We start from the raw sequence: 144,179 nt of genomic DNA on the forward strand, positions 1-144,179 counted from the left end.
GAGCATATGACCCTCTTACTGATCATGTGTGTGCACCACACAGCATCCACCACAGCTCACAGAAGAATGTCTGTGGGAAAGAACCGGATTAACAATTTGAAGGGCCTATTTTCTAATTTTATAAACTTTATTATTTAAAAAAACCCTTGCAAATAACTTTTTAAAAAGCCACACACCAAGATTAACAGAAATGATTTCTTTCCAAGAATGACTTTAAGTACAACTTTCCTTTATCAGAATTGTAGTGAAAAATAGCTAACCTGGAGCTGCAGGTTAACTTGGTGCCTAAGAGCACTGGCTGTCCCTGCAGAGGACTGGGCTTCGGTTCCCAGCACCCACATGGCAGCTCACAACCACCCATAACTCTGACCCCAGGGGATCTGATGCCCCCGTCTGGTCTCCATGGGCACTGAATATTCGTGGCATATCTGCAGGCAAAACACCCCCACACATAAATAAAAATAAAGGTTAGAAATGGTTTTAGCAGCTAAGCTCAGGGTAAGGAAAATGCAGCCAGCATTGCAAACATTGGATGGTTAGGGTCAGTTCTGGTTACCTGAGCGACTTGCATTGGAATGTTTTCAGAGGGGTTCACAGCCATGTTCTGTGTCCTAACTTGGTAGAGGGCAGCATTGTACTTACTGACAGAGTACTTACTGCGTGACAAAGTATTCATGCAAAGTAACCAACAACATCCCAGAACGGTAACGCAGGTACTGCTGTTGTCCCCATGGCAAGGGTGAGCAAGGGTTAAAGCCCCCTCCAAGGCCATTGACTGCTAATTGCTAAACAGAAATCCAGATCCGTGTAGTACAATGGTGCCCACACGCTTGTTATAGAATACTGTTCAAAGGACCGAGTTCTCAGCACAGAGGAGATTTATTTACCCCAAAAGGACAGAGGGCGAGGAATCGGAGACAAAGACAGGAGATAGAGGAGGGAGAAGGGGAAGGGATATTTGTCCCAGAGGGACAAAGGACTACCTCTGGATAGAGAGGAGATCAACATCTATAAAGGGCAGTTTATAAAGTGCAAAGGAAAATCCCGTGTTAGGATGAAGTGTTTAATTTCGATTGGACAGGTTAATTAGGTGAGCTGAAAGTAGGTTTTTGATTGTGGTAGTCAGCTTCAGGAGGAGAAAGCGGCTAAAGAAGGGAAGAGGTCTTAGTGGATAGCTTTAAAAATGTAATCTAACAGCTGTAGCAAGGCGGGGGGGATGGGGGAGAAAGGCAAGGAAAACCTGTCAGGCCATGCTCGCCCTGCTCAAGCTGGCCAGAGTCCCTTCACTGACCAGATCCTGAGACTCTTGGCAGCCACAGACGTGCCTAAGGGCAGCTGGAAGCAGAGACGCTTCTCCATCAGTGCTGGCCGCCTCTCCTGTCTCAGGCTACTCTTAGACTGACACCATTTGTAGCTTCTTATACAGGTGACGCTTCATGGTGGGGGAAAATGCATAAGTCAGTCCATCATGTTAGAACAAAGACTGCCTCAGTGTTCAGAAAAGTAAGCTAACCCACTTAAGCCAAGTTTTCAGATAGCAATTTAGATATGGAGAGTTTTATGGTGTCACCCCCTGTTCCAAAGCATCAAGGAATATCCTTCCCATTCATACCATCCACTTACCTATGAATTTATAATTTCATTTTTGAAGATATATTTTTGTCATTACTTATGTGCTTGCATGTACTTGCATGTGCATGCAGGTGCTCACGGACGCCAGTGCGTTGGATGTCCCTACAATTAGAGTTAGAGGCGGTTGTGAGCTGCCTAGTGTGGATGCTGGGAATTGAACTCAGTTTCCTAGGGGAGACTATCTCCATCCCCCATAATTTCATTTTCCTATAGCTGAATAATATGCTGTTGTATGAATTGTCACATTGTCACAATGAAATGTATCATACTTCATCATCCATTCACCAGTTAGTGGGAATCTAGACAGTTTCCAATCCCTGGCAATTATGAACAGAGCAGCAATGAACATGGCTGAGTAAGCACCTCTGTGGTAAGGTTCAGGGGCCCTTGGGTGTGTGTCCAAGAGTGGCACAGAGGGAGCTTGAAGTAGATATATCCCTAGGTTGATATGGGATTCCCCTTTGTATGCTGTGAATATGTTTTATTGCCATTGGTTAATGAAGAAGCTGTTTTGGCCCATGGCATGGCAGAATATAGCTAGACTGAATGCAGGGAGAAAGAAGGTGGAGTCAGGCGGACACCATGTAGCCACCCAAGAAGCAAGATGTGAGGTAACAAACCACAAGCCTCATGATAAAATATAAAATAATAGAAATGGGTTAATTTAAGATATAAGAACTAGCAAGAAATATGCCTAAGCCTTTGGCCAAACAGTGTTGTAATTAATAGAGTTTCTGTGCCATTATTCGAGTCTGAGCAACCAGGAAATGAAAGCACAGTCTCCTTTTACACTAGATCCCTAAGGAATTGTCACACTGATTTCCATGGTGACTATACAGTTACAGTCCCACGGACAATGGAGGAGTGTTTCTTTAAGTGTTTCTCAGCCATTGTGTTTCATCGTTGGAGAAGTTCACACTTAGTCCCCACTTTTAATTGGGTTGTTTTCTTGATGTTCAGTCTTTTTAGTTATTTATATATTGCTTGCTATATACACAGCTCCTCTCCTGAGCTGGTTCCACTCCCTATATGCAGCTCTCCTTGGCTATGTGCAGCTCTCCTTGGCTATATGCAGCTCTCCTTGGCTATGTGCAGCTCTCCTTGGCTATATGCAGCTCTCCTTGGCTATGTGCAGCTCTCCTTGGCTAAGTGCAGCTCTCCTTGGCTATATGCAGCTCTCCTTGGCTATATGTAGCTCTCCTTGGCTATATGCAGCTCTCCTTGACTATATGTAGCTCTCCTTGGCTATATGCAGTTCTCCTTGGCTATATGCAGCTCTCCTTGGCTATATGCAGCTCTCCTTGGCTATATGTAGCTCTCCTTGGCTATATGTAGCTCTCCTTGGCTATATTTAGCTCTCTCAGCTCTGATATCCCTAGTGTCTTGGGATCCTCACCCCAACCCAGCTTCACACAATGGCCTTTCACAGCCTTGCAGGGATTTCATCCCTGTTACATGTTGCCTGGCCTCAGAAGCTTTCTTCTGAAACCATGAAGACAGATCTACAACCTCTTCACCCTTGAATCTTTCGTGCCTCCAAAGCCAATACCCCATGGATGGCACTGCCAATTTGACTACCAGCTTGGAATGGACACACCTCACCTCCAAAGCCGATTCCCATGGATGGCACTGCCAATTTGACTACCAGCTTGGAATGGACACACCTCACCTCCAAAGCTGATGCCCATGGCTGGCACTGCCAATTTGACTACCAACTTGGAATGGACACACCTCACCTCCAAAGCCGATGCCCATGGCTGGCACTGCCAATTTGCCTACCAGCTTGGAGTGGGTACGCCTCACCCCCACCACATTCTCAACAGCTTTTGTTATGGTGCTGCTCTCCTGAAGCAGGGAACTCTTCAGGCCTCTGAGTGACTGGTTTCCCTGGGGTTTTAAAAGCCATCTGGTACAGGACATCTCCTCAAAGATATTTCCCCTTCTTTAAAATGGGCAGAAAGTACATTATTATAAAAAGATATTCATAAAGCTATGAAAAGTAAGCTAACAGAAACTTATGTGTAACGAAACCACTGTTGAACTGAGAGATGACTCAGTGGTTAAGAGCACTGGCTGCTATTCCCGAGAACTGGGTTCAAATCTCGGCACCTACATGGCAGCTCACAACCATTAGTAACTTCAGTTTCAGTGGATCCAATGCCCTCTTATGTCCTACATGGGCTCCAGGCATATATAGGCTACACAGACATACATGCAGGCAAAACACTCACACACATAAAATTTAAAAATAAAAATAATGCCAGGTGTGGTGCCATTAATACCATAACTCAGGTGACAGGAGAATTTCTGTGGTTTGAGGCCAGCTTGGTCTACATTAGCAAGTTCCAAATCAGCTAAGGCGACATTGTGAGACCCTTGAGAAAAGGAAAGAGCCAGATGGTAGTGGTGCTTGCCTTTAATTCCAGTACTTGGGAGACAGAGACAGGTGAATACCTGTGAGTTTGAGGCCAGTCTTGTCTACAGAGTGAGTTCCAGGATGGTCTCCAAAGCTACAGAGAAACCCTGTCACAAAAGAAAAAAAAGAAGAAGGAGGAGGAGGAGGAGGAGGAGGAGGAAAGAAGAAGGAAAAAAGGAAGAAAGGAAGGAAGGAGAGGCAGCAGTCACAGGAGCTACTATAACCTTATTAACTGGAGGTTTTGTGGTTAGATGTATTACTCTTATGATTACATAAACTGGGGAAAATTCACAGGCAATGGACATCCCTATAAAAAGTACAATCATATACTAATTTGAGTGTTTAAACTGGTAAGAATTTTGAAAATTATAATAAAGGTCTAGAGTCTGCCCTTGAATTGATGAAGGGATTCAACATAATTTTGCTGAAATTTGTCAAGGTCACTTGGAACTCAATGAAAACATTTAAGTGCATCTTACTGAATACGATGGTCACAGTACAGTTAGCCTGATACTGGCCACAACATCAAATAAAGAGGGGGGCTATCTTGTCCTCATTTCCTTGAGATGTAGTAAAGCACAAGTCCATGAACCGCAAGCTGTGGTGTGAACAGAGTACGTCAGAGCATGGAAGATATGTTCTTTGTGAGCCAGACTGAGTGCAGCGATAGGCAGAGTGTCCGGAAAGGATCTGTGGAAGAGCTGGACCATGAAAGAGATGCTGAAAAAGCAGGAGAACGTCAAGCATTTGTGACGAATCACGAGAAAGGTGTCTGCAGGGGAGAGAGCCTATGTGCTCTCCCAGCTGAGGTACACAAAAGGGGCAATGAGCCGCACCATCTGTACACCGGATTCTTAAACAGTCACGAGAAACCCAAAAGGTGCATGGTTTGTGCTGAGCCATCTCTGTCCTTTCATCTGGTGTCCCCTGTGATCGATGAAAGCCATTTGCGAAACAGCTGAGAGACTGCACATATGAGCACAATACAGGCAGGACCATATGGAGATTAAGTTCACAACCTCGGCCTCCTTAGTGCTGTGGTCTCTCTAGATGAACCCCTCTGTGGGGGAAAGCTGGGCACTAGTGAAAGCACTGTATGTGAACCAAAGAGTGGGTTCTGTGCTAACCCCATTGCAAGGGATAAAAAAAAGCAGGGGTCTCAACTCAGCTTCCGTGTGTGCGGGGTCCTAAGGGAGTAAGGCACAAGTGGAGGTACTTCCCTGGGGGAGAAGCATCCCCATCAGGCCCTGTGGACAGGAGATGAGAGCTCCTGCTGGCATTTCTAAATCTCTGAGGTCCTAAAAAACATCGTGAGCCTGTGTATTTGCATGTGCATGTGTGAGAGAGTGCAAACGTGTGTGTGTGTGTGTGTGTGTGTGTGTGTGTGTGTGTGTGTGAAGATCAGCCTCTCAGAGTGGAAGAAAGGGATGTACAACTGCAAGCTTTTCTAAAGGAGCCATTCTAAGGCTCATCTCCTACCGGGTTTAACTGGAATAGAATTGCAGAAGTCTTTGTCAAGCAGACTTTTTAAGAGGAGCTGGGGGCTGGAGAGGTGGCTCAGCAGTTAAGAGCACTGGCTGCTCTTCCAGAGGGCCTGAGTTCTACTCCCGGCAACCACAAGGTGGCACACAACCATCTGTTATGAGATCTGGTGCCCTCTTCTGGCATGTAGGCATATATGCAGAACACTCGTATATAAACCATAAATAAACAAAGCAAACTTAACCAAAGAAGGAAATAAGTTTTTTTTTTTAAAAAAAGAGGATCTGTGTTCATCTTAGATGTGTAGCCTTGAGCTTAGAAACTGTGTTAAGCCTTTTTGTGAGTGGGGATGGGGGTGTGTAAAATCATGTGTCACTTTTAGACACAAGTTGAGACAGACTGGAAAAGGGTCTGTCCAAAGTTTGTCAAGAGAGTCTTTGCCATCTTCCAATAGAGCGCCAGATGTTTTGCCTAGACCACTGTTTAAAATGACATCCTAAGACAGATGTTTTATCGCTTTCTCTCCGTCATAGCCTGGATAGCTAACGGAGGGTTTTCTCTTCTCTATATATACAACCTCAGGTAAGTTGTATTTGGAAATTATTTTAGGGGCAGGCATAGCTCTTTGGTTCCACTTTCAAGAATTCCGCAGAACCGTTCAGAAACTGGAGTGACCTTGAAAACCTTCCTCTGCCCACCGCTTGGGCCAGAGCAGATGCAGTTTAGAATAACCTCAAGAGGGGTTGAGCTTTGATAGGCGACAGGCTGTGTTGAGCTGGCCCAGCCTGTGCAGCCTTACTAAATCAAAATTAAATGTTAATGCTGGCAATGTCTGTGCCCCTCTGCTGGGGAAACTAAAATGCAGAGAAACGAGGCTCTAACAGCTGCCAGTAATCGGGCCACTGCCTCCCCCGAGCCTGGGCTCTCAGGATTTACATCAACACCTAATAATGGTCACGTCGTGTGAAATGCTCCCCTCGTCGAGAGGTCAGACTGGAGGAGTGTGTTCCTGCAGAGGCTGAAGGTCCTTGAGAGAAACACAGGGAGGGCATTGATACACGGAAAACAGACATAAAAAAGCAGAATGGTCCTATGCCCCCCAAAATATTGTCATTCCCAGGCAGCTGCTGAGGCTGCCCTGCAGCTGCTGTGATCAGCCCATGCTTCAGGGATGGTCGGCTTCCCCACAGGCCTATCATGGACACGTTTGTTGCCCTTTCCTATAGAATGAGATATCCCAGCACTCTGCGACTTTCCTGCCCGTTGAGCACCGAGACACTCTTGCCCATCATTTATTCCGAATGCATCACCGCAGGCTATGGATCCTTCAGGAACCATGGTTTCATTCACAAATAATGGCTGTCTGGATTTCCCGTGTTTGATACAGGCCACAGAGAAAGCTGAGGCCACCGACACCATTCCAGGTTTCCACTCCTCCAGAACGGGGTCTGTTGTGTGAGGGGCATTGGTCCCCCAGCCTTGGAACAAACCCTGGATCCTCTGTGTGGTTGTTTCCCTGGTAAGTCAAGTGGCCTCGGAGGAATGAGTCCTAACCCAGAACTCTTAAATCATCATGAGAATTTCACATGTGTGGTTACTGGGGGCAGCAGAGATCTCACAGATTTAAAAAGAAAAGAGAGGGAAGAGGAGGAGAGAAGAGGAAGTAGCAGCAGCTGTTCTTGCTTCTCAGGCAATGCCTACCACTTGAGTCGAGTCAGGAGTGGCTGTTTGTGGTAGGCACTGAGTCCTTCTGCGTGAGGTTCTTACAAGAGGCATGTGGAAAAACTGTCACACAGGACTCGTGAAAAAGAGATGGACTGGGCATGGTGGCCTTTGAGTTTGAGGCTAGCCTGTCTACATAGCAAGTTCCAGGTCAGCCAGGGCTATGTCATGAGACCCTGTCTAAAGCAACGAAAACTTAACTCTTTACTGACTGGAAAGATGATTCAGTCGCTAAGAGGACTTGATGCTCCTGTGGAGGACCCAGGCTCAGTCCCTGAGGACCCAGGCTCAGCTCCTGCCCACTCCCATCCAGAGGCTTACAACTGCCTATAACACATAATTTCAGCTCCAATGTCCTCCTCTGCCTCTAAAGGTACCCTCACTCCTGTACATACCCACACACAGACACACACACCATAAATACATATTTATAAGAGAACTAAATAGGCTATTAGTTCTCATACCCATCCCCAGCTTCCAGTTTCTCTGAAGCGCATGGTCTGGTGTCTGAACATTTGCAGTCTCCAGGCTCTCTTCTCCAAATGGTATTCAGGTTTAGCCGATGGGGACCCCCCCCCTTGAATCCCAGAGTTGATAAAAAGATATTTTAATTGGAAGACACATGAAATCCAGCAGATGCTGGAAGAAGTCTTCTAGGAGTTTCTCTTATCTAGCCAAAAGGAGAGACTTAAGAAATGAAGCCACTTCAGATCTCCTTGAGCCAGGAGAAATCTCTGTAGATTCCCTTTCTGGGGACAACACGGGCAGGCAGAAGACAGATGACACACACCGCACACTGTGTCCCAGACTCTCCTGTTTCCCCTTATTCTTACCCTATGGGATTAACACTTCCTCACAAATATCTTGGCCTTTGTGTACCTGCACATACAAAGTATACACACACACACACACACACACACACACATGAATAGAGAGAATGTAATTTAAATGACTTTTAAAACCCCTAGACATAGGAAATCTGATGGCTTTTTTTCTCTCTTGAAATCCCTCCTCTCTTGGGCGTTTCCCTCACTTTTTCCGCAATCTCTCACTGACCTGTAACAATTCTTAATATCGCCTGTTTCCGCTTTGCAGACTCCTGTGAGTCTATGTCATTTCGTTGTCCTGATATAATAAACTCGGAACCACCATCCCGGACCAATCTGTGATGACCACGGGTGTCCAGCACCTTAGGTCCCTGGGTCATGCATGACTGAGCTGTGAAGGACTCTCAGAAACCCTGACCCGGGGCTGCAGAGATGGCTCTTTTGGAGGACCCAGGTTCAATTCCCAGCACCCGCATAGCAGCTCACAACCGCCAGTGACTCTAGGTCCAGGGGATCCAGCACCCTCTTATGATGATTGCATAGGGAGCTTTGGTGAGGACCTCACGGCGACCATGGCTGTTTGACAACGGTCCAGCATTTCAGCATTGCAGACCACACTTCTCCAGCCCCCTTTTGCTTTCATTTTTAACGATTCTCATTATTAATACCTTTCCTTTCGGGAAATTTTCTGTGGGATTGTTTATATCTTTGTAAAGGATGAAAATGCATACAATGGTGTCCTCTCTAAACAATATAATTCTTTAGAAAAAAACATTCCCACCCCCGTGGAACCAGGAATTCCATTGTGTTCTCCTAATTACACCAAGAACAGGAAAGTTAGAGATTTTCCAGACACCCCTGACCCCAAGGATGAAAAACCTACAATCCAGATCCAGAGCCGGAGGCCGTGAAAGGCAAGAGGTCAGTTATTAAATACAGAGAAATCGGAATGTACAGTGTGATGGGAAAACAAAACTGTAGCGTAGTGTCTGCTCCCCAGAGCCCTTTCCCAAGGTCAGGCGTCTGGATGAGGGCCTCCAGTCCCTGGGGGCTTAAGGAAAATTCCTGCTTCAGTAAGCAGTTGATGACTCAAATTCTGTTACCAGGAGACCTAACTTTTCTTTGTTTTCTGGTCTTTGGTTTTGTGTTTTTGTTTTTTTTTTTTTTTTGAGACAGGATCTTGTAAATAGCCCTGGCTGACCTACAACTCACGCTGTAGCCCAGGTTCACCTGCCTCTGCCTCCTGAGTGCAGAGATTAAGGGCAAGTGTCACAGGGTTTCTCTGTTCATCAGTTCTGGTTGCCCTGGAATTTGCTTGGTAGACCAGGCTGGTCTTGAACTCACAGAGATCCACCTGCGTCTGCCTCCCAAGGGCTAGGACTGAAGGCACACGCCACCACTGCCCGGTGATGACACTTTTTTTTTTATTTTTTGAGGTTTTTATTGTTTTGATTTAAACAAATTTTTTTGTTTGTTTGTTTGGGGTGTGTTTTGTTTTGTTTTGTTTTTCTTTATTTGTTTTCCAGGACAGGGTTTCTCTGTGCAGCCCTGGTTGTCCTGGCACTCACTCCGTAGACCAGGCTGGTCTTGAGTTCAGAACAGAGATCTGCCTGTTTTTGCTTCCCGAGTGCTGGAACTAAAGGCCCGTGTCACTACCACCCGGCTGGTTATGTTTTTTGCACTATGCCTGGTTTCAAACCCAGGGCCTCATGTCTGCTCGGCAAGCATTCTGTCGATTAAGATACAACCCTAGCCGAACTCCTTTTTATTTTTTAAGACTTATTTTTAGTTTTAGTTATATGTTGTGTGTGGGGGCGGGGCGTGTGCATGCAGGTGCAGGTACCACGCCCATGGAATTGGAGCTCTTTGACCTCAGTTCTGCTTTCTTTGGGATTGTTTTTATGATGGTGAATTGGCATCATAAAAACTTACATATCTCCTCAGAAATAAAGCTGTACGAGAGGAGTCCCCCTTTTGTCTGTGAGAGTAACTGTGTTCAAAGTATCTGTCATGCTTTTCTCTTTTTAATTTTTTTTTGTCATCGGAGTGCCAGCCGTAAACATTGTGACAGTTTTTTTCATGATATTTATTGAGCTCTACATTTTTCTCTGCTCCCCTCCCTGCCTCTCCTCTCCCCACTGAAACCCCCCCCACACAAGGTCCCCATGCTCTCAATTTACTCAGGAGATCTTGTCTTTTTCTACTTCCCATGTAGATTAGATCTATGTAAGTCTTTCTTAGTGTCCTCCTTGTTGTTTAAATTCTCTGGGATTGTGGTTTGTAGGCTGGCTTTCTTTGCTTTATGTTTAAAAACCACCTATGTGTAAGTACGTGTGATAATTGTCTTTCTTTGTCTGGATTAACTCACTCAAAATAATGTTTTCTAGTTTCATCCATTTATCCTGCAAAATTCAAGCTGTTGTTATTTTTTTCTGCTGTGTAGTACTCCATTGTGTAAATGTACCACATTTTCTTTATCCATTCTTTGGTCGAGGGGCATTTAGGTTGTTTCCAGGTTCTGCTATGACAAACAAAGCTGCTATGAACATAGTTGAGCACATGTCCTTGTGGCACGATTGAGCATCCTTTGGATATATACCCAAAAGTGGTATTACTTGAGGAAGGTTGTTTCCTAATTTTCTGAGAAATTGCCACACTGACATCCAAAGGGGTTGTACCAGCTTGCATTTCCACCAGCAATGCAGAAGCGTTCCCTTTTCCCCACAACCTCTCCAGCATAAGTTGTCATCAGTGTTTTTGATCTTGGCCATTCTTACAGGTGTAAGATGGAATCTCAGAGTTGTTTTGATTTGCATTTCTCTGATGACTAAGGATGTTGAACATTTCCTTAAGGTGACAGTTGAAAGATACTTCTGCTTCTCCCTTACATTTTTCTACTAACTGCATAGTTAGGATCTTAAATGTTTCCCCAAAGGCCCACGTGTTAAAGTCTTAATCTCCAGCATGGAGATGGTAATGGAGCCATCGGGAAGTGGTACCTAGTTGTGGGTGTTTGGGCCACTGGAGGTCTGTCCTTAAAGGAAGTCATAGAACTCTGGTCCTTTCCTCACTCTCTTTGACTTTGTAGCCTTGAGATGAGAGATTTTACTGTACCAAGTGTTCCTGCTATGACCGGATAGTGTGGTACAGGACCCAAAGGAATGGGGCAATCAGTCATTCAAGGGCCAAACTCTCCAAACCATGACTCAAAACAAACTCTGGCCAGACACACCAGCTCCTCAGGAGAAGTCAGCCTAGACTACAACGCAAGACCTCCTATCTCAATGAATAGTAAAGGAAGGGATGAGCTCTCAAATTGATGACGTCAGCGAAACAGTATGTTCCCAGCGTGTGGGAGACACGAGGCTTGGTAGCTAGCACTGACGCCCTCATGTCCCATTACTTTTGTAAGTTCATTGTTCCAAGTATTTGCTACAGGAATGGAAAGCTAACCAACACAATCGATTTTCCTAAAAAAGAAAAAAAAATAGTCCTTTATCTTTCGTTAGCAGCAGCTTTGCTTAATAAAATAATTCCCTTAGCTATATGAAGTGGTGATTAACTGTTCATCTGCCAAACAAGTCAAGAAAAATGAGTTCCAGGTGAGGAGGCAAGCGTTGACCCCTTGCAGAGACCCAGAATCCCCAAGGGAAGACTACCTTTCTTTTTGCTTACACTCAGCCAGAGAACAGGAACGCTGAGTGCCCAGCAGCGCTTGCAGAGGGGTGGCAAATACAAAGGTATCAGAGGAGACAATGGACACAGCGAATGGGGGTGACCCAGAAGGTGTTTGATGTTGCCCATCTTATTCCTTTATGACTTATGTCATTTACTTAATAATATTATGGAAGAAAAGCATGACTATGATGAGAAAAAAATCACCCACTAAAAATTCAGAACACAGAGAAGATTAAAAATTTCCCCATCCAGAAGTAATTCATGCTGACGCCAGCGTGCGCTCTTCCTGTGTTTGCTTCACACACATGCATTTTTACAATGCACTCGACTGTGCTCCTATCATTGGTCCTGCATGAGGGAGCGAGGCCAGTGTGGCATCTGTGGTTTAGAGTGTGGCAGTCGCCAGTCGCTCGTGAGAACGGCAGTTTCACACTTTTCTGTGTGTGGCAGAGCGGCCACGCTTTCATGTTTGCACTGTCGGCTTGACAAGAGCTGAAAAGAGGGAGCGGCTGCCTTGGTGAGAAACCAAAGGTGGGCGGATCTTAAGGACAGACGGACAGACACCCGGACACCCGGACACCCGAGGTTGGTCTCTGACCTTCACAGGCAGTGTGAGCTTACAGGCAGGCAGGCACACACGCACACACACATACACGTGCAACACAGGGAGGCGTGTTGGATGGACCAGGCTGGTCAGATATGTTCTAGACAGGCCTCTCAGCTCCCCCTTCGAGGGGAGAGAGACCTGTCCCAGGGGTGGCGGCTTGAGTGAGCATGGCCTCCCCTCCATAGACTCATAGATTTGAATACTTGGTCACCAGGGAGTGGCACTATTGAAAAGATTAGGAGGTGTGGCCTAGCCAATGGCCATTCAGTTCTTTATTAAACCGATCACAGTGAAACATCTTCACACAGTATAAAGGAATGTTCCGCAACAGACGTACCCACTGATGGATTTCTACACTGCCTTGATTTACGGCTTTGTCCAGTTACTGAAAAACTTCATGAAGCTGCTTCCATGGTAGAATGTGGAACATGGGGTAACCTAGCTCCCTGTTTCCTGGTCACTTAAATTAGGCTCCAGAGTAAACTATCTCTTTGTAAAAAACATTAACTATCAATGAGTCTTTTTTATCAAATATTATAAAACCTGTGTTTACAACAAACAATTTAAGTATTTTTATCTTACTTACCCATGGTCCCCCCCCCCCAGTGAAACCTTTGTTTACACAAAGGTCCTGCTACATTCTCTATTAAAGTGGTTCCCCCCTCCCTGTTTCATTTCCTTTGCACTCGGTCCCGGCCAATGGGGAAAAGACCCACTCACCACCTGTGTTAGAGTACAAACCAGTGACTTCCTGTTCCCCCTTCCGAGGGCTCCCTCTTGATCAAGAGCAAAGTTTGGCGGTGCTGAGACACCTCCATCGAGCGGTGATCTCTCTTTTGCAGCCCCAAAGTTATTTCTAACCTCTTTTCTGTGAGAGCTGTGACAGCCTTTACGAAGCGGTGACAGTGAGCTCGTTCTCAAACATGAAGGAGACCTACAGAAGTCCATCAAGCTCATATTTCCACCGAGCTCATATTTAGGACTGTTGGCTTGTTTTTTAAAGAAACTGTTTCTTATTGTGCCAAAAGTCAATGATGCTTAAACATCAAAATTAATGTTAAATTTTTAATTTCTGTCACAAAATAAAAGCAGGCAACAAGCCAGTTTCAGCCTCCTCCTCCTTTTCCTTCCTCCTCCTCCTCCTCCTCATCTTATTCCTTCTCTTTTCTCTTCCTCCTCCTCCTTCTTCCTCCTCCTTCTCTTATTCCTCTTCCTCCTTCCTCCTCTGTGAGTTCGAGGCCAGCCTGGTCTACAAGAGCTAGTTCCAGGACATTACAGAGAAACCGTGTCTTGAACACCCCCCCCCCCAAAAAAAACCACTGTGTCTGAGAAAAACAATAACAACAAAACCCTACATTTCACAAGAGGAGAGCCCTCCTAGGGGACATTTCTGAGGACTCTGCCTCCATGGCCTACCCACCTCCTGAAGCCTTGGCCTCCAGATGACTTTGAGCACTTGGGTTCATTGTGTGAATTTTGGACACAAGCATTTAATAGATGGCAGTGGTGTGATCTATTTGTTGGCACGCTCCTTAGATGCCAGAGACTGATCTGTGCCTCCAGGTAGCACAGTCTGCCATAGACTTATCAAATGCCTAGGCTCTAAAGCTCAATGTATGATGGGATTTATAAATCTCCACTGAAAAATAAAAGTTCCTGAGATAATCAAGGAGAAATTACAATGCACTCATCTCTATGCGTGTTTCGTCTAGCATTTCCATTATTTGCTTTATTTTATTTTTTTCACTTTTATGTTGTATGAAATGTCTTCTGTATCCATTTCATGTTACAATACCCAGAGGCAAACGGCAGTTTATAAAGATAAAGGGGAAAACCGTGTTACAGTGAGTTGGTTAAATTTGATTGGACAGCTAAATTAGGGTAGCCAAAAGGAGGCTTTGGATTGCTAGATTCCAATACTTCCATTGCTGGTAGTCAGTCTCAGGAAGAAGAAGTGCTCAAATAAGGGAATGGACCTTGGCGGCCAGCTTTAGGGATGTAATCTAATGGTTTAGCAAGGCAAAAGGAAGTGAGGCGTGAGAGAAGGTAGACACTGTGTGGAGGAGGTAACAACGCCTCAGGGAACAAAGACTGTAAGTGTAAAAACCTCCTTTTCATGCAAGGATACATTGTACATTGAGCACATTCTCCTATCCCTACCTTCCCCTTTCTCACACGACTTTGTGGCTTTAATAGGAAGACATTGTGATGGCTGTGTCTGCACAGAACATCATGACCTTCCCATTTAAAGCAGGTACTCTCCACATATGATGCGTATCCCCATCTAGGCACCTGGAATAGCTCACAGCCAAGGCTGGGTGGCTTATCCAAATATACCATCTGGTTACTCTGAGAAGTTATCAAAGTAACTACCAAGATAATATGAGATAAATAAAAATAGAACTCTGGAAGTTGTCCAATGGCCAAGTTGTGCTCAAGATGCAATTAGGCAGTTTGAGAGGGGGCATCCATTTTCTGGAGCCACCAGGGCACCATTGAAGGGAGTCTTACTCCAGTAAATGAGGCTAAATAGGACCCCAGTGACTGGAAAACTTGAGGCTGTTTTCAAAAGTTCTAATTTGCACCCAGGGATTATGGGGAGGAATCTGGATGGAATAAATAGCCAGATAAATAATGCAAAAGCAGCGCCTGGGCCAAGACTGAAGCCGGAGTTGAGAGAGCGGGCACTGATGTGCATTTCAAACGTATGTCACAGGAAGGTGACCACGGCACATTGATCAGCTCTGACACCAGGGTCAGCAAGGGCAAGTGTGCAAATGAATTCATGTATATATCCCTAGCTCAGGTCAGGGCTGAGCTGAGGACAGAGACCCCGACCATGAGAAACCTGACCCTCAGAAGGAAGTGTGTGAAGGTCTGTAAAGCACGCCCCTCCTGGCGCCCTACCTTACATGCCTGCTCCCCTCACAGCTGACCCAACACAGAAGTGTTTTTCTGTGTCTTCGTGGGTAGTCTGTGTTCGCAGAGGGAATGTTATTTTCTCTTTAGAAGTTAGTGTTGGGGACAAGGAGATGCCGCAGTGGGTAAAGCCCTTGTCACACGGCCTGACGACCTCAGTTGGAGGAAACACAGTCCCCCAGTTGTCCTCTGACCTCCACTCACATGACATGGCCACACTCAGACACAGACCATATACACTACCATAATAAATAAAATAGCGTTCAAACTATTCAAACCCTAATTATTTCTTATGCTCTTAAGAAGCCAATGTTAAGTACTTTGGAAGTCCAGACGATGTCAACATTTTAAAATTTTTAATTACCTACGTATATCCCCTTGGCTATTTCCAGGTAGACTAATTCATTCATTATATTTGATTTTCTTCACCATTACTATGTAAACAAACAAAACCTTCCCATGTTCTTGGATATCTTAAAATCTAACAAACTGGTAATGCTTCAACATAAAATATGAGCTGTTGCCAGGTGGTGGCATGATGGGGGAGAGTCTTCTGTTTTGTGTTAATTTCATTGGTTAAATAAAGAGACTGCCTTGGCCCTTTAATAGGACATAAAATTAGGTAGGCAGAGTAAACAGAACAGAATGCTGGGAGAAAGAAGCTGAGTCAAGGAGTGGCCATGATTCTCCCACTCCAGGCAGACACAGGTTAAGATCATTCCTGGTAAGCCAGCTCATGGACTACACAGATTATTAGAAGTGGGTTAGGTTAATATGTAAGAGCTAGCCAATAAGAGGCTGGAACTAATGGGCCAGGCAGTGTTTAAAAGAATACAGTGTCCGTGTAATTATTTCGGGTAGAGCTAGCCGGGTGGCAGGACGCAGCCCAGCTTACTACTCCTATCACAACAGTGGCGCACACCTTTAATCACAGAACTCGGGAGGCAGAGGCAGGCAGATCTCTCTGTGAGTTCGAGGCCAGCCTGGTCTACAAGAGCTAGTTCCAGGACAGGCTTCAAAAGCTACAGAGAGCCGGGCGGTGGTGGCGCACGCCTTTAATCCCAGCACTCGGGAGGCAGAGGCAGGCGGATCTCTGTGAGTTCGAGACCAGCCTGGTCTACAGAGCTAGTTCCAGGACAGGCTCCGAAGCCACAGAGAAACCCTGTCTCGGAAAACCAAAAAAAAAAAAAAAAAAAAAAAGAAAAAAGAAAAAAAGAAAAGAAAAAGAAAAAAAAGAAAAGAAAAGCTACAGAGAAACCTTGTCTCGAGAAACCAAAAACATAAAAAATATGAGCTGTTGCCAGGTGGTGGTGGCGCATACCTTCAATCCCAGCACTCGGGAGGCAGAGGTAGGTCTATCTCTGTGAGTTCTAGGCCAGCCTGGTCTACATGGTGAGTTCCAAAACAGCCAGGGCTACACAGAGTAACTGTCTCAAAAGGCCAAAAGGGGAAAAAACCTAAGCACGACAGGGTCTGAGACGGAATCTAGAAATTCATGCATGAAAGACAAATACTCGATGGGCTGAGCTCCGTCCCCAGCCCTCAGCTGGTGTTGCATCATTCGTATTGAGATGCCATGGTAAACTATGACCTCAGTGCTTCTCCCATGGGAGGGGCCGCCTTGGGGCTGGAAAGTCGACTGTGTCACCGGTCACCCTAGTCCACATTCCGAGCCTAATCTGGTCTTTCTTTTATTTCCCCTCCTCCTCTTCGTCCTCTTCCTCATTTTTTTCTTCTATAGTGTTGGGGGTGGAACATGGGGCTTAAGACTAGGTAAGCCTTCTCTCACTGAGCTACCACCCCAGTCCAGTTCATTGTGACCTGAACTCATTCTGTAGCTAAGACAAACCCATGATCCTTGAACTTTAGCCTCTGGAGTGTTAGGATTATTAGCAGGTATGGCGACCCCTCGCTGGGACCTCATTCTTAAGTCGGCTCACAGTGCTCTGACACCCACCTAGAATGAGTCACCAAGCCAATATATTTTGCATTTCTTTGTCTCTTTTTTTTTCTCATCTGCATTCATAGAATTTAGTATTTTTTCCCAGTCTTGAAGGATGTATAATTCTTTCACACATTAAAATGCTGTCCAATGAGGCACCCATTCAAATGGTAAATAAGCACATAGAGCCATCATTAGTCACCAGAGACATGGAAGCTAAAACCACAGTGAGGCAGGATCGTGCACCCCTCAGAATAGCTGAAATATTTCCAACTAACAAAACACAAAACGGTAATGCTTTAAGAGCTGTTTTGGGGCTGGGTGTGGTGGCGCACGCCTTTACTCCCAGCGTTAAGGGGCAGAGACTGGTGGATCTCTGTGATTTCAGCCTGGTCTACAGAGTAAGTTCCAGGACAGGCAGGCCTTTATCATCCCATAGGCAGGTGTCCAAATTTAACCACTCAGCTTATTTCATGGGACTTTTGAATGGTTACCTAGATTACAATATAAAAACCTACTTGTTTATTGTATGTGGCTGATTTCTTCTTAATGATGCATTCGCTCCACAGGCTTTGCTCATTTTCTGGTTCTAGTACCCATTTTCCTTACAGACACACAGAGAGAATCATTAAATAGTATAAAATATACATTATAGCAATGTGTACATGTAGAAGCTTAACAAAAAGCATCCGAAGAGGCTGGAGATGTGGCTCAGTTGGTGGAATGCTTGCTTAAAATGCAGGGGGCCTTGCTAGGTTTGATCCTAGCACCACAGAAGCCAGACTTGGTAGCACACCGCTGTAATTGAGAGGTGGATACAGGAGGGCCAGATAGTTAAGGTTGCTGGGCAGGTACACATTTTCAGTTCTGTTACTGGGGAGGCAGAGCCAGGTGGATGAATCTGAGACCAACCTGGCCTATACTGCAAGTTCCAGGCCAGCTAAACTCAGACAGTGAGACCCTGTTTCAAAACAAAATCCAAAAGTTCAAGGTCATCGTCAGCTACAAAGAGTGTTCAAAGCCAGCTTGGACCGACTAAAAATACAGCAACAGCACAGCGAGTGCTCCAGAGATTCTGGCTATGTTTACCGAGAAGTGCAGATCTATAAAATCTTTTTTGTTTGTTTGTTTTTTAAGACAGGGTTTCTCTGTGTAGCCCTGGATGTCCTTGAACTCTCTCCGTAGACCAGGCTGGCCTCAAACTCACAGAGATTCACCTGCACCTGCCTCGTGAGTGCTGGCACTAAAGTGCATGCACCACTACTGCCTAGCCAAGATCTGTGAAATCTTATTTTTTTTCAAGTCAACAAATCTAGGTGGGATGGTAGGAAAACTTAGAATTAGGAATTGGAACCTGGATCTTAACTGCTTTATAAAGCCATTGTGAAGATTACCTGGGGGTAGATTGGGCACGGAGATTTGGGCAAAGAGGCACACATCGGTAATTTTAGTTTTCCAGAGCAGAGGTAGGAAATCAGTACAAGTTCAAGGCTAGCCTGAGCTGTAGAGCAAATCCTGTCTCTCAAAACTCAAATCAGTAAGGAGATAGTGTTTAATTCTTTCATCTGAAGACACATCGTAGGTTCTGAGGGAAGCTGGGTGTGTCGTTAATTCAGTCAATTAAAAAGAGAAATGAACTTTGAATGCCTGATACCGCCATCTGACAGATGAACTTGAAGCTCTTCAAACTTAAAAAACAAAACAAAACAAAACAAAAACCCAAACCAAACTTGTCTAAGACAAAGCCTAACAGGGCAGTGCACACCTTTAATCCCAGCACTCAGGAGGCAGAGTCCCAGGCCAGTCTTGTCATGTAGTAAGTTTCAGGCCAATGATGACAAGACAACTGTGTCTCAAAAGCAAAAATAATTGTCAGGTGGTGGTGGCATATGCCTAGCCTAGTCTACAGAGCTAGTTCCAGAGCTACACAGAGAAACCCTGTCTCGAAAACCCAATCAAATAAACAAACAAACAACCCCAAATAATTGGCAACTGGTCCAAGATTCTACACCCTACTGAGGGCTAGAGAGCTAGTAGGGACTTTATGGAAGTCCAGGTGACGTGGACCTGACCTTGTTACACTTACGGGGAGAGTCCTGTTACAAAGTGTTTTTGAAGTGGCAGTTTCTCCGGACATGACCATATCTTCTTCTGCTACAACAGGACAAATCAACTTAGAGTCTGGAGCCGGAACTGAACTCCACCAAGAGCTCACCACCAGCCAGTAGTCCTCTATTTCCTGTTTGTTTCCCAGTTCCCGTATTAGCGATGTCTATAGATCCTACTTGCCCGCATCTCAGGATGTCACAAGTGCAGGACATGGAAAGCTTGCAGTGACCTCCTTTCCAAAACACCCAAACACTCCAAAGGAATTGGTGTGACTTCAGCCCATGACACTACAAGGGAGGTGAGATGTGATATCTGTGTCATGACAGAGGTGGGAAAAGGCCCCATCTTCTGCTTCCCAATTACATGGGGTTACACACTCCAGACAGCTTGCTGCTAACAGGAATTTTTCTCCTTTTGTATCCCATAGCTATAGCATACCAACGCAATGCAGGTCACAGCATTAACCGTGATGTAATTTTTAAATTGCCTAAGGATGGACAGATGGACGATACACATTCCATACAACCCATTTTTATTTATTGCTTTTTTTTGGTGGTGCAATCTGACAGAAAATTCTAAGGTCTCTGGTATCATTTGCTTCCTAAATAAGTACGAATTGATGCCCACTAAAGACCCATCACCTTACCCTGCATAGGTACACCACAACCTCCATCTCTGCTTTCCAGAGCCTTATAAGCCCACAGATGAGGTGAGCACTGAGCGACATCACAGTGCTGGCAAACGCAGTCAAGTCTAACATGTTAGGGTGCTCTCAGGGTGTTTTTCAGGGCTCTCAGTTGTCTAAAAGTGCAGGGAGGCTTCTTCCGGGAGACTGCACGGCTGTGGAGTCAGACAGCGTCGACTTGGGCTTGTGTGCCTGCAGTCATGGGGTTCCGACTCTTGGACGTGTGTCCTCCTGTAAAGAGAAAAATTCGCAATTGGTCACATGCTGGGGAAAAGAGAGGTAGCACGGTGAAAGCTTCTCTCACGGTATCAGACACACACACACACACACACACACACACGCACACACACGCGCACGCACACACGCATGCACACAAACACACAGGTACACGCAAGTGCACACCAAGCTTAAGCACTTGGCGTTTGCCATCATTATAAAGTTGAGGCAACAGCAAGAGGAATTTGCTCCAAATTCCAAGGTGTTTTAACTGTCGACTGCCTAGAAGACTCTTAGACTGCCTAGAAGACTCTTAGACTCTCCCAAGTACTCTTTTCAAGAGCTGTTTGCGGGGAAGGAGGAAGAAGAATTTTGAGAGTTGATTTCTAGCTGCATTTTAGCGGATGCTCGGATCAGATTTCCAAGCGACAGTGGGATACCTGAGAAGCAGATCCTAGGCAGAGGACGCTCTAGGTTAGTCAGACTTAGGAAGACTCAAGTGTCAAGCCTTTGAAGGCAGATGGGAGTCAGGGTAAGGGCTGACTGAGTCCTCAACCAATGTTTTTAATTTTGGGGCAAGTCCTGGGGCTAAGTGGAAAGGACCTAGAAGAGGCGCAGGACACCAGGAAGCTGGGTCCCACTCCCTTGAGGCTCCGGGGTGTTCCCTCCCCAGGCCTCCCAGGATCTTGGATTTTGGCCACCTCCGCACCCTTGGAAGGGGTGTGGATGATTTCAAAAGAGGACGTGACCGCTGCCGCCGAGGAAGAAGCCAGCGCGGAAATTGGAGAGCACGCGGATGGGAGGGCGGGGAGAGAAGAGCGTTGGGGGAGGGACGCAGGGGAGGAGTGGGAGGATGGAGCGCCACGGGAAGGTACCGAGTCCTGGCGCCAGAGGCAAAGCAGGGCCGGGTGCCGGGGGCGGGAGCTCCCACAGCTGCCGGCGGTCCAACCAGGTGAGATGCGGCGGCTGCTGCTGCTGCTGGGGCTCTGGGGGCCGCTCGGTGCCCTGGCCCTGGGCGCCCCAGCCGGGACCGCTCTGGCCGAGGACGTGGTGGAGTTGGAGTTTTCCACTGAGCAGCCGCTCCATCTCGTGAGTCCCTCGTTCCTGTCGGTCACCATAGACGCCAACCTGGCCACCGACCCGCGGTTCCTCATCTTCCTGGGGTAAGTGCAGCCCCTGATTCCACCGCGCCTGTCCCCTAGTCGCCTCTCACACTCACGAAGGCCAGCCACTCTCTTGGCTGAAACAACTTTGCGTTCGGTCTACCGAGCCTGCCTCTCATGTACAGCCAAGCCCCAAAAGCTTTTTCCTGTTTCATTTACTCAGCGCTGGTTGCCTGGGCGCAAGCCAAGCCCAGGTTGAGAGGAGGTTTGGAGGATAAAACCCAAAGGTGTCACACGTCCCAGCACTTCAGCTGGAGCCTTTGAATTTGCCTCAGTAGAGGACAGTAAGCTGGTGTTCTTTAAACTCTCTTAGGACATTTAGATTAAAAAAAGCCACGAAAGAAAAGTCAGATAGAAAAAGCCCCTGTGGAAAGCATCCATCGCTCATCTTGCTGTTTTTAAATCATTTAGCTATAAGGGCACTGTACCTCAGTTTGAGTAACGTGCAAGTTTGAGGCCAGAATGGATCAAACGGGTGGAGGGGGCAGAAGTGGGAGAGGAGGGAGACAAGAGTATACCGCCTGGAACTGCATGGTGCTTGTAAGCCCAGCACTTGGGAGGTAGGAGGATCAGGAGTTACAGGCCATCTTTGGCAACACAGCAAGTGTGAGGCCAGACTGGACTAAATTGGAGGAGGAGGGAGACAGGGAAGAGAAAGAAGTCTGAGACTAATTGAGAAAATTGGGGATCAGTGGGCGGGATAAGAGAAGGCAATGGGGGCGAATATAATCAAAATACATTTTATATACTTTCAAATGAGTCATGATGAAAGACATTATTATCTATAATTAATATGTGCTAATAAACTTTTTTAAAAGTTTATGTTTCTCCAAGATGAGGGTGCAGACTGGATACTGCTTCGTCAGTGCAGGGTTTTCCCTTCTCCTGAGGAAACACACCTATTGCTCCTCCTCCATGAGTGCAGCCTGTCCCCAAGGTGAAAGACACCAGGCATACTCGAGGTCATCTAAACCATGGAAGGCTCCAGAGATGATCACATCTTTTGTGGTTTTGAGACATTGCGTAGCCATTAGCTCAGACTAGCCGTGGACTCATGATCTTCCTGCCTCAGCCTCTTGAATGCCACCGCACTTACTATATCCTTACCAGTCCTTTATGTCACTGTTGTCAAAGGTGACACTGATTGCACAGCCTGAACCCATGCTATCAGGTGTCCCCGCTGACTTCACATGGAGTCTCACGGTTAAGAGTCTGACAGTCCAGCCACCCTGGTTTTCACAAATGTGACTCATGGGATTTGTAGGATGATTTGACGAGATAATAAGTACTCACTACAGTGTCTGAAGGTTACGCTCATTGTTTCTGGGATCAATCCTCAACACTACGTACAACTAGGCTTGGCGGCTTACAACTCCTATCCTAGCAAAGGGAGCAAAGGGAGGAGGATCAGAAGTTCAAGGTCATCCTCAGCTACTTGGCAAGGCCAGCCTGGGCTACATTAGACTTTGTCTAGAAGGAAAGAAGGAAAGAAGGTTTAAAGGCCAAGTATGATGGTGAACACCTTTAATCCCAGCACTTGGGAGGCAACCATGAAGAAGTTGAGGTTATGGGAGATTAAATAATTCACCCACGGTCAGTCAGCTAGCAAATAAAGGCAGTATTTGGAGGCAGACTCCGGTCACAGAAATAAAGGCACACAGAAGAAAACAAGCCAGCGATTATTTTCTAAAGGAAACACAGCAGAGTATATTAGGAGAAGATTGTCTAGAAACAAATTGAAAGACTGATTTAAAGAAAAAAACCTGCCATTACCATACAGATAGGAGACTTGGTGCCCAAACCTCAGCAGTGCCTCCCAGGAGGGCTGGGGTGATTCTGTTACAGGTGCTAGACGAACGGAAACAGATCTCTCACATTTGTAACCAGAGAACAGGCAGTACGAAAAATTTAAACGTTAATCTTAGAAGACTCTAGAACTGAAAAGGAACATCTGTTAAATTTCTCTTCCCTGGGGAAATTAGTCAGAATATATTCTCAGCCTGGATTAGTGCGGAATACCAAAGAGACCCCGGTCCCAGAAACAACATGAATTATAATGTCAGCCCCATATGCAAGGCACAAATGGAATTTTTTTAAACTTTTTACAAAAAGCAAAAAAAGCTAAACATGATTGTTAGCTAGAATCCTAGCACTTAGGAAGCAGAGATAAAAGGATCACATGTTCAAGGCTAGCCTGGGCTACACAGTGAGGCCCTGTCTCAAATAGCAAAACAACAAAAAGTGAACATAGACAGTAGGAAGAGGCGTGTGGCCACTAACATTTGCCAGTGCTGGTGACAGAGTCCAGGGTCTTGCCACTGACCTGCACCCAAGCCCAATATAAAAACAGTAATGAGGTAGTTCACATTCCCTTTCTGAACTCATGCCTCTAAAATCTTGGGATTTATGTTTACGCCATGTCTCAGTTCAGCCCCACCGCACTTCAAGGGTTCAGCAGTGCACGGCTATTGTATTAGAGGGCGCAGCTCTATTTGTAACAAGGCATGTGCATACATGGCTGTAATTTCCTCGTGAAGATGAGATGATATAATTGGTAGAAATTGTGAGTTCTACAGGGCAAACACGGCACTGAACAACTGTCTTAGGGTTTCTGTTGCTGCAACGAAACAATGTGACCAAAAATCAAGTAGGGTAGCATGGTAGTTTTCATGTAATTGGCCCCCGTAATCTCATAGGTGTGGCACTATTAGGAGGCGTGGCCTTGTTGGAATGGTTGTGGCCTGTTGGAGGAAGTGTGTCACTGGGGCAGGCTTTGAGGGTTCCTATGCTCAGGATACTTCCTGTTGTCTCAGTCAACTTCCTGTTGCCTGTAAGATGTAGGACTCTCCACTACTCCAGTGCCATGTCTGTGTGCAGCCATGCTCCCTGTCATGATGATAATGGACTGAGCCTCTGAAACAATGAGCAAGCCCCCAATTAAAGGTTTTCGTTTATGAGTTGCTGTGGTCATGGTGTCTCTCCACAGCAATAAAAGCCCTAATGAAGACAGGGACACTTCCAGATCATAGTCCAACATTGGAAGGAGTAGGACAGGAACTCAAACAGCAGGATCCTGGAGGCAGGAGCTGACGCAGAGACCATGGAGGAGTGCTGCTTATGGGCTTGCTCCCTGTGTCTTGCTCAGCCTGCTTTCCTATAGAACCCAGGACCACCAGCCTAGGGATGGCACCATCCACAATATGCTGGGTCCTGGGGGCTGGAGAGATGGCTCAGTGGTTAAGAGCATTGCCTGCTCTTCCAAAGGTCCTGAGTTCAATTCCCAGCAACCACATGGTGGCTCACAACCATCTGTAAAGAGGTCTGGCGCCCTCTTCTGGCCTTCAGGCATACAGACAGAATATTGTATACATAAATAAATAAATATTTAAAAAAAAATATGCTGGGTCCTCCCCATTGATCACGAATTGAGAAAATGCCTTACAGCTGGATCTCATGGGGCATTTCCTCAACTGAGGCTCTTTCCTCTCTGATGACTCCTGCTTGTGCCAAGCTGACACAAAACCAGTCTGTACACCAACAAAACAAAAATGTAGTTTTTGCTTGCTTTGTATAGTAATTTGCTTCTTTTTCTTCATTAAACATTATTTTTTGCTATTTCAATAACATTTGTGGTGGTTTGAAAGAAAACGGCCCCCAAAGGGAATGGCGCTATTAGAAAGTGTGTTCTTGCTGGAGTAGGTAAGGTCTTGTTGGAGGTTTCCTATGCTCAAGCTACTCCAAGTAAGACAGTTCACTTCCTGTTGTCTTCTGGTCAAGATGTAGCCAGCACTGTGTCTGCCTGCATGCCGCCATGCTCCCCACCGTGAAGATAATGGATTAAATCTCTGTAAGATGCCACCTCAATTATATGTTTTCCTTTATAAGAGTTGCCATGGTCATGATGTCTCTTCACAGCAATAGAAACCCTAACTCAGATGTCATTCATTAATAATTTTAATAGTTAAATTCCCACATCTTTATTGACAGCTGCCTTCTGTATTTGGAGAAGCGTTTGTTACCAGTACAAAGTCTGTGCTTTAGTAGCCAGTGTGTTGGTTACTTTTCTGTTGCTGTGTCAACATACCACAATCACACACAGAGGAGGAAGGCTTTGTTTGGGCGTGGCAGGGAGGAATGGCAGCCAGTGGCCAGACCCGGAAGTAACACGAAGCAAAAGAGCTAGGCAAGGGCTCTACCACTGAGTTAAATCTCCAGCCCTCCTTTTTAAAATAATCCCTCTCTTTCTCTCTTTCTTTTTAATATTTATTTATTTATTTAGTATGCAGTGTTCTGTCTGCATGCCAGAAGAGGGCACCAGTCGCCTTATAGATGGTGTGAGTCACCAGCTGGGTGCTGGGAACTGAATTCAGAAACTCTGAAAGAGTTAACCTCTGAGCCATCTCTCCAACCCCATTCTTTTTTCAGAAAAAAGTATTTATTTTTGCTTTATGCACATTAGTGTTTTTCCTGCATGTATGTCTGTGTGAGTGTGTCAGATCCCCTGGAACTGGAGCTGCAGAGCTGTAAGCTGTCATGCAGGTGCTGGGAATTGAACCCTGGGTCCTTTGGAAGAGCAGCTAGTGCTCGTAACCATTGAACCATCTCCCCTTAGGCCTTATCTTAAAACTCTTCAAAGAACACCATTGTCTGGGGACCAAGTGTTCAAATAAGTGCACCTATATGGGACATTTCCCATTCAAACCCCCAGACCCACATCGCACAGGGCCGCAGGGCGCCTGTCTATTATGGAGAGAAGTGATTTTGACTGAAGGGAGACAACGAACTGAGAGTAACCATAGGCCTGATCCCTGTTCCATCCCCTGATTGGCCTATTGGTGCCTCCTTCCCTCCCAAGCCATTCCACCGTGCTCCCTGGAGCCTTGAGCTTGGTAACCCTGCTGTCATTCCCATAGATTCCTTTACCCCATGCCCTAGCTAACTGAACTGAAGACTCCTCTGCCCCTGTAGACCTGTTGAGTATGCGTTGTACATTTTTTCATACTCCGTTCATGTGCCTGCAACTCCTTCTAGGCAATGGATCATTAATCCGCATACAGACTATGGTAGTTGAGATCCCTCTTGGCTTGTTACCGCTGGTGAGTTAGCTTAGCTCCTTTTTGTTTAGGCTCCATATTTATAAAGTCAGAATAATAATGATACCCACGTCACTGTGATGTCCAAGCTGCCTAAAGCGCTGGATGAAACCGCTGTGTGTTAGAGATGGTTGTTGTGACCCCAGTGTGGGGTTCCCCTCCAGCTCTCATTCAGTCCTGTCATCCCCTGGTTCCCTAGTCTCCATATTGATTAAAATCTATCGTTGTTCTCAGTTCCCAGTCCCACTATCTTCTTAGGTGACATCAAGTTTACCTGAAAACACAAGTCTCTCAATTTCTCCTTCCTCGTCTTCATCCTCTCAGAAAACAGCTCCTCAGCCTTGGGCCAGTTTGCATCGCACCATGAAATGTGACATTTCTTCTCAACCCCACATTCTGTGGCATCACACTCATCACCGTGGAAACTGGCGAGCATGGAGAACCAGGGTGCTTTTTTTCTGATGGTTGGCTGTTAGCTCACGTTGCGTGACTCCATTTCAGTGTGTAAACATCGCAAGCTTGTCTTGATTCTCTTCAGCTTCAGTAACATCACCTCTATATGTGAAACGTAAAAGTCCAACATGGTGCTCATGGATCCCAACTCCATGCCTTCTCAGCTCCTTTATGTTGTAGCAAAAGTAAATTCTCAATCTCCTGCTTTTCAAAAAGCACCAACTCCATGCCTTCTCCGATCCTTTATGTTATAGCAAAAGTAAATTCTCTACCTCCTGCTTTTCAAAAAGCACCTCTCTGAGCAGCTACCTCCTCTCTCTATCTTGTCCATAGTTGAACTTCTTGATTTGTCGTCCAAACCGTCCTGTGATAATAACCTCTGCTTCTGCCTCACTGCTCTTGCTGAAACACCAGCTGTCACTCAGTCCATCCTGTATCCTTCTTTTAGAGTCTCTGGGGTGGCCCTTAAATCTGGAAATGGAAATATGATAGCATTTAGTGCATACTAATAAGGCATCTTTTCTCTGTGTCAAAGATAAGCAATATATTTTTACCCTAAAGGTAAAATAAAGACACCTGCAGGCTGTTTTGTGTTTTGTTTTTGTTTTTTTTTTCTTGACAGCCTCACTGGAAAGGGAACAGCTGCAGCTGCCTTACACATTCTTTGATTTCATGGCACCGTGTGATGGGTGTTTCCACCTTCTTTCTCCTACATATGACTGAAATACTGTGCCTTTGATCAATTTTGTTTTTATGGAAAGTTTTGCAGCTGTGTTAAATCTGTTTTTTTTTTCAGACGGCATCAATATTCTATTCTAAAAACACAAAAGATACTTTGCTGCAAAGGAGACAAACAAAAGGTCGTTACTAGCAAAACTCCGAGACATATGACTTGCTTTATGTGGCAGTGGCCGTAGCAATGAGTTTTAATGTCATCTTGTTCAAAAACTGGTCATTGGCTGGCCTCACCTTGCCCTTTCTCAGACTAGCTTTCTTTGTTCATTCACTTAACAAATATTGGCCAAGCAGTGCTGTGTGCCAGGCCCTCATCTAGGTCCTGGGAAGAATCCAACAGACCAGACAAGGTCCCTGCTCTCAGGTAACCAGTACCAGGGGCAGCAGCTGGGAGAGGCAGAGCAGCAAGCCACACGCGGAAGCCAGTTTCAAAGAGTGGGAAATCCTCCACAGGACACAAGGCAGGTTGTGGGGGGTGACCCATGATGCTGCAGTCCATACCCTGGGGATCAGGCTTTGGTCTACGGGTATCCGACCCAGGCCATCATTTGGTGCTACAGCTCCTTTCCCCTCTAGTTCTCAAAGGACACCACACTTGCCCAGCCTCAATTACTTACAGATAGTAGCTACATAAATCTAAATGGATTTCCTTGTCATCAAACAAAATGAAATGCCAGGGACCAGAACCAATGCCCGGCTAAAGTCAGTGGGGTGGTATAAAGCCTGAGTGGCTCTGAGCAAGTCCTTCGCGTGAGCTCTTGGGATTTGTATTGGCCTTCACGGGCTATGTGGCTATTATGCTTTGTTTTCATTGAAACAGTTATTCATATCTTTAAGATCCTTAAATATATTCATAATTGCTATGCTGAAATGCTTGCCTTGCATGTCAGCTAAATTGCTTTATCCAGCACTCATAACAGTAAGTTATAAGTAAAGTAAGGTGCTGGTTTCTGGAGGAGGCGTGTTGTCTTGGTGGTTCAGGTTTGTGTTTCTGAGCTGGGCTCTAGGCGTCTGGATATGACATTCATGTGTTTCTTTACATAGATGTCTGGTCTCCTTTGCTGCTTGGGTGTCTGGTGCTTTGGTTGCTGTCACTCAAATCTGACAGGTTGTGAACCAGCAGAATGACACTTGGCTTTCAGTCGGAAGCTGAAGCCACTCTGGGTTTCTGTGTTCAGACTCTAACTGGTCCCAGATCTGAAGTTCTGGTTGGGACTCTGAGTTTATACTCCAAGCAGTCCCAGACTGGTGAGGAGGGTGGGGTGGGTGGGTGGGTTGTAGGCTATTATTGGGACTGAGATCTCCTCAGTGGGGTCTGAGGTCTGACTCCACCAGAGGGGGGCAGAACCAGGACTAGGGATATCTTGGGTCAGCCAGGATGGTTGCAGGTCCCAAAGGGATGCAAATGGACTGGGAATGGGGGTGATGTGGTCAACAGTGGTGATACTAGGGGTACCCTAGTGACATCAGGATAGAGAGAGGAGGGGAAAGAGAGCGTAAGGGCCCCTGCCACGTGTAGTTAGTGGCTGCAGAGTTCATAGAGGGCATCAGGTCTGCAGGCGAAATGTGGTGGCCGGTCATTGACTGTACCAAGCAGTCTCCAGGACACATCCCCAAGCCCGGATGTGTCTCCTGAGTTCCATTCACATGTGGCCTGTGGATCTGGGGGCTTGGTGCCCATTTATGTATTAGTTAGTTTTGTCAACTGCTGGGACAAGATGCCTGACAGCGCCATTTAGGGATGGAAAGGTTTGGTTCAGTGCGTTGTTCACCACCTCAGGGAGGTCACGCTGGCAGGAGCCCAAGGCAGCTGGTCACATGGCAGCGTCTGCACAAAGAGAAGAGAAATGAATGTTCACTTTCTCCCTTTTATTCAATCTGGGACCTCAGCCCATGGGAGGGTGTCACCAACGTTAGGGTATCTCTTCCCTCCTCCGTTTAACTTTTCTGGAAATACTCTCCCAGACTATACCTAGAGATGCGTTTCCATGGTGATTATAAATACAGGCAAGTTGACACTGAAGCATTAGCCACCACAGTTGGCATCTCAGTTTCTACAGAGTCTTCTGCCCCTTGCTTCCTCCCCCATCCACCTTACGACCTCATCTCAGCAGACCACAGCCCGTCTTCCAGGGCACGTCCCCACACTCACCCTTGGCTCTTCTGACCCAGGTGACCACTAAATCTTTGATTTCTGTGGATGAATATGTCTTGAGCTGTTCTCCTCCCTCGACCACCCTGGGGTGGATAGCAGCTAGAAGTTAAGGAGTAGGCCCACCAAGAGAGAAGGAAGTGAAAATATTTAACTGGACTTTCTCAGAAAATAGTAATTACAAGTCACAATGGTGGTGCATGCCTATAATCCCAGCACTCTGGCACAAAGGCAGGGGGATCCCAAGTTTGAGGCAAGCCTGGGCTACATAGTAAGATGTCTCAAAAAACTGAAATAATAATTATTATTATTATTATGCTTTCCTGCTTGTCTTCATAACAGCTCTCCAAGGCTCCGCACGTTAGCCAGAGGTTTATCTCCTGCGTTCTTGAGATTTGGTGGTACCAAGACTGACTTCCTGATTTTCGATCCCAAGAAGGAACCAACTTTTGAAGAAAGAAGTTACTGGCACTCTCAAGTCAATCACGGTGAAACTTATAAGAGATATATATTTTAGTTAACCTGTGCCGGTCGTGAGATTGCTTCGGGAAAAGGGTATGCTCAGACCTAGCTATTATACAAGCAGAGGACCCCAGGGGAACGAGGAAGCCGTGGGCGGCTTTCCTGGGGCGTGCTGGGCATGACCGGGGGTTAAAAACAGGCAAACAGTGGCTGTACCTGAAAATAGCTGGTTGGAGGGAACACATGGGTAGAAACAGGGTCAAACTGGAGAGTGTTTAGAGGTAACAGCATAGTGATACACAGAAGCACATTATTATACGGAGAGTGGGAGGTCGAACAAAGAAACCCAGGAGAAAACTTTTGCCTGAGTACTATGTGATTTACTGGGTGCTGGGTCTCGACTTCATTGACTGTCCCTACTGCCCGGGCTGAGTCTGAGCAGTGGGATCTCGGGGCCCCAACCTTAGCCCCTGTCTTTAGCAAGCTTTTCAAACAGTTCTAACACGTAAGTGTGTGGACCTCACCTGCCCTTGGGGACCTGAGATTTGTCTGTGACCATCAGAAGTGCCATGAAGCCCCGGATGTCTGTCAAACCATTATCTGAACAGTTGTGAGATATGTTGTATGTCTTACACCTTAAGAGTGTGTGTATTTTGTCTGCTAGTGAGTAGTGTTTAGTTAGTTCCTATATTACGTATTCCTTTCAACTCACTCTCTCCAGAGAGAAAGTGTTCAGAACGGTCAGTCCCAAACCGAAAGAGTAGTGATTAGGAAGGAGCAGAAAGCAGCCTCCAGGGCCTGCTTTAATGATAAGTTCAGGAGTTTACTCAGCCTGGCTCTTGTTCACCAGTCCTAGATGCCCTGGTCCTCTCTTTTGGCCATTTGACTTTTCTGCATTTCCAGTCTAAGTTTAGATAGGACCCCAATCTTCACACCTCACTTTTCCTCATCCCGGGGCAGGTGAAAGGGCTCCCCTGAAGCCCCAAAGCTCCTCAGAGACCCTCTTTGAGAGAAATGGGATAGAAAAGGGACTCTCTGACAGCCGGTCACAGGCAGCTTCCCAGAAAGGAAGTCATCAGTCAATCCAGTCTCAACTGGTTCTGCCAGCAAGCGCTGGCTCCCCTGGTGTCTTGTGATTGAACAGTGCAGGCTTCCTGGCAGGAGAGTGGGGTTTCCGTGCTCACCCCGTGGTTCCGGAAGCTCGGCTGGTACCAGCCTTCCAGGGAGAACAGTCGGTAACTTACCAGTTTGGGCCCATTAGCTCCAATTCATTAGAGAAGAAATCACTGCAAAACAAATACTGTCCAGGTATAGCAACTTTCTGCATGTTTTGATGTTTGTTTGTTTGTTTTTTTATGTGTATGGGCTTTTTGCCTGCATGTATGTAGTTTACTACATGCGTGCCTGGTGCCTGAGGAGGTCAGAGATGGGGCTGGATACCCTAGAAGTGGAGTTACAGGCAATTGTGAGCCACCAAGTGGGTCCTGGGATTTGAACCCAGGTCTTCCACAAGAGCACCAAGTGCTCTTAACTGCTAAGACATCTCTCCAACAGTTTTGTTTTGTTTCTAAGGCGGAGTCTTGCTAGGTAGTCAAAGCTGGCCTCAAATTCATGCGATCCTCCTACCACAGCCTCCCACATGCCGAGATGACAGGTGTGTCACCACAGCCAGCTGTATTTTGAAAGTGGACTTTCAAGTTTGAGCTGCATTCTGACCTCTTCATCCATCTCTCTGATACATTCAACCTGCTGAGGGGATTTCTGAGTTAGTAAACCATCTGAAATCACGTCTAGTGTTCCACGTCAGTACTCACCCAGCGTTTCTTAAGGAAGCTGCCCATGGGTTGTTTTCTTGGCCGTTGTTAGTCAACAGATGTGGCACATGTAATAATATAACTTTCCCTGATTTTGTACTTAATAACTTAATAACCTAATTACCTTTCTTAACTACGTAATAGTTGACTAAACATCCTGGTTGGGTTTCAGCCTCGTCACTGTGAAGATTGTGGTCCTGAGCTCTTCTCTCTTTCACCTGCAGATATTTGCCAGTCTGAACCCGTCTCTGCCGACATGGTGAGGAGACTCCAGACGGAATGGCCCTTCTTCGAGCTGTTTCTGCTGAAAGAACAGTACCACAAGCAGTTCAAGAACAGCACCTACTCAAGTAAGAAGCGCAAGTGCCTGCAGGTGTTCCAGCCGCATGCGTGTTCGGAGGGGCTGCCTTTGGTCTTTAATACCCTACAGCAATGTATAGAAAGTTGTGCAGTACTTAAATACCATCAAGAGCTAATGAGGAGGGGGGGTGGGGAGTGGCTCAATGGTAAGATGCTTGCCACACAAGTATGAGGATCCCCAGCATTCACAGAAAAACTGGGTGGATTTTTTATGTGAGTAACCCAGTGAGTGACTCACAAGTGCCTGTTACTCCAGTTCCAAGGGATCTGACACCCTCTTCTATCTTCTCTGGGCACCAGGCACCCATATGGTACACAGACATGCATTCAGACAAAACACCTACACACATTAAGTAAGTCATTTGTCAAAAATTATTTGTTGTTATTTGTTAATGGGTGGTGGTAATTTGAAAAAAACAGATGAAAAACAGAAAGACACTCTGTGCTGACCTCTGACCTCCATAAGCATGTCCATACACATATACTGCACACATGAACACACATGCATGTACACACAGAGAGAGTTAATGAGAGAGGCTGGCATACAGCTCAGTGCTGCAGCTGTGTAAGGCTCTGACTTCAGTAACCAGCATCTAGAAAAGAAAAAAAAGTTTGTATGGCTTTTTCCTCGACTTCCACTTTGTCTGCTGGCCACAGAGTGAGATTCAGAAGCCAGCCTTGGGAGTCGAGATATGAATATAGTCTTCGTGCAGAAGGAAAATGTGGAAGTGTAACACCGAAAGTTCGCCCACACTTCCTTGTTCTTCTGTTTCTCCTCTCAGAAGGATGGAAAACCCCTATGTGTTGAAAATCCTGAATCCAAAAGTTCAAAATTGGAAATCCTCCCAAGTCCACTGTTTTGAATCTCGGTTGAGTAAGAGATATGCATTTTTTTTTCGAGACAGGGTTTCTCTGTAGCTTTGGTGTCTGTCCCGGAACTAGCTCTTGTAGACCAGGCTGGCCTCGAACTCCCAGAGATCCGCCTGCCTCTGCCTCATTATTAGTGCATTAAAGGCGTGTGCCACCACCGCCTGGCTAGAGACATGCATTTGGTAGAGGTTAAAATACTCCAGATCCAGGCACACGTGCATTGTGCAATGCTCCAGATCCAAGCACGGGAGCTCAATATTTGACTTCTTGGGTTTTTGTTTTATGAGACAGGGTTTCTCTGTATAGCCTTGGCTGTCCTGGAACTCTCTCTGTAAACCAGGCTGACCTTGAACTCAAAGAGATTCACCTGCTTCTGCCTTCCAAGTGCAGGGATTAAAGTCGTGCACCACCACACCCTAATCTTAGTACTTATAAAAATAACCTTTTTGCTCATTACCCTTCATGTAACCCTCTGCTACCTTGTCCCCATCGCACACCCCAGTCTAACCCTTTTCCATTATTCCCCACTCACCTCTTTATACCACTGTGTCCGAACTCCCTCACCTGGCCTTGGGAAGACCATCCCCTTGGCCTCTTTCTCTATGGGTATTCTCAATGAAGAAGGAGTCAAAACTAAAATCCAGGAACAAGAGAAAACATGTGACGTCTGTCTTTCTATGTCCGGTCACTTCACTCATAATGATTGCTTCCAGACCCATTCGTTTAGCGACAAATTTTATTCTTAACCACTCAATAACTTTCCATTATGTCAGCGTAGCTCATTTTCATTGTATTCATTGTTGACAGACATCTAGGCTATTTCTCTTTCATGGATGTTGTAAGTAGAACAGCAATGAATGTGGATGAGGAGGGTATCTATAGGAGGACTCAGATGATGGATGGATGAGGAGGGTATCTGTAGGAGGACACAGACGATGGATGTGGATGAGGAGGGTATCTGTAGGAGGACACAGACGATGGATGGATGAGGAGGGTATCTTCAGGAGGACAGAGACGATGGATGTGGATGAGGAGGGTATCTATAGGAGGACACAGACGATGGATGTGGATGAGGAGGGTATCTATAGGAGGACACAGACGATGGATGTGGATGAGGAGGGTATCTGTAGGAGGACACAGACGATGGATGTGGATCAGGAGGGTATCTTTAGGAGGACACAGACAATGGATGTGTATGAGGATATCTGTAGGAGAATACAGAATTCTTTGAATATAGGCCCGAGAGCCATAGAGTTGGATCATGTGGTATCTCTAGTTTTTTTAAGTGCCTGCACACTGCTTTCCATAGTTCCTGCACCCGTTTGCCCTGTCACCAGCAGTGGATAAATACTTAGTGTCCCTGTTCTCCCACATCTACACCAGCCTTTTCTTTCTTTTTTTTTCTCTCTCTAGCCATTCAATGTAGGGTGATATTGTCCTACAAGACTTTAAATGAAGCAAGCAAGCACTCATCACCGACTATGGAATGTTTTCATCTAAATAATGATGTCTGATGCTCTTGCTTGGGGCACTCTGAGATGACGAGTGTGAGCTGTCATGACCAGATGCTTCTTGTTTGTCTGTTTTTTGAATCAGTGTCTCTCTATGTAGCCCTGTCTGTCTTGGCGCTCACTACGCTGATTAGGCTGACCTCAAACTCAGGAAGATCCTCTGTCTCTGCCTCACGAGTGCTGAGATTGAAGGCATGTGCCACCACACCCAGCAATCTTTAATGTTATTATTGAAACTGTTTTGAGGTGCATCCAAAGAAGACAATGAACTTAACTGATAAATGTGTGTATGTTGGCAGGTTCACCCACTCACTGTTTCCTGGCCCTTCTCTCTTGCCCTCCTCTTTCCTAAGACACAAATATATTGGGGTTTGAGTCACAGCTCACAGTGGCCTCAGAACACTCAAATGGAAAAAACAGGAGTCACACATTGCTCACTCTTGGTCAAAATCCAGATTAAACAGTGAGGACGGCTTATTGAACACTGAGGCAGACTGAACCCCGGGCCCCTGGCACCAATATTTAGCCATGCCATGAATGCAAGAGGAAGGTTCTTTAAGAAAATTGGAAGTTCTACTCTAGTGAGCATGCGGATGATAGAAAAGCTAGACAGCTTTATCGAGGAGGTGTTAGTGGTCGGGATGGAAGATCAAAGTAGCCACAGCACTCCCTTTGCTCAAAGTCTAAGGCAGAGCAAGCCCTAGTGCTCCTCAGTTCTGTGAAGGGAAAAAAGAAAGGATGCTACACAAGAGGTTTAAGGGAGCTGAGGGTACCTCAGGACAACAGCGCATGCCATAACCACAGCAAATTATCCAGAAGCTCTAATAAGGCCTTATTATCCAGAAGCTCTAATAAGCAGCCTTATTCTGGAAGATACCGTCTAGGACTTCCATAGCTGAAGAGGAGACATCAACACTGGCTTCAAACCTTCAGTGGTGCCTGGCTTTCTTAACATTAGGGACCAATACAGCTGGTGACCTTAAGTGGAAACCATAGCCCATTGACTAGTTCAAAAGATCCTCTTTAATCTGTGTGCTGATGTATAGGGCTCTGTAAATGTAACAACGCCCAGTCACAGCTCTTAACCACTGAGCCATCTCTCCAGCCCCATCTTTAGTTTCTTAAACAGATCAGCTAGGACACATCCTATGTTACCGAGGTTGTAGGTTTGCAGTATCTTTGCTGTCTCTGCAGAGATGGCCTCCTCTTCCCATCATGCAACTGGTATAGCATAGTCGGTCACTATGTTGGCGGTAATAAAGTGCACACACATACAGAGTCACATACACACGTGCGTGCATACAAACAGAAAAGAAAATACAGGTAGCTTTCCTGACACAGGTCTTCTTGAATCTGCTTAAGTCAGTGGTTCCCAACCTTCCTAGTGCTCCGACCCTTTAATACAGTTCCTCATGTTGTGGTGACCCCCATCCATGAAATTATTTTCATTGCTATTTCATAACTGTAATTTTGCTACTGTTATGAATTATAATGTAAATATCTGTGTTTTCCAATGGTCTTGCACTACCCCTGTGAAAAGATTGCTAAACTCCCAAGTGGGTCATGACCCACACACAGGTTGAGAATTACTGTCTTAAGTCAAAGACAAAAGCATTTGAATTGTAAACCTGTTTAGGCAGAAGTTGCAGATCCGGTTCAGGACAAACTACAGGAGGACAGTCTCCCTTTTCTACTGATTCAGTTTAAAGAGCCAGCAGTCCACTTTCCTTCCTTCCTATCCCCTCAGCCTGCAGCCCCATGCTGAGTGCCTTGATGTCCATTTATATTGTAAACTAAAGGGAAAGATCCCGTCCTGTTTCCTTAATGTGTCCTCTGCCTTTATGGTCATCCCAAAGATCTCTCTATGAGAGAGAGAGAGAGAGAGAGAGAGAGGAGAGAGAATGTCAAATTTATCAAATTGTGGCTGTCAGAGGACAACGTACAGAGGTTGGTTCTCTCCTTCTGCCTTATGGATCCTGGGGAATCAAACTCAGGTCATCAGCTTGGTGGCAAATTCCTGTACCTGCTGTGCCCGTATCTCTGGCCCCCTTATATTGATTTTTAAGCCTGAATTTGAACTCAGAAATATATTACCTTTGTGCTAGGAGCTATTACTGTTTGCTGTGTTATTAAGGGATGTATAGCATATATAAGCTCCCGGTCCACTTGGAAGAATACAGAAGCAGAGGCACAGAGAGACATGAGTGGAAGATACTCTGCCCAGCAAGCATGTGAGACTCTTGGGAATGACGAGGGAAAGACAGGGACTGTGCCTTACACCTGTAAAGGGTGGGTGGTTGGTTGCTTAGTTTCAAAAAGTTTTCATGTTTGTTCTGTTGTTGTTCTTTGAGATAGTGTTTCATTTTGTAGCCCAGGCTACACTCAAACTCTTGATTCTTCTGCCTTAGACTTCCAGGTACTGGGATCACAGGCTTCTGCCACTAAGCCTGGCTCTCAGCCTTGGTCTTTGTTGTAAATGTGTCTGGTCCTCTTTTGGGGACTGTAGATCCACACCCTGGAGGGTAGACCTGTTGCTCCTATGTAGGTGGAGTCTCCCTGTGTCTTGGCAGGTGCTCCCAAATAACCACTAGTGACTTATTAATTATAAGTAATAATTATATAATTATTATAAATATAATTATATATAAGCCTGATAGCTCAGGCTTATTACTAACCAGCTCTTACAACTTAAATTAGCCCATTTCTATTCATCTTTGTGCTGCCCCGAGACTCAGCTTTTACCTCTCTTTCATGTCCTGCTTCCTTTCTGTCTGTCTGTCTTTGCCCTTCTCCCCAGCATTCTCTCTGTCCTGGAAATCCTGCCTCACCATTGGTCAATCAGTTTTTTGTTAACAACGAGAGCAATACATGTTGCCTGTTCCACAGCACTCCCATTCTTGTTTGTGAGTGAGAGAGGTGGAACCTATGTGATTCGGTTGGCAGATTTCTGATCCAGAGAACTTTCTATGTCACACTTTGGCGACAGGCAGGCAGGCGGTCATGGGTGTAACTGCGGCAGCTGAGCTACGGTTTGCAGCAGGCTCTAGAGTCAGCTCTACGCTTCTGCTAAGTGCTTAGGGCTGCATTTGCTCTTTGGTCTACGTGTAATACTAAGAACCGTGGGGGAACAGCCACCACAAACTCAGTGTGCAGTTAGGCAACACTAACTGTTTGGTGCTGTTTGGACCTCATAGGAAAGCGAGTGTGGAAGTTTGTGTGTGCTCTGTGATCCCAAGCTCAAGGCTGTCCCATGCTGAGGCTGTAAGACCTAGTGGAGTGCTAGTGGCTACATTCCAGAGTGTCTAAGTCCCAGTGTGTGTCACCCCTTGCTGATTGGCCACAGTGCTGTAAAAGTGACACCGCAAATGCCACACCTAACGCTCACTGGAGTTGTGCCCCTCAGCACCCTTCGTCAGCATTGCTGGACGTGAGGCTTCGCCAGAGTGATTATGAAGGTCATTTCGAGCCAAAGACGTCGCAGCCGAACAGAGCAAAGCTGCTTTTAAGGAGGAAGTTTTGACACTGACCGGATAGAGAGGTGTTTGTTTGTTTCCAAACTAGAAGAGTTCCTGAGGGAATTTCTGCTGAATAATGATTGGAGAATTCATATGAAAAACACCTATAATACCCAATTCAGAGAATACACTTAAATTGTATTGCTGAGGCTGGAGAGATGGCTCAGTGGTTAAGAGCACTGGCAGCTTTTCCAGAAGACCTGGGTTCAATTCCCAGTGCCCACATGGCAGCTCACAAACACCTGTAAGTCCAGTTCCAGGAAACTCGGCATCCTTTTCTGGCCTGTGAAGACTGCATGTGTGTGGTGGTACACAGACATACATGCAGGCACGTATAGGTGGTTGCTTAGACACATAAAATAAAAAGTTTAAAATCTTAAAATTGTATTGCTGACACTCTCAGAACACAAGTAAAAAGTTGCAATCCCAACACTTAGGAGATGGAGACCAAAGGATTGAAGTTCAAGGTCATCTTAGGCTGTATAATAAGTTTGATGCCTGAATAGAAGAACCCGGGTCCCCTCCATGGTAGTCAGCTGCTCTACCGGCTGGGCTAGACCCCAGCACAGGCTTTTCTCTCTTGATTTGTGTGTGCACTTGTGTCATTGTTTACGCATAATGACAGCCATCTTTTAGGAACGAAAACTCATGAAGATGGGTCGGGAGGTAGTCTTCATCGCGGTGCCAACACAACTAAACACCACCATTTGTCTCCCAGGGAGCACGGTGGACATGCTGTACAGTTTTGCAAAGTGCTCGCGGTTAGACCTGATCTTTGGTCTCAATGCTTTACTAAGAACTCCAGACCTGCGGTGGAACAGCTCCAACGCTCAGCTGCTCCTGGACTACTGCGCTTCCAAGGGTTACAACATCTCCTGGGAACTGGGCAACGGTACGTACCTGGGATCGCTTCATTCATGAAGGAATTCCCTCGCTGTTATTTGTCCTGTTCTGATATTCTTTCCCATGTTAGTAAACAGACTTCTCCCTAGACACATTCATGCACGTGGCTCAGCAGTGGAAGGAACCACACCAGCAGAGAGAGCCTCTGGATAATTCCAGTTTATGGGTGTGTTGAGTGTGTGTGAGTGTGCATGAAGTGTGTGTGTGTGTGTGTGTATGCACGTGCATGTGTGCGTGCGTGTGTATGCACGTGCATGTGTGCATGTGTGTGTGTGTGTGTACATGCGCCATTTGCGCACCATGCATGTTGGGTCAGGTGGGTCCTCTGTTGGTCTCTACTTTGTCTGCGGCAGGGTCTCTTACTGAATTTAGAATTCGGTGATTAGTAACTAAATTGGACAGCCTCTGAGCCCTAAGATTCCGAGCTCTGCCCTGCAGCAGTGAGATTATAGGCTCGCTCCCACACCAACCATTTCGTGTGGATGTCGAAGATTTGAACTCAGGCCCTCTTGCTTCCCACAGCCAGCACCGTGCTCCCGGAGCCCTCACCCCACCTTTATGTGGGTCATTAAATTTTCTTTTTCTTTTTTTAAAAAAAATGTGTCTTGAGCCAGGCAGTGATGGCTCACACCTTTTGTCCAGCACTGAGGAGGCAGAGGCAGGTAGATGTCTGTGAGATCGAGGCCAGCCTGGGCTACTCAGAGAAACCCTGCCCCTTCACGTTTTTAGATTGTTAAGTGTGTGACAGGGAAGGTCATGGGCCACAGCACACACCGGTATAGCTCAGAGGACAATTCTGTGGAGTTGGTTCTCTCCTTCCACCGTGTATAAATGCTTGTGCAGCTGAGCCATTCTGTGAGCACACCCTTATGTCATTTCTGAGGTAAGAAAAACAACTGGGGCCATCGGACTCCCCAGCTCCTAGACTCCCTTGGGCTTTGCAGACTTTTGAACTTACTGTGCTTAGCAAATGAAACTCAGCGAAACTGGGAGTGTGATGGTTTGCTTCTCTCCTTCTCTTCCTTTCTTAGTCTGTCAGGTAATCTCCGTGTGGTGATTTGAATGAGAACTGCCCCCATTGGCTGCTGTGTGTGTGCAACTTGGTCCCCTATAGGAAGAACTGCTTGTGGAGGAAGTACCCCACCTACTCTTTCTCTCCCCCCACTCTCTGTGTGTGGCTAAGATGTGATCTCTCGGCTGCCTGTGCTGGCCACTAACTGCTGTGCCTCACCTCTGGAACCATAAAAACAAAAGAAATTATTTCTTCCGTGAGTTACTTTCAGTTATTGCAACAAAAATAGCGAATACACTCCAAACCCCACTCTGGTCTCCACTGTATGCTCAGGCTGTCTAGAAGCTGCCACAATAGATTATAGGCAGTTGTGAGCCACCAGGCGGGTCCAGGTCATGTGGAAGAGTAGTCGGTGCTCTTAACTACTGAGCCATCTCTCCAGTCTCAAGGAATTTATAAGTTCTGACTAATATGCTAATGATTAGTCAGGTTTGTTCAAAATATATAAGAATTTTCTGTGCATCAAGCAATAAAGCTAAATATGATGTACAGAAATAAGATGCAGACATTTCATGTCTTCTCCCTGCCCACTCCTTTCCTTTCTTGTTTTCTTTCTTTGCCTCGAGTGTGTGTGTGTGTGTGTGTGTGTGCAGGTGCTCATATGCATGAGCGCGTCCTTCCTTGGGTGCCGTAGCACCTACCTATTTGTGTGTTAGAGAGACATGGTCTCTCATTGGCCTGGAATTCACCTTGTAGACGAGGCCACAGAGATCGTCCCGTCTCTGCCTCTCCAGTGCTGGGCTTACAAGTGGGCCACTGTGTCTGACAAGTGGGCTACCATGTCTGACAAGGGGCCACCATGTCTGACAAGTGACCCACCAGGTCTGACAAGGGGCCACCAGGTCTGACAAGGGGCCACCAGGTCTGACAAGGGGCCACCAGGTCTGACAAGTGACCCACCAGGTCTGACAAGTGACCCACCAGGTCTGACAAGGGGTCACCAGGTCTGACAAGTGACCCACCAGGTCTGACAAGGGGCCACCGTGTCTGACAAGGGGCCACCATGGCTGACAAGGGGCTACCGTGTCTGACAAGGGGCCACCCTGTCTGACAAGGGGCCACCGTGTCTGGCTTTTTTACACGGATTCTAGGGAATCATTCTTGGTCCTCCTGCTTGTGAGGTGGGTATTTTACCGATTGAGCTGTCTCTCTAGCCCTTCGTTTTCTTTTGTTCCTTGTAGGTAAATAATAAATCGGGCTACTAAATAATGTCTATAAACTGTTTCCCAAATGCCTATTGGTTTAACACCTATTAGTAACTTCAATTTGTTTGTTCCCTCCTTGTGCCATAATTAAAATGTTTGTTTCTAACTCTCTTCTTTATTAACGGGGTGGCAGGGGAGGTCCTACCTTTCTTGACTCTTTTCTTATGTGCATTGGTGTTCTGTCTGCATGTATGTATGGGTATCAGATGAGCTACCCTGTGGGTGCTAGGAAGTGAACCCAGGTCCTCTGGAACAGCAATCAGCGCTCTTAACTGCTGAGCCGTCTCTCCAGACCTTTTCTTGACTTTCGATTCTGGGCTTATAGTTTGAAAACTGTTTGTGGCTGTGTGCTTGCGTGTGCTCTGTTTAATAAGAATGTCTAGGTGACTGTGAGCATTGCTGTCTTCCAGAGCCCAACAGTTTCTGGAAGAAAGCTCACGTTTTCATCGATGGGCTGCAACTGGGAGAAGATTTTGTTGAGTTGCGTAAGCTTCTGCGAAGGTCAGCTTTCAAAAATGCAAAGCTCTATGGTCCTGACATTGGTCAGCCTCGAGGGAAGACGGTTAAGCTGCTGAGAAGGTAGGACTTGGGGGGTGTGCATCTACTTTCTCCTCCTCCCTGTCACCCCCCCCCACCAGGGTTTCTTTGTGTAGCCCTGGCTGTCTCAGAATCTGTAGATCAGGCTGACTTAGAACTCAGAGATCCTCCTGCCTCTGCATCCTGAGTGCTGGGATTAAAGGTGTGTGCACCACACTCCAGTGCCTTCTACTGTTTCTGTTTTTGTTTTTTGAAACAGGGTGTCTCTCTGTAGCTTTGGAGCCTGTCCTGGAACTCTCTCTGTACACCAGGCTGACCTTGAACTCACAGAGATTGGCCTTCCTTTACGTCCTGAGTGCTGGGATTAGAAGTGTGAGCCACCACTGCCTGGTGTCTTATTTTTCTAATGGTGAAAAAAAAATGTGTACTTAAAAATTAGCCCTCTAGCCGGGCGGTGGTGGCGCACGCCTTTAATCCCAGCACTCGGGAGGCAGAGACAGGCGGATCTCTGTGAGTTCGAGACCAGCCTGGTCTACAAGAGCTAGTTCCAAGACAGGCTCCAAAGCTACAGAGAAACCCTGTCTCGAAAAATCAAAAAAAAAAAAATTAGCCCTCTGAACTCAGATTAGATGATCCCAGTTTTGTCCACAGCACCCAAAGCTTTTTTGAGGGGGCAGTTAAGCAGCATGCCTTCTATCAGGCCTGGCCGGGGTATCGGTGTTCTAGAGATTCCTTTCAGCTGGTTTGGCTTCACTCTTGTTGGTCTTGAGGTAAACAATGACCTGGAGTTTGTTGCTGACTTCAATTCCCACGAAGTGGTCAGGGAGAGCTGGATGCTCGCCTAAGGGGTCAGGCTTCTTTCTCCTGGGGAGGCTCTTGCAGAGGCATTTGAGTAGCCGCTGCAGCTGCAGGGTCGTGGGCCGTGGACGGTGGGTGGTGTGCAGCTCTTCTTTTGTGGCTGTGAACTCCTTCCAGCACTAGCTTCTTGGCTTTCAGTGGCCTTGACCCTGACTTCAGCTCTGCAAGGGACAGGGGCTTCTTTGCTTTAGGTGCCCTCTTGGCAAGGAAGCAGAACCACTTTTCTTAGAGATAAACTGTTCTTCCCGGTGGAGAATCCACTGTACCCCACATCAGTAAACAGTTTGTGGTTACCTTGTTTACAGAAAGAGGAAACATTGGCTGAAAATTCCAGAGCTATGACTAGGGTGTCTGTGTCGCCTGAGACTCACACACTCAGTCATTCCCGGGGGATGGAAAGCTTCTGGAAATTTGCATCTGCTTGTCTGAGGTGTTTGACCCTGCTGTGGATCTTCCTTTCCAGTTTCCTGAAGGCTGGCGGGGAAGCGATCGACGCAGTGACGTGGCATCAGTAAGTACCCACACTGACGTGATGTCCCCATTACTGACTGCTGTTAATACCCTGCATGCCTCTGGGGTATGTTCATGACAGACAGCAGCTACTGGGCTGGACTTGCTGGTCTTTCCACAACAGCCTGTAACTCCATTTCCAGGGGATCTAATACTTCTTCTGGCCTCCAAGGGCACTACACACATATGGTACATATAAACTCATGCAAGCATATGTTTACACATAAAAACTAAAAACAGTTGGGTGTGGTGATGCACATCTTTAGGCCTTCAGGAGACCACGGCCGGTGGGTCTCTGTGAGTTTGTGGCCAGCCTTGTCTACATCATGACTCCCAGGATAGCCTGGGCTACAGAGTGAGACTCTTTTTCTAAATAAATAAACAAATAATATTTAAAAAAATTCTAGAGGTTTGGGAGTAACACTCACCTTTAATCTCAGCCCTCAGGAGGCAGAGACAGGTATATCTCTGAGTTTGAAGCCAGCCTGATCTACACAGTGAGTTCCAGAACAGCCAGAGATACACAGGGAAACCCTGTCTTTTTTATGTTTGTTTGTTTTTGTTTTGCTTTTTTTGAGACAAAGTCTGTGTAGCCCTGACTGTCCTGGACCTTTCCATCCAGGCCTTGAAATCTCAGAGACCCACGTGTCTCCACCTCCCAAGTGCTGGAGTTGAAGGCAGGCGTACCAATGCCCATTCTTGTCGCACTTCCTGCCAGCTTTCAGGAAGTTATTTTTGCCTGGCTGCAGACTGACTTTTCAAAGCTCAGGTAATAAATGAGCAGTGTCTTGAACATCAATGTGCAAGGGTTTTAAATGTTAGCAGAACAAAGGAGTCATGTTTTAAATACTGTGGTAGTTTCTACAAACAGGGAGGCACATGGCCAACTAAGCCATGAGCCACAAAAACAGGTAAACCATGCCGGCCACAGAATAAATAACACTGAGCCCTTAGAGTCACTAGGATAGAACGGCCCCTCCCCACGATAGCTTCTCTCTGGAAGGACTTCTGCCTTTGAAAAAACAACAGCAGTGAGAAAGGGTAGGAAGAACAAAGGTCAGACCTGGTGACTTAACAGCAGGAAGTAAACTGCACACTTTTTTTTCTGAATAATTTAGCTACTACTTGAATGGACGCATTGCTACCAAAGAAGATTTTCTGAGCTCTGATGTGCTGGACACGTTTATTTTATCTGTGCAAAAAATTCTAAAGGTAATAGTCTCTCTAAATTTTATATCCATACCGATCTCTGGGTTGTAGTCTAGCGAGGCCTGTGGATATATATATTTATCCATATTTTTATTTTAATTTCAAAGGGTAAGCACTGCATCTTATTTCCTGGTTTCCTCCTTAGCGTTGGATCATTTTAGTTGCAGTAATTAGAAATTAAAATGCCTCTAATGGCCTTTCAGTAGAATGAACTGTTACAGACCATATTTGTTTATATTCCTTCTATAGCCTACTAGGCTCATAAAAGATACTGGCGAAGACCTGAGCAATTCTAAATGCACCTGTAACTAACAGTCTGGGGAGGCGCAGCTTGTGTGCTGTTCACATTCAGCACCGAGGGGGTTGACTTGTTTGCAGTGACTGTGGAACTCTCCTTGTTCCCCAGGTGACTAAGGAAATGCGACCCGGCAAAAAGGTCTGGTTGGGAGAAACGAGCTCTGCCTATGGTGGTGGAGCACCCTCGCTGTCCGACACCTTTGCTGCTGGCTTTCTGTGAGTGAACGCTGCCCAGCTTTGGGCTCAGGTTCCGGCTCTTTCCCATCCTCTAATGTCAACCGAAACCCGCGTCAAACACAACTTCTGGGACAGAGCCCTAAAATTTTGTGCCAGGTCTTACAAAAAAGGAATTTCCCAGGCTTGAGGGATGATTCCGTGGTTAAGAACACTGGTTACACTCCACAGAACTGGGGTGTGAGTCCCAGCACCCATGTGGTGGCTCACAACCATCTCTAACTCCAGTCCTGGGAGATCCAGTGCCTTCTTCCAGCCTCCACAGACTCCAGGCATGCCCCCTGTGTACAGACATACAAGCAGGCAAAACGCTCATACGCTTTTTTCTGAAATGGTTTGCTAAACCTTGTTGGACAGCTTTAATTGTGTTGCTAATCAACTGTTGCATGCATGGATTGTTCTAGGAAGTTTGGGTGGGCATGACAGCACACATTTGTGATTCTGGGAAGCTGGGGCAGGGAGATGGCAAGTTCAAGATCTAACTAGGTGGGCTACAGAGTGAGTTCAAGGTGAGACTGCACAATTAAGGTCTCAAAACACAAAAAGTAAAATGAGGCCTAAGGCTATAGCTCAGGGATGGAGCACTTGCCTAGAATGTTCAGAGCCCAAGGTTTAACCCACAGTGGGATGATGACAGTGACAACCAGGAGGACGAAGGGAGGAAAGTTATGCTCTAAAAACAGGTCAAAGAATCCTAGTTAATTAGCTTTCTGTGGCTGTGAAAACCCCCGAGATAAACGATTTAAGAGGAGAAAATGTTTACTGTGACTTGTTTCAGAGGTTTCAGCCTTTGACCACTGGGTCCCGTTGCCTGTGGGTCTGTGGCAGAAGCATGCGGTGGAGAGAACTGCTCACCTCAATGGGTGAGAAGCAAACGAGAAAAGAGAAGGAGCCAGGAGGGCCCGATACCCTTGGAAGGGTCTGCTTCTTCCGACTAGGCCGTGGTACCTAACACAAGCACCACAGCTGAGGCCCGGCTCCAGCACAACAGCCTTGGGAGGTCATTTAAGGTCCAAACCATACAGGGTCCCTCTCTAGAAAAGCTCACTCTTTTCCAGGGGTGGAGGCTTGCCTATGATCCTGGCATGTAGAAACCCACAGCAGAGAATCAGGGGTTCAAATGAAACCCTGTGGGGAAAGAGGCAGGGCAGGCAAGGAAAGGAAGGAGGAAAGAAAGGTCGAGGAGGGGAGGGAAGATGTCACCCAGAGTTCCGGCTCTGAGGATGCTCAGTGTGCACAGAGCAGCACTGCAGACTCTCAGACGGTTAGCCCTAAAGCACTTACATCACCCTTGAGGGTGACCTGTGAACACCAGCACTGGCTGTGACTCCTCATTGGCCACCGCACCAGCGTGGTTGCTTAGACCAGGGGTTGCTTATTCAGCACCTGGCTGTCCCCATGCTCTTCATCCTATAACCTCCTGGGCCTTTTTTCTCTTCCATTTTTACTCGTTAGTTCCCACCATCTTCCTTGTTACAAAGTAAGAATAAAACACAAACCCTTCAATGTTCATGAGGGCGCGAGGGATTGAGAAAAGAATGAAGAGTTGACGTTCATTGAACGTGCCAGGGAGATGATCATAGCGGTTTGGTTGTGGTTCTGTGTGGCTCATATTTTGACCTCTGTTGACAGCTGCCTTCGCTGTATGTGTGTGTGTGTGTGTATGTGTGTGTGTGTGTGTGTGTGTGTGCATGCATTGTGGGGTAGAGGAGCAAGAACACAGGAACGAGAAGAGGAATTGTCTACAGGGGTGGGAGCTTCGTTCTGCTCTGTAGAAGTCGTCTCGCTCTGGAGGAAACTCGCCTGGCTTGTTTGTGTCATTCTCGATAGAGCATATTGTCCTATGGGAGGGTGTACGTGTGCTCCCTTGTTCACCATCTCATTTGAACGACTTCTTTGTAATTAATGCTATCCTTGCAGCTTCCTGTTGGTTCCTCCCACACACATGAACAGATCTGTGTGTGATTAGAGTGGAATGACGTTGCTTTCCAGTCTAAAGACACTGTGTGTCACTCTGTCCCAGGTGGCTGGATAAGCTGGGCGTGTCGGCCCAGATGGGCATAGAAGTGGTGATGAGGCAGGTGTTCTTCGGAGCAGGCAACTACCACTTGGTGGACGAGAACTTTGAGCCCTTGCCTGTAAGTGACACCACCTTCCTGTGCTTGTAAACAGATGGGGCTCTGCTCTAGGCCCTGTGCTAACCTCCTAAGAATAGTCAGTCCCCACAGTAAAGAGCCACGTGTGAGCCGGGCGGTGGTGGTGCACACCTTTAATTCCAGCACTCGGGAGGCAGAGGCAGGCGGATCTCTGTGAGTTTGAGGCCAGCCTGGTCTACAGAGCTAGTTCCAGGACAGCCAAAGCTGTTGTACAGAGAAACCCTGCCTCAAAAAACAAAAGCAAAAAATTGATAATGATAATAAAAGAAATAAAAATAAAATATTGTCTACTAAGAGTATGCTATACGTTTTATTAAACATTTGAATGGTTGTTTTGCAAAGCAAGTTAAAGCTGAAATTGAGTTTGAAGCCAACTTGAGTTACACAAACCTGTCTTTTATAAATGGAAAATATGTAAACATATAAGATGACGTTTGAAGATCGATTATTCTAAGGATATTTTAATGGTACATCTATGCTTTTATATTTTTATTTTATATGCATGGGTGTTTTGCCTGCATTTATGCGTGGGCACCACCTTCATACCTAGTGGTTTCTGATCGCGTCTCTGGAAACTGGAGTTACAAGCAGTTGTGAGATGCCATGTGGGTTCAAGGATCCAAACTCAAGTCCTGTGGAAGAGCATCCAGTGTACTTAACTGCTGAGCCATCTCTCCAGCCCTTCTAAGAATAATCCTTTTGGTTTTGTTTTATTTGTTTGGGTTTTTCAAGACAGGGTTTCTTTGTGTAGCTTTGGAGCCTGTCCTGGAACTCACTCTGTAGACCAGATTTGCCTCAAACTCACAGAGATCGACCTGCCTCTGCCTGTCTAGTGCTGGGATTAAAGGTGTGCGCCACCACCACCTGGCTCTAAGAATAATTTTTAAGGGAATAATTTAAATATATTTAGCCAATATTTCAATTTTGTTATTGAAAATATTATGAGAGTTGATTTATTCGGATCAGAACGGATCCCATTCATTGTGTTCATAGATATCTCTGGGACCATTGTCATGCTCTTATTGGATAGCTATTTACTCGACTTGTTAAAATATGAAAAAGAGAATAACCAGAGATCTGTTTTCCATCCCTCCTCCGAATGATAGGATTACTGGCTATCTCTTCTGTTCAAGAAACTGGTAGGTCCCCAGGTGCTAACGGTGCGTGTGAAGGGCCCAGCCAGAAGCAAACTTCGAGTGTATCTCCATTGCACAAACACCCACCAGTAAGTACAAAACAGCCTTTCCCCAGCAAGTCTAGATTAGTAAGCAGGAAACTTCCTATCCAACACCCCAGATGCCCTCTAGCTGTGTAATGGATCTCACCTCTCCTTATCCTTTCTTTTTTGTCTTCCTGATACCAGAATCTAACTTCCAAAGACTTCTAGCAGGGCTGAGTAGATGTGGCTCAGCCAGGGACTTGCTTCTGTGGAAGCGGAAGCGTGGGGACCCGAGTTCAATATCCAGCACCCACATAGAAAACGCTGGATGTGGCAATGTATGTCTGTAGTCATGGCACCAGGAAGAGACAGAAGGACTCCAGGGTGTGCTGATTGGCCAGTCTATCTGAATTCATGGGCTCCAAGCCAACAAGAGACCCTCTCTCAAAAAAGAAAAAAAGAAAGAAAAGGTGGAGAGCAACTGAGGAAAACATCTAATGTCGTCTCTAGCCACCATACACACGAGCACACATATACGTGAACACACAGTAGCTTAAATAGGGGCTGGAGAGATAGCTCAGCAGTTCTGCGCACTGGCTGAGGACCCAGATTCAATTCCAGCACTCACACAGTGACTCAAAATTGTCTATAACTCTAGTTTTAGGGCATTTGACACACAGTATATATATATACATATTTATATTTATAGAAACATATAAATAAAAAAATCAAGCCAGGCAGTGGTGTGCACACCTTTAATCTCAGCACTTGGGAGGCAGAGGCAGGTGGATCCTTGAGATGGAGGCCAGCCTGGTCTATAAGGCAAGTTCCAGGCAGCCAAGGCAAAGAGAAACCCCAATTTGAAAAACAAAAATAAATTAAAGATTAAAGAAACAAAACAATTGTTTCAACATAGACGTTTGCAAGCCAGCAAAGATTTACACCAGGATTTTAATTGTTAGAGTCTATAGTGAAAACATATCCTGAATTTCATTAGGGGTGGCGCACAAGTTAAATATCACCACATTTAGACAAGCAGCAGATCCCTTGAGGGAGTATGCGTACCTGTGATCGGGAATAAGTATGAATATCCAGTTCTGTGGCTGTGTTGATCTCCTCATTTACCAAGGTAGGGAAAAGTATCGACAATAACAACAATATCAACAACTGTTGAGAAAGGGCTGGGGAGACGACTCAGCGGCAAAGCCCCCGCCGTCAGGTCTGACAACCCCATCTCCATTCCTGGGATCCACGCGGTGGAAGGAAAGAACCGACCCTGAAAATTGACCTCTGCCCGCCCTGTGTGCACATGCACACAAGTAGATACACCTAACATCTTTAACTCAGAGATTCCCAGCAGACAGCTGAGCAGGTCGAGGACATGCAGGGGCTGAGCTGGACACCACAGGTGGTGGACAAGAACCATGAGTTGATCTCTGACCTCCACACCTGTGGCACGCGTGTGTCCTTCCCAGAAGTAAACCAAACAAAAAAATTTTTTTAATTTTTTCTTTTTAATGATTTACTTAACTTTATTTTATGTACATTGGTGTGAAGGTGTCAGATCTCATGGAACTGCATTTTCAGACAGTTGTGAGCTGCCATGTGGGTGCTGGGAATTAAACCCGGGTCCTCTGGAAGAGCAGTCAGTGCTCTTAACCACTGAGCCATCTCTCCAGCCCCCCCCCCAATTTTTTTTTGAGTTGTGACCACAGTTTCTAGAGCCAGAGGCTATGCAGATGTCCCTAGTCCTGTACTCTGACTTTAGGTAGAAAGAGTTCCCCAACCCCCAGGGCTTTCCTTATCTGAGTTCCAATCTGTCATGGCAGCCGGGTTACACTAACCCAAAAGGCCACCTAGCGTCCTCCATTCCTGGGGACTGGGAACTCTGAATGGTGCAGGTCATGGTATGAAGTAGGGAAATTCTGAAAAAGTCCACAGATGTAGTTTTTGTTTTGTTTGAAATAGGATCTTACTAGGTAGTCTTGACCGGTCTGGAGTTTGCTACGTAGACCAACCAGGCTGGCCCTTGAATTCAGATCGGAGTAAGGGGCTACACCACCACACTTGGCCTTTGTTCAACTGTCTTCATTTTGTGTGATATCGCATGTTCACATACAGGGTGCACTGTGTGTTCACGTGTGTGCACGTACATACAAGTGTATGCATGACGACGTCAGTACCTCAGGGTCCTTTCGCACGTGCCATCTACCTTTTGTTAGAGACAGGGTCTCTCATTGGCCTGGAACTTTGCCAGGCTTGCTAGGCTAGCCGGCCCGCACACTCCAGAGAGTCACATGTTTCTCCTTGCCATGACGCCATCACGAGAATGACCAGCACGAGCCACTCTACCCAGCTTCACACAGGATTTATGGAGATAGAGAGAGCATGTTACCAGCTTACGCATCTCCCCAGCCCCATTTCAGTCTTTTTTAAAAATTATTTTTATTTAATATGTTTGGGTGTTTGCCTGTATATGTTTGTGTACCATGTTTGTATCTGGTGCCCTGGAGGTCAGCAGAGGGTATTGGTTCTCCTGACATTGGAGTTACAACAGTTGTGAACTGCCTTGTGGGTTACAGGGATGAACCCAGATCCTCCGGAAGAGCGGCCCAGGCTTAGTTTAGTCTTTTTATAAGACCAGGAATAGCTCTTGTTTAAACAGTTTATAACTGGAATTCACTGTAGATCTTGTTATCATTAAACCTTCCTATACATAAAAATATGTGGTCTGGCTATGGCCTTCTGGAGCTCACAGTGGCAAAGGGGCAAAGCTCTTAGTGTTCCGGCTCGGGAGGTGGGGATGTGAGGAACAGTCCTTTTCTTGTTTTCAAAGCAGGGCCACAAGATTGGTCTAACATCCTCCTGGGAAAGGATGCTGATAGGTCCCACCACCGTTATGAATACGGGCACTCAGAATCTCTGATTGTGTCAATGTTCAAGTTCTCCGATGTATAAGTCAGACAAATAATTAACTAAATTAACCTGTTCGCTTTTAGCCCAAGATATCAGGACGGAGATTTAACTCTGTATGCCTTGAACCTCCATAATGTCACCAAGCACTTGAAGCTGCCGTACCAACTGTTTAACAAGCCAGTGGACAAGTACCTCCTAAAGCCTGGACCCGAGGGGTTACTTTCCAAGTGAGTCACTTTCTTGTTGATGGCAAACTTTGTGTACGTTTACTTACTTTTATCATAATACAGAGAGCTTGGGTTTTTTTTGTTTTGTTTTGTTTTGTTTTGTTCCCCACCCCACCCCCACAAGGTTTCTCTGAGCCTTTGGAGCTGGTCCTGGAACTAGCTGTCCTAGACCAGGCTGGCCTTGAACTCACAGATATCCTCCTGCCTCTGCCTCCTGGATGCGGGGATTAAAAGTGTGCACACAACCGCCCAGCGAGAGGGTTTTTTTTTTTTAATGGAGAGAAAAAGGTGCAACTTTTACATTCTAACCCTCTTTATTTCATATATTCTATATATGGATATTCATTTGTACAAGTGTAACGTGTGGAAGAGGCCAACATAGAAAGATATGGACACAAACTAGTAGTTATCTTAGAAGAAAATCTGTGGTCCCAAATATCTTCACATATCAAGATCCATTCAGTGTATTTAGACCTGTGCAGGCCCCGTGTGTGCCGTTTCAGGCTCTGGGGGGCTCCTAAGCTTTGCCGTGTTGATTTAGAAGGCCTTGTCCTTGGTGTCTCCATCCTCTCTGGCTCTCACCCTCTTTGCCCTTGCTCTTCTGTGGGGTTCCCTGAAGGAAGGGATTTGATGGAGACATCCCCTTTAGGGCTGAGTGTTCCAAGGTCGCTCCCTCTCTGTGTGCTGTCCGGCTACGCGCCTCTCTGTGTTCCCACGCCAGAGGAAGCATCTCTGATGACAGCTGAAGAAGGCACTGATCAATGAGTGTATCGGGATATTACAAGGAGTCATTTTATCTCTACACTTTGTTCTTTATTTAGATCAGTAATATTTGGTTTGGCCCTAGGTCCCCTAGGAACCTCGTCTCGGGTTCTTGGTCACCCAAGCAGTCTAGATGTGGGTTCCATGTTGTGGTCAGATCAGTTAGTGGTTGGTTCCTCCCACAAGCTTGGTGCCATCATTGCCCTAGCAATATTGCAGCCAATACACCATTATAGATAAGGGGTTGTGGCTGGCGTTTATCAAGTGCAGAGTACTTCCGCATTTAGAGTCTTTGTTCTGAAAAGATACTTGGACAGCCAATGGCACGGAACCACCACTCGTCTGAAGGGCATGTGTGTGTGTGTGGGGGGGAATAAAACGTCACACAGAGGGGGTTCTCCTGCAGCACTGAAGTCATGGGGGATTGGGGGAGTGGAATAGAGTAAGAAAAACGGCTGGAAATGAGCTTCTAGGTAAATTGTTTCAGTTGTTTCTAAATACATTGTGTGTGTGCGTTCCTGAGCGCAGGGATCAAAGGACAGCATGCAGAGGTTCTGTCTTCCACCGTGTGGGTCCCGGGAATCAGATTCAAGCTGGCAGGCTTGGCAGCAACTGCTTTAGCTGCTGAGCCAACGCACCAACCTCGAATGAAAATATTTGTTTGTTTGTTTGTTTTTGAGACAGGGTTTCTCTGTGGCTTTGGAGCCTGTCCTGGAACTAGCTCTTGTGGACCAGACTGGCCTCGAACACACAGAGATCCGCCTGCCTCTGCCTCCTGAGTGCTGGGATTAAAGGCGTGTGCCAACACCACCCAATGAATGAAAATATTTTAAGTGAAAACAGTATTTTTGTATTTATCTCAGGTGAATTTTCCCAAGGCTCCTCAATTCTGCCAAACCTGCTGTTTACTAACTTTTTTTGATCATTTATCTCACCTACAGTTTAACAGACCTAGCTTCTATTTCCTTATCCTTCTGTTTCTATCTTCAAAACGTGGAACCAGTTACTTCCCTCATATAAAACCCTACCCTCACCACTGAATCCACTTAAACACCCTTCCTTAGAGCACAGCTGTACATCAGCTGATTAACGCCGCAGCCAGAGCAAGTGGAGTCTCTCTGTGTGCCTGTCTCACACAGCGCTATTAAGTCATAGTAATCAATTAATAGTAATCAAGTTTCCCTTCAAATTGAGGTAACAAAACACTGAATCGATCCGAGGACTTTGGTAGGTGTTCACTCTGTAGACCAAGCTGCTCTCAAACTCACAGAGATCCACCTGCCTCTGCCTCCCCAGTGCTGGGATTAAAGGCGTGCACCACCACTACCCAGCTTTGGTAGGCATTCTCAAATGGCCCTTCATTTCATCTGAACTCTCTTACTACCACCATTCGGAGATATTTTTCAAGACCTATTTTGCTTGGGGTTTCCTTGAAGATGGTCATAGTTCCTGCCCTACCTCTTATAAGCTTGATGCGATATATTAAACAAAACCAAAGCCTATGGACTGATTCCACCTTAGAATAGATGTGGTGGTAGCCTCTGGCGCACTTGAGGCAAGTCGTTAGGATGTCTTGAGTTGTGGGACTGGGTGCTGAGCATCTAACAAAGGTTATGTGGAGCTACATAGTGAGTGAGATCCGGTCTTCAGAAGAGGTGAAAAGCTTTAAAATAAGAACCAGGATACTAAAAGTACACACCAGGCCTGATGATGCATACCTATAATCCCGGCACTTGGGAGGCAGAAATGGGAGGATGGCCCACAGGTGAGGGGCCAGCCTAGTCTATACAGTGAGTTTCAGGCCAGCCAAAGCTACAAAGAAATAACCTCTCAAAAAAGAGAGAAAGAAAGAAAGAAAGAAAGAAAGAAAGAAAGAAAGAAAGAAAGAAAGAGAAAAACACGATAATGCCACATGGAAACAAGGTATTTAAAAGTAGAGGATTAAGTAAATGTACTAATAAATTTATATCATAGAATCCTGTGTTTTCATTAAGATAATATAGTTGATGGGTACCATCCGATGTGAACGAACATTAGGATGTATTAAATGAAAAGAAGTTTTAAGAAAATGTATACAAGGCTGGAGAGAGGACACAGTGGTTAAGAGCACTGGCTGATCTTCCATAGGTCTTGAGTTCAATTCCCAACAAGCTCATGATGGCTCACACCAGTGGATATAATGGGATCTGATGCCCTCTTCTGGTGTGTAGATACAACATTCCTACACATGAAATAAATAAATCTAAAAGAAGAAAATATGTACACTACACCCACTGTAGTTAAAGTAAAATGTGTTTCTATGCATAGAAAGACGGAATGAATGTCAAGATATTAAAAGTAAGATGATATAATGGATTACTTTTGCTAGGTTTTGTTGTTTTTGGAGTTTTTGAGATAGGGTCTCCTGTTGCCTTGAATAAGCTGTGTAGTCAAAGCTGGTTCTGAACTCCTGCCTGCACCTCCTGGGTGCTAGGACCACAGCCTGGCTTGTTACGTTTATTTGTATGAAAAATGGTGTATCTAACATCTTCATAGTGCTTATTGTATATAAGCAGATTGATGACTATTATACATGCATCACATGTATTCCATGAATGGCATAAAAATAACTTATCAATCCTGTCAATCATTATATATAACAAAAAACATTTAAGAAAAAGATGAAGAACCTAGATGTGGTGGAGGTAGGATGGTCACTAGGAGTCTGAGGCCAGCCGGGGTTGTATAGTAAGTTCCAGCCTGAGCTATAGGATGGGACGCTGTCTTGGAAAAGCAGAGAAAATAGGTGCACCATTTGTGCATGTTTCTCTACAGGGCCGGATGCTCTCTGGTTCAGTTACTTTCCCACCGTAGTTTGAAGTTTGTCAAACACCTGGTCTTACTTACTGCTGAGATACAAATAACAGCGCCAGCTGCCGCCGAAGTCCTCCTTGGTTTAAAACTATTTTGCAACTTTTGTCGGGGCCGGAGTGCATGCGCATCCTGCCTAACTCAAGCGTGTCTCTCCTTCCTGTAGATCTGTCCAACTGAACGGTGAGACCCTGAAGATGGTGGATGACCAGACCCTGCCAGCTTTAACAGAGAAACCTCTCCGCCCAGGAAGCTCACTAGGAATGCCTGCCTTTTCGTATGGGTTTTTTGTCATAAGAAATGCTAAAATTGCTGCTTGTTTATGAAAATAAAAGGCACGCAGTAGCCCTGAGATGAGAGGGGAAGGGGTGTTATTCACGAGGGTGTAGGAAGGCCAACTTGTTGCCGAGCTCAAGAGCCTCTGGACGACTGGGGCACGGTCAGTGTTGAGTAGAGTGTGGTGATTTCATCTAAGCTGAACCCTGGAGGTGATGACAGTTAATGGCACCATGTGCCAAATGATGCTTAGCATTTTGCATGCACTATTTGGGGGATTATTAAAAATAGGAAAGTATAGAAATGCCTCTGATACGACCAAGAGGTAAATAAGCGAAGGGTATGTCATGGCTTTTTTAAAGCTTGTTCTTTTTAGTAGCATTTTGGTCAGAAGACTGTCAGATCTCTCCGTCAGGAGCCTTAGTGTGGCTCCGGCAGGGAATGGTTCATTGCCACAACTTCACACTGGCTGTAAATGACCTACACCTGCTGACATCTTAGAGGAGCTAAAATGAAGAGGACTGGCCCTGTGCCTCTTCGCTTTGTTCTGCAGAAACCATCTGTGAGAGGACAGATGGCTGGGTGGGGTAGTATTAAAAACACACAGAAAACCAGTGCCAACCCCTGAGCGGGAAGGGACGGCATAAGTCTGGAAATGCCTGTAAAGGAGACGGTTGGTTGATTACGAGAAGTTTCTGGAAACACCCGACACGTCACAATCATCCTAGTTTACTTTTTCTACACCATTAGTTCTTGCTTCTCTTGGGAAGCTTTGGCCTGTGAGCAACAGAAACCTCTAGGTGAGGACATTGATAATCCCACTAAGAACTTGTTCCCGTGGGCACATCACCAGGGAGCAGCTTCTTTCACCAGCCTGTAGCACTCTGGTCCTGGCCTGCTCACACGATGGCTGTGACTGTCCACAGATTCAGAGATCTGGCAGCAATCAGACAAAGATGAGCCATTTCTTACAGGCCTGAAGGCATCTTTCCTGGGATTCTCCCAGCAAGCCTTTCTTCAGTCTCAAGTCCTCTGGCCAGGAATAGGTCTCTGGCCATTTCCCCAGTCACCACCCCTGGCCATTCGAAGCCTGTAACTGTCATCAAGCAATCCTCTGGGGCAGAGAGGTTTGGTGAGGTTCACGGCACTGGACATTACAGTCCTCTGCTTTGATCAAGTAACATATAATTATTTCCCCCAGGATTATAAACCTCTTAAGGATTGCAATTCTACATATTTGTGTCTGCTATGAATATTATCTCAATTGAGTTTGAGTACATTGATTAAGCTAGACCTTAAAAGTTTGGATGTGTCAATACTCTCAAATTTTTATGCAAGCAGTTTTTATATTTTCACATTTGAAATAAAATAATTTTATAGCCTTAATTTGCATGTTTATTCTTCTAAGAAAGCTAAAGGTTACAGGTTCTTACATTTGAAAGTCTGGTTTGGATGGATTGAAGTTGTGGCCCGCTGGGAAAATGTTAGCCTAGAACAGACAAAGGGCCCTGAGTTTGATCCTCGTCACTGCTCTGGATGGATGGATGGATGGATGGATGGATGGATGGATGGACGGACGGATGGAGCCTTTTCCTTCACTATCTTCTGTTTACCTCCTACCTATATTAGCCCATCCTCCCAACATTGAGGTTCTTGACTCTGAAGAAAAGGAACCATCAGGCATAGACATAATTTCCTACTTCAGTCATAACGTCTGGACTTACCTATTTATTTTCCTTGTTCCTCTTCCACTGAATAAATGCAATGCCTAATTTTTCACTTGTATGATTATAGCTGTGAGACCCTCACCCTTTATTCTCAAGGGAAGAGAAGGAATTTTCTAGCAAAATGTTTTAAAACTAAAAACCCAGACTAGCTTGTTCCCAGGAAGATAGTGGCCTCCCCACCACCACCTGAGAAATTACGCCCGGCCACCTGGTATAGGCTGATAAAGATGACCTGACTCAGGAACAGTATAACCTTGCTCTAAGAACAAAGAACTAGCTGACATAGAAGGATGGGACAGAGTAAAAGACTTTGCTCCCGTGCCAAAGCAACTTCAAAAGGCCTTCTTGTAATTCTTGCCTTTAAAAGCTAAGCCCACAGAGGAGCTCTGACTCCTACCTCACTGCAAAAGGGGTTGGAGATGAGTTCCGAACTAGTTCATGGTATGCTAACAAACCTTACTTATTACAGTCTGGCCTCTCTGGTGGTCTCTCTGGGGGTTGTAATCTGGGCACAGCAATAGCAACATCTAAGTCATTCATTCTCCCTGACTTTGCCTCGAACTCTTTTAGGTATTTTTTGTTATTTTTTAATTATGTGGGAGGGGGAGGGTGTGCACATGCGAGCAGGTGCCCTCAGAGGACAGGAGTGTCACATCTCCCTGGAGCTGGAGTTACAGGTTGTGAGCTGTAACACATCTGACATGTGTGTTGGGGTTTATCTACGCCGGGCGGACTCAGGAGGCAGAGGTGAGCAAATCTCTGAGTTCGAGGCCAGCCTGGTCTACAAGAGCTAGCTCCAGGACAGGCTCCAAAACTACAGAGAAATCCTGTCTCGAAAAACAAAACAAAAAACAAAAAGAAGACCAAGAAACCAAAATCTTAAACCTTGAACTAGCTGGTTCTAAGCAAAAAGTGAAGCAATGTTGCCTAGAAATTAAACAGTTCATGGAGACAATCAAAGAACTCCAAAAGAAAAATGAAGAAAACTTTTCAGAAACCCGGTATAGCCGGGCGGTGGTGGCGCACGCCTTTAATCCCAGCACTCGGGAGGCAGAGGCAGGTGGATCTCTGTGAGTTCGAGACCAGCCTGGTCTACAAGAGTTAGTTCCAGGAGAGGCTCCAAAACCACAGAGAAACCCTGTCTCGAAAAACCAAAAAAAAAAAAAAAAAAAAAAAAAAAGAAACCCGGTATAATGCAAAAAAAAAAAAATGGAAAAAGAAACGGAACAGAAATTAGCGCAGCTCCAAGAGGAGTTAGACAAGGTGTATGGAAACCAGATTATGCAAATTAAACAAGAATTGATAAAGCAACACATATACAGGAGAACTTGCTACATCATGACACATACATACAACACACACGCACATGATGCGCACACAGGCAACCTGACACACTTCCACATACATACAAACCTAATACACTGCTACACACATGAAGACATCCTGACACGTACATACACACACACACACAACACACTGCTACATACATGCAGACAACCTGACACACATACACTTCTACATACATACAGGCAGCCTAACAGACACGTACTCACGCACACACAGACACACACACCAGCGACACCTTAAAGCTGGTTGAGTTCCCACCCAGCCAGCTAACGGCCGTTCGCCACCACTGCGCATGCTCGCCCGCTCGAAGCGGGTCGCCCCGGATGACGTCAGCAAGCGGCGTCGAGCCTCGGCGCCATGCTGGGCCTGCGGGGCGCGGGGCTGGCGTGGGGTCTGAGGGCGGTGACACCGGCGTGGCGGCGATGTCCGTTCGGACTCTCTCTGGCCCTGGCCCGCACGGCAGGGGCTTGGAGCGCGCGGGACTGGCGGGTACCGGCCCCGGGGGCACCTCGCGGGCGCGCACTCAGCCTGTCGGCCGCGGCCGTGGTGAACTGGGCGCCGCGCCCCCTGCAGCCCTACCTGCGCCTTATGCGCCTGGACAAACCCATCGGTGAGTGAGGCGAGAGGGCGGGGCCCCGGCTGCCAGGGGTGGGCCCGTGGGGCCGGTCACTTCGGGACCTGGTCAGGACTTCAGCCGGGGGCGGACAGTGATAGCAAGAAAGATGAGTTCCACGGAGGCCCTTCGGAGATGATCTAGCACACCTTTGCTTTCTCGAAACCCACGCTTGGCGATTTGCAGACTTGGAGCATTTCTGCATTCATTAGTTTTCTATTCTGCCGTCAATCCTATAAGGCCCTAAGACACATTAGTAAGACTGTTGAAGAAACCAAGGCTCCTCGTTATAGGAGGACCTAGCGTTGGTGCCTGGCTTTTTCTCCTGCATCACCGGTTACCGAGATTTAGTGCCTTTGACGCAGACAGTGTCGCGCTGCCGGGTTGCCTGTCAACGTCAGACTGACACAATCATCTCTTTCTTCTACGACCCCCTTCTTTTTTTCTCCTGCTCATCATAGTGCCTATCGGTTACTAATGTGTGCACCGTTGACAGCTGTGGTACAATATAAGCTCCATATGCACGGAGCTCCTAAAGCGCAGCCCAGCAGCTAACGGAATTTACTTGGCCCCAGTGATAGAAAGCTAGGGAAACTATCAGCTTTCAAAGAATTTGTTTCTGGTTGGAAAAGAGTTGATGACCTAGGAAAGTATAGAAACAAATCTCTGGTATAGGTCATGCACAAGAAAAAGAACTTTCTAAGGGTCTCCAGTCCCTGAAAAACAGAAGAAATAGCACTCCAAAGGAAGCGCTGTACTGCGGAGGAGTGAAGAAATCTTGGAGAAAGAGTTTCGAGATCCAGATGTGGTGGCTCACACCTGTGAGGCAGCCCTCTAGAGGCTAAAGTAGGACCACCGATTCACGTCGCAGGCCAGTCTGAGCTATATGCTCTGAAAAAACAAAAACATGTCGTGTATTAAGAATATTAACCTCTGGACGGTGGTGGCATGCGCCTTTAATCCCAACACTCGGGAAGCAGAGGCAGGCGGATCTCTGTGAGTTTGAGGCCAGCCTGGTCTAAAGAGCGAGTGCCAGACTGACTCTAGCTAACGAGAAACCCTGTCTTGAGAAAAAAAAAAAAGCCTGCCTGCAAAACCACACAATGGGAGACAGGCTGGACCGAAGAAAGTGGTAACAGGAAGAGGTGAAGGCTGAATTCTAGCCAATGTCGATGTTGGTATATACAGTTTCAGTGTCTAGAAGTACATCCAAATGTGTAAATTGCTTATTCTACCTTTTTCTATCCAGACCCACCCCACAAAGTGGCCTTTTGTGGGTTTTGGTGTTTTGTTTTCAGACAGGGTCCCATTATGTACCTGAGGCCAATCTTGAATTCAGTCCTGCCTCCATATTTTCCCAATTGCTTGGATTTCGGGCGTGCACCACAATGCTGGGTTTTATTTCATTTTGTTTGAGACAAGGGCTGTTGGCTTTGTACTCCAGAGCTTGCCTCATTCTTTGGAGTGGCACCGCACCCAGCAAGGCCTTGCTTTTGATAGTCTTTACATGTGTTCGTTCCTGTTTGGGATTCAGGCCCAGATTTTAACAATCAGAGATTAAAGTACAAAAGCCTCTAAACGGAAGGTAGGCCTGCAATTGTTAGCGTATTATGTAACTCAGGGTTCACACAGCACTTTATAATTCTGTTCTTAGATTCTGTATGATAGAGCTACAGGATAGACTTACAGGCATGCAGGACAGATCAACAGCTACCATTGTTCCTGCTTCCACAATTAAACATATTCTAGCGGCTGTATATGTAACAGGACTCTATAAAATGGTCATGAGCCAAGTTTAGACCCAGACCTCTTTGGCCCTTCTCCATTCAGTGGAGGGAGTGTGGTTAAATTTTTTTATGTCTCTACACTTTCATTTCTTTATCTATAAAAGGGAAGTGCTAATGTTGACTTTTTAAAATTATTCTTAACATCTACACCATGATAGATACTTTGAATCATGCCCGCGTATAAGGGTACTATTAGTGGCTTTATTAGCATTAGCCACTGTTACTTCAGAATAGTAGTGGGGATTAGAGATTTATAGTTTTATGTGTTAAGTATCTTAAAATGCTGGCTTGCATGTTTTGATGCTAAATAAGATGAATACAGGATAGAATTCACTCAACAAATGGTTTTGGGCCCCGCAACCATGTGTCAGGAGCAGTAATTGGCAGTAGCATTTCTGCTTAATATTTATAATTCTCTTCTTGTGAGACAGTTATTATTTTACTGTAGTGGGGTTATATTTTATTACTTTCATAGACCACTGTCAGGCTTCAGTGTTTTTTGAGAAGGCAGTAACAAAGTTTCATTGTTTTCCAGTACCTGGATGGAGCTCAAGGCCTTCCATATGCTAGGCCAGCACAATACTGCTGAGCTCCACAAAGCCTGCATTACTGCAGAAGTTTCACCAGGTGGCACTCTTTCCACCAAAATGGCAGTGTCATTTTTCCTTCTCCATGGGTGATTTTGTTGTCTTAAGGAAATCTATATAATTAGAGAATCATAGGCCCAGTCTACACGGGCATTTTGTTCTGCCCATCACTTTCAGAATTTGACCATTTTATTTCATCTCCCAGAGAGTTTTTCTCTTTCATAATAAGCATTTCTGTCCGTAGCCTATTTGGCTTCTCACCACCCGGTACCTGTCTTCACAGAATAGCCATAGGAACGAAGGTGTCACAGAGGACAGACAGAAGTGTCCCTGGAGTCAGGAGAGCTGAAGCAGTAGAATGTCCGTGTGCGCTGAGATTTAGGTATGGGAACTGAGAGTTTTTGACCTAAGCTGCAGCTAGACTTCTGGGTTAGAGCTCCATCTTAACCAGCGTGACTTCGGGTAAATCCTGCCCTCTGTCTTTCAGTTTCTGGATTAGTTACCTTTCTGTGCTGTGGTAAAACACCATGATCTGGCGACTTATGGAAGAAAGGGTTTATTTGGGCTGTGGTTCCAGAGGGTTAGATCCATCATGGCGAGGAGCATGGCACCAAGATGTGGCTAGAAAGAAGCCGAGAGCTCACATCTTGAACCACAAGCAGAGAGCAGAGAGCACACTGAGAAGAGCCGCGTCTTTAAACAAAGTGATAGGCTTTGTCCTCTATGGTTGCATCTGCTACATCTCCCACACCCCACCATTCACTAAAGCCACTTGTTAAATGCCAGTGCCTGTAGGGGGTGTTCTCCTTCAGACCCAAATGTGCTTTGTGACAGCTCTTGCTGCCGGTACCTGGAGTTCCTAAACATCCTCTGTGCTTTGATCAGTGCCTTCACATGACAGGGGCTCAAGGAATATTAATATTATTACTTCAGGAGTTAAAAACAAGAGAAAACTGACTGTACTTATGTATGCTACATCTCTTTTAGTTTTATTTTGTTTTTTTGAGACAGGGTTTCTCTGTGTAACATTCCTAATTGTCCTGTAGATCAATCTGGCCTTGAAGTCACTGAGATCTGCCTGCCTCTGCCTCCCAAGTGCTGGGATAAAGGTGTGCACCACCACTGCCCGTATTTGTATGCATCTTTATATAGTTGGTTAATCCATTCTGCCTGTAGACTGGTAGAATACGTGTAGCCCCAAGTTCAGATTTCATAACTGTCGGCCTTAATATTGTTATCTCTTTTAAAACTCAGTGAGGTAGATGCTCTTTTTCCTTGTTTTCGGATGAAATTAAGACTTCAGCCTTCAGATACTTTAGTGTCTATATCTGCTCCCTTACATGTGGTAGTCTCCTGACCTTTTGGTCTGCAAGAGCTGCCTAATCTTTAGGGACCACTACAGGCTCTCTAAGTGAGCTCATAATTGTAATATGCGCCTGTGGCCAAGGAAGGTCTTGCTACACTGTGCTCTGGGTATTCTGTAGCTTAGGAACCATTATTTTGAATTCTTGGTCCTCCTGCCTCAGCCTCCCCAGTGCTGTAATTCCAGGCATTGACCTGTCTTATGTTTTACTGTGATTATACTTTTTGGGGGGGATGTGGTGATTGTGCTGTGTACTTGATTTTTTTTGTGTGTATGGGGGGGGGGTATTTTTGTCAACTTGACACAAGCTAGAGTCATCTGGGAAGAGGCGACCTCAACTGAGAAATGTGTCCATCTGATTGCCCAGGACATTTTCTTGGTTAATGATGTGGAAGGCTTAACCCACTGGGGACAGTGCCACCCTGGTCAGATGGTTCTGGGTGGTAGAAGGAAATGGGTTGAGCAATCCAGTAAGCATCAGTCCTGCCTCCAGGTTGCTGCCCTGCCTCCCTTTAGTGATGGTCTGTGATGGGGGTAGCCATACCCAATAAACCCTTTCCCTGGTTTCAGCTGGTCATGGTATTTGTCACAGCAGCAGAAGCCAAAACAGTGATTAAGAAAGTGAAGCAATTATCTGATTTAAATGTGTCCGTTTCTGTTTTCCGTGTGGTTCTGGTTTTGTTTAGGAACCTGGCTGCTGTACTTGCCATGCACCTGGAGCATTGGTTTGGCCGCTGAACCAGGCTGTTTTCCTGACTGGTACATGCTGTCACTTTTTGGCACTGGAGCTATTCTGATGCGTGGAGCTGGCTGTACTATTAATGACATGTGGGACCGTGACTTCGATAAAAAGGTAGCTTCACCCTGGGAAGGAACGGAGGCTTCTCTCATTTCTGCAGAACACCATGATGACCTCACATGATGCCACTGAAGTCTGCCATGATTAACCACTGTTGCAAAGGGCAGTTCACTTCCCTCCGGCAGAAGAGTGGAGCAGGGATGTGTATTGGAGTTTTACAGGCAATTTAGAATGGAGGAGCTAAAGGTAGGAGAGACAGCTAGAAATTGATCCTGAACCTTTCCACGTCTAAAGATAAGTCATCCTTGCCTCCGAGGTCTTAGTTTAAATGACTAAGGCAGGCATTAGCTTTGGCTCCACCAGTTACCCACAGTCGGCCATGGACCAAAACTAAGAAGTGGAAAATACCAGACCCTGAGTGTATGAGTTTTAAATTATACAGCAACAAGTGTTATCACAAGAGCTCACCTACTAAAAATACACTTCTCACAAGTGGCCTGTTTTACTCTTAGTTAGTTTCTTACTGTGAGACAGAAGTGCACTGTAGTGGACAGTTGTCTCTATCTCCCCTCCTGTGTGCGTGCGTGTGTTTCCCGGGATCGGGATGGGATGGAAGTGGGCAGAAACCATGTGATGGGCACCTCCGTGCCATACAGACAGCTGTGGCTATTTGATTGGCCAGCAAATGCAAACCTGATTTGAATGTTGATATTTTCTGGATCATTTTCGTTCTGCATATTGTTATAAATGAGACTTCAGATCTGTGCTTAAAGTAGTTCAGCATTCCTTTTTAAAGCTCAGTGTAAGGCTTATAGAAGATGAAAACCAGTGCTAGAATTAGCACATGTGTGAGGACCCATGTGCTGTTTATAAAAGCGAACATTTGAGATTAAATATTCAGAAAGGATTTTGTTCTTAGTTACCCTCAGAACTAGTCTAAGACTGTTGAGCTTGGGAAGAACATATTGAAGAAGACGTGAAAAGGTACAGTATGTGACTGAGCAGCCTTAGAAAGCATGCGACAGCCCCACCCTGTAACCACTCACGTAGTCTGACTTGTGCTCCAGGAAGGGGACCGCATGTGCTGTCCTTTATCCTTCCCACTAAGTACGCCCGAAACTCCAGCTGTCACATAGAAAACAACAAAACCGACTGGAGAGGAAAAGGTGGCAGAGCCCCAGGAACCCCAGAAGAGCATGGTACATTAGTTTTGTGTATTATTTTTGTCTCGCATATCTCAATCTTAGAACTGAAGAGGCCAGCAGGCTGGGGACACAAATGAGCACAGACAAAACCAAGCACCCACAAAAGCCTATTTCTCAGGAGCAGGTGTGTGCTTCTAATTCCACCTGGAAATAATTAGGCAGCATCTGAGTCCCTTCCCCTGACCAAAGTGGTGTCAATAACCCAGCTAAAACAAGTTTAAAATGAGATTAGAGGGGCTGGAGAGATGGGTCAGTGGTTAAGAGTACTGGCTGTTCTTCCAGAGGACCTGGGTTCAACTCCCAGTGCCCACATGGCAACTCACAACCATCTGTGACTCCAGTTTCAGAGGATCTGAAGCTCTTTCCAGGCCTCTTGGTAAGCACCAGGCACTCACATGATCCACAGACATACATACAAGCAAAACATCATACACATAAAATAATGAAATAAAATAAATGAGATTAGGGACACATAAAATGCTTGGGTTTCAAGTAAGAAATACCGAAAAATACCTGAAGAAATAACAGCTGAATGTCTGAAATTTGGCAAAGGGCGTAAGTGTACGTTGTGTAAGTACGTTATCAGGAAGGTGGGTGCTGTCATCATGGTAAACAAATCTACAGTAAGATATATCACAGTCTGCAGCTCTTGAGTACAGTGGAAGAGAAATGCTGAAAATATAGGTCATAAAAAGGAATATTGCTGTATTGGATTTCACCAGAGTCAGTTTAGATATGTTGGAGGCCCTTTAAGAGGATTAAAGTATGCACTGGTGAATATTTTGAAACCACATACCTACCTGGATACCAGTATACAAAATTCTCAGAGCCAAGCACTAAATAAAAATCTGATCAATCCATGAATTCGTCCCATAGGAAGATGCCAAAACTGCAAGTATCACGTACACGTTTTTGTTTTAACATCATTAGCTTTGATTTAAATACAAATTTCAACTACGGTAAAGTATCACTACAGACCTATCAGGATGGCTGAAACGGAAAACAATGGCAGCGCTAAATGCTGCCTCGAGCAGTTCACATATCCCCTATTGCCGGTGGGGAGAGAACCTAGCTTGTTTTCCTGTGGGCACACAGCTGTCATTCAGGGGTGCCTGTGCATTCCTCCACAGAAACAAAGCTTATGTTCACATGGCATTTTGCATATGAATGTAGTGGCTTTACCTATAGGTCCAAACTGAAACAAGCCAGTAGTTCTTTCCGGTGTGAGTAGACCATGCATGATGCATTTATGCTCTGGAAAACTGCAGCAACAGCAAAATGATCCATGCAGCAGTGTGGGTGCATTTCCCGGGATTATGTCAAGAGAAAGGAAAAGCCTGAACAGATCACCCTCTGTGCGGTTGTAGGAATCAAGGAGTGACAGAGGGAAGAGAGTGACATCCAGGGAAAATGGAGGTCCTTGGAGCAGGAATCTTAGTAGGTTTTGTCTGTCTTGACATCAAAATTCTGGTTCCATCAAGTTTCCCAGGATGTCATTAACGGAACAGACGATACAGGTTTATGGGAGTTCCATATTCTTTTTTTTTATTCCGTATTTTTTAACAATTTATTTTTATTTCATGTGCATTCATGTTTTGTCTGCATATATGTCTGTGTGAAGGTGTCAGATCCTCTGGAACTGGAGTAACAGGCAGTTATGAGCTGCTGTGTGTGTGCTGGGAACTGAACCTGGCAGAGCAGCCAGTGCTCTTAACCCCTGAGCCATCTCTCCAGCTCCATTTCTTAACCATTTCTTAACTGCAGTCATCTCAGAGAAAAAGTTTCATTAAAAGATAATCAAGCCAGCCAACCTTTTCTGTTTCCTCTAGGGGTCTGGTTGTGTAATGGCGTTCACAAAGCTCAGGTGTTGAGCAGGTGTTTCCCATTGATTGAGATGGTGCTTGCTGCCTGGGGATTTAATATGTCACCTGTCTCTTAAAGGCCTAGTTGCAGTCTTTACCCGTTTCCTAAAGTGTTCTCCATCACTAAGGACATGTTTATGGCTCGGGTGTGATTAATGCACTGAGCAGTTAGTAACTTGCTGATGAACTGAATGAAGAGTGGATTGCTGTTGGGAACACAGCTTCTGTGTGTTCGTTGATACCGGGGTGATAATTTACTACTAAGTGATTGTATGGCAAACAATAGGTTAAAAACATAGTCTCAAATGTGAGGCTTTGTAATCCCATATCTAAAGTTCTTAATTTCTAACAACATTGAAAATTTTGATTATAATCTTTATATGTGTTTGAATTTGACATAGTCACATTTCAGGGGGGAGAATCAGCAGCAGTCATGATCCCCGTGTTTAACAGCGCCATCCACATTTCTCCAGCTGACTTACCTTTATCATTTCAGCGTAGTCAGTCCGATAGCACAGACCCATTCAGGGTCACGTCTCATGTAGTGCTTACCATCCTAGAACAGGGCGCTGGCCTTATCCGCAACCTGCTGAGGTTCCCTCTCTCCTGAGAACTCCAATCATTTTACCACCTTCCTATGGAAGCAGGACCTGTGTGTTTGCTGAGCTCAGTGGCTAAGCATCAAGACCAGGAAGACACTTGTGTTTAAGGATGGGATGGGGTGGGGATGGTGGGACAAACACTGCCCTTTAAAAGCCACGTTAAACATTTAAACACGTGATTTTAGTTCTCGATAGTACTTCAAATTTTGATTTCACTCTGTTCATATTTGTGCTTTAGTGCCTGCCTTGGGTCTTTCACTATGTATGTATGTATGTATGTATGTATATGACTTTGTGTGTTACAAAGGTTTATTTGCTTAGGTATTTTATGTATGAGTGCTTTTTGTCTGTGTGTACGCCTGTACGCCAGAAGAGGGCATTGGATCCTATTATAGATGGTTGTGAGCCACCATGTGATTGCTGGAAATTGAACTCAGGATTTCTGGAAGGGTAACCGGTGTTATTAACTGCTGAGCCATCTCTCCAGCCCTCACTTTAGTTCTAAAATAGCATGTACTTCTCTGTATGGGTTAAGTAAGCTCTGCATGAGAGCAGTCAGAGTAAGAATGGATGAGGCGTCTCTCCCCTTCCGTCATGTCGGCCTGAGGAGGATTTCTGGAAGGGTAACCGGTGTTATTAACTGCTGAGCCATCTCTCCAGCCCTCACTTTAGTTCTAAAATAGCATGTACTTCTCTGTATGGGTTAAGTAAGCTCTGCATGAGAGCAGTCAGAGTAAGAATAGATGAGGCGTCTCTCCCCTTCCGTCATGTCGGCCTAAGGAGGATTTCTGGAAGGGTAACCGGTGTTATTAACTGCTGAGCCATCTCTCCAGCCCTCACTTTAGTTCTAAAATAGCATGTACTTCTCTGTATGGGTTAAGTAAGCTCTGCATGAGAGCAGTCAGGGTAAGAATGGATGAGGCGTCTCTCCCCTTCCGTCATGTCGGCCTGAGGCTCTGTCTCCAGACAGGAGGCATGAAGGCGGGTGCCCATCCCCCTGAACCATCTCGCCAGCTCATGGATCTGTCTATTAATCAATGTTTAAACGAACAATTGAATTGGTGTATGAGGTTAAGGTGTCTGTTTTCCTTTGTTGAGGTTATGAGAACAGCAAATCGCCCAATTGCCGCTGGCGACATTTCAATCTTCCAGTCCTTCGTCTTCCTTGGGGGACAGCTGACCTTGGCACTGGGAGTTCTCCTGTGTTTGAACTACTACAGGTACAGTAGAAGTGGTTGCACAGTTATGTGTAAACCATGTCCTCTGGATCAGAAAATGTGGAGTGTAGAATTCTCTCTATTACAAATCTGTTAATTCTTGTGAAGCATCCATTCATGGGTTAAGAAGAGTAAAGGAACTCACTGTGCTGTGAGATTCGGGGACGCTTCAGCCAAGGAGTGAGGAGCCCAGCTTGGTTCTGAAGCACCTTTAGTGTTTGCTGTAGATGCTCCTGATGGGACACAAGACCCATCCCCTGTGTGTAGGACAGCAATAGGTATGTGTATAGTTTTACTTCTGCGGCCTGTGACCACTGAGTACCGGAAGCAGAAGTGGTTAGGCTCAGTTAACATAAAGAGGAACTGTGTCTTTCCCAGAGTCTGAAACTAATATAAGCAGCAGAAGAGAAAAGTGTGAGGGCCCTTTCTTGGGTCAGTCTAAATAGGCCCAGCATCATATGGCTGTTCTCAGAGTACTCCTGAGTAAGGAGAGAGGGCGACAGAGAGCGTGCCCGCTAAGTATTGCTGCCTGTGGAGAATAGGTCCTCTCTCTCCTTCCTTCCTTCCTTCCTTCCTTCCTTCCTTCCTTCCTTCCTTCCTTCCTTTCATTCTTTCTTCCTTCCTTCCTTTCTTCCTTTCCTTTCCTTTCCTTCCTTCCTTCCTCCTTTCTTTCTTTCTTCCTTTTCTTTTCTTTCTCTCTCTATCTCTCTCCTTCCTTCTGTCCTTCTTTTTTGTTTGTTCATTTTGAGACAGGGTTTCACCAAGTGATCCTGGCTGCTGGAACTCACTCTGCAAACCAAACTGGCCTGGAACTCACAGAGATACTCATGCCTCTGCTTCCCAAGTGCTGGGATTAAAGGCTTGCGCCGCCACCACCTGGCCTATTTTCTTTCTTAAGAAGTAACATATGCTATGTATGAACGGGACTCTCCTTGGTCTGATGAACTCTCTGTTGGACACATGGAGAGCTAGGGAGATGGCTCACATGGTGGGGCACTTGCCATGTAAGTGCAGTCCCCAGCACTGGGGAGGCAGAAACAGGCAGATCTCCAATAAGACACCTGTGTCAAAAAACAAGGTATGGCTCTTCAAGAGCACATCTTAAGTTGGCCTCTTTCCTCATCCCTCGTGTGTGCACACACATAACACACACACACGCATGCACACATGCGCGCACAGTTTACTGCACATCTTATGGTTTTCGAACAGGCTGTAATACATGGTCGTTTAAATTGGCAGGATGCTGGAGCCACATTGCTTTAAGGTTTGAACCTTGGTCTCCCACAGATGAGCTGACCAACAATCTCTTCCTTAATTTCTTTGTGCTTCACCTTCCTCTGCAGAAGGAACCTCTTGTTGCCTAGTGAAGCTCAGAATGAACAGAACTGAAGCACTTACAATGGTACCTAGTGCATGGAAGTACTGTGTGTGTTAGCTGTTGTTTTGTTTGGTTCTTTTGTGACATTTAAAATGCTTTTCGAATCATTGTCTCTAGTAGGCAAACTCTAGGAAAGAATTTCATAAAAATAGTACTTAAGACAAAAATACCTTGCAATTAGGGATACTGATGACTTGAAAATGGTTACTGATTTCTAACGATGCCCTTAATCCTGTTGCTTCTGTTCCCAGCATAGCCTTGGGCGCGGCGTCCTTACTTCTTGTCGTCACCTACCCACTGATGAAGAGAATCACGTTTTGGCCTCAGTTAGCCTTGGGTAAGACTGAGACAGCGAAAGATTTCCCTTCACACTGCCTGCCATGTTTTTATGTCCTGCATGGGTGTGTGCGTGTCTGTGATTATCAGGCCAGTCGTCAAGTTTTCTGAAGAATAAATTTTTATGCTTCAAAGGAATTTAGTTATTTTTATTGGCTGCGAAATCTTAGCTATTTGTTAAAATTATCAAGATTACTGTTTTCCTTAAGTGCCTTTAAAATCCTAGATATGCCATAAAATGATGGTTAATCAAGATATCCTAAGGAGTTTGGGAGTGAGGTAACATGCACTTCTGTGGGCGAACCAAGGTGAAAATTGATGGCTTCGGCAGCTCCCGCTCTATGAAACTTTGGCCAGAATGTATTTGCAGCTCTCTGGCTCTGCATTAGTAAACCGTGAGCGACTAAGGAGCATCTTTCCCTGCTGCCCAGCCCAGCGTGGGCGTTATAGAGCACAAGCGCTCCAGAAAGTGTTTGTGTGGATGGGAGATACGGAGAGTGGGCAGGTCAGAAACTACTTTCAGACTTTTCTATCCTTTTCTAGGATATTCTAAACTACTCCTTTTCTAGGATATTCTAAACTGCTCCTTTTCTAGGATATTCTAAACTACTCCTTTTCTAGGATATTCTAAACTGCTCCTTTTCTAGGATATTCTAAATACTCCTAGGCTGATTCTACTTCTATGAACCATTTTCCAGTAAATGAAAAGAATCAGGGAGATTTCATGAAGGGATGAGGACTTGACTTGTAGAAAAGTTGTAATGGAGTGTGTACCCCTCATGGAGAGTCTCTTTCTCTTTAGAATAGACAGTAATGTTCTAGCGGGTCTGGAGATCTTTTGGTAGGAGAAGTTTGAGAATCTATTTTCAAACTAATATTTGTGCCTGGCACAAATGCAGCCAGTATACTTACTCTAAACATTCATTGAGTCCCTACTTGGACTTTGCGCCAGGTAGGAATTGCACCAAGTACTTAGACGATAAATGTGACTAAAACACAGTCACCGTTTTCAAGGAGCTGGAGGCCAAGAGACAGGCAGGACATGGCAGTAGAGTGTGGGTGTGGCCGACGTGGATGTCGTACTTTTTCGGGAGAGGAGGGGTGCTTGGAGTGGGAACAGACGCTGTAGGAAAGGGAAAGATAGGTACAGAATGACTTGAGAGCTGTGTGGGCAGAGGTGTCCTCAGAGGGCTGAGCCTCTAGCCTGCAGCTTAGGAGGTGATCAGCCTTGCAGGTCGATGTAGGCTCTGTCAGTGCACGGATGTGTGTACAGACCTCACCGAGGCTGAGGGAGCAGAGTGAGTGTTGTCTGTACTCTCTTCCCATAGCTTACCGGGAGGTAGAGAGAGCCTGGTATGTCTGCATTCCGACTCCAGCACTCACAGTTTGATGGCTCTGCCAGGCACAAACTTCTTAGGTACATTATTAGCTGTTATTTTAATTACTAGTTAAACTCTCTGTGCCTGGTTTTTTTTTTTTTTTTTTTTTTTTGGTTTTTCGAGACAGGGTTTCTCTGTGGTTTTGGAGCCTGTCCTGGAACTAGCTCTTGTAGACCAGGCTGGCCTCGAACTCACAGAGATGCGTGCGCCACCACCCGACTGTTTTTTTTTTGTTGTTGGGTTTTTTTTTTTTTGTAAGATGTACAAATAAGAACCAGCCACAGGAGGTTGAGGAGATTCTGTGAAGGACACAGAGCAGTGTAGCAGGACCTGACAGGAGTGAGCATTTGACATGTGCGCCTTATGTTCCTATGGAGTGCTGACGTACATTCTGCTTCCCCTGATTGCAGGGCTGACTTTTAATTGGGGTGCATTACTTGGATGGTCTGCTGTCAAGGGTTCCTGTGACCCAGCTGTATGCCTGCCTCTTTATTTTTCTGGTGTTATGTGGACACTGATATATGATACTATTTATGCCCACCAGGTAAAGAAATGATATATTTTTCTGAACTTTGGTTTAACTGTTGTGGTTTCTTTTTTTTTTTTAATTTTTATTTATTTATTTATTATGTATACAATGTTCTGTCTGTATGTATGCCTGAAGGCCAGAAGAGGGCACCAGACTCCATTACAGATGGTTATGAGCCACCATGTGGTTGCTGGGAATTGAACTCAGGACTTTTGGAAGAGCAGGCAATGCTCTTAACCTATGAGCCATTTCTCCAGCCCCACTGCTGTGGTTTCTAAGAGCCGTTTTTGTTTGTTTCTTTGTCTAATTTGGTTTTTGAGACAGCATTTCATGTTACCCAGGCTGGCCCTGAACTTGTGTAACCAAGGATGACCTTGTGCTCCTGGTTCACTTGCCTCTCCTCTGAGATGGGATTACAGATCTGCACAGTGACTTTAACGGTAGACAAAGGAGATTGTTCCCTAAAAAGAAAACCATCCCCTGCTCCCTTTACCCAACAAAACATTGCTGCTCATTTTTACACTAGTTTACTCTGCAGTTCAGCTGCTTTGTTCTGTTTTGTTCACAAGCATTAAATAATATTTACTATATTCCAGGCACCCTTTTAAATATTTTACAAAAACTAAGTTAATCTTCTAACAGCCTACACAGGAAGGATCTTGTCTGTCCCCATTTTATGGATAAGTAACTTCCCATGGTTCCCTGGGTAGTGGGAACAGAGCTGAAATTCAAGCCCAGATGGTGTCCGAGTTCTGTACTCAGTTTCTCTTACCTCTGTCTGGATCTCGTCAGTACATCAGGCAGACCGTGAGGTGTGCAGGCAATACATTCTCTCTTTTCAGTTTCCTTCTTACTGTTTCTGAGGCACAAGGCTGTCCTTGAACTCCTGGGCCTTTCCACCACAGTCTCAAATGCTGGGTCCCAGTTATATGCCATCATCTCTGGCCATCCCCATATATTTTTATCTGTTCTTTGTCATTGTCACTTGAATCAACCTAGTCGTCCCTTGACTTAGAATGGCATCACAATTTGAAATATAATGATATGTCTGTTTTGGCAAAGTAAGCTGTTACTGAGTTTTGACAATTATAAATTATATTATCATCATTAACACTTCATACATATGAGTGTGTGAGTAAAATTTCCAGAATAGTGTTTTGAGGGATCTGGAGAGATGGTTCCACAATTGAGAGCGCTTGCTGCTCTTGGAGAGGACCACCTGGTGCTTCCCAACTGCCTGTAACCCTTAGCTCCTGGGGACCTGATACCCCCTTCAGGTCTCCATGGCACCCACACACATAGAAGGTACATGGACACCAGTATGCACACACAACTGAAAATAAATCTTGTTTTCAAAGAGTATTTACTTAGGCACAAACGTCCTTACAGCTCCCTAGTGTTACCTTTTATGGTTTGTTTGGGATGCCTGTTGTTGTTTTTCTTGATTCCTGAAGCACAGTTGATAAGCATTGTTTATAGTCAGTGTGTATGAAGTGATGTATCATACGTATACATTATGAAATGGTTAGTACATTCCCCACCACATTTGGTTACTACTTGTGTGTCTAGTCAGGTTATACTTACGAACTTTTTAAAAAGATTTATTTATTAATTCTGTGAGTATGTGTGGGTGTTGGTTCCAGGAGATAGTTACAGCACCCAGCTCCACGTGAAGGTGTTGGTTCCAGGAGATAGTTACAGCACCCAGCTCCACGTGAAGGGGTCAGCTGGGCTGAGTGGAGAGTGGGTGGGTGTGGATATGCAGTGAGCAGCATCTCCTGCATCTGTGACACCAGCAAGACTGAAACTGAGAACTGAGAGCTCCGGAGGAATGGAGCTCAGGAAGAACAAAGACCAACCCAGGTGTGGGGCATGCCTTCAAATACCAGCGCCCAGCAGGCTGTCCTGGAACTCGCTCTGAGACCAGGCTGGCCTTGAACTCACACACGTCCACCTACCTCTGCCTCCTGAGTGCTGGGAGTCTCTCGTTTTCTATAGCTTGTGGTATAGCTATATGCTCTTTAACATGTGTGTTCTTTGATTGGAAAGCAGGATCAGCTGTACATATATTAGAAAGGCTAAGTTGAATACTTGAGAACTGTGATTTCCATCTTACTGAATTAAATATCAAAACACACTTTCCTATTCCTGGTGTTAGGACAAAAGAGATGACGCTCTGATTGGCCTGAAGTCCACAGCACTGCTGTTCAGGGAGAACACCAGGAAGTGGCTCAGTGGCTTTGGGATCGCCATGCTGGGAGCACTGAGCCTGGCTGGCGCCAACAGCGGTCAGACCCTCCCCTACTACGCTGCCGTGGCTGCAGTAGGAGCCCACCTGGCTCACCAGGTTTGACCTTTTCATTCATTACTTTCCCTTCAGTTTTCCTTACTATAAACTATTAAAATATTTAAACAACCACTGATAAATAGGCAAGGAACTTCCTGAAACAAACTGCTTGGCTTGTATTGCTTTGAATTTTTTCTCCCTCCTCAATTTCAGAAAATGCCTTTAATCCTAGCACTTGGGAGGCAGAGGCAGGAGGATCTCTGTGAGTTTGAGGCCAGCCTGGTCTATATAGTGAGTTCAAGGACAGCCTGGACCATCTCAAAATAAACAAAGCAAATAAAATTAACCTTGTTAATTTAGGAAAAAATATTAGGTTTTTTGCTACTCCAAAAGCAAACTGATAGACCTTAAAATAATAGTAATATAGTAAAATAGGACCAGACATGTCACTCATCTGATGAGGTGCTTGCCACCAAGTCTGATGGACTTAGTTTGATCCCCAGGACCCACACAGTGGAAGGAGAGAACCAGCTCCCTTGAGTTCTCTGACCCCTACACGCGAACTGTGGCACACAAATGTCCATGTGCACACACACAAATGTAATTTAAACCATAACAATCGTGAGTTCCATTAGTGTGGAGACCACTGCCAGCCAGATAAAACATGGGCCCCGTAGCTTGGAATCCCAGCTTCTGAGGAAGCTGAATCAGGAGGATGCATGAGTTCAAGGTCAGCCAAAGCCACTGAGTAGGACCTGATCTCCAGATGAAAACAGGCTGGAGATGCCGGTCAGTGTTAGAGAGTTTGCCTATTGTGAGTGAGACCCCCAACAACAGAACCAGCAGGAAATGCTAAGGTGACCTGACTGAATCCTCTAGAAAACAGTGTGATCGCATTGCTCACCCAGCATCCCAGCTCCTCCGCTGCTGCAGGCTTATGCCGAAACCTGCGTAAGGAACTTGTAAAATGATCAGCCAGATCTAAGTTTAACTGGATCAGTGACTGAAAAATGGGTACTTTCTGAAACAGTGCTGCATAGGTTTTTTTTTTTGAAAAAAATAAAAAGGTAATGATGAACATGTATTCAGATGGTGTTCTATACGTATTATTGGGAACCATGTGTCATGTAGGCAGGCCTTGAGTGACATGCACAACAGAATTGGTCTGACATAGATTACACCTGCATGATCCTCACTGTAAATGCTAGGATTTCTGGTTCTTCAGGGTTTCATCTTTTTTTCTACAGAAAGTCTCAGAATCCCCAAGAACTGAGAACTTGGTTCTACAAGGCCCACAGTCATCTACTAATTGTCTGGTTTAAATAGAAAGTATACTTTAAAGTATTAGATGGTAAAGGAGGGGGAACATACAAGTCTCTATAAGTATTATAAGAAGTGTGTGGGCTACTTGATATTTTAAATTGTATCTATAGTCCTCAGTACACTTTTTCCCTTCCTTCCTTCCTTCCTCCCTCCCTCCCTCCCTCCCTCCCTCCCTCCCTCCCTCCCTCCCTCCCTCTCTCCCTTCCATCCTTCCTTCATCTGTCTATATAGCCCTTGCTGTCCTGAAACTTGCTCTGTGAAAAGAAGTCCTGATTTTGAGTCTGCGGACTGCCCAATAGAAAAGAGACAGTTGAGGCCAGGCAGGAATGTGATTTATGGTGCAAGAGGATCCAGAATCCACGGCCATCCTCAGCTACACAGTGAGACCCTGTCCAGAAAGGAAGGGTAGAAGGACGGAAGGTTGAATGCACCTTTTTGCCGCCTCCACAGGGCTGGTGTGGAGAAGAGAACGTGGGTGATCTAGGTGGCTGGCCATAGATCTGGGTTTCTGGATCCCTTGTGAGCACAGGAGGGAGTCAAAAGCATTTGGGTAGACCATCTTTGGTTGTCATAGTAACCTAGACATGTCTTCCTCATTTAGTGAGTGAGAGCCAGGAATGTGCAGAGATTTCATCACCCTGCAGAATGAAGTTGTTCTGCTCAAATCAAACTTTCCTCATTTGAGAAACTGCTGTGGAAAATAAAGCTGGAACCCAAGGGTGCTTTAGAGGCGGACGAGTTCCTGTGCTCAAGGGCAGGTGGAGGTCCCTTCCCTGAGTGCATAGGCCCAGAAAGCTTTGGTTTTGGAGTTTTTTAAAAAAGTTTGCAGTATTTGCATGTATATAATGTATGCCTTGGAAATGGGACCCAAACTGAAACATGAAATTTCCCTGTGTGTCATGTCTGTCTTAGTCACATAGCCAGAAGGGGCTTGCATACAAGAGCACCTGTATCCTGGCTGATCCATCACAGAAAGCCGTGTGCAGTCTCCAGCTGCGGTGTCAGCTTTGGGCATTGGAGTATTTCATGTTTGTGTGGAGGAGTCCAGCCTATGGCTAGAACCAAGCATAGCAATGGATTGCTTCTCCAAACATTCTCACACCCTAGCCAGAACGTTTAGAACACAGTACGAGTGATTCCCCAGTAAGAAATGTTTTGATTTTTCTGCATTAGAAGATAGTTAGGGTGTAATACAGCTTCCTGTAACTTATGTCTTCTCCTGAATAGATGGCTCCGCCTACACTGTGCTCTCTCTTTCAGATATACACAGTCGACATCCACAGACCCGAAGACTGCTGGGACAAATTTACCTCCAACCGCACCCTAGGAATACTCTTGTTCCTAGGGATCGTCCTGGGGAATTTGTGGAAAGAAAAAACAGAAGAAACAAAAAAATTGAAAATGTTGGAGTAGGAAATTAAACTGAGCCTGGTGGTACCCTCAGGAAGCAAAGACAAGAGAGCCTCGAGGTCAAAGGCACACAGTGACATGGTGGGACTCTGTCTCACAGAATCAAAGTGGCTTGGGTTGTAGCTCGGAGGTAGAGTGATGCTGACCCACTGTGCAGCATGCCCAAGGCTCCAGGTTCCATCCTAGCAAAGAAAATCATGTCTAAAACACTCAGGGCTTGAGACCACATCATTACATTTGTCTGAGCAATCTGTTTAAGAAGCAAGAAGTGTGTGAGTAGAGAGTGTTTGCTGGGTTCTAGTGAAGCTGTCACCTAGCAAGATGCCCCCTCCCCCTGTCACAGCACCCGGGGCTCCTGGGGTTAGGTAGACCCCGCTTCATTTGGTGCAGCCTCTCTCTTTATTCTCACCTGAAGTTTCAGGAACTTTAGAAAAAGACTTGATGTGTAACTCATCTGAATTCATGACTTAGGAAAATGACCGTATGCTTCGTTTTATTTATCATTGAGAGTGCTAAGTTGGGGCACACTATTTTTTATTGTGATCATTACTCGCTGCCAAAGCTGGAATTCAAGAAGCCATCCTGATTCTGGATGTAAAAGAATGTAAGCAAATAAAATTGTTGCTTAATGTATCTATGGATGTGACTCTCATATCAGCCTTGACATAGGAATTTTGATGTGTGTTTATTCCTTCCTTATCTTGGGCAGGCATAGTTTATAGGATTGTAACATATTACATAAATGAACTCTTTCCTCCATATTGCCCTTTTATCATGTTTCTGTCGAAGCAGCCAGAAAACCTGAGTAAGGTCAAGTCATTTCCCAGCCCCGATCCCAGGGCCCCCATCACTCAGGACTCCCTTCTGGATCCTGTCACTCAGGACTTCCTCCAGGGCCACCGTCACTCAGGACTCCCTTCCGGGTCCCTGTCACTCAGGACTCCCTTCTGGATCCTGTCACTCGGGACTCCCTTCCGGGTCCCTGTCACTCGGGACTCCCTTTTGGATCCTGTCACTCAGGACTCCTTCCAGGGCCACCATCACTCAGGACTCCCTTCCAGACAGATCCCTGTCACTCAGGATAAGTGTTTTGTGTGCATGTGTGTGTGCACCATGTGTGTGCCTGGTGCCCACAGAGGTCAGAAAAACAGGTGAGATCTCTAGGAACTGCAGTTAAGGACGGGTGTGAGCCACCTTGTAGGTACTGGGACTGAACCCAGGTCCTCTGCGAGAACAAGTGTTGTTTAGCACCGAGTCCTCTCCAGCCCAACTTTTGTGTGTTACAATATGTTTTTTCTCCTATTTTAAAAATATTATATTTATAGGTGTTTGTTGGCAGGTATGTTTATGTACCACATGCATGCAGAGCCCACAGAGGCCAGAAGAAGGCATCAGATTCCCCGGAGTCTGGAGTTATAGACAGTAATAGCTGCCCTGTGGGTGCTAGGAACTGAATCTGTGTCCTCTATAAGAGCAGCCAGTGCTTTTAACTGCTGAGCCATCTCTCCATCCCCACCAGTATGTCTTCCAATCTGCGCTCTTGACTTTTTCCTTTATTTTATTATCACACTGAAACAGATGTCACTTGATGTAAGCCACTGTTAGTGATGGTGAGGGGACTGCTAACGTGACTGACGGCCATGACAGCACAAGGCACTGATGAGCCTGGGGGTCCAGGCCATGACTGGAGTTCCTGCTGCACTCTGTTCAGATGTCACACAGTAGCAGCTGTGCAAGTCTCAACAGCAGCAAAGGAGACGTTAACAGGAGCATCGGGAAAGGTCAGAGTGAGAAGACCCAGCAGCTGGACTATGGAGAGATGCAGCTGGGTTGTTATCTCATGGGCCAAAGGGGACATCTGGGCTCAGGATATGAGGTGATGGGAAGATAGAGAAAAGGGAAGTGGGGACAGGATCCAGGCACCTCGTGAAAGACCAGCCCGGGTCCCTCAGACTGGAGAACCCGCCTGTCTTCACCTCCTGAGTCTTGCCCTTCTTTGTCCCTGGGTTTCAGTTCTTTGCCTCGGGGAAGAACCCGGACATCTGGACAGCCAGCCTTCAGGATGGGAATGTTGGCTTTCTTTCTCCTTTTAAGGTAACATGGTCTCCTTAGATTTTCTCTAATTTTGACTGTGTTGGAATAGAATTTAAATCACTGTTGATTTCTGTCTCCAAACACTAATGGCAAGGAAAAAAAATCCCTGAAATCTTGAGATGCTTAGACATCCGCCCGTTAACAGTGGCTTCACTCAGAGGTGAAAGGGATGTCAGTTGTTTCTGGTTTCCCTCCATAAGCTGATGAGAGTTTCACAGTAATGAGTCGTAAAGTTGATGAAAGTCAGCGTTTGTGATAAATGGGATGCTTGAGTCACAAATTCTCCTCCTAAAGAAGCTTTGACTTCAGTTGTTTTCAGGCTCTTCCACTTCTTGCAGTAAGGCTGAAGAGAGATGGGAACAAAGATGGAGTAGGCCGTAAGCTCCAACAATGACAGAGTCAACCAAGTTCATGCCGAGCGGGAGTTCAGCAGCCATCCAAGGGCTGTCCAGGTGTGAGGATGCTCGCTGATATGATAGGTTCGGGTGCTGGTCTGGCCTTGAGAAATGTGCTGGTTGGAGAGAGACCCTTGCCCCAGTCCACTTCTGAGCCTGCGGGTGGCACAGAAATAGGTTAAAGAGCCTTATAGCCTGGACAGTCTCCTACATCACAACGGTGAGGCAGGGATGAGATGGGACTCACAGGATCGCTACAATCCTACATCACAACGGTGAGGCAGGGATGAGATGGGACTCACAGGATCGCTACAATCCTACATCACAACCTTGAGGCAGGGATGAGATGGGACTCACAGGATCGCTACAATCCTACATCACAACGGTGAGGCAGGGATGAGATGGCACTCACAGGATCGCTACAATCCTACATCACAACCTTGAGGCAGGGATGAGATGGGACTCACAGGATCGCTACAATCCTACATCACAACGGTGAGGCAGGGATGAGATGGGACTCACAGGATCGCTACAATCCTACATCACAACGGTGAGGCAGGGATGAGATGGGACTCACAGGATCGCTACAATCCTACATCACAACCTTGAGGCAGGGATGAGATGGGACTCACAGGATCGCTACAATCCTACATCACAACGGTGAGGCAGGGATGAGATGGGACTCACAGGATCGCTACAATCCTACATCACAACCTTGAGGCAGGGATGAGATGGGACTCACAGGATCGCTACAATCCTACATCACAACGGTGAGGCAGGGATGAGATGGGACTCACAGGATCGCTACAATCCTACATCACAACGGTGAGGCAGGGATGAGATGGGACTCACAGGATCGCTACAATCCTACATCACAACGGTGAGGCAGGGATGAGATGGGACTCACAGGATCGCTACAATCCGGCACTGTAGTGCCACCTCTCCCTCTCCTGGCTCTTTGCTAAGCATTCAATGCCTCCACCAGACTTTAAAGGGCTTCACCACCATGCTGTACCCTCTATTCCCTGCACCCCTTCTTGGCTCAGTCTCTTTATGCTCCTAGGGTCATGCATGCTTGGCTAGCTTCTGTTAGCAGCATTGCCTGCAGAGAAGATGGAGAGGGCCCAGCTATATTCAGGTGAGCTGCAGGGAATCCTTCAGACAACCAGGTCGGAGCTCTTAGGCACCGTGTTGTCATCTGCAGTAGCCGCCAACATTTAGCTGAGCTGGCTTAAGTCTGAGCCTATTATGGGCAGAGGCTGAGCCCTACCTACCACATTCGTGTATTGCAATTCTGGCCGTGAGTATTCACATGTCTGCATTTGAGCAAGTGACTGACTGTAAACGAGATCCTAGAGGAGCTGCTGTCCTGGAGAGCAGAGAAGATGGAAACGCAAGACAAGTGTGAGCCGAGTGTGTGCAGGTGGCCCACACCTGCAATCCCAGCCTTGACAGGGGAGTCATCCTGAGCTACAAAACCAGACCATTTCAAAAGAGAAAAATCCTGCACACAGCAAAAGGGTGACTAGCAGGAAGCCTTATGGCCTCACTTCCGGCATCTAAAAAACTGAGAAAATGGATTTTCTTGCCCTAGGAAGCTACTGAACCTGGTGGGGCAAGACCACACTTCATAAGTTCTAGTACCCTCTCCACTCCAGCTCTCTTTTGTCTCTCAGCTCAGGCTCTGGCCCTTCCAGTGCCTGCTGTCGTAGGCTGAAAAACAGACCCCAGAACTTACCAATGATACCTTATACGGTAAAGACACTGCTACTATGCCTGAGTTAAGGGCCTTTAGATAGGAAAATAATCCTGTTACCTCTAGAATCCCGAGTAATCACAGGGCTTTAGGAGACAGGAGATCAAAGGAAGTAGTAAGAAATTAAACCACAGAAAGCAAGGAATTGCAGTGATGGGAGGGAGGGGTCATGCGCCAAGGAATGCAAGTGGTCTTGCCAAACTAGCTGCCAAGGAGGAGGGTTCACGTCCTGACCACACCTGCTAACATCATGACTTCAGCTCCGAGAAGCAGAGTTGAGGTTTGTGACTTTCAGAACTATAAGCTCATGTGTTTGATCTGTTTAAGCCACTAGATATGTAAGAATTTGTTGAATACGAAATGAAGAGATTATCCCAACTCTCATAGCCTAGCTTCTGAAGTCCCTGGCACCTGGTCCGTATCACTGAAACAGTGCTAAGAACATAGCCATAGCAGCCTGGTTTGAGTGCTTTGGGATCTTTGCCCTAAACCTACCAGCGATCCCCTTGTCTCTCTGAGGCCTGGTTTGAATGGTGTGGGATCACTGCCCTAAACCTACCAGCGATCCCCTCGTCTCTCTGAGGCCCTGGGTGTTCAAGTACATTTCTCGTGAGTTGAGAATGTTTTTCTATCTCCTCTGTTAGACAAACTCAGAGCCCTGTCTCCACCCCTGGGGCATCCCCAGCGCACCCCACTGAAACCACGTGACTGCTTGTGTGATGGGTGAGCTGGCCTTTGAGAGCTGCATTAGGTATTGGCATTAGGCATTGCTGGTGTCCTTCAAAAACAAACTACAGTTCACAGTGAGGATGGTGTTGTGGATAGGATGCTTCTACTTCATGTGCACACGATCAAAACTATAAAACACGTAATGCATACTAATGATGAATGAGAAAGGTCCTGGCTCATGCAGCTTGTGGCAATGTTGCTTAACAAAAACTGGAAATCCATCCATTCTAGTTTCTTGTTTGAGATGAACCTGTGAGTAGAAACCTTCCTTTGTCGTGTAATCTGTCCCTTTTAATCTTTGCCTTCAAAAATAGACCTCCAGGCCGACCCCGGCTGTACACATCTTTAATCCCAGCAATCCGGAGGCAGAGGCAGGCCCCTGTGTTCCTAGCTGTCATCTTTAAAGCTCATAGAGTCCAGAGAAGATTGGGTGTGGTATTGTGAACATTTTTATGGCTTAGGAAACATTTTCTCAAGCTGCCTTCCAGAAAGATCTGCATCTCTATCTAGTGCACAAGGCTGTTTCCTGGCTGTAGCCTACGTGGAGATAAACTCATTCGTCCCTTAACAGCAACCAGGCAGGGAAAAGCTGTTTCCTTTACAGCCTATGACCAGAAATGACGCTTAGTATTTTGCAATGTGTTCTTGGGAAATTTATATCCCTTCCTTATGGCTCGTCTGAGTGCCTTTGCCCCTCAGGTGACAGTTATTGTGGGTGCGCGGACCTTGTTGAATAGTAAGTACCCGGGGTCTGACATTAGACAGACTCAAGTTCTCATTGATAAGACCATCATTGTATTGGTATGGGAAGGATTTTAGATTTTTGTACTTTATACAGAACTCTCTGTTCCGTGAAAAGGGGAGCATATTTAACGTCTATAGATGACCTCATCAGTGTGTCCTGGCTAGTCATCGAACACTTGAAACACCACCATATGGAAGACCCAGGCAGTTCCCATCCTCCAGAAGCCCACAGTGTGGTATAAGGCACTGTGCCATCCAGTGTGGCAGCCACCTGAAGCTGGCGAACCCCTGAAATATGGCTCTTCTGAACCGAAGTGGTCTGGAAGTATAAAGCGCAGCTATGAAAGCTTTGCCTTAAAAGGCTCAGGCTACCCAGCACTCGGGAGGCAGAGGCAGGCGGATCTCTGTGAGTTCGAGACCAGCCTGGTCTACAGAGCGAGTTCCAGGACAGGCTCCAAAGCCACAAAGAAACCCTGTCTCGAAAAACCAAAAAAAAAAAAAAAAGAAAAGAAAAGAAAAGGCTCAGGCTACTAGGGAATCTGAAGCAAGGCGATTGTGAGTTCAAGGCCTAGGCTACAGCAAGAGGTCACTGCCAACACGGATGACTTAGTGAAGCCCTGTCTCATAACAAAAGTGACAAGGGGGCTGGAGGGATGGCTCAGTGGTTAAGAGCACTGCCTGCTCTTCTAAAGGTCCTGAGTTCAATTCCCAGATAACCATCTGTAACGAGATCTGGTGCCCTCTTCTGGCCTGCAGGCATACGGACAGAATACTGAGAATACTGTATACATAATAAATACATAAATGTATACATAATAAATAAATCTAAAAAATACAATCACTGGGGAGACATCTCAGCGCTAGAGTGCACGCCTCATATGCATGTGTCATTTTTGAAAGCAATTTGTGATGTATAGTCAAAGCAATAAAACTGCAATGTTAGATAGAGGGCAAAGTTCTCGAGTTCACGGAAGACTTAGAAGCTGGTCTAGCGAACAGGAAGCTCCTGCGACTGAGATGCAAGCTGAATGTTCACGGGGGCTTCAGAGTGGGACAGAGCTGGATGGGGATCCTTCGGAGTGACCTCAGCCTCGTTAGTAAAGTCAGAGCTTGCGTGGTATGTCTGCAAGGAGGAAAACAGAAATTAATCTCGTGGCATATGATAAAAACCCAATCAGTGGCCTCTCCGTACTGGGCCGGCCAGCAGTAGGCTGCAAATTACTTCTCCCCCAGATCCAGAGCCCCTGAACTCCGCTTTCAAACGCCATAGACAGCCTGTCTTTCTTCCCACCTCCACTGCGGCCACACTGACCCAAGTCACCATCTTCCTAGTTAGTCATCACCCCTCCCCCACATACACCCATTCTTCCCCTCATTACAGGATCCCCTTAAAGCTCTAGGTAATGCGGCTATCTACTGCTCAGAACCTCTCAGCGACTCCCAGCCTCCCTCAGTGTCCTGCTGAGGTTCTCAGAGTGTCCTTGTGTGGTCAGTTACCTGCTGGCTCACCTACCCCATGCTCCCTCTGCTCCCCCCCCCCCGCCCCCCAGGTCTAGGAACACTCCCTCAGATGCTGCCATGGCTGCAGGCATCTCCGTCTCAGAGAGTCCTTGTTTGTCTCTGTTTTCTGGAATCACACACCACACGCGAGCCTCATTACCCTTTCCCTGCTCTCTCTCTCTCTCTCTCTCTCTCTCTCTCTCTCTCTCTCTCTCTCGATATGAAGTCGGTTTGTCTGTATTATGGGTCCTTGTCAGTCACTAAGTTCCATAGGGCGCAGGTGCTTTCTGTTTAGATTAGTGCCTTTCCTTCGTTGCCAGGAACAGCACCTAGAGCACAGAAACCGCTGGCTAAATACTAGCTGCTCATGTGTACAGAGACTTTAAAAGCATACTGTATACCCGTTAAACATGGTCGTGTTTGTAGACATTGCCAGTGTTCTCTCCGCCCTCCGGTTTCTCTTTACGGAAGCCGTTTATGAAGAGCTAGCTATTCACTAGCAAGCAGGTGGAATGGTTCAGGTTTTATTTTAGGAAAACAATTGTAATATTTAATTCCTAAGCCTAAACTTCTTAAAAGGCTCCAAATGAGAGCTGGGAGATACAGAACAGAAAATGAAGACCTTGCAAAAACTATGGTTGGGGAAAAAAAAAACACAGTGATTCACCCCTTCATCAGTGAACACATGAACATGAAGAGAGGCCAAGTCACGCAGGCAGATGTCACCCCAACTTCTGTTTCTTAGCTTACCCCTTAAGTGGGTTCTTTAAAATATATACTTATGGGGCTGGAGCAGTGGCACAGTGGTTAGAGCACTCATTACTCTTCCAGAGGACCTGGGTTCAATTCCCAGTACCCACATGGTGGTTCACAACCAACTGTAACTCCCGTTCCAGGGAATCTGACGCCTCTTCTGGCCTCCACAGGCACCAAGCACACACATGGTGTACAGACAAACAAGCAGGCGAAACGTGCACATATAATGCAATAAAAATCTTTTTAAAATATTTATTTTTAAGCCAGGCATAGTGGTACGTGCTTTTCATCCCAACACTTGGGCAGCAGAGGCAAGCAGACCTCAATGAGGTCGAGGCCAGCCTGGTCTACACAGTGAGTTCCAAGACAGCCAGGCCTATGCAGAGAGACTCTGTCTCAAAATCATCACCATTATCATCTTAGATGCATGAGTGTTCTGCCTCCAATGTGTGCCACATGCATGCAGTGTCCCGGAAGGCCAGAATGCGTGAGATGCCCTGGAAGTGGAGTTACAGTTGGAAACCTGTAGCATGGATTCTAATTGGTCTTAATAATAAAAACTTAGAGTCAGCTATCAGGTGTGAAAGCTGAAGGATCAGAGAAGCAGAGTGGCCAGGCACTAGAAAGTTCTTTTTACCTCTACCGAATCCTCAGACAGAAAGGGTGAGCCTATCTCTATGAATCCTTAGACTGCTATTGTTTCTGCAAAACCTCAGACTGCACCTGAGCTCCTGTCTCCTCCCGCCTCATATTCCTCTTCACCCACATCACTCCTGTCTCCACCTCCCTAGTGCTGGGATTGAAGGTGTGTGCCCCCAAGTGTTGGGATCACCTTTGTGTGAGCTCTGTTTCTCTTGTAGACAGACTCAATCTTGTTAGCCTAGGTGGCCTTGAACTCACAGAGATCCATCTGTCTCTGTCTCCCAAGTGCTGGGATTAAAGGTGTGAGCCTTCACTGCCTGTCCTCTCTGGCTAACAAGTGTGGTTAGCTCTCCACTCTGATCTTCAGGCAAGCTTTATTTGTTAGATTACAAGCAAAACATCACTACAAAAACCACCATGTGAGCAATAGGAGTTGAGTTTGGTCCTCTGTAGCAAGTGCTCTTAACTGTTGGGCCACTCTCTAACCCTAGGAATGTTCTTTCAGTATTACTTTTCTACATTTATTTATTGGGGGAGAGGCCACACTACAGTGTTGTGTGGAGATGAGGGGAGAACCTTCAGAGATGACGCTCTCCTTCCACCAGGTGGACCCAGGGACCACACTCAGGCCATCAGTCCAGCCGCAAGCTCCGTTGCCCACTGAACCATGCATGTTCTGGCCCAAGAACGTTCTCTTAAAGATTAAAGTCAGCAATTATCTCCACCACCACCCCTTTGGTACTACTATAACAAATGTAGATTATCACCACCAAACTTCCTTCACGCTGGAGCGATAGAGAGACAGAGACTGTCTAGAGAGGACAGCCACAGAGGTCAGCACTGGGGCCAGGAGCATTCAGCAGCACAGCTTGCTTTCAGCTTTCCTTATGTCTTCAAAGACAGAGAACAGAAAACGCTACCAACTTGAATCCAGAGTCGGGCTGGCAAGATGGCGCGCAGCAGGTGTTTGCCGTGCAGACCTGGTGGGGTCCCCAGAACCTATTCTCCAAAGTGGTCTTCCACACATGCATCAGCACACACATGCATTGGCACAGCACATGCATTGGCACACAATGCATCGGCACACACATGCACTGGCACACACATGCATCGACACACACATGCATCGGCACACACATGCACTGGCACACACATGCATCGACACACACATGCATCGGCACACACATGCACTGGCACACACATGCACTGGCACACACATGCATCGGCACACACATGCATCGGCACACATATGCACTGGCACACACATGCATCGGCACACACATGCATTGGCACAGCACATGCATTGGCACACAATGCATCGGCACACATATGCATTGGCACACACATGCACACTCACTCACACTTAGGCAAGTATGCTTCCACACAACTACTGATAATTTAGAAAACGTGTTTACCTACTAAGTGTGGAGGTGTGTATGTCTGTGTGTGGGTGTGCGCATGCGAGGCACAGGGCCAGTGGCACTGGATCCTCTAAAACTGAGGTTGCAAACGGTGGGGGCCCCCTGATGTGGGTGCCGGAAACTGAACTCCGGTCCTCTGGAAGAACACGCAGCATGTGCTCCTAACCACTGAGCCATCTCTGCAGTCCCAACAATAATATATATTTTTAAAGAATCCATAGCAAGTCCATATCTCTGAGTCTATATCTCAAGCAAATCAACTCACAGATATGGGCGTTCTGAGCACACATTGGTACTAATTGAAAATGAAGACCTATGCTACATGAAAGAACGTGGGAGAGCCATACCCAGTTTTCCATTTTCCCCATCCACACTTCCATGTTTCTGTCTCCATTCTGGTTTGACCGGTCTTCATGTGTGTGTCCATAAATGCTCCTGCAGAATCAAATGCTAACAGAAGCCACCCTATCCCCCTAGCTGGTCCAGGAAGAAGGAAGTGCAGCGCAGAAGCCTTGGGAGGGATGAACAGATAGTGATCAAGAAACAAAAAGGTCGTTCCTGGTCTTTGAGCCATTGTCCTTCACAGCGTCTGACTGTAACAGATGACCGGGTGGTATGGGGTGCGGGGCGGCTGGAACGCTCCGGTATCACTAGTGGAAACACTCGCAGGGCTTGTCACCTGGAAAAGAGCTAGGTAGTTTCCTGCACAGTTAGCTGTGCGACTCTGCGACCCTTGGCATCACTCCCAGGTGAGGGAGGAGGATGTGACTGGATACCAATGCTAGCTTGATTCACAATCGCCCCAAACTGGATAAGACAAATCTCCCGAGCTGATGAAAGAATAGGTAAGCCACGTGCGTATACATGCAGACAAAATGGAAAGCTTTGCGACATTAAAAGAGAATGAACCGATGATAGAAGCAGCAATGTGCGTGACTCTCAAGTGCATTGTGCTACAGTAAAATCAAAGCAGCAGCATCGGGGCTGGGGAGACGAGGAGAGATGGCGCAAGGGCTGGAATTCAGTCCCCAGGATCCACGTTTTAGAAAACTGGACGTGGCGAAGCGCACTTGTGCCATCACGACCGGTATGTGGGGTGGGGAGGAGGTACAGGACGGGACGGGATGAGGTACCAGTGTACTTATGGTATTTTGTGGCAGGCCAGCCTGGCCTAATTGATGAGCCCCGGGTCCCAGTGAGAGACATTGTGCTGATCATACTAGGTTTGTTTTGTTTTAACAAAACATGGTAGCATATATCTATAATCTCAGGACTCGCGGGCTGAGGCAGGAGGATGTCAAGTTTGAAGCCAGTCTAAGCCACACAGTGAGACCTTGTCTGTCTGTCTGTCTCTCTCTCTCGCTCTCTCTCTCTCCATATGGAGAGAGTAGATAGAGGTCACTTTCACCAGTTAGGTGAAAGTTACCAAAATGGAATAAAGCTGTCACTGAACTCTAACTTTGAGACTAAAATCCTCTTGCTTCTTTGTGTGCACATGAACTTGTGTTCCAGAAGAATAGCCCTTCTGTACCACAGTCCCATGCCACTCTGTGTCCACAGCCCTCCTAACGTGACACCTGGCTGGCAGGCAGAATCCTGGCATCGGAAATCCCCACACAGGCCCATCTATCACCCGAGTTCTTCCCGCATCCTGGAGCAGTTGGCCATCCTTGCCTGCATGTTTCCTCCCCTGTCCTGACTGTGACTACTAAGCCAGCCTCGGTTCTTACGCTCCCCGTACGGGTGATCTACCTGTTCATGTGTTATAGACAAGCAGGCCCCAGCACCCAGCAAACTTGTCCAGTGGCCCTCAACTCCATCGTGTCCAGGGTGTGAGTCTCAGCCTGACGGACTCTCCCCCACTTTCTCTTTCCCTGTGCACTTTCATTGCCCTCAGTATCCTTGAGTTTTCCTATCTCCTCCGGTCATTCCCTGAAAATCGTTAATAGTTCTTAACGTTAAATATTCCCTAGTCAAATTATGCCTGGACTCTGCTCGAGGACCCAAGTCTGGCAGACAGAGAACTGGTATCTCTGATAACCTGATAACCTCCGAGTTGCTTGGAATGGGTTGTTCATTCTCCTTAAACCCCACCACACACCAGTCTCTGCACCCATCCCTAGTGTCGTATCTCAGCATGCTTCAGAAGGCGGTTACACACTATAAAAAAGTCTGCAGTTTTTAAGGGGAACAGAGAGTGGCTATGCAGATAAATTTAAGTCCAGGGGTCAGGAACTTCTTCGAAGCTGAACAGCTGTCTATAGAGCTTCTGCTCTTAAAAAAAAAAAAAATGCCTTTGTTTTCTCTCCTCCCTCCCCTTCTCTCTCCCTCCCCCTCCCGTTCTCTTTACTCTCTCATGTAGAAAACTGGATAATTAGCTAAGGGATTAGAAAGCGGACAAACAATAAAGGCAAGAGAAAAGGAATCTTATTTAATGCTGGCATCACCGCTTACTCACGCCAAGTTTTCAGACAATCCCTGGGACAGGGCAGTCCACACAAGCCATTTCCTTATAAGAAAAGAGGCAAAGATTCAAAGTCCCACAGGTTACAGACCGGGCAGGAGGGCCAGTGATAAGGCCGGCACCAGAGGAGCGCACCAGAAGCTCATCTAGGCACCTTGCTCCAGTGGATTGGTCTTCAGGTGTGAGAACCGAAAGTCTGAGGGCCACCATCATCACACTGTCCTCTCGCCTGCAGATAACCTGCACCGCAGGAGTTGAGAAAGACCCAATAACCGAGGCCTCTGTGTTGAGCCAGGGCCAAGTGAAAGAGAAACTTCATGTGCCCTAGATACCTGCTGTAGGCCGTGGACACCCCACAGAGTGTGAGCGAGAGCCTTCCACGACCCCGGGAAGGAGCGTCTCCCTGGAGCAGCTGCTTGCTGACTTCAGTGCTAAGTCCGTCCCTTTTCTGAGTTACAACTCAAAACAGCACAACTTTTCCTCTCCAGCCTCTGTATCTCTTCCTAAAGTCCTAAAGCGGCTTGCTCTGCCACTCCGGGTTTCTCAGTCTTCTCGACGTCTCTACAGCTTCCTGTAGACCTTCCAGTTAACGTACAAGGCTTGACTTTCTTCCTCTTCCGCCCTCACCGCTCACTCCCACCCCTCAACACCCCCACCCCATCCCGCAGTGGTCACCAGGATTCACAACTGGCTTTCCCTGTGGGTTTTCTTTCCAACTCTAGTATGGCGATCCTCAAGCTTCCTTCTGAGTCCGTTAGAAAATTCTTTTAGCAACAGGGCATGGTGGCGCATGCGCACACCTTTCATCCCAGCACTCTGGGTGAACCTCTGTGAGTTCGCGGCCAGCCTGGTCTACTGCAAAGAGAGACCCTGTCTAAAACAAACAAACAAACATAAATAAGCAAATAAATACAATTCTGTTATCGGTGAGACCGAGAACCTGCAAGAGGGAACCCCAATTCCCCAACAATAGGATGCCTAGATTTGCTCTTTGGGTTTTCTGCCTTCTTGCCATCTGAACCACAAGAACACATGCTGTATAGGTAATAAAAGGTCTAAGGTGGGAGGTAAAGGGTTGATAGAAGAATCCTGAGTCCTTGAGAGATTGCTCAACCTGTCAGCTTGGCTACTATTTAAAAATCACTATGTTCACCTTGGACTATTATTTAAAGGCAATATATTCTTTTGTGGGGGAGGGGTTGAGACAGAATTTCTCTGTGTAACAGTCTTGGCTGTCCCGGAACTCCTTCTGCTGAAGGAGCAGACTGACCTCAAACTAACATATCTGTCTGCTTCTGCCCCACCCCCACTCCACCACTGGTATTAAATGCATTACCACACCTGGTAAAAGTGTGCATTCCTTCTTGTTGGGTGTCTGCCCTACAGCTACTAAGCCTTACCCTGACTGACAGGTGCCTGGTGGGCTGAACAAGTTCGTAAGCATAGGTTGCCCTCGTCCTCATCATGACAGTTACGGCAGGTTTGGATCTGAGACCGGACTAGACCCCGGAGTGGCTTAAGAACTTGGGCTGGGGTGACACTAACAGATCCCCTCCGGCCCCTGACAGCCATTCTTCACTTTTTGTTACCCAGGTGCAGTGAGACCAACATGGGGCGGCTGCCGCTGACAAGCTTGTCCCTCGGCGTGAGGGATGCCTACCTCTCACTTCCTCCTCTGAGCTGCGTGAGGAGGCTGCAGGCCATCCAGGAGGCAGAGGTAAGAGTGACAAGCAGGACATGAGCTGCCCGTTGTGGTTTGTAAAGGCAGAACCAAGTGAGCGGATCCAACAGGTTATGATCTGGCCAATTTGAGTCGGGTGTGGTGGCTCGTAACTCGGGAGGCTGAGACAGAAGGAACGTCGTGAGTTCTCATCAGCAGGGGCTCTGCTAGGAGAGCCCATCTCAGGAAAATACAAACGGGCTATTTTGACTAATCTTACCCTGCTTTTGGGCATGGGAAATGCTGTGGCTGACTGGTGCTTGGGCCAGGCTAACTAAGGGGTTAGGAGCCTGGGCCTGGACTGCGAGAGCCCAGTGAGAAAGAGCAAAATGCTGCCTGCAACTGGATAACCAAGGTTCCAGTGTGGAGAGCTCGGTGATGACGAGACAGGAATTATCTCCCTGTAGGAAGTGAGGGAAAGGTCCTGTGGTAAATTATAAACTAGTTTTGCTTTCCAAGAACCAGAACCACAGAGCGACTAGATCCACAGCTTATAAAGGAAGCAAACCACACTGAGAGAGAGTGGACAAAGATAGCCACCAAGTGACCTCGCTCCTGGTTAGCTGGGTGGTGGGTGGGGGAAGGAGAGAGTCTGTGGGCCCCTCACTTGTTTCTTGAGAGGTTCCCCCGCCTCCTAGTAGTACCCTCTACTGGAGAACAAACTTTACTGGGAGCCTCTGGAGTCATTCCAAATCCAAACTATAATAAAAGTCTAGAAAGTCAAAGAGAGATGATCATTTGAAGGAACAAGGTTTGGAGACCATCTTCATTGAAAGAACAGCCAAAGACAGGCCGTGGAGTGGAACGGTCCTAGAGCAGATGTTGCTGGGTCAGAGGAAGAAGAGCCTGTCTAGGAACTGGGATTGTTCTGGTCTCGGAAAGTAAACAGTACCATGAGTTCCTGGAAGCCAAAGAGCACGCTTGTGACCACCAGGTGCCATAGAGAGGAGACGAGGGTGGAGAAGAGTCCTCTTGTGACCACCAGGTGCCATAGAGAGGAGACAAGGGTGGAGAAGAGTCCTCTTGTGACCACCAAATGTCATAGAGAGGAGACAAGGGTGGAGAAGAGAGTCCTCTTGTGACCACCAGGTGTCATAGAGAGGAGACAAGGGTGGAGAAGAGTCCTCTTGTGACCACCAAATGTCATAGAGAGGAGACAAGGGTGGAGAAGAGAGTCCTCTTGTGATCACCAGGTGTCATAGAGAGGAGACAAGGGTGGAGAAGAGTCCTCTTGTGATCACCAGGTGTCATAGAGAGGAGACAAGGGTGGAGAAGAGTCCTCTTGTGATCACCAGGTGTCATAGAGAGGAGACAAGGGTGGAGAAGAGAGTCCTCTTGTGACCACCAGGTGTCATAGAGAGGAGACAAGGGTGGAGAAGAGTCCTCTTGTGACCACCAAATGTCATAGAGAGGAGACAAGGGTGGAGAAGAGAGTCCTCTTGTGACCACCAAATGTCATAGAGAGGAGACAAGGGTGGGGAAGGGTCCTCTGAGCTTGGGTGGCAGTCAGTAAGGGCTGAATCTAGTATGGCAGGTTATGAGAACATGGAGGTACATTTCCAAGAACTTGAACTTTCGTCTGAGGAAATAGGGGAAGTTGACAGTACAGACCCAGGGTGGGGCTTCCGCAGTTGAGTTCATATAAGAGACAGGTGAGCTTGTGGTACTACAGAGAGAGGAGACATGGGAAGGAAAACAGCGAGCCAACCCAAGTCTCTTGGAGAAAAGGAAGGGAAGAACTGCTCACGTGAAGGACTTGATCTTTCCAAATCAATAACCAGAAACCGAGCAAAGGGAATGGCTGGGTCTGTGAAGTTCTCGCCATACAAGCATGAGGGTCTGAGTTCCGTTGGTCAGAACCACGAGTTTTTAAAAACTGCTTTAGGCTGGAGAAAAGGCTCAGTGGTTAAGAAAGCACAGTGCCCTCGCCGAGGAAGGAGCCAGGCTCCATGACCAGCACACACGGTGAGCGCCTGACAACAGCGTGGAACTCCAGCTCCAGGGGATCTGACAGCCTCTTCTGGCCTCCGTGGGCACCTGCATCCAGTCACTTGTGCATTCCAACACACACGCGCATGCACGCACACGCACACACACACACACAACCATTAGAGCCAAGTGCAACCTCTAGATCCTCCTGAGCCTCGTATACATGGAATGTCGCTTTTTCGTTTTATGCCCGCAATGACTCAGAAGTCGCCCCTTCTCTGCTTTCTAGGGGAAATAATGGAAACGCTAGTAAGTCAGGATTCCCAGAGAGGATTCTGTTGTGTAACAGGCCGGCCAACTGTCCTCTGACCCGGGCAGGAGGGTCCTCTCTGTATGTTTAAGGGGTTTCATTTCATCGACCACACTCTTCCTGCTGAGGCAAGGAACCTGCAGCTGAAAGTCGTGGTCTCATGGGCTCAGCACCGTTTTCTTCTGGGCCATGCTCTGGGTGCCTGAGGTCCCATACGTTTCTGCCTGCACAGACCCGAGCCATTCATAGGACCCAGATTCCTCTCTCCTTGTTCAGTCCCTCAAGGGCTGACTGCACAGCTGACGAGCATGGCCCCAGTCTGGGGATTTCTAAGCGCCACAGGTTTGGTGGGTGGAGATGAGAGGACGTGGGTTACCTATACAGTGCACCCAGGGTCAGCTGCAGCATGGGAAGGGACAGTCTGTATCACGACAGGCCCCCTGGCACACGTGGTAAGGGGTCGGCTGTTTCCGTGACCTGTGGAGGAGCTTCATGTTGTCCGAGACTTCCCACCTTGCCCCTGTCCTTCAGAGAAGGAAGTGGGGGAGATGTAAGCGCAGAAACGTGGAACATGTATTATTTAATCTTTTATTTTTTTAAGGATTTAGGCTTCCATCTATGATCTTGCCCCAGAGGTGTTCTGGAAAGCAAGGTCTCTGAGAGCTGCTTTGTGCCATAGGTCCACTGTTGTGAAACCCGCAGTCTCCATGATGGTTTAAAGCCATGTATGTGTTACAAATGAGTGTGTAGTTGGCTCAGTTGGCACATTTGACCCCCTTGAGCCAGGATCAGAATGGCCAAAGCTCGGATATTAGAGGCCAGACTGCCTGCCCATCATGCCTCTCGCTTCCCTTTGTCCTTCTTTGCCTACTTTCCCCCCCAGGAATGGTGAAACATCTATTGACAATTGGCTGGGCTGTGGTCATCTCAAGGCTTGACCAAGAACCAAGACCTACTTTTTCATTTTCTGTTTTTTTTTTTTTTGAGACAAGGTCTTGTTATGTAGCCCAGGCTGACCACAAACCTGCACAATCCTCCTGCCTCAGCCTCCCAAGGGTTTGGATTATAGGCCTTTGACACCACACCTGGATTGGCTTGTGATATCTCTTCAGGTTGACTGCTGGCATCCAGGCCTCACCCCTATGCTGCCTGTGGAAAGCCTCCACCCCTGGTGGCTTGCAGGCTGCCAGACTGTCCTGCAGCAAGTGTAGCTCAATCACTCCGGAGTATGCAGTCAAGGGAATGAGAGGGAAGTGGCCGTGACCTAGCCTGTCCACTCACTGTCCTCTATAGGAAGGTGAATCCGGCCCCTCCATTTAGATGGAAGAGTGCGAAGTGTCTGTGAACATATCATAAAGCTACCATAAACCCCTGTAAGAAAGTGTCACATAAAGGGCACTGCTTATACTTATGGATGTAAGGTCTTCATTTCATAGTGAATTAGTGGGTACTCAGATGTGGTAACGTTTAATATCAGTGTGATGATGCGGTATATATGTGTAGATGTTGTTGCTGTTTTCTTTGGTTGGGTGGGTGTTTTTTTGTCGTTTGTTTGTTTTGTTGAGACAGGTTTTCTCTGTGTAGCGCTGGCTGTCCTGGAACTCACTCTGTAGACCAGGCTGGCCTCAAACTCACAGAGATTTGCCTGCCTCTTTAGTCCTGAGTGATGGGACTAATGGTGTGCTCCACCATGCCCGGAACATGCGTGTATTTGCCTGTAGTTGTGGACTGGGTGTTTCTATCCCTCCACACTTGCTACATTGGAATCCTAAACCCCAGTATGACAGTGGAGAACAACACAGCCCAGATCTCACAGGAGCAACTTCACATGGTGGTTTCGTGTGTTATATCGATACAACTGTGGGGTAAAATAGAAAACTGTGTCTTTTAAAATGAAGCGTGGGACTTCAAGGAACTTTTGAGTTTAGACAGTTCCAGCTAGGTGGCTCTGAATCACTTCCTCCCTCCCAGAAGTACTTTCTGTTCCCTCTCGGAGTCTCAGACCTCTATCTGCCCCCCGCTGTGAGGAGCTAGTGAGGCCATCTCCTTTGGAGTACCTAAAGGGGTCCCCCATTCTCTCGGAAGCCATTCCAACCCACTCCTCCTCCTCCTGACCCTGTGTTTGTGAGGCGATCGTGGTGACCTGATCAGACACCCTGGCCTGGGTGTGCAAACACTCTACTGTTTCCACGCTGTTCTTGGCTCTTCTTAACGCACTGTCTGATGCCTCAGTACCATGTATCTGTTTTTTTTTTTAATATTTATTTATTGTGTATACAGTGTTCTGCCTGCATATGTGCCTGCAGGCCAGAAGACAGCATTACAGATGGTTGCTGGGAACTGCACTCAGGACCTCTGGAAGAGCAGTTGGTGCTCTTAACCACTGTGTATGCAGTGTTCTGTCTGCATGTATGCCTGGAGACAAGAAGAGGGCACCAGATCTCATTACAGATGGTTCTGAGCTACCATGTGGTTGCTGGGAATTGAACTCAGGACCTCCGGAGGAGCAGCCACTGTTCTTAACCTCTGAGCCATCTCTCCAGCCATGTATCTGTTTCTTTAAGTTTCTTCTTTCCAGTAGCTACTAGATAGTGCAGGGAGGTAACCTGCTGTTCTTGTTACATCACAAACTGGTCCTTATTGTGGTACACACTGGTTCTGGGTCTGCTTCCCCACCCGATCCAGGATGAGCACACATCCCTGCTAGGTACCATCCTGAGGACCTCCTGTGCCTTCCAGCAGGGAGCGTGGATAGCCTCCAAGAGGAACATACATTTCCTTCACCATTTTTTTTTAAAGGTTGATTTGTATTTGTCGTGTATGCGTGTTTTGCTTGCATGTCTATCTGTGCACCACCTGTCTGGCACCCACGGAAGCCAGAAGATGGTGTTGTGTCCCTGGGAACTGAAGTTACTGATGGTTGTGAGCTGTTATGTGGTTGTTGGACATTGAACCCACATTCTCCGAAAGAGCGGCTGGTGCTCTGACCACTCATGACAAAGTTATCCGAGAGCCAGGCTGAGGCTGCACTGCTGACCACTTGCAAAGGTCCCAGAGACTCAATAAAAATGTAAAGAGCCTTTTTTAGAAAGTAGCAGCCATTTGTATACCAGGGAGACCAAAGATGGTTTGGGGAGCCCTCCTGAGAGAACACAGAGGAAGGCTCCTAAGGGATGAAGCTGCACGGGAAGCAAAGGAAATATTTGACTGAGAACAGTTAGTTCTATGACGCTTCATCTATGCTGTCCTGCGGGGAGTTTCGAGTCAGTTGGCTGCGTGTAACTGGTTGGCTTTAAGTTTTGGTTTACTTCAAAGCAGACGTTTAAAAGAACTAGCTCAAGTTAAGTTTCAGTTTCATTTCTGCACCAAGCAGGGCAGAGGCAGGAGTGTATGGCGGGGTAATAGGTGTGGGAGGCCCCTTTCAAAACGCTCGGCACGCTTGCTGTTTCTCAAGCATTGCCCTTCCTTTTCTTTCTTTGTTTCTTTGCACCTCTTCCTTCTTCTTTTCGGTTTTGTTTTGATTTGATTTTGGAGTAGTTTGCATTTAAAATTTTGTTCTGTTTCTGAGGACCTACCTCAGTGGCAGAGTACACACTGACTGGTACAGGGCCCGAGGAGGATCCCAAATAAAAAACCAAACCAACAACCAGGCAGTGGTGGCACTCGGGAGGCAGAGGCAGGCGGATCTCGGAGTTAGAAACCAGACTGTACAGAGTGAGTTCCAGGCTCCAAAGCTACCAAGAAACCCTGTCTCAGAAAAACATAAAACAAAAACAAAAACAAAAAACCAAAATCCCAACACCTGAACTCACAAACATTATTCTTGGGAGTCCAAAGGCTTCCCTCACTATATATAGCACAAATAAATAAAGACTCCACTAAGGGCAGACAGATATGGGTCCAGACTTGCCTGGCCCACCAGCCAGATGGACCTTGGAGAAGAACCACACCTTTAAAAGCGTCTGTTGTCCCCTCAATAAAAGGGAGATAACAGCCTGGACTATGGGGCTGCAAGGATTAGACGGCATCATTCATGTGAAACATTAACTTTCTGTGCAGATAACGTTAATAAATGGCAGACGGAATACTACATGCCTAAATCTGACATGTGCTCTTGCTTTCTGTGTCCCAGACTACGGAGCCCTGGCTCGTGTTTCTGAATGGTTGGGCTCTATTCTCTCCCCTTGTCATAAGCCCGAAGTATCTCAGATCACTTGTGTGATGAAGCCCAACATGCTCGTTCCTACTCTGTCACCAAAGGCACCACATAAAATACAAGCACTAATGTATTTAGACTTGACTAGAACTGACATCAGCATTAGAACTATAGGAAAGGAACACAGGACCTGCTGGGCTCACAGAGGGCACTCACCAGCCACAGGCTGTCACTTCAGTCAGTGGACACCTATAGGTAAGGGACGGCCGCTGGGGCGAGGGAAGACTAAATCCCTCCTCCACACATTTCTGGCCAGGTGTCCCGACAGGTGTCCCTTTCCGGTCACCTATGTTGCCTCACTACTGTGAGATCTGGGTTTGTGTAGCCCTCTCAGCTGGGATGTGCACTGTTGAGAAATCCAGACACAAGTGGGGGCAACTGGGAACCCCAGAGAGGCAGGAACCACGCCCTGCCCCCAGTCCCTTGTTTCTGAGAGTGGAGACCAGGGATATGGCATCTGGCATCTGGCTAGCACCCTGGGTGCATCTGACCTGAAAGCTCAGCACAGGCAGAAGCTGTCCAATGTCACTCCAAAGAGTCCCTCCCCAGATGCTGTAGCTGTCCTGGTCTCCAGAGCATCAAAGATGTTGCCAAGGAGGCAGGACCTGTTTCCGCAGCTGGGGCTGTGCCACCACTAGGGAGTACTTCAGTTTTGATTTCCCAGCAATTACAAGAGAAAACCGAAAGTGTATTCTTGCCCTGAGCGGCTCCCTTTCCCTCCGCTGCAGGGTCCGGGTAGAAGTGTTTCAAAATAGTACTAGCAAAGGCAGGGTAGAGAGACGAGGAAAATGAGGAGGCCGTGGGAAGTAAGCCCCTCACTCCACCATCTGGTTATGGTTCCTGTTGGCTCTGAGTCAGAGACTTTCAACACAGCAAACATGTCTGCCTAGAGACAATGTTTCTTTTCCAAGAGATCTCAAACAGGAATGTTAAAAACCACCAATGAACTGTGCTGGGGCAGGAATGTTCACACTGTTCAGCTGAATCAGCTCTCTCCTCCCTTAAGCCTGAACGATGACCCCCATAAAACCACTTAATCATTCATTTACAAACAGACATTCTTTCAAATAAGAGAAATAAGTAAGCTGATTCATCTGAACTTTTTTTTTTAAGACAGTTTCTCTATGTAACCTAACTGTCCTAAAACCAGCTCTGTAACCCAGGCTGGCCTCGAACTCACAGAGATCCCCCTGATTCTGCTTCCCTAGTGCTGGAATTAAAGGTGTGCACCATCACACCCAGCTTCAACCTGCTTTTTTATAGAACCCAAGACCACTAGCCCAGGGATGGAACCAGGCACAATGTGCTGGACTGTCTGTCCCCCATCAATAACTAAGAAAATGCCGTACAGCCAAGATCTTCTGGAGGCATTTTCTCAGCTGAGGTTCCCTCCTTCCAGATAACTCTAGTTGGGGTATCAAGTTGCTACAGACCAGCCAGCACACTGGCCTTTATCAGGTCAGGAGGGGAGGACAAGGCCAGAAGTTTGCCATCTTTCTATCTGTGGCCCCTTTCACTGTCTGTCTGTCTGTCTGACCTGTTTAGCTTTTAGTCCCTCGTCCTTGTATGAAGTCTGCCCTTTCTCTCCACGTTAGCTTCAGCTCTGGCATCTTGCTAGCTCTTTCTTGTTAATTTTTCCCATTGTGTCAATTTAGGGAAAAAGAACAAAGCCAGTCATTTCTCAAGATTTGCAGCAAATCATACTGCGCAGCTCTTGTTCTAGTTCACAAAGTGTGCGTCCTGCCACTTTTCTAAAATTAGCACTAATGGGGCCCAGCTTGTTGACACACACCTGTGGCCCCAGTGCTCAGGAGGTGGAGGCGGGAGGGTCACCAGGAGTTGCAGTCTCTTTGACAGGTCAGGCTCTACCTATCTGCCAAGGTGCTGATTTGTGTTTAAGCAGAAAATTCACAGACTGTTTCATCAGCTGTACAAACACCAGAAGCGGTTTCAGCTGGTCTGCACAGGACTCAGACTGTCTACCCTCAGTTCAACTGAACCCACCTGTGACATAACCCAACCCCTCCTAGAGAATGAGACCAACAGTGAGCCTGGTTGCGGCCAGCAGCAAGGAAGGGCAGGGTCCCGAAACTTTGTTTTCAGAAGCCAAGTTGTTCTCCACCGTCCCCACCCACACTGCCCCCCCCCCCCGAGGTTCCTGCATTTTAATGTCACAAAGCGTCCCTTTGCAGCCACGCCTGGCTTGCTGGCAGTCAGGGATGGGGGTGCTCGGATTGCTGCATTAGGCACGTTTCTCTTCCGTCTGTACAGCTTCCCTAGTGCTGAGCTCAGCCACGTGTGGCCTATGAACAGAGTGCCTCCTGGGCACCAACCACGCCCCGTGCTTTTGGCCGCTGGGTTCCCGGGTTTGGGTTACTTGCTGGGACAATTCCCAGCCTTTTTCTCTTTGGTTCATGAATGGTTCAGTGGCAATGGACACAAAAGATGGATTCTTTAAAGAGTGCGGGTGGGTTTTAAATGTTTACAGTTACCCTCTTTAGATCTTTAGAACCGTAGAGAATATTTTTATCTAACAGCATTGCCACTTAATTTAAACCATGGCTTGAGGCAGTGACTGGTTACACACAGTTCCTCTGGGGTGTTTTATAAGGCCTTGGCATTGCTAGACTTTTGTGAAAGTTCTCTACAGCTCTGTCTTCAGATGTGGTTTGGTTTTGTTCTGTTTCCTCCTCTTTGACAGTACCCTGCCCAGGCCAGCTGTTCCCACTTGCTTGTGCCGGGTGCCAGCTACCGACTTTCAACAGGGAGCCAAAGGGTCCCTTCCTTAGGGTGCGTAGTGGATACTCAGAGCACGTCTACCAAATTCACTTAGACTGTCAACAGCACTAATGCTGTCGATAACGGAATGGTGGAGGATGCACAATGTGTGGCCACCTCCAAATGCTATCCAGAGTCAATTGATTTGAGGAAGAAAGGATATTCAACAGGCGCATAGGAGACATTAAATATCATGACAAGTACACACGAGTGTGCGTGAATTACCTCCACAACACGCGTGAACTTGTAATGGCAGCCGCCTGTGCCGGGGAGCATGGCATAAGCAGCGTCTGGGCGGCAGGGAAGTCACGGAAGCACTGAGCTACAAGACGTGTTGAAATGACTGTTGGTAAGGTTAAGAGGCCAGGCCCTAACCCAGTGTTCGATTCTCAGGCAGCTCCTTCCTTCATGAAAGTCCCTCACTGCCTACAGCCTGCTGGCCACACATTTCCTCATGCAGATACCGCATGTGGCAACGACAGGCGTGTCATTAAAAGTCTTACAGAAAGTCACGTGGTCGGTAAGGAATGCCACTGCTGGACCTATGTCCTAAGCCTTGGGAGTCTGTCTTGAGTGACTCACTCACTTTCCCAACCTTAATTCTCTCTCCAGCAGGAAGTCCTGGTGTCCACCTCCCTGGACTCTTGGTAGTCTCTTCCCATCTACCTGGCCTTCTCAGTACTGTCATGGAAATAAAATGTCAGAAGCTCTGTCTTCTGCTAAAGCCAGTCCAGCTGTAAGCACGCTTTAGTGAGTCTAATGGTGGTGTTCTGGCAGCCAGCTGGGAGCACAGCCTTGAATTCCTCTCATTCCACCCTGGCTTCTGGGGAGACACCAAGTCCGCTCCATCATCATCATCATCATCACCATCATCATCATCATCACTACCACCACCATCATCACCACCACCATCATTATCACCATCGTCACCACCACCACCATCATCATTATCACCATCATCACCATCTTTATCACCATCATCATCATTATTGCCATCAGCATATCTTTATTATCATCATTATTATTTGGTTTTAGAGAGAATCCTTTCCTTGTGACTTCACATGACAACAGGGGTCAAACTTAGGCCACCAGGCTTGCGCAGCAAGTGCTTGGCCCAGTGAGCCCTCCCAGCAGCACGTGTTTTGGTTCTTTGAGAAGGCTTTACACTGATTTTCATAGTAGCTGCACCAGTTCGCACTCAGCCGTGCTGAATATAAGTCTCTTTTCTATATCTTTGCCCGCTTTTATTGGTGGCAACCATCCTGACTGGGATGAGACAATCTCAGCGTAGTGTTAATTTTCATGTTTCCGAGGGCCAAAGATGGTGAACACCTTTGAAAACATCTCATGGTCATCTGTCCTTTTTTATGAGAATCGCTTATTTCATTGGCCCTTTTACTGATCGGCGGTGTAGGTTCTGGTGTTTGATTTTTATAGTCTTTTATACATTCCAGGTATCAATTCGTTTTCTGAAGTCTATCTGGCAAAGTTTTTCTCCCTCTCTGTAGGCTATGGAGTACGTTGGGCCATCCCTTTCCCTCTGAATGAAAGTTTCCCATCTCAACGGCCTTGCTACCGCCTGCTCTGTTCACAGTGCGTTGATCTGCTAGCTGGAGCCTTTGTTTCTGACTGCGTGGCAGAGAAAGATCACCCCCACCCCTTGTTATAGTCACCTGAGCTGGTACTGAGCGTCCCTTCTCCTCCGTGAATTCTGGGATCATTCTCGTCATCTCAGTGTAGGAAAAAAAAAGCAGAACTTCCTTTCATTGTCTTAGGAATTGCATGGCCCCAATTTAGAGAGATTGGCCTTTTTTATATAATGTAGGATTTCTCACCCTCAAACATGGCTTTCCTTGACAGACGCTCAGCCCTGTCCTAACAAGGTAAGTGTTTTGTTACTTTCTTAGTCCAACACTTCCTGTTTTTAGCTGGCTCTTATTAAAGATGAAAAGACTGTTGTTTTTGTGTATTTTCCTGGTGTCTCTCCTCCTTACCACACTCTCAGAATGTGCCTGTTTGGTTTTCCTTCTGAATCATCTTGTTTTCTTGAATACATATCTCTATCAAAAGATACATATTTTTTCTCTCCTAATCTTTATGCTTATTACTTCAAGTGTTATCATATTTCATTCACAAAATATCCTAAATAATACTAGATTATAATGGTGGCCCAATCATCTGATTCTTGACTAAAACTGGCATGCATCTCTACCTGTTTCTCTAATATAACATTCATTATTGTTTTGAGAAAGTAGGGCTTTTGCCTATTTGAATCATTTCCTCCTATACCTCGTTATACTTTTTATTAAGACTGGCCATTGTTCATAGCTTGCCTGTAACTCCAGTACCAGGGATCCTATGCTTCTGGCTTCTGCAGGCACCTGAGCTCATGTGTGCATATTCACACATAGACACACATGTTTACACATAATTAAAAATTATAAAAAACACTTAAAAAACAAGGGCCATTGAGGGCCATCAGGATGGCTCCATGGGCAGAGGCACTTACTGCCTAGCTTGACCATCTGAGCTCAATCCCCATAACCCACACAATGAAAGGAAAAAAATCAATTCCTGCAAGTTGTCCTCTGCCTGACAGGGTACCATGGCATCTACACACACACAAATTAACAATTTTGTTTGAGATAGGATTTATCCACTATGCAGCTCTAACTGTCCTGGAACTCCATCTGTAGACCAGGCTGGCCTTGAACTCTGCCTCCTGAGTGCTGGGACTAAAGGTGTAAACCACTACCTCTGACCTGATAAATTTTAAAAGAGTTTTAAAAGAATGGCTGCTGAATTTAGCAATTTTTCTTCCATCTTACCTTGTGTGTGTGTGCACATGCACACACGCTGTATATACGTGTGTGTGTGTGTGTGTGTGTGTGTGTGTGTGTGTGTGTGTGCAGGTGCACAAGCCCAGGCACGCACTCAGAAACCAGAGCAGGACCTTGGCTGACCTTCTCTAGCACACTCTCCACTTGATTCCTCTGAGGCCAGAGCGAGGCTCATGGACGGACGGGAATCCTCAGCGATGCTCTTATCTCTACCCTCCCACAGCACTGCTGTTGCAGGTGCTCATGAGGGCGCCCGGATCCTCATTTGAGATCTGAATTCAGCTCCCCATGCTCGTGAAGCAAGCATTATTACCCGACGAACCATGCCTCCAGTCCCTATTTGCTTCTTCTTCTTCTTCTTATTATTATTATTATTATTATCATTATTAATTATTTTACATTTGCAGAGCTGAGGAATCAAACCCAAGGCCTTACACATGCGAGCACTCTACCACTGGGATTTATTCTGGGTCCAACTGGCATTTTCTCTTCTTTAGTTTAATGGGAAGGTGGCCTCAGTAATACCAAACCACCCTAACAATCTTCATATAAACCTTGCCTGTCCATTACCTTATAGTCTTTCACTAGAATAAAGACACTTATAAGATGGCAACTTTCTATTTGTGATTTTGATCATGAAATCACATGTGTGCCGGGGCTATAGCTCCGTAGTAGAGTGTTCATTTAACACAGTCAAGGCCTGGAGCCTGATTCTCAGCCCCTGCGAGAGAGCAAAGCAAAACCATAATGTGAGTTAGTTTCTTACTGGAATAATCATTTTGCACACTGTAAAGATGTGTCTCTGCCTAAGGCACCTTCCCTTCTGATTGGTCTAATAAAGAGAGGAATTACCAATAGCTAAGCATGAGAGGTTAGATGGGACTTCCGGGCAGAGAGAGGAACTCAGAGGGTTGGAAAGTAGATGAAGGGGAGAGGCCAGTGAGACTCGGAGGGAGTTGGATGTGCAGAATGAAGGAAACATTAAAAAAAAAAACTCACATGGCAGAATATAGATGAACAGAAACAGGGTAATTTAAGTCATAAACGCTAGTTGGGAACAAGCCTAAGCTAAAAGCCAAGCTTTCACAACCGATAAGTCTCCATGTTATTACCGGGGAGCTGGTAGTGGTCCCGAAGAAAGGTCGACAAAAGACCAGCTACAGTTGTAATGAATGACTAACTCGCAACTACCGGTCCAGAGTCAGGTGCATGGTGTTAATCACAAAGACCCCTGATTGGCTGACATTTGTTTAGGGGTGCCCTGGTGAGTGTGTCCTGGCAGGTGGTTCTATCTACAGTGGTTGGAACGTTGGGCATTTTATTTGAATGGTGTTTTTGGGTGGTGCTCAGGTAATCTTAGTTTATGCTACTTCCTGCAACCAGGTATTGCTTTAGGGTAAACTACTGAGACTCAGGCCTCTATTAAACTTATCAATGGCTGAGTCCTACTCTGGCAGGTGATAATGGTTGGAAGTAAAGAACTTCCTTTAGGTGATCTGTTCACATTGAGCTTATCATGGCTGGCTCCTGCATTTCCCCCTTCACAAGCACCGATGACAGGACCCAGTGTTGGGTCCTGCTTGCCCCTGGTTTTAAGGAGGTATGGAACTACTTAAATTAATAAATCCATTAATTGAGAACTCTGAACCTAGTTTTCTAGTATATCAACAGGCACTATAGGTAGTTATTTTGTCCCCCATGGCAGGGAGCTCCCCCTGGTCTCAGCCTTTCAACCTATTCTGAGCAGGGAGGATGGGACAACATGTTCCTTTCTGCAAATACTTCCAGCTGACACTGGGGCATTGTAATCCGGGCCCAAGCAAGTTGAAAGGCCAGCCAAAGGTAAGGAGGAAATTCAGGCAATGGGGCACTCATCAGACTTTGTTGAAGGACCAGGGAGTGTTCATATCAGCTGGACTGGTTCACATCAGCTTTCAGGAAGTTCAGAGTTCGCCACCATTCCAAGCAGGTTATAGTCAGCAACTGATGCTTAGATAGCGTCGGCCAACTAAGTGGAAGCCCATTGAGATAAGTTTAAAGTAGGAACAGAAGTTAAACTTTATTTACTTAAAGAAAAACTCATACCGTAGAAAAAGAGCCAATAATGGGTATCTGTAAACAGAAGGAATAAACTCATACCTTTGAGTCCTAGCAAAAACTCCAGATTTTGGTGTATATTTTTCATGGTAGCTTCAGAATGAGCTAACAAGTTGACTATAATTTTGTGGAAGGATCTGGATACATTTTGCTGCTAAAACTGACATTATAACTGCCCTAGCCATCAATACTATCAGAGATCCTAGAAGGATAAATAAAGTGTATCTGAGTACAGACCAAATAGTTTCTGAATCTAGTAAAAATGACAGGGACCAGAGTCCATATACTGTTAGTCATACCCAGGTCTCCATAGCATTGGAGGCAGAAATATCCAGAACAGCCGTCTTACTGTCGAAGGCCCATAAGATGAATTTTTTTATTTTTCTGTGAATGAAGGACATAGAAAAGACTGACCTTATTTTGTCTAGGCAAAAGTGGTGCAATCAATTCTCCAAGGTCCTGCTGTTTGTCCACAGTCTGGACCGGGTCCTGGCGCAGGTGTTGCACTGGGGCATCTCACCTAGTGGTCAGCATCTTCGTAACTCAGGTAGAGACATCATAATGTCCCATAATCTTTTTTGGAGACCTTGGGTTACTGCTAGGATCTTGGAGTCTCTGTCTAATATAATATGCTTTTTAATCATTATTTTAAATGCCACATTCTGTAGATCTCTGAAGTATGAGGGCTGCCTAGGTATGTCTGATTAGACAAACTTTGTTTCTCATTATTTGTTTTAAGTTTGACTTTGAAAACATATACAGGGAACTATATAAGGCTTATTCCTGTAACTAATTATATCAGTACTTTAAGGATGACTAACTTGTATATCCTAACCGTCTATAATGACTTAGCAGCTTTCACCAGACTAGAACACCACACTCTAATGATTTTGAATTACAGCTAATAAAGAAACTGAATTAGTCATTCCGAGGGTAAACACAGAACAAGTTTATATCTAGCTGTTAATGCTGTCTCCTGCAAAGACAAGGAACAGGTCCCAGGGTGAAATGGGAACAGGAAGGAGTCTAAGGGCTAGCAGTGCCCTAGGGCAAACTGAGACTCAGGTTTATCTTACTGCTTTGGCAGGTATGTACCAAGTTGCCCTGGGAAAGCTGCCCTAGGCCCTAATTTTTCCCCCTTCATAAATGTCCAGGGGTTCAAGGGGGTGATACTGGAACCTCAATACCATCAGTTGAACAGTATTGACCCGTTCTCGAACAAAAGCCATCAGTCTGTTGATTGGAAGGAAGATCATTAGGGCCCTGTTAGAGCTGAAAGTAAGGTTGTTAACCAAGGAGACCAACTGAGCAAGTTTATATCCAGCTTCCCTGTGAGTGTTCTGTTCTCTATCATTAACAAGGCCATTGAATCTCTACCCCAGAGTGACTGACATAGAAGCAACATTCTTCCCCAGAAGAGGAGGTCCAAACCTCTTAGTATCAATATGAAATTTACAACTCAGTTTATCCAAATAGTTTAAACCCAGCAAAGTTAGCAAAGATAAGGAGGCTAAACATACATTTGTAAGTCTGAATATACCTTGAACAAGGAAATATATTTTTAAACCATTAGTTAATATTTTAATACTTTTATCTTTTAATATAGTTTCCCATGTTGTAGTGATCCTCCCACTATAGATTTTTTTCCTGTTGTTATTTTACAACTGCAGTTTTGATTTGATTTGTCCATTCATGATTCTTCCCACTTCTAGGGTCAATTTTAATCATATTTTGCTATGAAATTATCCTGTATTTCCTTTTTGCTTTCATAGCCATTGCCATCTAACTCTCTCTGGTGAGTGTCCTGATTCTTTAAATCTCCCAGATGCCCATACCTGTTCTTTTTCTCACTCTCCTTTACTTCCCTCTTTAAACTTGGAGTCTGTTCAGCCAGTTTTTAAGTTGTTTCAAGTCCGTCCCACTTCTCCTATTTTCCTTAGCTCTTTCTATCATTTCTCTGTTTCATTTATTCCAAGTTTTACTGGCATTGACTCCGACATCCCATCTTTCGATGGTTTGAAGTGATGACTTAGTTCCTCTGTCATGGTTTTAGTTTTGAATCGGGAAGACTTTTGATGTTCTCAGTGGCTTCCTATGGACAGTGAGAGTCCTTTTGTCTCCATGTAACCTATGATTCATACGAGTTTAGTTTGTTCCTTTTAACTATGAAAGATTTTTAGGTCATGAATTTATAATTTTCAGATTGTGACCTAAGCATTTGTTGTTATTTTTGTTAAAGCTCTTGGAAGAACCAGGCTATTAAATATGAACACTTAAAGACAAATACTTATTTATTTATTTAAGTTTGAGACAGGGTCTTAGCTTATAGCCTAGGCTAGTGTTGAACTAACTGCACAGCCGAAGCTGGTCTCCAGCTAGCAAGCCTCCTTCCAGGTCTCCAGCATACTGCACTATAGGCGAGTATCATGGTGCCCAGGCAACTTTTTCATTTCTGTAGAAAAAAAAATGCTTCTCTTTATTTGTGGAAACATAAGAAGTACTTACATTTTGTATATTAAATCATTTAGTTATATTATTCTGTTCACGTGAGTGATTTTTTGACCAGCAAAATATATTATTTTGTTAGCCTGAGGGCTTTTGTTTCTTTTTTTTCTAACTACTAATTCTGACTACTCATTGGAAAGATATTTGAAACTTTTCAGTATAATTGTATGCTTATGAATTTCTTCTTGCCTTAAGTTTGTTTTAAGGGCTGGGATTACAGAATGATCTGAGGTATGCGTGCCTGCAGAGATCAGAGGCATTAAATTCCTCAGAGCTGGAGTTCCAGCGGTCGTGAGTGACCCAAAGTGACTGCTAGGACCCAAACTCGGGTCCTCTGGAAGAGCAGCTAGTGCTCACAGCCACCCCACACAGCCCTGCAGTCTTTGATGTGGTCTGCTGTCAGTCCAAACTTTCCCCCTTGCTCCGAAGCTGTCTCGCACACTGCGTTTGCACCTGACCTCACAAATGCTGCTACCCTTGCTTGCTCTTGTCTGTTGTTCACCTAATATTGTCTGCCTGGCTTTCTATTTTCAGCTTTTTAGTAAAAGTATCTTATTTCGAGTATGAAGACTCATTGCTTCTGGTGAGGCAAATCTCCCCGTTAATCTTTTTCTAGCATGGCAAACTTACACATTGAACACTGAGCTTGTCATTCACTTCCCAAATTTTTGTTTCTTCTCAGTTGTGTGGGAAGTGGTTTTGTGGCGAAGCGGCCATCACCAGGCTCTGAACAGGGTGCCCTCCCTTCCTTCTCTCAGGCCAGACCTTTCCCACAGCTTCTGGCATTTTCTCATGCCCACCCCAAAGGCAGAGAGGTGACTCTGCCTGGTCAATCAGATGGCGCCTTTCTCTAAGGCTCTTTTTGGTTATCAACTTGACTATATTGTCATTAACTTAAACCCAAACAGCTGGGTACACCAGTGAGGGATGTTTCTCCTAAATTACATCATTTAAAGTAGGAAGACCCACGTTAGATCCGGATCTTCTGAGGTGGGAAGACCCACCTTTAATCCGGGCCACTCCTGCTGGCAGCCCAGATCAAGAACAGAGAAGGAGAAAGCTTTCCTTGTTGCCAGCTTACTCTCTTGATGGCAAGTCCATTCCTTCACTGGCATTTAGAGCCTCCTTCTTTGGGATTCTGGCATATGCTGCTGGCCAGCTGAGACACCCAGCATCCTTGACTGAACAACTCCTGGACTCTCTATGAACTCTCCATTGGTAGAGAGCCACTGTTGGACGAGCTGAGCCGTAGCCTATCATCCATTCGCATAAAGCTCAAATATAGTCGTCCTATAAGTGTGCGTGTTTGTGTGTGTGTGTGTGCACATGTGTGTGTGCATGTGTGCGCACCTATGTGCATGTGCGTGTATGTGTGTGTGCATGTGTGACACCTGTGTGCATGTGTGTGTGTCTTCTATTGTAGCAGGCTTCCTTTGGGGCTACCAACCAGCTCCCAAATCATTGACATGCAGACTTATTAGTTATGCATGCTCAGCCTTAGCTTAGGTTCATGTTTCGCTAGCTCCTTAACTTAAATGAGCCTGTTTCCCTTCATCTACGTTTTGACTCAGGGCTCTTTGTCTTTCTTTCGTTCTGTGCGCCCTACTCCGTGTCTTGCTGCCTGGCAGTTGCCTTGCTGGCCCCACGTGTCTCCCTCTCTTTCTCCCTTGCTCTCTCATTCTTCTCCTGGGGCCTAGATTCCTCCTCCTACCCATTCTCTCTGCCTGCCAGCTCCACCTATCCCTCTACTGCCTAGCTATTGGTCATTAAGCTTTTTATTAGACCAATCAGGTGCCTTAGGCAACAAATGCAGCATAAACAAATATAACACATCTTAGTTATATTTGTGTAGTAATATTTCACAACATAAACAGATGTAACACATCTTTAATATTCTACAACACTCTATCCATTCTGTTCTCCTGGAAACTCTGGCTAATACAGCCTGACTGAACCAAACTAGTGCCTGCAGTGCGCTAGCTCCCTAAAGAAGTAGACTCTTTCTTCTTCCAGAAGAAGCATTTCAGCACAGAAGTGGTTGAAAGGCAGACTCCCTGGACCTAAATCCCAGCTCTGACTCTGACTTAATAAACCACGGGCTGGTGGACTAATGTGCTCAGTTTTACTGCCTCCAAGGTAACGTCTACCATCAAGGATCCTAGCGAGAAGAGCACATCAAAATACACGAGACATGAGAATCGCGCCTTGGGCACATAGGATCTACGGAACGAGTATCGAGCTGTTGGCACTCCCTGAGCACAAGAAGTTGAGGGGGATAAGGTTCACACGAAGGAGAATAGGGGCCCCAGGGCAGGGCTCTGGACCCTTCGCAGGGAGGGCTTAGGTCCTAGAAAAGCTGGGTGTGCCTGAAACTGTCCAGTTGCCTAACATCCTGTGACTTGCATCAGAAAATGTCCTAAATGCAGTGTCCCGGGCTGGGAAGTCTGCTCGTAGCCTGTGCGTCAAGTCTGTACTTTCTACTTCCTAGGTTTCCTTTGCTCTGATTGCTCTTCATCCCCCACTGAAGAGAAGGCTGGGGTTGGCGAGTATGTTTTCTGAAGAATTTTTGTTGTTGTTGTTGTTTTATGAGACAGGGTTCTTCTGTGTAGCCTTGGCTGTCCTGGAACTCCCTTTATAGACCAGGACCAGGCTGACTTCAAACTCACAGAGATCCACCTGCCTCTGCCTCCCAAATGCTGGGATTAAAGGTGTGCACCACCACCGCCCGGTTTGCTGGATACTTTTTAAATGTCTAGAGACTGTGCTTGGGCGTTTGAACTGTTTAATTTATTACCAACTCTATGAGGACCCTGAAGTGCACAGTCAGTGAGCCGATGGTGATGCAACCACCTGAGGCCACTTTTGCAGCCACTCTGGACACGGTCAAATTCTAGACAAGTGTTTACAGTGTAGCTAAATCTACTAGCCACACCTGCAGAACTTGTTCTCGTCAGTGCCCACATGGCAGGGACCTTTAAAGGAGTCCTTTTTCCAAATGGCACTGACCACAGAGCCCTCCAGTCAATGCCTGGGGTCGCACACACTGGTCTCGATAATTTTTCTCAGAGATTCAGTCTTCACTGCTTAGCCTACTGATCCTTATTCTCAAAGCTTGCTGAGCCTGTTTCCAAAAAAAAAAAAGGACCACACGGCTCCAAGGTATCCATCATCCTTCCCCCCCACATTGTTCCATCCTCACAGCAGGCCCGAGAGTGGAGGTCTCCACCACCAGTGTGTGACGGGTGGGTATGCAGGAGCATGGGCTTCTGGGCTTCTGGGTCAGAAAGGCCTCGCTGTCCCTGACGGGAGTAAGTTTTCCCCGCATTCTCTCTCCTCACTAGTTCACCAAGCACAGCACTCTGACGCCCCACAGGGCTCTTACCCTACATACCAGGCAACTGGTCACCAGATTCTGCAGCAATCACCAGCTGGATAACCTCTGATCTAGCCTGGTTCTGACGCTACTGACCCGGAGATGATATCAGATGCTGGGGGGTCTCAGGTGCGTTCTCAAACCTGCTCTAACTTTGGGGGTCAATTGTGAGCACAAGGTTTGATCTGTGCTCCTGACCAATCCTTCATGAATTAGAGCTCCCATGACCCGTTCCTTGAGTTTTGCTAATCTGCTCGGATGGAGCAGAGGACTCGTTTACTTATGGCCCACAATATATTGGCCTATTGCTTTGTCATATCCCAAGGGTGTTTCCAAAGCAGGTCTGTGGTTTGTCTCACTTCCCAGGTTTCCAGGGCACCTTCTTCATTTAACAGCCTTGATATAAAGTGGTTATTATTTATGCCCTGAAATTAGATAATGTTTGTTATGCTGTTAGTTATTTTATAATCACTGTGCCAAAATATCTGATAAAATCTGTTGCAGGAATGGACTTTTCCGGCTCATTGATTAGGTGAAGATGCAATCCTCGCGGTCGAAACGTGAGCATGTGGCAGCAAGACCAAGAAGCTGAGCCAGGCATGGTGGCCCACACCATTAGCCCCAGCACTCGGGAGACAGCGTCAGGGGGATCTCCATGAGTTCAAGGCCAGCCCGGTCTGCAGAGCGAGTTCCAGAACAGCCAAGGCTTCATAGCGAGCTCTCGTCTCAAAAACAAACAAAAAGAATGATCGGCAAGAAGCAGAGAGGGGTGAACGCTGGTGTTCGGATGGCTTCTCCTTTTCCCCTCTTGATTCAACCCCAGAACCCAGCCCATGTCATGCTCACATTCAGTTAGGTGTTCCTGGGCAGTCCTCTATAACAATGTGCTCAGACACACTCAGAGGTATCTCCTAGGTGACTCTAAATCACGTCGAGTTAACAACCATGATGCAAAGTCCCACACTGACGCTGAATTTTCCATTTAGTGGTATGTGCGGATGCTGACTACAGAAGGCAAATTCCTCCCTGAAATAAGCAAGCAGCGAGGGAACCCTTCCTGCTTATCCAATGCCTCTCTGTGTCAGTTCTGACTGGAGAGAACATAGCGAGGATGATTTGCACCGGGTCATTCATATTTTATATTCAATCATAATAAAAGAATATATGACTAGGCAGAGCCGTACCTAAATGAGTAAAGGACATTTGATCTCTACTAAATTAACAGATTTTAGTCAGTGATCCTGGAATAATTGTGTCTATGTTCATTATAGCATGTCCATGTATCTACCAAATGACCCATTAGATGAGTCACTTCCTCTTTGGCCTCCACCTAAGAACTACGTTCCTAAGACCTGCCTTTTCCACCTGTGATTTTCTGTTCCATCTGTCCTCTTACCTTCCAAACCTGTTCAGGTCCTCAGGGACAGTGGCCCTCTGATATCAAATCTCACCTTCAGGACCAGTCCAGTGGGACAAAGCACCATTGACCTCATCCTTACTCACCCCCAGTCTTTCAAGGTCTCCCCTTGGCTACACCTTAGAACTCTTCAGCCAAGAACGCAAGACCCAGTAACCTGGTGTCAGGGTTCATAGTGTGATATTCAAAAGTATGACAGGTTAGTGTCCTGAGTATTTTGGGATGAAGGGGCTGTAAGGCCTCAGAAGTAAGGTCTCCTAGATCTCTCCTGTCTTCCTGTCCCATGTTCTCTGTGTCTCCTGAAGCAAGTCACAGAATTGCTAAGGTGGGAAGGCCATCTTCATGTTCCTTGCCATTGTTATTTTTAAAGAAACACTTCCCTCAGCCACAACCAAGCAACGTTTTTAGTTGTTTAACTGACTGCTCACCGAAAAAGCAAAAACACCCAGGTCAAATCTCTTCAGATTTATCTATCTGTCTGTCTGTCTGTCTGTTTATTTGAGACAGGGTTTCTCTGTGTAGCCTTGCCTTGGCTGTCCTGGAACTCACTTTGTAGACTAGGCTGCCCTTGAACTTAGAGATCCACCTAAGGCATGCGCCATCACCGCCCAGATCTTCAGATGTTTTATAACAAAATGGATAAACTATTTCTGATATCATGGACCAAATGAGTGAGCTCCATCCCATAGGGCCTGACAGACAAGTTGACAAACCATTTCAGTTCAAATGTGAGTCCTGACAAGATTCGGTGTGCATAAGATCTGGTTCCTCTAGCCCAGAAGATACACTGGAAACTCATAAAGGACTGACTTCCTGGAACCGTAAATACAGAGCAGGCATGCTGAGTGTGATTTGGGCCTCTGTAAATGTAAGAAGGAGGGTACCCCTTTGTTTTAGGCATGCACCTCTGTCAAGCCCCTACAGGAGACAAATACCTCCAAAGAGACACGAAGAAAGAAATCGAATACGGGCCACATCTGTGTCTGGGGAAAATAGATTATTGCCTGAATAAGGAATCTGTTTTGAGCAGAGAGCTTTGGGATGACTTGCGGACTAACCAAGACTCTGGAAAGGACTTGAACTCTGGTTCAATCAACCAATAGGGTTTCAACCCTTCAGTCTGTAGCCCAGAGCCAGCCACGGGAAGGTCTGTATGAACACAAACTAGACCGTTGGCTTCTTGGATAGGCTCTGCCATCGAGAATGTTGGGAGCAGCATCTGGACCTGTAGGTGCTAATTTCAAACAAGAGCATAGTAACCAGTACTGCTTCCAAACAAGATGAGCACTCATTCCCCAGGCCTCAAAACAAGAAAGGGAGCTGGTGTAGGAGGTCCTTCAGTTTGTGTGTTGCTTTCATTGGTTAATGAATAAAGAAACTGCCTTGGCCTAATTGATAGGGCAGAACTTAGGTAGGCGGAGAAGACAGAACTGAATTCTGGGAGAAAGAGAGCAGAGTGAGAGAACCGCCATGGAGCAGCCAGAGTCAGACATGCTGAATCTTTCCCGGTAAGCCACGACCTCGTGGTGATACACAGATTAATAGAAATGGGTTAAATCAAGATGTGAGAGTTAGCCAATAAGAGGCTAGAACTAATGGGCCAGGCAGTGATTTAATTAATACAATTTCTGTGTGGTTATTTCGGGTGTAAGCTAGCCGGGTGGCCGGAAGAAACAAAGGGCCACCCTCCTTGTGCAACAGGGAGTTCCATCACATCATGGGAGAAATTGGTTTTTGGTTTCCTTCACAACTGGGGGTCTCCTCATTAAAAATTGACCCTAATTTAAAAAAATAATTTACTCTTTTTATTTTATGTGCATTGGTGTTTTTACCTGCATATATGTCTATGTGAGGGTGTCAGATCCACTGGAACTGGACTTGCAGACAGCTGTGAGCCACCATGTGGGTGCTGGGAATTGAACCCAGGTAAGTAGGGAAGAACAGCCAGTGCTCTTCATGGCTGAACCATGACCGGCTTAGAGAAGTTTCTCTGAGTCAGGATTTTAGCCAGGTGTAGTGGTTGGTGCATACCTTTAATCCCAGCATTTCAAAGGCAGAGGTAGGCAGATATCTGTGGGTTTGAGGCCAACCTGGTCTACATAGTGAGTTCTAGGATAGCTAGAGTTACATAGTAAGACCCAGTCTTGAAAAAAAGCAAAATTAAAAAAAAAAAACAACAATCAAAAGGCAGAATTTTGCTATGTTGCCTAAACTTGCCTTGGATTCCAGGGTTTCAGTCTTCCTCAGCTCCAGCCACTAGAGTAACTGGGCCCGCAGGAGCACATTGCCCTCTCTGATCACATTCTAGTGACTTCATGCTCTTTACTCTTTTTTTTCTTAATTTAATCCTCTTTTTAAATTAAATTATAATCTTTTCATATGCATTAGTGTTTTTGCCTGTGTGTATGTCTGTGTCCCATGGAGGCCAGATATCGGATCCCCTAGAACTAGAGTTCCAAATGGATGGAAGACACGAGGCTGGGACTTGAGTTCAGATCGTCTGGAAGAGCATCCGGTACTCTATTGTTGAGCCATTTGTCCAGGCCCTCTTCACTCCTTTATTAATAAGTGCCTGTTTGCTGGGCAGTGCACCTTTAGTCCCAGCACTCAGGAGACAGAAGCAGGTATATCTCCTTGAGTTCAAGGCCAGTCTGGTCTACAGAGTGAGTTCTAGGACAGCCAGGGCTACACAGAGAAACCCTTTCTCAGAAAGAAAGAAAGAAAGAAAGAAAGAAAGAAAGAAAGAAAGAAAGAAAGAAAGAAAGAAAGAGAGAGAAAAGAAAAAAGCAAGCAAGGAAAGAAGGAGAAAGAAAGGAAGGAAGAAAGGAAGAAAAGGGAGGAAGGAAGAAAAGGAAGGAAGGGAAGGAGGGAAGGAAGGAAAGGAGGGAAGGGAAGAAGGAAGAAAAGGAAGGAAGGAAGGAAGGAAGGAAGGAAGGAAGGAAGGAAGGAAGGAAAAGAAGGAATGCCTGCTCTAGCTAATGTAAATCCTTTCTTTTCTTGGCCACTCTGTTACACATTGTCTGCCTTTTAACAAGAGATTTCCATAGGTAACAATTTGTATTCTGTGCACGTGATCAAATTTCTGACTTGCATTTCCTGGTGAAAAGCTTGGGTTCATTTTGTTGTTTTGTTTTGTTTTGGTGCAGTGTAGGCAGGCATGGTGCTGGAGAAGTAGCCAAGAGTCCTATATCTGGCAGGCAACAGGAAGTGGTCTCAGTGTCACACTGAGAGGAGCTTGAGCAAAAGAGATCTCAAAAACCCACCCCCACAGTGACATACTTCCTCCAACAAGGCCACACCTCTTAATAGTGCATTCTGATAGGGTACCATACTATCTGGAAGGAGGGGACTTCATTTGAGAGATGACCTCCATAAGATCCAGCTGTAAGGCATTTTCTTAATTAAAGATTGATGGGAGAGGGTGGGTGGTACCATCCCTAAACTGGTGGTGTTGGGTTCTATAAGGAAGCAGGCTGAGCAAACCATGTGGAGCAAGCCAGTAAGCAGCACCCTCCATGGCTTCTGCATCAGCTCCTGCCTGCAGGTTCCTACCCTGCTTGAGTGCCTGTCCTGACTTCCTTTGAATGCTTCATCACAGCCGTAGTGACCCTAACTAAGACAAGGTATAATTCTGAGTTTCTCTGCCTTGACACCACTGGGACAAATAACGCCTTGCTGGGAACTGGGGGTGCGGGGCTGCCCTTTGCTCTGTGGGCTGTTCAGCTGCATCCCAGTCTCCACTCACTAGGTTCTATCTCACCAAACACCCCCCTACTGCCGCAGGCTGTGAGGATGAGGGGTTACATGGATTGGGGGAGCTTGTGCGCTGCTGGATACCTCAGTTCGGCACTAGTCATGTCTGCAAGAAGAAGAAAATCCCGCCATCATATGACTTCGGCGCTTTGTGTTTGTCCTCTGTGCTTCAATTCAAAATGTACTGAAAACTAACAGCAGTGAGCCGCTGGCCGCGCAGAGGAGCAAAGACTGAACGAAGAGAAGGGAAAGGGGGGTGCGTGGTGGTGTAGCCTGTGCTGTAAGAATTCCGGACAGGAAGTCCAAACAGGATGTGAACAAATCTACAGGAGGTCAGGGTCACCTAAGGAGTTCTGCGATCCAGGATCTGCGTGTTCGTCTCCAGGCTAAAAGGAAGAGCAAACCACTGAGGCAAAAGTTACCAAGGTGACTCATGAGTGAGCCGGGCCGTGAGTGACGAAGCTGATGGGAAACTTCTGCTCCCAGCGAGACTTACTGGGGCCTTCTCATCCAGCTGTTTAGGCTCCATCTCGGATTGATATCAGAGGCCCTGTTCTCAAAAGTTACTCATGTGGAGGTAGGTGGGCGAGATGGCTCAGTGGGAAAGCACTGGTTGCCAACCCGAGGGCCTGACTTAGCACCCTGGACTCACAGGCTGGGATGAGAGTCCCGATAGCAGAAGGTTGTCTCTTCCACACACGAATCGCAACATCCTCACCCACAATGCACACAAATAAATAAATAGATAAACAAATAATAAAGAGCATTTTAAGCCGGGTGGTGGTGGCACACATCTTTAATCCCAGCACTCGGGAGGCAGAGGCAGGCAGATCTCTGTGAGTTCGAGGCCAGCCTGGTCTACAGACTGAGTTTAAAAGATAATGCTTTCAAAGCACCTTGAGGCCCGAGGTCTATCCCTATGTTGGTTAATCTTGACTGGTACCTTGACTGGATTGAGAGACACCTAGGAGATTAATGGAGTGCACCCCAGGTGTGTCTGTAAGGTGTTTCCAGAGAGGAACCACCAAGGATGTGTCTTGGTTACTGTTCTTTTGCTGTGAAGAGACAAGATGACCAAGGCAACTTATCAGAAGCATCTTGTTGGGTGTTTGCTAGCAGCTCAAAGGGAGAGTCCATAGCCATCATGATGGGGAGCGTGGGGGCAGACAGGCAGTCACGGTCCTGGAGCAGTAGCAGAGAGAGAGAGAGAGAGAGAGAGAAAGAAAGAATGAGAGAGAGAGGTAGACCTGGTGTTGGCTTTTAAAGACCCACCCCATGACACACCTCCTCCAGCAGGACAGCACCTCCTAATCCGTCCTAAACAGTCTACCAACTGGGTACCAAACATTCAAATATATGAACCTATGGGGGCCATTCTCATTCAAACCACCACTGGGCAAAAGCCCACCCTGAATGTGGGAGGCACCGGCCCATAGTCTAGGGACCTGGATGGAATAATGCAGGAGAACTAGGAGAAGGCACACCAATGCCAGCGTTTGCTCTAGCTACCAGCTCTGTCCCCACCGTGGGGTAAGCTGATTTGCTCTACCAGGTGCTTCCCACCGTCATGGATGAAACTTCTGAAACCCAGAGCCGAAGTGAATCCTCCTTGCCTTCAATCGTTTCCTCGGGTATCTCCACAGCTCTGGAAACCGCTCCCTGGTGCCGTCCAGACTGAACAGCACTCTCTCTACAATTTAGTCTTGCTCCTAAGTATTTCTCATGCAGTAGATTAAGCTCATGTCATTTGCCAGCTGCAATCCAATGGTAATAGCATAGTGTACACTGTCTTCTGAATGATCCTTAGGCGTACACAGCAGGAACATTCTGGAATTACCAAAGCTTGCTCTACGTGGCAAAGTATGTCGCCACCCTTGTATCTGACCCTGCTTCCCACTCCAAAAAGTTGCCATCTTGTTTGTTTTTGAGACAGGGTCTACTTACGTAGTACAGGATGGCCTGGAACTTGCTATGTAGCCTAGGTTGGACTTAAATTCACAGCAATTCCCCTTCCTCAGTATCTCACGTGTTGAGATCACAGGCCCGAGCTATCACGTTCAGCAAAAAGCCAACATCTTTCTTGCTTCCCATGGCTCCAGTAAACTGTTCCCTTGACGTTATCTCAAACTCCTTTTACTGCCTAGACTGTTCTACTTCCAAGTCTGGACAGTGCCCTCCTGTCTTCTCCAGAACAGGAGTAAGTCTGTCTCTGCTGCTAAGAAAATAAATGCATAAAAACAGATTGTGCCCAGATTGGGGGGTGCAGGCTTCTTCAGCTCTGAGCCCCAGGTCTGATGCTGATCATCTGTTGCAGTCAGACCAACAATATTCCTGTCTGTGTTTGTTCTGATTGAAAGGAAAAACCATCACTTCTCTGCAGCCTATGTTTGTCATATGCAGGAACCTCTGGTTTTCAGACCTTTAGTTTCACCCCTGAAGAGGCCCAGTTAGCAGGATTCCTCTTCTCTTCTTTCTTTTCCTCCTCCTCCTCTTCCTCTCCTGCGAGTTCTGCTTTTAGCTGCTTTTTCCTCCTTATACAAATCCCAGGTCGACTCACTTCTGCTTCTTTATTATGTGCAATACCCAGGGGAAGCTTAGCTACTGGATGGAGGATGCTGAGTGGATTATACTTTTCTTGTCCTGCAGCACGATTAATTAAAACCTAGAGACAGAAATGGGGTTCAACCTGAAGGTTAGAAAAGCAAAGCAGCCAGCCACCGACTCTTACCTCTACCTCCTTCCGAAATGGCGATCCTGCCTCCAGGAATCTCAGAATGAGTCTGTGTGAGAACTGTCTCCTCCCATTTTATAATTCTCTCTAGGGCTGGGATTAAAGGCATGCACCACTACCACCCAGTTTCTATGGCAAACCAGTGTGGCTACTGGGATTAAAGGTGTGTGTTACCACTTTTAAAAGTGTGGTCTGTAAGGCAGGTCAGTGAGGCTGTTTTAGTCTCTGAACTTCAGGCAAGGTGTATTTATTAAAATACAAATGAAAAATCACTACATTGTCCTTTTTCGGTTTGATTTTCAGAGGTCGCTGTTGGCAAGAGGAGCTGGATTTAGATTTAAAAGCAATCATGCCAGACGATAAGGCCGAGGGAGCCTTCTCTTCTTACCTTTTCACAGCACTAGTTAAGGGGTTTTCGGGGTACTCGTTAAGCATACATGTTCCTCGATCCATTCTCAGAAAAACTGAATCCAGATTTATAAACAAACCCTTCAGATCAGTGGTTCTCAACCTTCCTCATGCTGCGACACTTTAATCCAGGTCCTCGTGTTGTGGTGGCCCCAGCCATAAAACTATCTCATCACCAGTTCATAACTGTCATTTTGCAACTATGATGAATTGTAATGTATGTGTTTTGGAGACAGAAGTTTGTTGGGTTGAGAACCCCAGGTCTACAAAATTAGTAAGGGGTTTAACAGCCTTAACTACCGGAGCTTTTCAGGAAGTAAGTGAAAGAGAAGATGCCACCTTCCTCTTTCTGTTCCCTTAAAGGAGACTGGTACCTCAGGCGAGTGCCAGCTGTTAAAAAAGAGATCTTGTTAGAATCATATCCATAGCTCGTGGCTACGGTGGGGGGAATGAGTGGATCGTGGGCCTGGATCGGTACACGTGAACACAGGAAGGCCGGCAGCGAGTGGGAAAGCAGACTGTGGAGTTAGCCTAACTCTGAGCCTCAGTTCCACAATTTTCGTGTTCTGTGACTTTCTGGTGCTTGGTCCATATCTGTAAAATGGACATGATTATCCCCATGCAAATCCCTGTACTACAAAGAGCTCCTGAGTAGGAAATGCATGTCAAGACTGTGTCCCAGTGCACAGAAACGACACTACCACCAGATGGTTCTTTTCTTTCTCTTTTCCCCAGCAGATTCTGGGTTTTCTGGGCTATGCCCACAGCAGGAGTATTGTGTAAATCAAAGAGATTGCATGATTGTATCCCATAAAACTTTAATGGATGTGAAGTGGAAACAAAAAAGAGTCCAGATGATACAAACCACTCCTAGAACATGAATTTGTTCTGAGGAGGAGCAATAGAGATACGTCACCTTTCAGCAAGCTTGTTTAATATCTTCCAAGGGTAATTACTACATTATACCATCCCAGACCTAGAAGTGACCTCAGGGCTAGGAATGGTGGCAAATGCCTGTAATTGCGGCATTAAAGAGGCTGAAGTAGGAAGGTTGCCCGTTCAATGCAAGCCTCGGCTACAGAGCACTCGCCTGAGGCACCAGTCTCCTTTAAGGGAACAGAAAGAGGAAGGTGGCATCTTCTCTTTCACTTACTTCCTGAAAAGCTCCGGTAGTTAAGGAGCACTGATTCAAAAACCAAAAAGACAAAAAGTGACTGTAACTATCACTATCATTTGGCAGGACTTCTCACGGAAACTGTGAAAGCTTTAACCAGACCCCAACTCACCGCTCAGAAGGTTACAATGTCAGTGTGCTCCTGGGTTGTTTCCCCAAACCTCATCACAGATCTAGATAATCACCGCTCTCTGCACCCCTTTGGTCTCCAGGAACCTCCCCATCACAAACATGCATATCCCTACACACACATGACATTTTCACGCAGTTTCAGGAGGTTGGTGGTCCAGGCACAGAATTGAGAAGGCCTGTGAGTTCTGTTGGGTGAGCAAACACACAGAAGGAATCAAGCTAGGAGTCCTAGATACAGTCCTACCTGGAAAAAACCGGGTGGGTTATGTTCTGGAGCTAAAAACAAAAACAGTAGCAGTCACTTACTACTTGCTAAACCCTTGTATAATGTTTACCTCAGCACCATGTGTGTAATGCTTACCTCAACACCATGCGTGTAATGCTTACCTCGCCTCAACACCATGCGTGTAACACTTACTTCAACACCATGTGTGTAACACCTCAACACCATGCGTGTAACACTTACCTCAACACCATGTGTGTAATGCTTACCTCAACACCATGCGTGTAACACTTACTTCAACACCATGTGTGTAACACCTCAACACCATGCATGTAACACTTACTTCAACACCATGTGTGTAATGCTTACCTCAACACCATGTGTGTAACACTAACCTCAACACCATGTGTGTAATGCTTACCTCAACACCATGCGTGTAACACTTACTTCAACACCATGTGTGTAACACCTCAACACCATGCGTGTAACACTTACCTCAACACCATGTGTGTAATGCTTACCTCAACACCATGTGTGTAACACTTACCTCAACACCATGCGTGTAATGCTTACCTCACCTCAATACCATGTGTGTAACACTTACCTCAACACCATGCGTGTAACACCTCAACACCATGCGTGTAACACCTCAATACCATGTGTGTAACACCTCAATACCATGTGTATAACACTTACTTCAACACCATGCGTGTAACACCTCAATACCATGTGTGTAACACTTACCTCAACACCATGCGTGTAACACCTCAACACCATGCGTGTAACACCTCAATACCATGTGTGTAACACTTACCTCAACACCATGCGTGTAACACCTCAATACCATGTGTGTAACACTTACCTCAACACCATGCGTGTAACACCTCAACACCATGCGTGTAACACCTCAATACCATGTGTGTAACACTTACCTCAACACCATGCGTGTAACACCTCAATACCATGTGTGTAACACTTACCTCAACACCATGCGTGTAACACCTCAACACCATGCGTGTAACACCTCAATACCATGTGTGTAACACTTACCTCAACACCATGCGTGTAACACCTCAATACCATGTGTGTAACACTTACCTCAACACCATGCGTGTAACACCTCAATACCATGTGTGTAACACTTACCTCAACACCATGCGTGTAACACCTCAACACCATGCGTGTAACACCTCAATACCATGTGTGTAACACCTCAACACCATGCGTGTAACACCTCAATACCATGCGTGTAACACCTCAACACCATGCGTGTAACACTTACCTCAACACCATGCGTGTAACACCTCAACACCATGCGTGTAATGCTTACCTCACCTCAATACCATGTGTGTAACACTTACCTCAACACCATGCGTGTAACACCTCAATACCATGCGTGTAACACTTACCTCAACACCATGCGTGTAACACCTCAACACCATGCGTGTAACACTTACCTCAACACCATGCGTGTAACACCTCAACACCATGCGTGTAACACCTCAACACCATGCGTGTAATGCTTACCTCACCTCAATACCATGTGTGTAACACTTACCTCAACACCATGCGTGTAACACCTCAATACCATGTGTGTAACACTTACCTCAACACCATGCGTGTAACACCTCAATACCATGTGTGTAACACTTACCTCAACACCATGTGTGTAATGCTCACCTCAATACCATGTGTGTAACACTTACCTCAACACCATGCGTGTAACACCTCAACACCATGCGTGTAACACCTCAACACCATGCGTGTAACACCTCAACACCATGCGTGTAACACCTCAACACCATGCGTGTAACACCTCAACACCATGCGTGTAACACCTCAACACCATGCGTGTAACACTTACCTCAACACCATGCGTGTAACACCTCAACACCATGCGTGTAACACCTCAACACCATGCGTGTAACACCTCAACACCATGCGTGTAACACTTACCGCAACACCATGCGTGTAACACCTCAACACCATGCGTGTAACACCTCAATACCATGCGTGTAACACCTCAACACCATGCGTGTAACACCTCAACACCATGCGTGTAACACCTCAACACCATGCGTGTAACACTTACCTCAACACCATGCGTGAACACCTCAACACCATGCGTGTAACACCTCAACACCATGCGTGTAACACCTCAACACCATGCGTGTAACACTTACCTCAACACCATGCGTGTAACACCTCAACACCATGCGTGTAACACCTCAATACCATGTGTGTAACACTTACCTCAATACCATGTGTGTAACACTTACCTCAATACCATGCGTGTAACACTTACCTCAATACCATGTGTGTAACACTTACCTCGACACCATGCGTGTAATGCTTACCTCAGCACCATGTGTGTAATGCTTACCTCACCTCAATACCATGTCTGTAACACTTACTTCAACACCATGCGTGTAATGCTTACCTCACCTCAATACCATGTGTGTAACACTTACCTCAACACCATGCGTGTAACACTTACCTCAACACCATGCGTGTAACACTTACTTCAACACCATGTGTGTAACACTTACCTCAACACCATGCGTGTAACACTTACCTCAACACCATGCGTGTAACACTTACTTCAACACCATGTGTGTAACACTTACCTCAACACCATGCGTGTAACACTCACCTCAACACCATGCGTGTAACACTTACTTCAACACCATGCGTGTAACACCTCAACACCATGCGTGTAACACTTACCTCAACACCATGCGTGTAACACTTACTTCAACACCATGCGTGTAACACTTACTTCAACACCATGCGTGTAACACTTACTTCAACACCATGCGTGTAACACTTACTTCAACACCATGTGTGTAACACCTCAACACCATGCGTGTAACACTTACCTCAACACCATGCGTGTAACACTTACTTCAACATCATGCGTGTAACACTTACTTCAACATCATGCGTGTAACACCTCAACACCATGCGTGTAACACTTACTTCAACACCATGCGTGTAACACTTACCTCAACACCATGCGTGTAACACTTACTTCAACACCATGCGTGTAACACTTACTTCAACACCATGCGTGTAACACTTACTTCAACACCATGCGTGTAACACTTACTTCAACACCATGTGTGTAACACCTCAACACCATGCGTGTAACACTTACCTCAACACCATGCGTGTAACACTTACTTCAACATCATGCGTGTAACACTTACTTCAACATCATGCGTGTAACACCTCAACACCATGCGTGTAACACTTACTTCAACACCATGCGTGTAACACTTACCTCAACACCATGCGTGTAACACTTACTTCAACACCATGCGTGTAACACTTACTTCAACACCATGCGTGTAACACTTACTTCAACACCATGCGTGTAACACTTACTTCAACACCATGTGTGTAACACCTCAACACCATGCGTGTAACACTTACCTCAACACCATGCGTGTAACACTTACTTCAACATCATGCGTGTAACACTTACTTCAACATCATGCGTGTAACACCTCAACACCATGCGTGTAACACTTACTTCAACACCATGCGTGTAACACCTCAACACCATGCGTGTAACACTTACTTCAACACCATGCGTGTAACACTTACTTCAACACCATGCGTGTAACACTTACTTCAACACCATGCGTGTAACACTTACTTCAACACCATGCGTGTAACACTTACTTCAACATCATGCGTGTAACACTTACTTCAACACCATGCGTGTAACACTTACTTCAACATCATGCGTGTAACACTTACTTCAACACCATGCGTGTTACACTTACTTCAACACCATGCGTGTAACACTTACTTCAACACCATGCGTGTAACACTTACTTCAACACCATGCGTGTAACACCTCAACACCATGCGTGTAACACTTACTTCAACACCATGCGTGTAACACTTACTTCAACAACATGCGTGTAACACTTACTTCAACACCATGTGTGTAACACCTCAACACCATGCGTGTAACACTTACCTCAACACCATGCGTGTAACACTTACTTCAACACCATGCGTGTAACACTTACTTCAACATCATGCGTGTAACACCTCAACACCATGCGTGTAACACTTACTTCAACACCATGCGTGTAACACCTCAACACCATGCGTGTAACACTTACTTCAACACCATGCGTGTAACACTTACTTCAACACCATGCGTGTAACACTTACTTCAACACCATGCGTGTAACACTTACTTCAACACCATGTGTGTAACACCTCAACACCATGCGTGTAACACTTACCTCAACACCATGCGTGTAACACTTACTTCAACACCATGCGTGTAACACCTCAACACCATGCGTGTAACACTTACTTCAACACCATGCGTGTAACACTTACTTCAACACCATGCGTGTAACACTTACTTCAACACCATGCGTGTAACACTTACTTCAACATCATGCGTGTAACACTTACTTCAACATCATGCGTGTAACACTTACTTCAACACCATGCGTGTAACACTTACTTCAACATCATGCGTGTAACACTTACTTCAACACCATGCGTGTAACACTTACTTCAACACCATGCGTGTAACACTTACTTCAACACCATGCGTGTAACACTTACTTCAACACCATGCGTGTAACACTTACTTCAACACCATGCGTGTAACACTTACTTCAACACCATGCGTGTAACACTTACTTCAACACCATGCGTGTAACACTTACTTCAACACCATGCGTGTAACACTTACTTCAACACCATGCGTGTAACACCTCAACACCATGCGTGTAACACTTACTTCAACACCATGCGTGTAACACTTACTTCAACACCATGCGTGTAACACTTACTTCAACACCATGCGTGTAACACTTACTTCAACACCATGCGTGTAACACTTACTTCAACACCATGCGTGTAACACCTCACTACCATGCGTGTAATGCTTACCTCAGCACCATGCGTGTAACACTTACTTCAACACCATGCGTGTAACACTTACTTCAACACCATGCGTGTAACACCTCACTACCATGCGTGTAACACTTACTTCAACACCATGCGTGTAACACTTACTTCAACACCATGCGTGTAACACCTCACTACCATGCGTGTAATGCTTACCTCAGCACCATGCGTGTAATGATTACCTCAACGCCATGCAAATGATGCTTACCCCAACAGCATGCATGTAATATGACACCATGCGTGTGATACTTCCCTCAATGCCGTACAGGAGGCACCATTATTTCCAGTTCATCAGGAAGGGACCTGAAGCAGAGAAAGGTTAATAACTTGCCATCTATCACGTGGAAACAGAGTCAGGCAGAGGCTTGGGTTTCAGATGCAAGACTCCTTTCTTCAGACATTTACGGTTTTTAGATCACTCTGAGTATAGCTAAGACGTCCCCAGATGGCTGGCACCTCTGGCTTTCTGGAATGTTCCACACAACCTTAGCCCTAGCCCTTTGCTCTGCTGGTTTTTCCACAGACAAGACAGCAGCTGGTTCTCTTAGCTCTTCTTTCTCATTGAGGTCTTCCCTTTCAACTCCAGTTAAAACTAGAAGCCATCGACTCCCTACTCCTCCCCCTGCCTTGTTTTCCTCTCCAGCACTTCTCCATCTCCATATCGTACTGTATGGTGTCCGCGTTCTCTAGGATGCAAACTCTACATTAATGTCACGTTATTAGCTGATTTATGCAGGAACCTTCAACAGATGCTAAGTTTGATGAAGATTATAATATTGACAAGTCTCCTCAAGAACTATGATCCTAGCCAGTGTGATGCCATCTGTCCGTAAAATCAGAACTATGGGCTTGAAGTGGGAGGATCATGAATTTGAGGTCAGCTTGGATTTCAAAAAGAGGCACCATCTAAAAAATCACTACCATCGCCACCCGGGAGGACAATAAAATAACAAACAAAAGATGGACATGACAGCTCAGGCCTGCAATCACAACAAAACAATGTTCCTTTTGCACTTGAGGTATAGTTACACTGACTGGGGATTATAGTAAACTTTCCTGAGCAATTCTGTAGACATTGTAGCAATAGCTCCTCATTGCGGCTGAGATAGGGAGGACCATCCAGGTGAAGATGCTTGTTTCACAGTTAGTAAACACCCAGGAAAGGATGTGTGATTGGCAGCTAGTAAACACCCAGGTGAGGATGCTTGTTTGCCAGATAGTAAACCGAACCTTAAGAGTTTTCCATTCGTGTAAGAAAAGAAAGTCCCTTTTACTGTAAGGACTGAACTTCAAAGTTAGTAAGTGCAGAAGAGTCCTTTAGGGCTTGAGCTGAAATCAGCAGCCAGGTCCTCTGACACCAAACCCCACTCCTGCCCTCAATTCCAGAGAAGGATAAGCTTTTAAGGAAAATTCCAGCAGTAATGATGACCCTTCTTCTCCCTACACGGTCCGCATAACAAGGGCTTCTCCCTAATTGTCAGCATCCCGGGCATTGTTAGTGACCTCCAAGCCGCTGACACTTTCAAGAGGACCTGGAACAGAATGACTGTCAAGTGCCAGGCCAGAATCTAATGACTGTCAAGTGCCAGTCACTCTTTCTCAGTCCGTCCCCAGGAGACTTCTGCAGCCTCACCTTGCCCTGCTCTTCTTGCTGAGGAAACTTGTCCTCCCAGCCATCTGTGCTGTGCGTGGTTGAGCCTCACCAACAACCTTAGATACTCTGTGGCAAACGGAAGCAGAAGTTCTGTGGGAAATTGAACTGCCTTCAAAAATACCTCCAATATTCATTATCAAGGACTTACTTCATGACACAAGGAGGAACAACCCAGGCTTCAAAGGTTATCTAATGGCATAGTTTTATGGACAATCATTTTCGAAACTGCCCGGCACAGATAAATATTTATCTAGAATCTAGAGGACTTTCTCCTCTCTGATTATCTGAGAGGAGACCTTACTAGTATCACAGGTATATAAAGTGAGGAAATGGCCACGCCAAGGTGGGGAGGTTCAAGAGAAGGATTTTATTGTAGATGTGAGGGAGAGTCCAGCCAGAGGTATCTGGAAGAGTCCAGAGCAGGGAGAGAAAATAGTGGACTGAGTATGGCCAGCAGAATGCAGGTCATGAGATGTCGGGGTCCTGTACTAGCCCGGACTGCAAATTATTTCTCTAGACCAGACCCCAGCATAGACCATCTCTCTCTGGACCAGTGTGGAGGCGCAGGAATAAATGCACAGCTCACGTGGCTTTAGCAGGAGGGAGATTCTCAGAGATCCCTCATGAAATCCTGAGTTCACATCCTGAGAAATTCCTCTCGCTTTGTTTTCCAAACAGCCTTACATATCAAAACATAAACTGAGGGGGAATTTATTAGCATTCTGTTTCCTAGGTAACCAGGTGAATCACTTTTAGTCACATCCACATCTACCTGTGTCTCCTCTCCATGTCTTCCTGGTCAGTATGCTAGCCCATGAGATGGAGAAGTTTAGGGTAGGAGCGGGGTGAGAAGAGCCACCGGTATCTGTTATACTGAGACAGCCTCTAGGCCAGCATGGCCTTTGGTGTGCTAATAGACACCAGGGATAGTAGGGAAACCTCTGACTACCTAGAGTGGTTACTAACTGATTGGCCAAGCTTGTGAACACCGCAGGTCCTCTGGTGTACTGTGGAATATTGTTGAAAGGGTGGATCAGCAGGGAAGCAATGGCTAGAAGTCATTCTACAAGGGGATTTCGATTTGTGGTTGTGCAAGGACACCTTTTTTGTTTCATATGGTAAAATTAGGTTGTAATTCTAGCTACAAGGACTTAAATATTCGATAAAATAATGAATATTTTCTGTTTGTGTCTGTCTATAGAGATTGCTTTAGAGAATATATTGGCTTTTTGCCATTGTGACCAAGGCACCTGACCTAAACAATGTGAGAGAAGAAGGGCTTGCATTGGCTCACAGTTTCAGAAGGCTAAGTCCATGGTCACAGTTATGATACCGTGCAAGTTGGGACGTTTGCGGCATCCCATAGCCGGTAGCTCCAAACCATGGCAGGTGACAGGATGCGCCATGCAGACAGTTTGGATGTGGAGTTTATTGAGATATGGGAGAGAGGAGGGAAGGGAGAGAGACAGACAGACGGAAAGCTGTCCCCTCAGAGAGAATAGCAGAAAGGAAGAGAGAAGGGTGTGGGTGGAGCTTGTCTCTTAAAGGGACCTTTGCACCTGCCTACAGTCAGGGAACAGCTTGCCATGCATAAAGGTGAGGTGCCAGTTCCCAAGGGGCATGGCCAAGGTGTGCCTGGATACTAACAGTCACGAGTTCTTGATTCTGGGCCTGAGGTGAGGCAGAACAGCACAGTGGCAGAAGGGTGGAGCGTACCTCACACCTGACAGGAAGCAGAAAGAGAGAAACACAAGATGATACCAGGCAAGAGATAGTCCCGAGGGAAAGACTCTGTGATCTGTCATCTCCTGAGGGTTCCAGAGTCTGTGGAAGACTCTGTTAGTACTCAGACATCTGTACTGGCCTGTCCTTGGGGTCCTGACAGGATGCGTCCTTAGTTGCAGCCGTTAATAACACCTCCTGTGCACGCTTGCTATGTTCCCTTTTAAAAGGCGGGCCTTGCCCACCTCCCATCTCTCTCTCTCTCTCTCTCTCTCTCTCTCTCTCTCTCTCTCTCTCTCTCTCTCTCGTTCTCTTTCTCTTTCTCTTCTGCTACTCGTATCCAGGAACCATTCTCTACCCAACTCTCTGCCCCTTCTCTCTCCTCTTCCAATAAATCTATGGGAGCCTTGATGCATGGCATGACTTCTCTTTGCAGTGGTTTAAAATAAATTACAATACACACTCTCTCTACTCTCTCTCTCCCCTTCCTTCATTCTTTTCTTCCTTTCTCTCTCTTTCACTTTCTTCCTTCCTTCTTTTTCTTCCTTTCTGTCTTCCCCCTTCCTTCTTTTTCTTCCTTTCTCTCTCTTTTCTTTCCTTCTTTCCCTTCCCCCTTCCTCCCCTCTCCTCTTCCTTCCTCTAAATCCTCATGCCCATGGAAGGCATTCCACAGTCAAACCACAGCTTCCCACCTGGTCCTCAAAGGCACATGCTCATGTGAGAATGAAAGCTTCATCCAGCCCACCTCCGTAATCCTCAGACTCTTAGTTTCAATGCTGCTAAAAAGCAAATATCAATTCTCCCCTGAGACACAGGCAATTTCTGACTGCGTTCCTACAAAGCAGAAATGTTAAATTCTTCCAGCCTACAGTGGCACTGTATAAACAGTCCATTTTCACAGGGAGGAGCTTGAGAAGAGCTGGAAGGATCAGAATGGAACTTGGTGGAGAAAGAGAAGATCCTGGAGCCCCGCGGCTAGCATCCAGCACTGACAATGACATAATAAGAGCTCCAAAGGGCTTGGAGATAAACCTAAAGAGGAGGGAAACTTCCGAAGTCCCAGCAAGGCTACATGGAAACACACACTTCCGCATAGTTGTAACAGTTTCTTCCGGCACTTCATGCTTAGAGCCAATAAAACTGTAGGCATCTACGCGGTTGATATAGCTGCTCACACTTCCTACTCAGAGCGCCCCAGTGTGTGTGTGGGGGGGGGTGCTGAGCCTGAGGGGCAGAAATGTCAGCCCACAGAGGGGTTCCGTACACTGCAGCTTTGGGGTCTGACCTAGGTCTGCTGACATCTGTCAATGATTTAATATCTACCTGATACATTAATTCCAATGAATCCGTTGTTTAAGTTAGAGTAGAACCAGTTTCTGTTGCTCGTAGTCAGAGGACGGTGATTAAGACTGACCTCCATGACAGCTCACACTGAAAGCCTTTTGAAAACCCGTATGGAAACCTACTACTCTAGAAGCTTCCTAAAATATATACATATATGAAATGAGTTTAAACAGAATAATATGAAACAAAATGTCCCAAATAGACAACTCATGCCACGGAGTAAAATCCCCAGTGCCCAGAATGGGTTATGTCTTGTGGAGTCATTGGTCAAAAGGTTCCTCTGGAAACCTCCAAACATCAGGCCATGGTCGTGCTCTACAACCTGATGCTAAGGCTCTCTTGTTTATCTCATAAAAAAGTCAAACTGGTGCCCAACTAGACGATTCACTCCTACTGATTCATGGTACCGGAAGGTGCTCTGCAAGTTATCAAAAGAGAAAGGTAGTCAACATCACCCGGCCACAAACATGGAGACCTACAACAGAGACCTGCCTGCAGGATATACTTGGGCCATCATGGCAGCAATGTTACAGGAGGAACTAACCACATTTTGATGTGATTTAAGGCCCATTCCTTAAGATGGAACCCACACCTGACACCGTTAAGTGGCAAAGCAGTGGAGACTAGGCAGGTCATTGGCCTAGGGAAAAAACAAATACTATTGCTTTACTAAATGCACATAGCAGTAAAATGACTCCTAATAGCACAGTGCTACACACACAGATCATTGCCTCATCAGAGAGGACCACCACAACGACAACAACAGAGACCCACAACCAGACAAAGTGCAGAGAGTGAGAGACCGTGGAGCACCCAGTCGTAAGTGGGGCATCTTCGTAAAATCTCTCTCCTCGAGGCTCACGGATCCACGCGGAAGAGGAGGCAGAAAGATCCAAGAGCCAGAGGGGACGGATGACTCCAAGAAACAGCATCTTCCTGTTGCGAAATTTGTGCAACAGGAGTGTTGCAGATATGAACTCACAGAGACTGTAACAGCACGCACAGGCCCGTGGGCCCAAGCCAGATTGAGTCCCAGCCCTAAGAGGGAGACGTGGACACTGAGTCCCACCTAACCAAGAAGCTATCTGCAATGGATGCCCATTGGCAAAGGAAAATTCAGGTCCCTCTTTAGAGTATCACTGCCCCATGACCAGGAAGAGCTAGTTAACACAAAATGAACTCAATTAAAAAAATAAAAAAAGATAAAATAAAAAGGACCTGAGGGAAGTAAAGAAAAATCATTGCTTGTGCAGCCCAGGGAGAAAAAAACCCAAGACTTCCTTTCCCACCTGCAAGGCAGCCGAGAGCTCTGCTCCCACAGTAACAGAGAAATTTCTGAACGCAAATGCCTGCTTTAAGACCCTGTGCTAGACGCCAGTAGAGCCGCGTTTCCAATGGCCGTTCTCCAAGGTGACTGTCATTAAAATTATCTTCCTGCTGGGTGGCCTTGGTGGCACAAGCCTTTCATCCCAGCACTCAGGAAGCAAAGGCGGGTGGATCTCTGTGAGCTTGAGGCCAGCCTGGCCTCTATAGAGCAAGTCCCAGGACTTGCTACACAGCCAAGGCTACAAAGAAATACTGTCTCGAAAAACAAAACGAAGTAAAAAATTATCTTCTTGGAGGCTGGGGGAGAGATAATAGTAGGATAGTTAAAAAGAAACCCATATGAAAACCCACTATTGTATAAACATCATATATTTATACAAATATGTAATTATTCACGTGATGTTTAATTGGAGTTGTCCTAGACAGGACTGTGCTTGCCCCAGAGGCCACAGCTATGAAACCAAACCCTCCAGTGCTAGGTGTGAGATTCCTGTTCTCAGTGTGTTGGTCAGAGGTATCCTGGAGTCTCCTAAACAATGCAGGCCTTTGCTGATGGTCTTGGTTTCCTGCCCTGCTGCTGAAGTGACCACACACATTGGCACTGGACATGTAGAAATCGAGTTAGTACTGACCAGGAAGTTTGATCCTCAATGGCCAGCTTTCGTAGCTCAAGAGTTAATGACCTAAAACTAAGGGCCTCAAAGAAACTGGAAAAACTCCTGGCTCAGCAAAATTATAAGAATTCCTGCTGACGAGAAAAAGCCGGCCCAATCTGCAGTCGGTCAAACGACAGCATGGTCAATAGATGAAAAGCCATCTGGCATGTCTGTGCCCCGAAACTACAAACAAATCTGCAGATAGAATTTTCCACTCCCAAAGTTCCCTTTTCTACCCTATAAAACCTTCAAGTCCCCTGTGCCTTCTCCTGGAGAGAAACCACGCCCTTCATTGCTCTAGCAGAGGACGATCTGCTTCTGTTGAAACCAGCCTCTTCTTTCTTTTATTGTTGGGTTGCCTACATCAATCCTAATCTAACGATAATACTAGAAGGTTCTATACAGACTACAGGAAGAAAACAGTCATCAACAGTTTTACCTGGCTGTGAACCCTGTGAATCATAGTGATAACATGGTAAGAGATGCCCATGGGTGTAATCGTGACACAGGTCACTGTAGGGTGACCAACGCTTTCTGCCTGACCCTGACGACTGTTCTGAAACCCTCAGGCTTCTCTCCCACCCACCAGTTCCCAAATAACCACTGGCATCTTATTCCTCCAGCGGCTGCTGGCGTCTCTCTGATCCCACCTTCTTTTTCCCTTTATCTTTTCTTGGATTTCCTACCTGGCTCTATTCTGCCTGGCTATTGGCCAAATCAGTGTCTTTATTAATCGATGGTAACACATCATAGTCACAGCATACAGAAAGGCATCCCACATCACTGTTCCACAGGAGGAAACATGTCTGGGACTGCTAATCTGGTATTGCCAAGAACTAGCTTGCTAAATAGGCATAGTATCAAACTATCCCCTAAATTGTTTTCTAGGAGAAGGAGAGTCAGTTTCTTTAAGGCTGTGAATTATTAAAACAAACAAAAAGAACACAAAGTTGGGGCATAGAGATGTGGGGGGAATCTTGGAAGAGTTGGGGATCTTGGAAGAATAGGGGTGAATTTAATCACATTGCAGAAATTTTCAAAAAATTAAGAAAAATGTTATTTTAAAAAATTATACTCCTAGCCGGGTGGTGGTGGTGCACGCCTTTAATCCCAGCACTCGGGAGGCAGAGGCAGGCGGATCTCTGTGAGTTCGAGGCCAGCCTGGTCTACAGGAGCTAGTTCCAGGACAGGAACCAAAAAGCTACGGAGAATCCCTGTCTCGAAAAATCAAAAAAAAATTATACTCCTTAACAAATTTTATATTTTTAAATATTTCAGGTGGATCTCTGAGTTCGAGGCCAGCCTGGTCTACAGAGAGAGTTCCAGGACAACCAGGGATACAAAAGGAAACTCCATCTCAAACAAACAAACAAGCTATAAAATGCTTAAGGAAATGTATCCAAGGGCCAGCAAGATGTCTCAGCAGGTGAAAGCTCTTGCTGAGAGGCCTGAGACCCCGAGTTTGACCCCTGTGACCGACATGGTGGGAAGAGGAGACCAACTCTGTAAATTGTCTCCTGATCCCCATATGCACACTACGGCAGACACATACACACACAAGTTCACACACACAGACACACACGCACACACATACACAATTTTAAAAAGATACAATGAACTTGAGACTAACAAAACGCTGTCAAAGTAGAACCAAAAGGCAAGGAATCTCTTTCTTCTACTTTTCTAACATAGGTCCCTAAAGAGTACTGCCCATTTGTCAAACAAAAGACACTATATTGTTGAGTTTATTTCTCCTGGAAAGCCCTGCATTGCCTGGTGACCTGAGAAGGCAGTGGATTAGCGTATAAACAGACAAACGGTCAACCCTGCACTCCTTCTCCATCCAGCAGACTTTTAGGGCAGGCAGCAAAACAACCATTCTGGAGCTTGGAGCCGCCCCTCTGGTCAGGTGAGATTTGCAACGCCTCGGTCGCCTCATGTTCACCTCTTAGACGTTCCTCATTCCCTGGGTATCTGGGCTCAGGCCCATCTTGAAATGCTAAATCTGATTAATGTCTCCCAGTACCGACCTTGTACTCCCCCAGGACCGTCTGGGCTGGGGGACAGGGGTTAATTCAGAACTGACAACCCATTAACACTATGTACGTGCTCAACTACTAATGGCATGCATGTTTAGAATCTGTCCTAGGATATAAAGTGGTTTTATAACAGAATACAAAAGTCCTTCTCTCCATCCCCCTTGCCCCTATCATTTCCCACTGCCAGTAGCAACTGTCTGTGAAGGTCTGCATCAATGGCGTCCTGCGGCCGTTTACCTGGTGGATCGCCAGCAAAGCTCCTGCCCAGCAGGAAAATTCTCTGGAATATCATTGCGCACATTGGAATATATTGATACATGTAATATAGTACGTAGTTATGACTTGCTTGAAAATGTTTGCTATATGTCTGTGTCTGCAAGAGCTATCATAAGTAGTACCAGTAGGAGCCAAGGTTCAGAGATGCTTAGCTTGTATCACACATAAGAACCATTTTTCTGGAACCTCTTGTCTCGGTTACGTTTGGAACAGCTGGCACAGGGGACCTCCATTTTTGTGGTTGGTTTTGAGACAGATTCTTAGTGTAGCTCAGGTAAGCATTAAGCTCATGATTCTCTTTATTTTCTTACTTCAGCTTCCCCAGTGCTGAGATCACAAATACGTAACTCCAGAGTTTCCCCCTTGTATTTAAACAGTTTTTTAAAAATATTCTTAATTATCAGGGAGCTGGAGAGGTGGCTCAGCACTGGCTGCTTTTCCAGAGGACCCAGTTCAATTCCCAGCACCCGCATGGTGACTCAGAACTGTCCGTAACTCACTCAGGTGGTGCACAGACATATGCAGGTATAGCATAAATATGTGTAAATAAATATTTTTAAATATTTTTAAATTATTGCTAATTTACTTAATTATTGCTGATATTCTTTAAGTTATCTGGTATTTGTTTTTGAGTTCCTGTGTCTCTGGGATGAGACCTGTGTAGTGATCTAATCTGACCCTACCTTTGGAAGTAGGGCAAGTGGCAGATCTTAAGGAATTAGTGTCAGTGAAACTCTTCCATCGATCAAGCAGCAAAGGAGTATGAGAGGAGTGGCTGTCAGGCCAAGGGCACTGAAAGTCCATTTTGTTTTCAACTTAATTTTGTCTATAACCTGGGTAATGTCATAGCATTTTAAAGCAGTCATTTAGGAGCTGTGCTTTTGTATAATGTCAACAAACAATAGTTACAAAATATCAAGGCTCAAGACCATAACTCTCCAGAGAAGGATGAAACCCGCACATGACAAAGGGCTAAGAAGACCGCGGTTAGGATTCTATAGAGAGCTATGTGGACATTAATATAAATAGACACATGAACCATGGCTTTATTTATAGAGGAAGCCTGACAAACTTAGCTGAAATAAACATATCTTCTAGGCCAGTTTTGTAAGCATCACTGAGCAGTGTCTTAAGAGAGTCCCATTGTTTCAAACAGAGGACTAGATTTGGGTTTTCAATCCACGTGCTGAATTTTTACCTTGGAAATTTTCAACTTTCAGTCTATATATCACCTTGAGAATAATGTGTGTGTGTGTGTGTGTGTGTGTGTGTGTGTGTGTGTGTGTGTGTGTGTGTGTATCAAGGTGATACCCCCTCCCCCAACCCCAGCAAACGTGTGCAAGTTACTTGGGCCTCTTGAGCTCCATTTAGGAGTCTAGTTTTATCCTTATCATTCCTTTTCCAATTTGGGAAAGTCCAGTCACTTTGTCGTAGGATAAAATCTTATTTTATTATGCAAGTCTCTGATTTTATAGAAAAAAAAAAGGTTGTCTTTTTAAACTTCCCTTGCTATGGTGGTTTGAGTGGAAATGGCCCATGAGCTCATATGGTGGAATACTAGGTTGCAGGGGTGTGGGAAGGCTTAGGAGGTAAGACTTTGTTGGAGGAGGTGAGTCACTGGAGCCTAGTTTCCAAAGTTCAAAAGACTGAGGTCATTCCTAGGTCTCCGTCTACCTTCTGCTTGTGGTTTGACATGAGCTCTTATCTGTCCCTGCCATCATTGCCTCTACTCCACCATCATGGATTCTAACCCTTTGAAAAAGTAAATACAATTAATTTTTTTTTTTTTTTTTGGTTTTCTGTAGTAACAGGCTGCTTATTTGTTTCCCGGCCACCATGACCCGAAATAACCACACAAAAACTATATTATTTGCAACATTGTTTGGCCAATAGCTTGAGCATATTACTAGTTAGCCCTTACATCTAGAATTAACACATTTCCATTATTTCATATTTTACCACAAGGTTCTTGGCCTACCAGCAAGGTTCCACCTGGCAGCTTGATTCTTTCTTCTCTGGCAGCTCCATGGCTTCTCCTTGACTCCGCCTTCTTTCTCCCAGCATTTATTTAGTTTTCCCCACCTAGCTCTGTTTCCCTATAGCTCTGCTGTAGGCCCAAAGCAGTCCTTTATTTACCAATGATATTCACAGCATACAGAGGGGAATCCCACATCACCTCCCCTTTTTTGTCTAAATAAAAAGGAAGGTTTTAACTTTAACATAGTAAAATTGCACATACAAAACATGTATCAAGCAAGAATTACAGTTACAATATTTATATCTATTTTCTCTTTTATCACTAAGGAAATCAATAATTATAAGTATCTATTCTTCAACTCCATCAAAGACTCCAGAAGGATATAATATTACCTAAGGAAGTGCATTGTAAGCAACTTCCAAAACTCTAGAATTGACAGAGACATCTCGCTGCCTGAACAGTCACCCAAAGTTCTTCTGTATCAATGGGGCGTCCATCTTCAGTCCACAGGCCCATAATATCTAGCATACTTTTTCTTGAAGCAGGAAATTTGCAGATCAGTTCTGCCTTGTAATGGTAAAGTCCATCAGTTGCTTTCTCCTGTGTCTTGCAGAATGTCTGGCAGACTCTTTAATGATGCAGGAACCTCAAAGGACTTTCTCACCCTTCTTTAAGTAACTTTAGCAGTCATTTCTTTCTGGGTCCTGCATGTCCAGTTTATCAAGCAGTCCAGGCAAAAGCAGTTTCTTGCCTAAGTGGCTAACAAACTCCATAAGAAGCCTCTTCAATGCCCATCTTCCTCTTGAAGTAATTGGTGCTGCCAGGAGCAGATGTGCCTCATTGTCATGAAAAGTCCTAAGTTCTTAAAACATTTTAAATGCCAAATTCTGAAGGTCTCTGAAAGCTTTGAGGAATACCTATCTAACTGAAATATATCTCTATATATCTAGAAAACCCAACTAACATAACTACAAGTTTGACTATTATAGATGATTATCTATTAACCTATATTTCTTAATTATACATTACTTTTTTTTTGGATTTTCAAAACAGGATTTCTCTGTAGCTTTGGAACCTGTCCTGGAACTAGCTCTTGTAGACCAGGCTGATCTTGAACACACAGAGATGCCTGCCTCTTCCTCCCAACTGCTGGGATTAAAGGCGTGTGCTACCACCACCCGGCTTATACATTACATTTTTAAATGAGCTGCACAAACACAATACCTTAATCAAGGGCAGAAATATATATCAAACAAAATTTATCTTAAATGTGTATCAATAAACTTAAATTCATACCAATGCAAAGTATTCATATCTATAGCATATCCCCCTTTAAATATAAACAAATATTTATAAATAATATTTGGGAATTTGGGTATAATTCAAAGCGCGTTCCAGGAAAGCCAAGACTACATAGAGAAACCTTGTCTTGAAAAACAAAACAGACAAAAAAAAAGTTTATAAGGAATAGCTAAAGGACTCTGCCTGGCCTTCAAGCCATAGAATGACTGTATACATACCCACAGTGCTTCTCCAGGACTGTATATATCTACCCTGTCTCCACGGTGTTTCTCCAGGACTGTATACATACCCACAGTGCTTCTCCAGGACTGTATATATCTACCCTGTCTCCACGGTGTTTCTCCAGGACTGTATATATCTACCCTGTCTCCACGGTGTTTCTCCAGGACTGTATATATCTACCCTGTCTCCACGGTGTTTCTCCAGGACTGTATATATACCCTCTCTCCATGGTGTTTCTCCAGGACTGTATATATACCCTGTCCATGGTGTTTCTCCAGGACTGTATATATACCCTGTCTCCATGGCGTTTCTCCAGGACTGTATATATACCCTGTCCATGGTGTTTCTCCAGGACTGTATATATACCCTGTCCATGGTGTTTCTCCAGGACTGTATATATACCCTGTCCATGGTGTTTCTCCAGGACTGTGTATATACCGTGTCCATGGTGTTTCTCCAGAACTGTGTATATACCCTCTCTCCATGGTGTTTCTCCAGGACTGTATATATACCCTGTCCATGGTGTTTCTCCAGGACTGTATATATACCCTGTCCATGGTGTTTCTCCAGGACTGTGTATATACCGTGTCCATGGTGTTTCTCCAAAACTGTGTATATACCCTGTCCATGGTGTTTCTCCAGGACTGTGTATATACCCTGTCCATGGTGTTTCTCCAGGACTGTATATATACCCTGTCCATGGTGTTTCTCCAGGACTGTGTATATACCCTGTCCATGGTGTTTCTCCAGGACTGTATATATACCCTGTCCACGGTGTTTCTCCAGGACTGTGTATATACCCTGTCTCCATGGCGTTTCTCCAGGACTGTGTATATACCCTGTCTCCATGGTGTTTCTCCAGGACTGTTTATATACCCTGTCTCCATGGTGTTTCTCCAGGACTGTGTATATACCCTGTCTCCATGGTGTTTCTCCAAAGCTGTGTATATACCCTGTCTCCACAGTGCTTCTCCAGGACTGTATATATACCCTGTCCACGGTGTTTCTCCAGGACTGTGTATATACCCTGTCTCCATGGTGTTTCTCCAGGACTGTGTATATACCCTGTCTCCATGGCGTTTCTCCAGGACTGTATATATACCCTGTCCATGGTGTTTCTCCAGGACTGTGTATATACCCTGTCTCCATGGTGTTTCTCCAGGACTGTATATATCTACCCTGTCTCCATGGTGTTTCTCCAGGACTGTTTATATACCCTGTCTCCACGGTGTTTCTCCAGGACTGTGTATATACCCTGTCCATGGTATTTCTCCAGGACTGTGTATATACCCTGTCCATGGTGTTTCTCCAGGACTGTTTATATACCCTGTCTCCACGGTGTTTCACTGTATATAGTCCCTGTGTCCAGCAGTACTTCTTGGCTTAAAGAATGGTAACCATCTTTTTTTAAAAGATACTTTATTGGCTTATTTGTATGTATGTATTTATGTGTGTTGCATGAGTTTATGTGTATCGTGTGTGTAAGTGGCCACAGATGGGAACTGGAGTTACAGTTGATTGTAAACTGCCGTGCTGCGATCTAACCCAGATCTCAGCAAGAGCAGGCGGTGCTCTACTGACTGAGCCATCTCTCCAGCCCTGGAATCATCCCCCCCTCCCTGTCCTTGCTCCCCTTCCCTCCCCCGCCCCCACAACACCCTGTGATGTACAGAACCTCTTGACTCTGCTCGAAGAATTAAATGTGGCTGGGGCTTCTAAGAACTGTTCATTCCTCCAGGCATACTGATTCCTGTCTATAGTAGGAGCCAGGAAGTCTAGCCCAATCACTACCACACAGATGACACCAACAATACTGTGGATAAGCCATGGAATCAATGAAAGGTCTTGAAATTCTGGAATACTCTGTTTTTCACACCTTCATTCTTTTCCTCTACCCCCACGCCCATTTCTGCCTAACTCCTGCATCTGGAAACACCAGCTTTCCTCTATGGGAACATGGGCTGTGTTCTGTCACATTGTAACAAATCCTCTCTCCTATAGCCGGCTCCTCAGAGCACTCTCCTTTCTTCATGACACACAAATGTCAATATTTCCATAGCTCATCTCTGCTACAGTAGCTGCTTTCTGCTCCAGAGTTTCCAGCCTTCTCCTGAGAAGGTGTGGATGCAATGCGCTCTGACCTGGATAAACTGTCGCCATAATCTTAAAGTCGGGATAATCTTCCCCCAAATTGTGTCTCAATATCTATTCTGAGGTGTCATCAACATTCTCTCGGCCGTCGAGCTTCTACATAGCGGGGGGCGGGGGGGTGTCCCCAGAAGTGGAAAACCATTGGGCCTGGCTGCCTTGGTGTTAATAAGAGATTGTGGAATGGAGGAAAGGAGGGAAGGGGATGAGCTGGCAGCCTGGTTTTCATTCTAAGGCTTGGTCACATCCTCTGTCTGGTTTCTCAGGAAGGAGTAGTCCTTCAGGGGAAAGAGATAAGCAAACCATATCGCTTGACACCCCCAGCATCTGGCTACAGAAAACCAGACACACTTTTGGCTGAGGCACTTCTGGTGTCTCTGGCCTCTAGCACAAGCAATGCTATCCGCATTTTAAAGAACATGTCCAACTTTTAGCCAAGAAAGAAACTAGTTACTTTTTCCTTTTTACCCTAGCCCACCTCACCTCCTGTTCACATCGCCGTTTTAATTGCCAAAGCGTGACGATCCTCTACTCCTCCCTGCTCGTTAACGGCATTTACCCACTGCCGTGGGCTCTCAGAGCCTGTGATCATCATGAAATATAAATATAAAGAAGATGAGATCGAGGCTGATGAGATGACTTAGCAGGTACGAGCACCAGGTCAGGGGACCCAAGTCCGAACCCCAGAACGGACACTGTGAAAAGAGAAACCAACTCTTTGCGAGTTGTCCTGTGACTTCCACACACATACCATGGCGTGTGCATGTGTGTGCACATGTGCCCCGACACACAAACAAACAACAATGTTACCCCAGAAAGGTGATGGTGACACCAATAAATCCCGAGTCACAGACATGCCGAGCGGGACTCTGGGATTCTAGGACAGCTTTCTGTTTTCTCTCTAGGACAGCACTGTCATTTTTTTTTCCTCTGGGCCCCCATTCCCTGGCTCAACACTCTTAGTTCCTATGACTGTGGTGCTTCCTAGTCACACTGACCAGCCTGTGGCTTTGAGTCCCACCATAACTAGACCCTGTTTCAGTGTAGCTCTCTCTCCCTGATCCAGACAGTACGTCTTTAATCCCAGCACTCAGGAGGCAGAAGCAGGCGGGGATCTCTATGAGTTCGCGGCCAGCCTGGTCTACAGAGTGAGTTCCAGGACAGCCAGGGCTACACAGAGAAACCCTGCCTCAGAAAACCAACAACAACAAAAGTAAATGTCAGGAAACATAAAACCCCAAGAACAAAAGGAGTTCTTGAGAAGAATGATGTGAAAAGCGAAGACGGACGAAATTCCCTCCAAACAAAGGAACATTCTCCCCGGAATCTCAGGATGAGAAGAGAGACCATGTCGCCGTGATGAAGCACCACATGGTCACTTCCCCGTGTCTGAACATGACATTCTGTGTTCTACCAGCAGAATGTGATCTCCACAGCTGACTTACTTTCTGGTGTGCGTTTTCAGGGCCATAACACAGTCTTTACAGTTCGGATTTTTTTTTCAACCTGATGTTTCTACTTCCTACCACTTCAAAGGGAGAAAGTACATGGTCTCTGGTATATTAAAGTCCTGAAATAGACACTGAGAAAAGTAAAAGAGCACGGAAATGGGAATTCTCAGAAAGGAAGTGTCACCCTAAAATAACTCCCAAGAAAGAGAGTCTCAGAAGGACCTGCACACCCTGGGGGATGGGCGTCGCCATAGAAACATGCATGCAGACAGGCTTTGCTTTTTTCGTTTGATTTTTTGGTTTTATGGTTTTTGTTTCTCTGTGTAACAGCCCTGGCTGTCCTAGAAGGCACTTATTAATGAGGCTAGCTCAACCTCAGGTTTTTTGTTTGTTTGTTTGTTTTGTTTTTATGTCATGTTTGCGTGTGTATTTGGATAGGAAACACATGCTGTCGTGTGTGTGTAAGTCATAGGACAACTTACAGGAAGTTGTTTTTCTCCTTCCACCATATGGGTCCCTCCCTAAAATCAATTCGATGTGACAGCAGGCAGTGTCCCCCATCTTAGCGGTTTGGGAGACAAGACTTAAAGGTGAAATGAGGAGGGGTCCGGAACTCATTTGGCAGCAAGTGCCCTTGACCGCAAAGAGCAGCAGCCAGGGTGGTGTCAGCCCAGATTTGGAGAAGAGCAGGTGTTCTCAGAGGGAACCCTCCGTGTGGGGGCTGGAGAGGAAACCCTCTGTGTGAGGGCTGGAGAGGGGCCTCCGTGGTTAAGAGCACTTGCTGTTCCGGTGGAGGTTCTGGGTTTGACTTCCAGCACCCATGTGGTGGTTCTCAACCGTCCATAACCCTAGGTCCAGAGGATCCAATATGGGTAGCCATGTGGTACACCTACATGCAAAAGGAAAAACATGCATAAAGAAAAATAAACAAACCTTTTTTCATAAAAGAAAATAGCCTGTGTAAGCTTGGGTTCTGGCTGTTTCTTGTAATGGCTGGTATCATGCCGGTCCCTCCTCTTGACCTCCTTGCTTTATTTATTATTTGGTTAGGGTTTAGCAAGGATGATTCCATTTCAATTCTAATAACTTTCACTAAAGAAAAGATAAGAGAGCGGGAGAGATGGCTCAGTGGTTATGAGCACTGGCTGCTCTTCCCGAGAGGACCTGGATTCAATTCCCAGCACCCACACGGCAGCTCACGCTTCTGTATCTCCAGTTCCAGGGGATCTGGCAACCTCACACAGACACACATGCAGGTAAAGCACCAACGCACATAAAATAAAAAAAAATCATCTCTAAAACAAAAAGAGAAGTAAAGAAAAACTGAAGATTTTAGGAAGAGGGGGAGTGGCCTTTAGCGGGACTGGGGTCGCAGGGCATATTCCAGTCAGGTAAGGAGAGGGACCTGGTGGCAGAAGACGCTGTGTTAGCAGGAGGGCGGTGACAGACTGATGCACACTGCCGAGCTGGCAGGAGTATGACTGACCTGACCAAAGTGTGGGCAAGTTTTCTGGGCTTTGCCTGAAGCCGGGGACCACTAGGAATTAACCGGCAGGAAGGGTGGGGAGGGTGGTACAGGTACGGAATGGAAATGTGTGCAAATGCGCAAAGAGGAAATGTACGCCCTGAAACTGTCCCCCAGGAAGCAGCATGAGCAACGCTAGGCCCTCGAACACTCCATGGCACCGAGGTTTTTTGTTCAGCGTGCCCAGGCAAGTCCTT

General features: G+C 46.0%; 2 protein-coding genes across 2 annotated transcripts; both read left to right on the forward strand.

The window, feature by feature from the left end:
• The first annotated feature begins 21,088 nt into the window (after positions 1-21,088).
• Positions 21,089-56,920, forward strand: Hpse (heparanase). The gene is made up of 12 exons (XM_075942992.1): positions 21,089-21,398; positions 30,174-30,319; positions 32,332-32,457; positions 39,082-39,255; positions 41,954-42,122; positions 43,402-43,449; positions 44,567-44,660; positions 45,064-45,170; positions 47,212-47,326; positions 48,451-48,569; positions 51,503-51,646; positions 55,425-56,920. Exons 1-12 carry the CDS (start codon positions 21,193-21,195, stop codon positions 55,582-55,584), a joined length of 1,608 nt encoding a protein of 535 aa, XP_075799107.1. The 5' UTR covers positions 21,089-21,192; the 3' UTR covers positions 55,585-56,920.
• A 2,022-nt stretch (positions 56,921-58,942) lies between these two features.
• Positions 58,943-77,918, forward strand: Coq2 (coenzyme Q2, polyprenyltransferase). Its single transcript, XM_075942883.1, has 7 exons — positions 58,943-59,218; positions 63,645-63,811; positions 68,525-68,646; positions 70,273-70,358; positions 72,147-72,280; positions 74,424-74,612; positions 77,136-77,918. The coding sequence occupies exons 1-7, from the start codon at positions 58,966-58,968 to the stop codon at positions 77,286-77,288; spliced, it is 1,104 nt and encodes a 367-aa protein (XP_075798998.1). The 5' UTR covers positions 58,943-58,965; the 3' UTR covers positions 77,289-77,918.
• Positions 77,919-144,179: the final 66,261 nt, after the last annotated feature.

This window comes from Microtus pennsylvanicus, chromosome 12, assembly GCF_037038515.1.
Source record: "Microtus pennsylvanicus isolate mMicPen1 chromosome 12, mMicPen1.hap1, whole genome shotgun sequence".
In the NCBI taxonomy this organism is placed as follows: domain Eukaryota; kingdom Metazoa; phylum Chordata; class Mammalia; order Rodentia; family Cricetidae; genus Microtus; species Microtus pennsylvanicus.

What these genes read in the sequence shown, in the direction of transcription:
- Coq2 (XM_075942883.1), top strand. Translation starts at nt 58,966, where the DNA reads ATGCTGGGCCTGCGGGGCGCGGGGCTGGCGTGGGGTCTGAGGGCGGTG. An exon ending in GCGCCTGGACAAACCCATCG is followed by an intron (nt 59,219 to 63,644) that starts GTGAGTGAGGCG and finishes GGTTTTGTTTAG; the next exon opens with GAACCTGGCTGCTGTACTTG. An exon ending in ATACTATTTATGCCCACCAG is followed by an intron (nt 72,281 to 74,423) that starts GTAAAGAAATGA and finishes TCCTGGTGTTAG; the next exon opens with GACAAAAGAGATGACGCTCT.
- Hpse (XM_075942992.1), top strand. Translation starts at nt 21,193, where the DNA reads ATGCGGCGGCTGCTGCTGCTGCTGGGGCTCTGGGGGCCGCTCGGTGCC. An exon ending in CTCCTGGGAACTGGGCAACG is followed by an intron (nt 39,256 to 41,953) that starts GTACGTACCTGG and finishes GCTGTCTTCCAG; the next exon opens with AGCCCAACAGTTTCTGGAAG. An exon ending in ACGGTTAAGCTGCTGAGAAG is followed by an intron (nt 42,123 to 43,401) that starts GTAGGACTTGGG and finishes CTTCCTTTCCAG; the next exon opens with TTTCCTGAAGGCTGGCGGGG.